The sequence below is a fragment of the Poecilia reticulata genome, chromosome 14 (genome assembly GCF_904066995.2).
Source record: "Poecilia reticulata chromosome 14, P_reticulata-male-v2, whole genome shotgun sequence".
Classification (NCBI taxonomy): domain Eukaryota; kingdom Metazoa; phylum Chordata; class Actinopteri; order Cyprinodontiformes; family Poeciliidae; genus Poecilia; species Poecilia reticulata.
Genome location: NC_088843.1, coordinates 5,571,727 through 5,700,623, shown reverse-complemented (window position 1 = coordinate 5,700,623; position 128,897 = coordinate 5,571,727). Strand labels below are relative to the sequence as shown.

At 38.5% G+C, this 128,897-nt stretch overlaps 1 protein-coding gene across 1 annotated transcript; it reads right to left on the bottom strand.

The window, feature by feature from the left end:
• Positions 1-16,558: 16,558 nt before the first annotated feature.
• rtn4rl1a (reticulon 4 receptor-like 1a) lies at positions 16,559-120,926 on the bottom strand. The gene is made up of 3 exons (XM_008427371.3): positions 120,310-120,926; positions 23,604-24,058; positions 16,559-22,219 (listed from the first exon to the last, which is right to left on the bottom strand). Exons 1-3 carry the CDS (start codon positions 120,320-120,322, stop codon positions 21,323-21,325), a joined length of 1,365 nt encoding a protein of 454 aa, XP_008425593.1. The 5' UTR covers positions 120,323-120,926; the 3' UTR covers positions 16,559-21,322.
• Positions 120,927-128,897: the final 7,971 nt, after the last annotated feature.

The window sequence follows — 128,897 nt, the reverse complement described above, 5'->3', positions numbered from 1 at the left end:
TAATTGTGAATTAGAAGTAAAAAGTACAGTTGAAGCAGGAGTTCCCAGTTTTCAGGCCTTGAAAAAACAAGTGTGGAGATCATAACGGGAAAACAAACTCATTAACAAAAAATAATATTCTGAAACAATCTACATTTAATAGAATTCATAAAAGAGTAGCTTCCTACATTTAAAAGTAATTAATCACCTGTTAATGCTGCTTGTGTCTTCATTACACAGCTGCAGATTTATGTTAGAATGTCCTAGTCAAAGTCCAGATCTAAATCCAAGACTGGCAGGACTTGTAAACTGATCTTCACTGTTGCTCTCGGTCAAATCTGACACGTTTTCATCTGTTCTGGAAAACAGAAAAAGCCAATTTCTACAGTTTTTAGACGAACAAGTTAGTAGAGACAAACTGCAGCGTACATAGAAGCAAAACATGGCTCTACATAATCTGAAAACACATTTCCTAATTTTATGATTTTTGTTTTTGTTAAAGTTGAACAAACTTTAGCACATTTTCTTTGTGTTTCACAAATATCCATCTGTGCTGGCCTATAAAGGAAAGTCCCTGTAACAATTGTCGAGGTCTGTTGTTAAAATGTGACAAAATGTGGAAAGGTTTGGCAAGGCACAGCATTAATTCCCTGAGATTTCAGAAGTTTCTTCCTTAGCCTAAATCCAGACTGGAGGGATTTTCCTGACATAGATAGAGAAGGCGATGAATCTTAGAAAGCTGCTGCAGAACAAACGATGGTTGGAATCCACAGAGGAGGATGTGGAGGGAGCCGTACGGCGACACGGATGGGCTGTTGCTCCCTCCTCCATCGCTGTTGCTCCTACAGTGTTGAAAGTGTCAGCGGCAAAGACGGTTATCTGAGAGTCACAGGAGGAGGCAGAAAAACAGTGGGAGAAGACATGAAGAGGAGAGTGAACTAGGAAAGGAAAAAGCAAAGTGCCAAGCTGAAAGAGGAGGAACCGTGAGGAGTGTTATGGTGGGAGGAAAGAGAGGAACAGCGGGAGGGATAAACACTTTGAATGTGAATTGTAGGCATCTGGCAGCAAAGGAGAGGGAGGTGGAGACGGAGATGTGAGACATAAGAGGTGACAGAGTTAGGGAGTGGGTGAGTGTGACACAAGAAGACAGAATGATGAGGGGAGCAAGGAGCATGAATAGTTTGAAAGAGGGAAAGGAAAGCAGGAAGGAAGGTGGAGCCGATTAGGTGCAAATACAGTGTAATCCAGACGAATCAGGATGTCTACGTCCTCATAGCTGTCTGGTTTGTTTTGTTCTTGAATGTAGCTGCTTGGATGGTGCTGGACGTGTTTGTGTGGTTGGGACAAATGAGGAATGCGGGAGGCACAGAGTGAAAACTGACAAATCCTGTCAATTCGTTGTCCTCCCACATAATCAGCTGACAACTCCTCCGTCCACCAAAAAACAATACGGCTTTCACAGACACACTCTGAGTGACAATGGGTGTCGGATTCCTCTTTCTTTCTGTGTGTGGGGACAAGTTATTGAGAAACATCTTATGCACCCAGAGAAATCCTTCATTGATAATTTGTGGACGTTAAAGTAATTCAGGACAGCACTGACAGCAAACTCTGTTACATCCAAACTCGTGAAATATCTAAACACAGCAGAGTTTTGGGTACAAGGTGTCTCCTCCTCCTCCTCCTCCTCCTCCTCCTCCTCCTCCTTCTCCTCCTCCTCCTCCTCCTCCTCCTCCTCCTCCTCCTCCTCCTCCTCCTCCTCCTCCTTCTCGCTGGTAGCTCCTATTTACTCAGCACATATGTGTCTTTGTAATTTGCACAATCCCTGGCTGTTCTTCTTTCTGGTTTGTTTTTTTTATTAGTTTTACCATGGTATCACTAATTGGTATTAAAATTTATTAAAAGTTGCTCATTAGTCTCTTTATCCAGCTCTTGTCGTGCATTTGAGATGTCTAATGATTCATATTGAACATTTTCTGAAGTTAAATTTGAGTTTTTTCTGAAGTGACAAAATTCTCCCTTTCAAATTATTCCCAAGCATTATATTCCCAAGCATTACCCTTCTTCAGAATGAATTAAGACCATGTCAGGATGTCCCAAAAAAATAAATAATCCACTCAGTTGCTGCGAATTTGGAGGATTTATTTAAAATGAGTCTCTTAGTTCTCACATTTTGCTCTAATGCTTTATTGGCTATTGCAACAGAAACCCACCACTGCTGACATCACTTCTGTGCTAGAAATCTGCAAAACTTATTTTGTACATGGGAGGATATGGTGACCTTTACCATCAGTTTAAACCTTGATGTGGGAACAAAACATCAGTATTTTCATTAGGAAGTGCTTGGGAAGGTGGTTTTTTTTCCACCAAAGCTGCTGCTCATTGTTTTTCCTCCTTTAGCGCTTTGTGCAACACTTCCATTTAAAACTATCTCTGAATATTTACTGCCAGTGTACAAAAATGTAAAAGAATCAACAGATTTTATCAACAAAAACCAATAGAATTTAAAGTCTTATTTGTTTTATGAATAACATGCAAGCACAAAAGGAGATAAATATGCAGCTTGTCTGATCTGACCCACATTCCTGACACTGAACTAATCTGAAGCTTTTACTGGTTGAAAAAATGCAAATATTGCATGCAGGGTAATTTTTACAATGCCACCTCTGCATGTAAATAGATGCCCAGCTCTGTGAACTAAGTCCATAAACAAAGTGATAAGTGCTAATGCATGCTAACATTTTTCACTGTAAATGTGCTCCCATTGGAGTACGGGTTAGTTCCCCGCCTATCTGCACTATTATGTTTTAAAATATATATCATGGCTTACATGCCTGCAAAAACACGTGTCACATAAACATAATGGGAACTCATCTGTATCAGGCTTGTCTTGAAATATTAAATCAACAGACACTTATAAAAGAACAAAAGCTGTTTTTTTTTCTTTTGCTGTTGAAGTCAGCGTGCAGACTGTAAGGTATTTGTTTTTGTCCCAAGTGTCCTAGACTCATAAAAACACATTAAACCATGATGGATCGGGGGAACCCACAGCAGGAGTCAGATAAACAGGTTGAGGTTATGAAGAGCAGAGACAAATAAGGAGGAGAATGACAAAGACCTCTTTTGTTCCGCTTTTGTTTTCCGCTCCTGCTTTCACATTGTTTTGCCGCCATTATGCGAGCACTCTTTCTTCTTCTGACATATTCAAAAGCTGCAGGCAAATGCCACCTACACTTAAGTTATTGTTCTTTCTCCCATTCATTCTCTCTATGTGGGTTTAATTTTCAAAACACTCAGTGTTTAATTAATAGGAGCTTTAATTGAAAGCGTTGTCAAGAAGATCAGACACAACTACTGAAAAATCTAAAAAAGGAAAACACCCAACCAAACCTTTACGTTTCTAAAGTTATCACATTTTACCCCCCATTCAAGACCCTAAAAATGACTTTCCTCAGAAATAATATTTAAAGCTAAAAGTTTCTGACAGCATCTGAAATTTTAGCCTTTGAGTGAATTTTAAAAGCATATTCATGTCACTCAGTCCGACTGACTGCATAATTTATTTATGTTCGACACATGGAGGGACTGTTACATAAAACCATCACTTGTCAGTCACACATAGCAAACTACAAAAGTGTGGGATGATGAAATCCCTGCAGACCATAGGAAAGCTTACTATGGGACAGACGCTGTTAAAACAAATGTTCCATGTAATGATAAAAAAAAAACGACCTTTAAAACCAAATTATATTCCTGACCGCATTTGATATCTGTAACCTTATTCAAAAAGCTGATTATGAAGAAAGGCGTTTGTACAACTCCACATGTAGTTTCTGCAGAAATTGGTGAAAACTGAGAAGTGCAGAGTTTAAACCTCCACTCCGGGCTAAGAGGATTACAGCCGAACATCATCTGCCATCTGAGGCCAGACGAAAGTCCTTTTTGATTTCAAGAAGGACAGTTTCAGTATTGTTTGTCCTGAGGCCAGACTGACCCCGTTGTGCTCTGGCCTTCTTCACTGTGACAGCTCCCCACTTTTCTTGCTGCTGCAGTAGCTGGAGATGTAAGTTTACTGAACTGTATGATTATTTCGCTCAATCTATTCTCACTATTTTTGCCTGTCCCTGCATATCAGATCATGGATTATGAGATTAGCAATAACTGTTGAGATTTAATCAATAGAATTATTTTTATAAAACTGAAAATGTAACAATCCAATTAAATAAAAGTACAGTATGTGTTTTACGCCAAAAAAAAACACAACTAATAAACTAATTCATGTCTTTGTTAACACAATACAACACAATGCAAATTTCCCACTCACCTAAGGTCACCAACGAATTTGCAGTAATTTTGGTTATTAATTCAGAGTGTTTATTTATTTTCTGTGGTTTAAGCACCTCATTATTATTACACAATTATTGAAGTATGCTAATGCAAACAAACTGCGGGTTGTCCACTGGAGCAGCATGCGTTTAATCTGTCCATCATGCAAATAAATCGAAAACGGGAAAAAGTGCTAAATGATTATTGCCCTCTGTTACAGATTTTAGCTATTCTAAATAAACTTACATTAAAAAACATTAGCCAGCCAATTTCAAACACTGCAATGCTTTTTCCTGCAAGTGCAGCTCCGTGTCAGCTCAGCCTTTCAACTCCCTACTTAATGTTCATGTTGAGCACAACAGGATGGATTGTTTACCACTCCAAATATGCTCGCAGCATGTTTCTCTCTGTCACATGGATATGAGGGGCATCTCGGAGCTAAAAAACAACAGGGGGGGGTTTCCTCGCTTGCTGAGGCAGTGTGGAGCGGCTGGGGAAACACATTTGATTGGGGAATCCGGACCCGGACAACACCAGAATCAACACTGAAAGCGGAGGAGCTCTGCTTCGTCTTCAGAGAAAGCGACATGTGCTGTTGATATGTTTTGGTATGTTTATGCTATTCTTTAATGTTTACACATAACTTGGCAGAACATTGTTTTGGCATGAATAAAATATGTTTTTTTATGTGGATTATAATGGAAAAAAACAACCAACACCTCCATAAATCTCACTGTAAGTAACCAAGATTTTACCCTCCCACAAATTCACGTCATATAAGAATGAGCTTTTTCAACATCATTCTTGAAATGTGATTACAAAATATGTCTGGGACTCCAATTTCTTTTTCAAACTCGTCAAAATTTTAAATATGTATTTACATTACTTGTTTGTTTGCTTATTTATTCATTTTTTTACGGAAACGAAATAGCGGGCAGAAAACCTTTAAAAACACTCACCTTTGAATCTTGAATTTTTAGTTTCTCAGCTTCAAAGAGTTATTTTTAAATACACAACAAGTCATTGACCTCAAACTATCTGTAACCCACGCCTACCACTAAAATGAACCGCTGCAGGTTACTCAGCATCGGCTGAAAAACGCTTTCTTGTCAAGATGTTCTCAGTAGCTCTAAAGCTGCTTTTGCTGTGAGCAGTATGAATTGATTGCTCCTGAGAAGACGGCATCTGGTGTTGCCACAGGTATCCAGCAGCTTTACAGAAAGATAGCTCAGCCTCTGCCAAACTCTGCTAAAAGCAGCGATAGCTTATGCAAACTAATCTGCCAACATTCAATAAAGTAACTCTGAAATACGTTTTATGCCTAAACACCAGGTGGTATGGCTCTTTTATTTAATTCATCTCATTGGATTTTTTTTTTCTTTTCTATATTTCTGCCTTGCCGTCTTCAGATTTGTGATCTATTTAGCTCAGGATAACAATGCATGTTCACAAACACAGAACAGATTGGAAACATTTACACATATCATGGCAAGGAGACTGGATTATCCATCCATCCATCCATCCATTTTCTTTACACCCTTGTCCCTCAGTGGGGTCAGGAGGGTTGCTGGTGCCTCTCCAGCTAACATTCCGGGCGAGTGGTGGGGTCACTCTGTACAGGTCGCCAGTCTGTCGCAGGGCAACACAGAAACACACAGGACACACAACCATGCACACACACACTCACACCTAGGGGCAATTTGGAGAGACCAATTAACCTGACAGCCATGTTTTTGGACTGTGGGAGGAAACTGGAGTACCTGGAGAAAACCCACGCATGCACAGGGAGAACATGCAAACTCCATGCAGAAAGACCGGGGCCGGGAATCGAACCCAGAACCTTCTTGCTGCAAGGAAACAGCTCTACCAACTGCGCCACTGTGCAGCCCGAGACTGGATTATTTACACGTTAAACTGTGGACAACAGCCATGACTCTTTTCCGTGTCTGAGTTAAAGAGCCTAACAGCAAAGGCAGGGTGCGGCTAAAATTTGGGTTTAATTTCTGACTCCAGGCCATTTACTCCATGTCTTGCCCTTCTCTGTTCGTCTCAATTCCCGTCAAGTGATAAATAAAGGCCACTGATGCTATAAAATTTTTTAAAAATGGAGTCTTATAGCAGCTGGAGTCAAGATCCTGCAATAGCACTCTCTCCTATGCATTAGAAACAACAGCCTCATACTAAAACCGCTGCTAATCGCCCGCACGACGAGTCATGTAAAACCTCTTGTGCAACAAACTGGCATTAATAAAACACACTCCAATGATGGACTTTTGTCTGTTTCTTCTCAATGCAGAAGTATTTGAGGACAAAGAAATTATACTTCAACCCACCATATAAACGTTCTCCATCTGCCAGCTCTGTCACATAACCTAAGTAAATGCACACAATATTACATTTTGAGTTTATCGATAAATTCATGACATTATTAGTTCAATTTTCAGCATTTGACCCAGTTAGACAAATTTTCTTAGCTCAATATAAAGTATTTCATTCATGTGGGTGATTTTATTATGATTGTTTTTATTTAATATCGAAGCAATGACGTTTACTTACCATCAACTAATGATCTTTCTCATTGGTTATCCCAGCGTTTGTTGGGTCTATCCCACAATTTCTGCTATTCATACATTAATCAGCTTGAAAGTAATAGAAACAGATGTTCGCTAATGTTCCAGATGTTCTTGACACCTTATTTTTATCTCTCCAATTCTCATAATGAGGGGGACACAATTCTGCTTGCTTTTGTTGTGTGTGTGCTTCAAGACCTTTTATGACATTATTTTCTGCATCTCTGCATCATAAACAAATCATGGAGATACATCCATCCATCCATCCATCCATTTTCTTGCACCCTTGTCCCTCTGTGGGGTTGCGAGGGTTGCTGGTGCCCATCTCCAGCTAACGTTCCGGGCGAGAGGCGGGGTCACTCTGGACAGGTCGCCAGTCTGTCGCAGGACAACACAGAGACACACAGGACACACAACCATGCACACACACACTCAAACCTAAGGGCAATTTGGAGAGGCCAATTAACGTGACAGTCATGTTTTTGGACTGTGGGAGGAAACCGGAGTACCCGGAGAAAACCCACGCATGCACAGGGAGAACATGCAAACTCCATGCAGAAAGACCGGGGCCAAGCACCCGGCAACAGAAAAGGACCATGCTCTCAAACAGAAAACATTTACCCTCCTATTCCCACTTCCAGAGCCGCTATCCAGTCACAAACATACCAAAAATAGACTTAAAAGGCACTTCAATCTACAAACTAGACTTTAGTGTAGAGGTGCATCATATGCTGAAACTCTAAAGGCTTGAAGGTTTTGTGATGTAGTATTTGAGGCAGAACCACAGCACCTGAGGTTTGCTGGAACTAACTGTAGGTTGAGGCAAACATTGAGACGTGCGAAGCCACCGCACAGAGGTGATTTACACCTCTGTGGTTTGAACCTCTGTGAGAAGGGGACTAAGCAGATGATGTCCTCAAATCTCCAGAGAAGGACAGACTTATGTCAGGCTGTGCAGGCAGGTCACCGCTGCAGAGTGTAACAAGAGACAGCTGGAGAGCTGAATGAAGAATGTGCTGCGAAAATGCTTTGGAGAAATGATCTGTTTTTCTAGCTCCTCTTCATGCTGGCAAATAAGCAGCAATAAATATATTAAAGAAAACAATAATAACATGGCGCTTTAGGTGAGCCTAATCCAGATTTAAAAAACTGTTGTTCTGTTGTGTAATTTGTTCAAAAACAAAAGTGCTCTGCAGTTTTTTTGTAAAGTCTTATGTAATCCAGGGTTTTGGAGGGGCAGAGGTTATGTCTCCAGTCAGCAACGCTACTTGCTTCGATCACGTCGTCTGTTTTAGGAATGTTATCGCAGAGCCGGAACGTCCAAGAGTTATTTCCCCACCGAAACACAAACTCTTTCATAACCATTCAGTTTATTCTTCTTTTTTTAATTCTCATACAGTTATCTGTCCGACTCGATGATGAAACACTGATTGGACTTCATCGCTGGTTCGTTGTGGGTGAAATAATTTCTTGTCTCGCTGTTATAATGCCAAAGAAAACTTTCTATTTACTTTCATGCCACTTTTTTCTACTGGCCATTTTGGCTGCCATATAAAAGCTATTTAACAATTACAATCTATGCAGTCCAGAATTAAATTTGAGTTATATAACTCTAAAGGACACAGTTGGTTTTACATTTAAATCTCTTCACAGGTTAATTGTTGGAAGAATATAAAGATAACTTCTTTTGTCACTCATAGAATACGTGGTCACATTAACATTTTTCCACGATATTTGTATTGAACTATAATCAGCTACATATTTTAAATAAATATAAAAGGTTTGCCTAACATCTTTCTTTACTGTCCTTTTCTTATCATAATTACATCTTGGCAGCTGCTGTTTCTCGCTTTTTGCAGCTACAGCTGCAGTAATTGTTAACTTGCAGATTTCCAGGGTGCTGATGGTCTTCTCTTTATCACTACATGACACAAAGCATGAAATTCCAGAGCTTTTATCTCAATATTTGTTCTATTTGTAGTAAATAGTTCTTAGCCAAAGTCATCCATACCAGCTCTTGAAATATCCCAGCACCTACACTGTCTTCTGTTTCTATATGTGGAGTGAATCCACTGGGTCCGTGTGATGCATGTTTTTGGGTTTTGGAGCTCGGAATCTGATATATTTTGAGTAAATTTATCATTACTCTACTCTCTGCAGAGCTGAGTCTGGTCTAACTTGGGATTGATGAAATCAGAGTGCGGATAGGCTGTTGGTTCAGTGTGTCTCCTGTAGGAATGCTTTCAGCTCACTCAGGGCAGCTAAGCTCGCAGAATTTCTTTATTTAAAAGCTCATTGGTAAAGAAGCTTTATTGAGGTATGCTAATCGTTCTTAAGGAAGTAGATAAAAATACAACCAAGAAAACTAATGTTTGCCTTTACTTTTAATAGCTAGCAGGCTGCAGGGTGGCTTAATCACATATTTAACACATATTGTTCTTGTATTTATAAGTTCAGTTTAATTAGATTCAATAGTAACATGACACCTCCTCATGTCTCTTGCTCTGAGCTGCCATTTGGAAAAATGGAAAATCCATAAACCTTTACATTACTTTAAAATTAAGAATTGAGTTGGTCTGAACAACACAGTTCAGATGTTTTGGATATCAGATAAACTTTACCATCTCCTGTTTGTTAAAACAACAAACTCCAAGCAGTTGAAGTGGGAGTAAGCACCACAACGAGATCTAAAGAGCTGCATGAGGTTTTCAGAAAGAACATCATAACAGTGTATAAATGTGGGGAAGAATTTAAAGATGTTTCAAAACAATTTAAAACCTACAGTTCTGCCTTGCAGAAAATATTCTATAAGTGGAGGATGTTCAAAACAACCGCCTAAGTCTGGCCGTTCAAGCCAGTTCGCCATGACAACAGACCGCAAGATGCTGAACGGAGTCTCCAAAACTCTAAAATGTCAACATGGGATCAATAACAGGCTCTTCCAAATGTTGGCATGAAAATGCATTACTGCACAATCAGAGAGATGCAGCACAATTTATTTTTCTATATTTGCTGAGAAGGAGGGAAACTTAAAGGAAAGACTAAAGTCAGCCAGAGGGAACCTCAAGACCAGAACTTCTGAAAAAATATGCTTTAGACAAAAGAATTTACAATTGAATACAAAATACTTCATTCCAATAAAAAAAGGTCGTAATAACTGTGAAGCATGAGATTACAGTCATTATAGTTTGGGAATGCTTTCCTGGAGCAGGAATGCCTTCCCAATGCCATCACAGAGCCCTGCATGAATTCCTTGATGTATTAGATGCTGCATGAGAAATATATTGAATCACCTGTAAAAATATTAAAGCTGAGCTAAAACTAGAGCAGCAACACAACAGTACATGTTACTCATGTATAAAGGAGCAGATGTATCCAGATATAGCAAAAATGTTCCAAATGAAACTTGTCATGTTCAAAATTCAATGTAGCGTAAAATACTGATTGCATTCTAAAGGTTTGGTAATAATTAGTTAGAAGGGAATTTTATTTTGCAACAAAAGTTTTTTTTTCCATGTCTGATTTTTGTGACTTTGCTTCATTGTATTTTTCAAGAACATAACTCAACAAGGTAAATATACAAAGATTTGATTCTTCAATTGATTGTGACAAAGTATCTGAATCTGAAAAACTGTGTACTTTTACTCAGACAACTTGTGTGAATGTCTAAATGACTTTTTTGATTTTAGGATTTCCATCTGTATTCCAGTTCCTTCCTTCCATGGTCAGGTTCTTCAATATGCCAGTAGTGTAGAGAAGCAGAGTAAGGCGGAAAATAAGTTTTTGATCCTGAATAGTCTGTGCAGATAGGCATAATTATAACTGCACACATTACTGTAACAACAGCTGCACATTTCTTGCAACAAGTAAAACATCCAAGGACATAGACGGGTCCCAGAGAGGACAGAGAAAAGCTGGTGTCCATTTACTGAGATTCAATTCCCTTGCTACACACACAAGATGAAGAATGATGAATCCAACTGTGTTGCACTACGGCTTGTGCCAGACTAGACAAGGACATGAGGTAGCAAGCCAAATCCAGCTTTTTGAGCATTTTACATAACCTTGACAAAGAAAAGATACATTCAAATTACTGTCCTTTCACAACCTACACTGCCCATATTGTGTCACATTACTGCTGCCCTGGTCAGTGTTTTTTTATCAAGATTTGATGTCACAGGCCAACACAAAGCAGAGCATGACTGAAGTGGAAGAAAATAAAGTGTGTTTTTTTTTCTTGAAAAATAATCTGAAAAATGAGAGGTTCATTTATATAGAGACCCTAAATAAAATCCAGTCCAACAATTGTTCTTAAGCAGTAACTTAATTGTCAACCTTCTCAAAAGCGTCAACTCTTAGACCAATGACCTGTCACCACTCCTTACCAGTTGGTGGCGGTAATGCTCCATTAAGTTGGTTGCAAAATTCTATTAAATAAGAAGTAGAACAATAAGAAGCACAGATTTCCCATTGTCTTTTTTCTCAGCCGCTCTCAGCAGCTGAATGAATCGCCTCTATGCTAGGACTCATTTTAAGGCTGAGAATCTCTGCGAATAAGGAACGCAGATTTTTTTTTTTCTGTAAAAAAAGTTAAATCATGTACTATTCCATTACCACTTGCTATGTTCTGCAGTGTTGTTCTATCAAATCATTTCCAAGTGAAACACATTGAACGTGATGGTGTAAAAACGTGTAAAAGCTGAAGGGTTGTAAATACCTTTACAAGCCTTCAGCCTTTCCACTCAGTCATTCACAAGACCGTCCCTCAAGTCTCCAGTCAATAAGCCAGTCATCCATATCCTAGAAAAGAAAAACACGCTACAAGACTGACAGGCCCTAAATCTTGTCCTTCAGCAAATATGGCCATCTGAAAGAAGGAGGCACAGGAGGCAATGTTGCACTCAGACCTGCAGTTCTGGCTGCTGTTCATTGTCTGGTCAGTTTAGAGCCAGCAAGGGGCAGAAGTTCATCCATCTGCTCTGCACTCATCCAAAAATATTGATGATGGTTTTGGCTGCAAAGCCTTGGCTCAGCAAGGTGATAAAAATCCGCTTGTTGGACTGAACCCAGCTCTGCCTCTGGTTGTAATTTTATGATGTGAAAATACTATGGTTTGACTTAGTGACATCCCTAAGAAAATTCAACATATAAGTCAGAATATTGCATAAATATAAATGTACAGCAGAATGTAGTGAAACATTTGTCCGATAAAGCAAGTTTTGAAACAACACGGAGCACGGCGTGAGCATTGCATGCACAGACTCTGCGTGATGCCGCACTTTGATCTTTTCTCCGATCTGCAGCAGATATCTGTCTGTAATGAGTGTAATGTAGCCTGATGGAGTTATGGCAGCCAAAAGAGGGTTGGTGTTAAATGGCGCTTACAAGAGGGCACTGTGAGCAATGTGAGCTGGTGCGTGAGACAAGCAATGCGCTCGCATGATGATGGGAATAATATCAAAATCATTCCTCTCAGGCAATTTCCTGCATTCTTCTGGGGTACAACAGAAATGTAGTGGAAAAAACAAGCATCTACATTTTGGATATTGTGTCTCATAGTTCTAAGGTTCAGCTTATTGTGCAGAAACAGACAATTTGCTTTTTCAGACTTTGCTTCATTTCTATTATTTCCCTTCCTCTTTCCTGATTTGCTTTTCTTGTACTCAGCCTCAACTCTTGTGGGATTCACACTGAGAGAAATCAATTTTGCCTGGCCCCTTTGCCTTTGGAAGGGAACACAGGCATATATAAATATTCACATGCGGCTATTTCAGATACTCAGCTTAGGGACTGGATGAGCTGTTCTTGTGTTTGATCATGGAGACTGCGTACATGCGTCTCTGGATGATTTCTCACTTTCCCCTCGCATCCCTCTCTTCTTTAATTTCTTCTTTCCGTAAACTCTCACAGTGCTCTGACTCTTAACACCAGCCTTTTTACCCTTTGATTTCCCTTTCCTCCTGTCAACTTCTGTTTATGTATTATTTTTTTCCTTTATGCTTGTTTCTTTTTTTATGCATTTATTCTGCCGCTCACCACCCCAGTCATTTATCTTTAGTATTTTCCTCACTTTCCTTTTTGCTTTGTTCTTATTTCTCTCTTTACTCACTTTGCTATTCCCTTTGTCCAAACATTTTATTTATTATATGTCACATCCATCCCATTTTTCTTTCTTCCTTACCTTTCTTCTTCCACATTTCCTCATTGCCTTTTTTCTTACAGCTTTAATGTGGCTTTTTTAATCACCTATTTTTGAGTTTTTTTCTTTCTTTTTTCTGTTGTCTTTCTTTTTCCATCCCTGTCAGTCTGTCTTTAACAATTCTATTTAACTTATGTTTGGAAATAAGAAAACATTCAAGGTTCAAAGTGCTGAGTCTTATTCATGACTCCTATTGCTTTTATATAAACAGCTATCATTTCTATTTTTAGGAATCAGCCGCTGTTTAATATGACGTATTAAAGGAGATCAACAGAGGAACAAACATTGTTTAGCAAAATGTTCAGACTGCTTGATCCTACATTATTTATTATAGTAACGGAAACATAAGCAATAATGTTCCCCAGAGCCAGAGCAGTTATACCATCAGATTCCTGGTTACTGGGATATTTTAACATTTAAGCAACATCCGAATGTCTTTTCATTTAGAGACATCATGAGAAATCTGCTGCTGAGTGAAATCAGGAGATTTTTCCCTTGATCTGCCCTGGCAGGTGATCAGCCAGTTGGAAACTCAGCCATCCATTATTCTTTCCTGTCAGTGAACACACCATCACTGCCAGGTCACAGCGAGAACAGAACTAGTTGGTGTAAAGGCTGTTCCTAAGTAAAGAAGACTTAAACTTTGATATTTACAGTGACAAATAATACCACCACGAAACGAATCACCAATAGTGCAGAAGGTACTTAATTCAGAATCTACCAAAGTGGATATATAGAAATGCTTTGATATTTTTTAGTCATTGCATAATTAACTCCTGTTATGCTGTTCTTCCACCTGAAAACTATCATCTAATCAAGAAAAGATATAAGATATCTCTTATTTTGTGCCAGATTTTCCGTCTTGGATACAAAATCCATCAATATCCTGATTTTATGCTACTTTTCAATGCTCTGCCTGAGAAATTAAATAATCTCTATGGCGGTCTTAATCATGCTCTCAATGGCACCAAGTGTTTATTTTGAGAATGCAACAGCAGACAGGTGAACTAAAGGCAGACTCTCAACCATCCTGCTGAAGACAGCTGCAGTAAAGCTCTGGCAAAGCATCACAGAAAAAGAAAGTAGTTCTTTGATGATCAATGGCTTCCAGCCTTCAGACAGTTGGCTCCAAAGGAAACTTTTAACATGTCAGAAACATTGTCTATAAAGTTGTTGAGTTAATCCAAGTCTACCAAGAGATAGCTGCTCGTTTTAAAGAATGTTGATGCCTGCACACCTTTACCAGTATATGCAAATACAGTCAGTTCACACAATGTTGTTTTATTTTGAGTAATTATTTGTAACTCAATAATTGTGTGGGTTCACCCTTTAAACAGCTTGTTTTAGTTCAGTTTATATAAGCTAAAATTGAATTTATTTACGCCGTTCAGAAGCTGAATGTTCTGACCTAAACTCAGTCTCAATGTAAGTTACTTGTTTTGAACTAAACTCAGTCTATTAATTTAAACACTTTTACAGTTTAACACAAAATGATTAAAACACCTGGTAAATTTAGGTTTATAATAATAATAATAATAATAATAATAATAATAATAATAATAATGTCTACCAACATTTAATTTTGCCTTCACAGACCACAGACATGCTCTCTCCATGCCTGGTCATCTCACTCCCTGTTTCTGACCCTCAGAAGCACATCTTTGCCCTTTCGACAGAATGGATTTGTCTTTAGACAAGTGATTTATAGAAACAATCCTGGAACTTCCTTCTACAAGGTTCATAAGTTCAGTAGCCAAGTGGCTGATTCATCATTTAGAGCAGGTTTTTTTCAACTGCAGTCCTCAAGGACACGTGTCCTCCAACTTTTAGAAGTGTCTCTGCTTCAACACACCTGAGTCACATCATCAGGTCGCCAGCAGGAGTCTGGAGAACTGAGGAGGTAATTCAGGTGTGTTGGACCAGGAACACATCTAAAGGTTGCAGGACACTAGTGGACCTCGAGGCCTGGATTTGAAGACCTCTGACCTGGTGACAATCTGGACTTAACTCTTCAGTCTCTAACCTCTTTTTCTCGATTTGATCTCTCCTAGACGTTTGTGTGACCATTCTGATTTTTAATAAATGTTTTGAATCTGTGCTTGGTTGAGTCATCTGTTTCCCTGTGAGACTTTAAATTAATAAATGAAATCATTTAAAAATTCTTTTTTGCATTCTGTTGGTTTTATCTTTGATCTTAAAATGTGTTTGATCGCAAACATTTGGATGTGATAAACAGTAAAATTCCCAATGGGGGCAAATACTTTTCATGCCGTTAGTAAAGTGTGGCTGTAAACATTACTGTGAGTCAAACCTGCATATGGGACAGTGACATATGTTACATCAGAGGTTCCCAAACTGTGGGGCGTGTCCCCTGTGGGTGGCGTGCCATTGCAGGGGGCGCGCGGGAAATGTGGCAGTGAAGGAGACCTGCGGCTGATGTGCAGAGCTACGCAGGGCAGGTGTGTTAGAATCATGGCAGCAAAACGCAAAGAACTTTTCAGTTTTCCCCCCAAACTAACAGACTGAGTTGAGTAAAGCTGTTGGATGCATCTAAAGTTAGCTAAAAGATGACTAGCTAATATCAATACGTCACCTTAAGCTTGCTAACAAGTAGCTTGTAGGCTACTGGTGTTGTTGTATATGTTCAGCTACGATTCATTTTGCCCCCGCTCCCCCCCAAAAAAAATTGCACATGTATTTTTACAAATGAGTGTAAACTGCACACCTTGTTCTGGTCAGATACTCACCCAGACACTCGGTGCATCCAACCAAGCAATGCCCTGCTAGGTTCGCTTCCTCTCCCCCGGCTGCTGCTGGTCTGTTTGGCACTGATAACTACTTCACAGACTTCTTCCACAGATAACTGCACCCCTCTGTCTTTATGTCCTCACTCATTCTCCTTCTCTCCCCATTGTCAGCTTTGTTTTACAAACGGAGCAGTGATACTTTCTCAGAGGTGCACCACTTGCACTCTGCAGCCCGACCGGCTGTCAGGCTGGATGTGCTGTGACAGGCGGGCCTACATGGTGGACAAACACATGAATATAAAGCATGAGGAAACAATCACATCCCAGTGCCTTACGTGACCTTACCTTGACCTGACACGAGACGCCGCCCTTTAATTGTCACAGCTGATACACCTCGACAGGCGTGTGTATTATGTGAGTGTGTGTGTCCTGACAGTTGCTTTGATGCATATTTCATATGAGGCTGCTAAGTGTGTGGCCAGAAGTAGGACATGAGGGGGGCAACATCTATCTTTGTTAAATGTGGATGTATTTTTCCTCCTTTGCAGCAGATGAATGCACGTATTCAATTATGATTTTTTTTTTATTGCCTTTTAGTTTTTGATGATTTTCCTTCTTTTCATTGCCTTATCATGCAGCCTCAGGGCTCATTTAGAGGTATGACTATTAACCACACACTCGGACAGATGTGCACGCTCGCCCGAACAAAAGGAGGCAAACAAACAGAGACCACCTCAGCCGTTTGAGGACACTATCTGTTTAATGTTATTTATAAACAGCTTCAGTCTGGCATTGTTTGATAACCACATAGAAAACATTTGGGCTCCACAAAGGAAGAGAGAAAAATAATACACAGATATGTGTGCGTGTGTGCGTGTTTGTGTGTGTGTGTGTGTGCTTATTGAAAAGAGAGAATGGCGGCACAGGAAGATGAGAAGGGAAAGAGAAACAAGGAGGAAAGATGGAGAAAGAGGATGACGAATAGAAAGTAAGGAGAAAGATAAGGAGGAGAAGCACATAGGATACTGCAGTGCTGTTTATCTTGAGTGACTCAGCAAATCAAAAAGACTGAAAGTCCCCCCGCCCCAAAAAGAAAACAATTATAAGAATATTAAAAAAATAACAAAGTTCCAGCCTTCAGCTCCCTGTACATTTTTCATGGGAACAAGTGAGACACAACAGAGTCTCGCTTCTCCACTTCTCTCTCTTTTTTTTTTCTCTCTTTTTTGTTTTATTACAAAAGTCATTCTCACAGGAATAAACGGACACAATTTACATCACCTCTTGGTTTACAGCAGCACAAACAAAGTTCACTGGTATAGGGGCCTATAATCCTATTTGTCAGGACAGTGACACTATAGTGACAGGCCGCCCAATGTTCCCGACATCGAGATAGATAGACACGAAAAGGTGGGGCTCAGCGGGAAACACACACAAGCGGGGGTACAAATATGGCCCCTGCCTCTGGAGTCCAATACGAACCTGTTTGTTTTGGGGTAGTCTGTAAACCAGATCACAATTTTTGTGTTTTTTTTTTAAATGACCTGTCATAACTGTGTTATTTTTTGCTTGTTTGATTATAAGTAGAGATGCACCAGTCATAATTCTGAGGCTTATCTGATCTCCACCTGTGTAAAGCTAAAATCTGACACTGATTTTAGTTCATTCTTATTTCTAGGTCGATAACGGCGTTTAAAATGTTTTTTCTAGTCTTCCTGCCGACAGTGGTTGAAATGATTTACATTTGGAGCACATTTGGGGATGTCTGACTGTGTTTGTGACACAGCTGTTAAAAGATTTGTGATTGTTTTTCAACCAAAGACAAACTATGGTGGCCCTGAAGTGCAAAACACATCAACAAATCCCAAAACACAACTACAAAAGGAAAAATCTGTCCATCCATTATCCAACACGCTTATTCCCTTGTGGGGTCCTGAGGAGTGCTGGTTCTTTTCTCCAAAGGGCACAAATTGAAAAATACAACTACAAATTAAAAAAACATCACAACATTAACAAAATAGAAGAGATAGGTCCCAGTGGGAAACCTGAGACATCTCTGATTGGGCAATTCCTCTTTTGACTTTAGAACTGGAAATTATTTTGGTTTTAGCGCATTTGTTGAAAATATGAATGTTACCAATGACGCAAATGTAGCTACCAAAAACATTACCCATTTATCGTCATGATACCAAATACCAGAAAAAACTGAATTTGATGCATGTTTGTTAATGATGCTGCACACTCATTTACAGTAGGTGGCAGTATGCACCTTGAAGGCGTTTGTGATCTGCCATTATAAAACAAAGAAGAAGAATAACATAGCTACCCATAGAAATGAATACTCAGGAGACTTGTTTTTATGTCAAATATTCTTTGATAGCTACGGCTATCAAAGAATATTTTGAGTCAGGACAAACTACGAAGCTTTGGGTGTTTTTTTTTCTGCAGTTTGGGCAATGCATAGCACTGTGACTCTCTGCCTGCTCATCTAAACAAAGAGAAAGAATGAATGCTAGAATAATTTCCAGTTCTAAAGTCAAAAGTGATATCAACCAATCAGGAATGTCTTAGTTTTCCCACTGAGACTTTCATCTTCTCTTTTGTTAATGTTGTTGTAATTGTGCTTAGTTAATGTCATGTTTTTGAATAGGTTGTTGTGTGTAGTGATTTGTTGAAGTGGTTTGCGCTTCAGGGCCAAAGTAACACAATAATAATGGAGTTCACATTTTAAACTGTGTTTAGCATCCGATATTACCAATTAGTATGACTACTCCACATGTTTATGAAACACAATGAATGGATCACTAACTTATATTAGACCAAAATGTATTCAATGCTACTGTCAGCTCATGTTTCTTGGAATGGTACTCAGATCATGAGCACAAAGGTATCTTTAAAAGCAAGATTGTATTTTTTATGGATGTACAGTGAAAAGAGGCTCGCTGTTTTTCTGATGTGGATGATGATGATGATGATGATAATTATCTCAGGATCAAAAGGATAGAAAAACTGCAGTAATGTTCTTCCTTTTCACCTTCTCCTTTATGCATAGAGCACAAACCAGTGCAGATGCACTGATAATGAGTTGCAGTCTATACATCTTCAATACCCACTTACTACCTCTGGCTCACTTGAAGGGTTTCTACTCCAGCAGTCAATGGACTCCACCTCTCATCTATTGACTGCTGGTCGACATGAACCAGGGGGTCAATGAGGAACTACTTCTTCCCAGTTCACTATCATCAATAACAGTATAATGTGACAATCTAGTTGCTAACATAGGTTTCTCTCGCTCATTTTTAGTTTGAATTGTTTTTAACCTCAGAAAATAAGTTAAAACAAATGGTTAATTTGATTCACTTTGGGAATTTATTCACCTCGGGTGAATCTGTCTACAACAGGAAAGACAGCTGTTAGTGCTAAATTAAACAATCCAAACTGATCATTTAACTGAGATTTCCAAAAGGCAGCCAAGATAGACCAGGGTAGAATATTCAAAAGGATAAAATTAAGACATTTTTCTGGACTCTGTTCAGCCTTTCTATTATCAGCTGAAAATCAAACTCTCCCTCTTTCAAAATAAATAACTACAGGCGTGTTTAAAGAAAAAGTGTTGCTTCTTTGATCTTATTATTTGTTCTTGTCTTATTTTTAAACTTGATCCTGAGCTAACTTAGCTAACTTTGAGTCTTTTGTACTTTTGAGTGATCTCTGGAGTTCAACCAGAGCAACAACCAAATTTGAGTTTCCAAATGGCTGGTGGCCTACTGGAGGTATTGAAGCTGAAAACTGTCCACTTCCTGTCACATGTCAATTTATTGGCGCATCCCTACTTATGAGGAGCAGCTAGTTCAAATAAAGACAACAATGCTTTGTTTTGCTGTAGAAAATTATGAAGTTATGATTTGTGTTATCAGTTTCCACCTATTTCAATTGAGTGGTGGAGACTTTAGGTGAGCTGCACAGAAAAACAGGATGTCTGGAGAAAAAACCAAATGAGAGTCCCGGGTTTGAAGTTTGCTGTGAAGGTGGTTGGTCTTTTTTTTACTTTCCGGGGGAAGACCACTGTTGAACTGCTCTGTTATCAAAGGGTGTGCTGTATCCCACTGTTCTTTTTTCATGCGTAATTCTTGGAGAAGAGCACATAGCCTCCACATGTCACAGGGATTTCCTCTCTTCAGACCTAGCAGCGATAAAATCCAACTCTTCAAACAGGCTTGAAGATCAACAAGTCCTTGTTAACAAACCAGAGAGGAGGAGACCGCAAGCTCCTTCATTCGTCACACACTCTGACCTTACTTTTTACTCAACAGAGGCTGATCAAACCTCTGACACAGAATCTGTTTTCTGTGACTGTTTGGACTGACCGGTGCTTTTGAATGATACACAAACCTCCATTGCATTACAGAGAGAAGCGCACATCACTTTCAGTGAATGAGAAGTTTTATGACTGAGACTAAATCCCCTGCTTTTTCTTAGCCTGCAGAGAGGTGCTCAACCAAGAGAAGTTGCAGAGTGAATGAAATTGCCTCTCGCCTCCAGATGTTGTTCATAGGATAACTGGCTCCCATCAGGCACTCTTTTTATCTAGCTTTGTTGTATCCACATGGCTTTAGAGTATTTATTTTCCTTTTCCACTTTACACCCACAATTACACGACAGTTTCTCAGAAATATTCACTCACTCTAGGATGCTGAATGAGACCAGTTGGCCTTTAGAATGATTTGTTGGCTTGGAATGGCTTTTAGGTTGGTATGCAAAGTTGAGGACAAATGATAGCTTTCGACTGGACTGCTTTGACGAACTGACAGTTATATTGTTGTGTGACAATTTCAGCTGTATTATTTAGATGCCAAAGTGTACAGATGTGCATTAAAACTGCTGTGAGACGTGGGTGCAGAGCCAATTTGCCGGCGGATTGATAGTGATTACAGCTATTACCGCTGAAACTCTTCACAATGACTCATTTTCCTGCCACCAGTGTCTGCGGTACTTTGTTTCTTGATCTTAAGGTGCTGTTGAGTGAGCAAAGAGACAGCTTTAAATGACTGTCTTTGTCCTAGTGTGAGTGACAGATCAAGGCTGTGCTGTGAGAGCACTACTGAGTCAAGAGGGTTAGCTGTTTTGTTACTTACTGTGTGCTCTCACTGTAATTTGAATGAATAATTGGCTCATTATTTCATGAGGCTGTACAGTTTTTATGAGTACATAAATTTGATGAAGTGACTGATGCCAAAGAGACAGAAGTTTCCCTGTTGTTTCTATGCTGACATCATCAAAACAGTGGGCTGAGTGGCGCTCCCTGACTTCCATCTTTTGACACATAAGAATCCCTGCATTTTTACCACAGGAATACTTCACAATGTTCCCAAAACAGTGTCAAGTACACACTTGGTTGTCCACATGTCTCCTTAAATAGCCAGGACAGGGTATTTTTTATTTTTTTTAGGAGAATTAATAATAAGGTTGCATCATTAGCACGTAAGTGTCTGGGTTCTGTTTCAGCGCAGGATCACAAAATAGATTGACAAAAACAGAGCTGATGACAAACAGGGAATAAATGCTGCTGCGTGGGATCCAGTGTTATTAGCTCTCTGGACTCCACTTGGTGGACCAACAGAAGTTCTGGGGATGCACTTGTTTCTCCTTCTTGAGGATGCAGACATATCATATTTACCTCCATCTGGAGAGTAGTCCTTCTCATCCCCCTCCTGAAGTACCTGTACCTCATTGAGCCCCCCTTTTCCCTTACGGCCCCGGCGGGTACAGTTTTTGCGGCTTCCCTTCGGTGGACGCGGCAGGGGTGACGGCGAAGGCAAGCTGTACTGGTCCCCATGCGGCAGGTACGGCCGCTGATGATGGTTGTGATGGATTCGGTGGCGGTTTAGGTGGTTTAAAGAGTCTCCATGCTCCATCTCCCCTCCAGAGTTGCCTCTTCTGTGACCCTCATTTGACAAGCAGCTGGGTAGCTCTTCCTTCTTCACCATCTTCATATCCTTTCCTGCCAACTCCGGCGGTGAAACGCAGATCAGAGTGGATGTGGAGCCCCTAAACCTTCGCAGCCAGTCCCAGAGGGATAACGCCTTGCAGTCACATTCCCAGGGATTGTCATTTAGACGCAGGTACTCCAAGGCCGGCAGCTGCATCAGGGTGGCACCGGACAGCTCAGTGATGGAGTTATTGAACAGGTAGAGCGTGGTGAGACGCCGAAGGTCATGGAAAGCCTGCCGATCAACCCACTGGATTCGGTTCTGGTGCAGAAGGAGTCGATCCAAGACGCCCAATCCTCGGAAAGTGTTCTGGCGAAGACTCCAAAGCCGATTCCCGTGCAGGAAGAGATGGCTTAGGTTCAGGAGGTCGATGAATAAATCGTCCTCTAAGAACTCTAATTGGTTATCCTGGAAAATGAGGAAGGAAGAAACACAAAAAGGGAATCTGAAATTAGTTATAGTTCATTCATCATTTAATAGCCTGTATGTTAATTCCACTAATGAGTAATATTCTTTAATGGAATAAGCTTTGAAATAAGATTTATCTTCCGCAGTCTGCTGACCTCACGTGTTATAATAAACATAATATTTCTGGATTAGGCCACAACATAAATGCTTGTTTTGTCCTACAGATTACATTCACAAACTTGTACTCCATAAATTCCAGGGAAAAGATGAACTCTGCAGGTTTGCAGGATTACTGGTAATCTCTGCAGCTCACAGAGGCTAGAAAGTATCCTGATCTGTGTTGGAGGTTACTAAAATGATTTGCTGCTTGTCTTTGTGTGCTTGGTTCAGTTTGAGGAACCAGTAAAAAACAGTCATTTCAAATAAACTGGTTTGACTTTTTTGTAGATGTCATGACCAATTGCACAAAAGTGTAAACATTTATATATGAGGTTCTGACTTTAATCTTATTTGCTGGGTGCTTGATAGATTAAAATGCTGTTTCCCTTACTAAACAATGTTGGTGATTAAATTATACTTTTAACCCTTTCATGTATAGCGGTCACTACAGTGGACAGCTGTCTAAAAGCCATTTTCTTGTGCTTCTTGTGGATTTTTATGTTATAAATGCCAAAGATCATGGAAGTGGACAGTAATTTATCATAAAATACACTATCAACTACTGGCCATCAGCTGCAAATGCAAGAAATTATTTTTTGTTAAATCCGATATGGCCGACAGACAAAAAAGCATGCCGACCGGCCCGGTCCTTCCTTCTACTGTAGACGACTCTTGCAAGTAAAAAAAAAAATATTGTGACATCAAATAAACCCTAAAGAACAATACTATTGATGTATTTTTCAAATAACAACTTTGTATTTGGAGAAAATTACAATTGATCACCTAAAAAAATAATAAATAAAAATTATTAAAAATTAAAATTAAATTTTTGCTATCTTTTTTATGCCTTGGGAAAAAATTTTATAAAATGGGGGGATAAAAATCCTGACACAAAGGATCATAATCCATGCATGAAAGGGTTAAAACAGAATGATTTATATTTTCATCAAAATTTGGAAAATACATAGAAAAGTATTTAGGTTAGTATAATAAAACAGAAAACTTAATGTCATGGACATTATGCAAGGATTTGTGTATTTAATTATCTTGTTTCTTCCTGGTGCTGCTTTGCATGGCCAAGCTTCTGTGGGTAAATTAACGTATCTGCTGTTAGCATTTCATTAGTGTCAAATGTCTAGCAGTGGGTCCATAAAGCACCACAGTATAAGGAATGCAAATGTAACATTTAGCCGTGGAGATTAAAAATGGGCAGTTTTCCAAGCACCTGTAGGTAGAGATACTGAAGATTATGTAGACCAGCAAAGATCCCTGGGGGCAGACTGATGAGGCCACAATGGTACAGGTGCAGCGCGTGTAGCCGACCCAGACCCATAAAGGTGTCTGAGGCGACGGCCTTCAGGTGCCGGTTATCCCCCAGGTCGAGCTCCTCCAGCCGGTCAAAGCCGTGAAACGTGGACGGCTGTATGTAGGAGAGGTTGTTCGAGTAAAGCCACAGCATGGTGGTGGTGGGCGAAAAGTGGCCGCGGAGCAGCCGCTGGATCTTGTTGTTCTGCAAGAAGACACGCTCACTCTGAGCGGGGATGCCCTCGGGCACGGCATGGAAGTTGTGAGCCTGACAGGAAACGGTGCTAGGTGAAGTGTAGCAGATGCAGTGGCGGGGGCAGGGCATAGAGAGATCCAGGCCCCACAGCACCAGCAGCAACTCCACCCCGCCATAACCTGAGCGAACAAAAGGGAAAGAGAGGAGAGTTAATGAAATTCAGACAGCAGAGATTCTATTATCAGACACATCTTGAATGAAGCACTTGATGATGTTGGTTTGCAAGGATTTAAACGGAGACTGTTCAATGCAGGAGGAAAGATATACTCCTGACATGATTTTCACTCAACATTTAAACTATTCTCAATGGGTTTTCCTACCTTTCCAAAAATAAAATCCTAAAAAAAAATACAAGGCATTCCTTGAAAAATATAAATATGCTCCAGACTTTCAATTTTATCATGTGGTGGTGCAGTTATAAGAGAGGTGCGTACATCTCTATGTTCACATTCCCTGCAACAGTCGTGACAGCGCTGCGTACCCGGCTGCCTAACATGCACAGCATTATATCCTTTGGTTATCCTCCAAAACTGACAGAAAATCAATGTTTCTCCTGCTTACAAGTGAACACGCAGCACACCTGTAATGTGTTCCCACAATAATGGGAAACCAAGAAGGAACGAGGAGGGAGGGCAAAGAAAGGAGGGCGCCTGGCAAGGCTTAGGAGGGGGGTAGAAATGATCTGCAGCAGGCCTCTGAAGTGGGTATTACTTTTCTCCTATCAGATTCCCCTCATCTCACTCATTTATTTTTATATTTATTTGATTTTTTTTTTTTTTTTTTTGCCTGCCTTGGATCATTTCAGTGTTTGATGTTTCTTAGAGCTGGAAATAGAGAGTGAGAAAAGAAAAAAAAAGTGGGTGGAAAGAGCATAGATTGGAGAGACACTGATCTGGGAGTAAGATCTGGATTGAGCCAGAGATAAAAATCCAACCTGAACATCATTCGTCCAGCTCCGTGGGGGCATATGCCGCCGCCCTGCTTCATTTGAAACCACAGCACAGATCCTTTTATCAGTTAAAACATATACATGTTTGGTTTTTCTAATAGCACTCAGATTAGTAGCCATCGCATTATATCAATGAGCATCCTCAGTAATCGGCAGATGTGATTGACAGATGTATTAAAGAACAACATGTTCTCAAATGTCAGGAGAGGACTCCAGAGTATAATCCCACAAATGCGTGACCTGGTAACATAATGTGTATGTGGTAATGTTTGTCAGTACGTCTGTGACGAGGCATATGTTGCGTTTGACAAATGACCTTTTCCTCAGAAGAAGTTAATAGAAAAACAACAACAGCTGCAGTCTTGAAAAAATCGTATTGTTTTACCACGTCTTTTTGCCAACATCTTTTCAACACTTTCATATTGCATGAATTAATGAATATTTATTATTAGAGTGGTCGAACAACAGCTACTTAATTATTTGTGTGTTTGGACATGCTTATTCTGCAATATTAATGAATTATTTAGAGTCAACAATAAATAATTCCAACAACTAAACTGTTTTAAAACCTTCAGCACAGCGTGTATCAGTTTCATCTGTCTATCTGCTGAACATTTCAATTTAAAGTAAAACAAAATATTATATATAGACAAACATAAAGTAAACAAACACACAATTTATCTCTTTATATATAAATATTAAACATTTACAGTCAATCAAAATGGTTTCTCATCTTCATATGGTTTGTTTTTCAACCAGCAGCAACAAGTCAGTGATAAGCAAATCTCCATTAGCATTCATTTAGTCTCCATGGTAACCAACATTTTTATTGCCCTAACTCAAAAAAGTTAGGTCAATAAAAAAAATTACTAAATATTCCATAAACATCTGAGCTAAAACTTACAAAGTCACAATTTGTTGTTTGCTTTGTGTTCATAAGAAGTCTAGATGCCAACCAGAGTTAGAAAACTTTTGAATGAGTGGAGCTAAAACGGTCCTCCATCCTTATGTAAAGTAAAAACCTGCTTCCTGGTGCATTTTTTCATGATGAGATTAGCACAAAAACCATGAAACTCAAATAGCTTGTTAACCATCTTATAATGTGAAACTACCTGGAGTTGTTAGTTTGACTACAGAAGTGCTATAAAGGTCATGTCTAATAGCTGCTTACCAAGTAAAATCCGTCAAGGATCTGGAGCACCACCTCATGTTTGAGAACTGATGGCAGTAAGCGCTTTGAAAGTGAAACATGTTTTATGTTCTTGCTGCTGAAGTACAGCCACACTGCTGTTGTGATAGCTGCAGATGTGCTTTGCCACAATCTCACATGGAAGACAAAAGACGCCATCTGGTTTGTAGAACAACTTCCTCCAAAACCTGTAGAAATCATTTAGCCTTAATGGTTTCTGCACAGATGCGCAGCTTACCCATGCCATGTGCATTGATGTACCGACATCATGAAAATCAAACAAATGCCTCGAAGACACGTCAGAAAACAAACATGTGATGCTTTTGTATTTATAGACTAATAGAAAGCTTAAAAAAGGACTGATAGGCAATTAATAGAAATATAATCAGTGAAACACCATTTACGTCTCATGTCATCTACTGCTACTCTATTCTTTTATCGGTTTCACACACCTATATTTATTAGTCTCATGGGTCTCTTGGCTAGGTGATCATTTGCTTTCAATGAAAAATAAATACATAGCAGGTATTCATCCCTGCAGGCTGTCTGGATTTAATCGCTCTGTTCTCTCTTCTCTTTTGTTTAGCCGGTTCAGTCCTGTGTGCCTGTTTGTTTTGCGTCTATTACTGCATTATCCAAAACAGTTGTCTTCCTCTCCCGCTTTATCTTCATCCTCTGCTCCATCTCTCCTGCTGTGTTTGCTAATTAGGTGTAAAACCGCTGTTTGTATCAGAACTGTGTGCAGAAGGCTACGAGCCATAGATTGTGTACAAATGTCTTTCAGTTTCTCATGGAAAAAGCTTTATATAAATGACTAATATATTGTAAGAAATGTAATCTAAACCCCGTCTCCAGTGGGTTCTATATTAGTCGTGTCCCATTTATTTCATCCATCATCTGATTTTACAAACTGGATCTAAGAAGACAGTTTCTCCACTGTATCTATTATAATTATTAAATAAATTGTCTCCAGTGGAAATCTGCTTGGCACATAATAAGAGCTCTAAACATAAGTTTGCATTTCCAATTGGTTTCAGTCCCTGACTGCCGTTTGTTGATCCCTACAGTCATGCATTTTTTTTTTTGGTTAAAGTTTTTCTTCATCATTTCTATCTGACTTCCACTTTGTCCCACTCATCCTTTCCATATCGAACATCTCTCTGCTTTATTAATCTGACATTACAAAGTTATTGTGTGCCATCTGAGGAAACGTCTGCTGACTGATGCTCATCTCTCCTTGTAAATTAACTGCAGATGTTTAAACATGAAAAGCTGAGATTGCGATATTCGTCATGGAAGCTGCTTCATAGGACATGGCTCTGGTATCGAGAACAGTGCCAACATGTTGTTGTTAAAACATTTGTTCATTAATAATTTCTCTTGCAGAAAATTGAATTGCTGCAGGAAGTCTGCGATGGATGTGAAGGTGGTTAAAAGTAGAAAACAGAAATGTTGAGTAGCCATGTGACAAAATTACTAACCTTAGAGTTGATAAAAGCAGAAGAGACTTGGGTTGAATCCAAAGAGAAGTTACTAAGAACCATTAGAGTAAATTTATAGATGAATCTCTCTCTACAAACACACCTGAGATAAATAACTAGGACTTATTAATAAATAACTAAACTAACTAGATGGACTCTGTAGTCCATGAGAAAATAATCAATCGTTAATTAGAACTGTGTTGGATGTGGGACACATCAAGAAGTTGGATGACATCCCTGACTCCCTTCATTGGTTCTCAGTCCTGATCCGTAGGGCCCATATGTCCCTAGCTGCCACTTGACTTACTTAAATAAGTGAGTGATTATCAGGCTTCTGCAGGACTTGATAACATGCTGAGGATGTAATGCAACCATTTAAATCAGATGTGCTGGAGCAGTGCCACATCTGAAACATGAATAACAGTGGGCCCTGAGGATGAGGATTCAGAAACAGTCCCTTAGATCATGTCATTGGTTTAGATAAACTTCCAACCGGACAACAAGAAAACAGCTGCTGCTTGCAAAATGTGTGAGTTGAAAGTTATGAATGGAAATGCAATAACTTTCAACCTTTCTCCCCTGTACGTTCTGCACAGCTAGTGGCACCCTAATTGCGTCTAAAATCAACTTCAATCATCAGAAAGGAGAAGACTATGCCCATTCAGAAACACTCCTGCAGTTAATGTTTACTTTTACTGTGCCTCAATATGCTCTTCATTTTCCTCAGTTTGCTGAATATCAATTTAAAAATCCACCTGAAAGTAATTACCTTTGCTCATGAGGTTTGAAAAGCAATAAAAATCCCAGAAGACATTAACTTTTTTGTAAATAAATGTAATATTTTTGTTTACTTTTACATTTTCTTCATCTCCACCGTGAAGACGCACCGTTAATTGCACCTGAAATTGTTAGGCTGATGCTACTCCAACATGAGAAACATCTCAACTACAAGCTTTGATAATTTAACAGCACATTTTCCAAACGACTTGGTGTTAGATTCACTTTGTGATGTGTGTATGTTTTAGAAAAGAATGCTCATTTGACAGCTCATTTTGAAAATCACACTTAAAACTAAAATATTTTCAGAAGCAGGTCCTGAATCAAAGGCATTTTGTGATTCAACATTATTGTTTTATATTTGCTGTGAATCATTTGCAAGTCGGTTTCCCTGAAACAGATGCGGGAGGCACTAAAGGAAGAAAATAGCTCCAGCCCGCTGCTATGCTTCATCTTTCTCATATGCAGTTACTGTGTTCTCTCAGCTGCCTGTTATTAAAGCTTAAAATGCCCAGAAAAATACTTGGAGGGGAGAAAATAATCTGCTGCTATAACGGATTTCCCTATTCTTGGAAAGCTTTTCATAAGAAGCATGAGCCTGGCTGCGATGATTTGCATTAGTGGGGTCGGACACTCGTGCTGGATGTTCTCATTGGAAGTCTCCACTTCATCTCGAAGGAGTTGGATTGGATCAAAAACTGTGAGGTCAATCCTGCTCAGAAACCGTTTTTCTCTTACAGTGTGTCATTGACACCATTTTTTTCAATTAAGTTGTCACAGATGCAACTACAACATTGAAAACATATGGGATGAAAACATAAAGCACCTTCTAGATCTCTGACATTATTGTATAAGCAGCCATGTTAACTTTAGATTTGGCTACAAAAAGCTCAGAATTTCTAATTCTATGCTAATCCTACAGTAAATGAATATATTCTTTAAAAATAAAAAATTAAACCTTCCGATTATTGTTTCATTTGTAGTTGGCATGTTCTTATATTAAACTAGAAGAAAAAGAACAAATTTTCTCCAAAATTGCAAATCTTTCACGCTCCATGTCTTGTTAAAAGGAGAGTCGATGACACTCTTGTTTACGCCTTCTGGAAGAACTTGAAATTTTATGCATGAAATTGGAAAGCGGTTTGGAGTTATCAAAACAACATGAAACCTGCTCATTTCAGACAAAATGCTTTGCAAAAGTTTTTCCTTTTGGATTTTGTCGTATTGCAGCCACAAAAATTCCACGTATGCCGTTGTGATTTTATGTGACAGACTAACACAAAGTAGTGCACATACATGACATGGGAGGAACATTTGTCCTCTCCAATACTGTCCTGTATGTATACGGCTATGTCTTTTCAGTAGACTGAAAAAATATACACCCTGCACTGTTCAGGTTCTTATTTACAAGATCTTAGAGAAACACACATTTCTCTCTTCACGTCACAACTATCCACTACTTTGTACTATTGCAGGTTTTGATAGTAATATGGCAAAATAATGGGAACATTAAAACTGTTTTGTCAAATTTCAACATAGTCCTCTTACAAAAAAGCAAATCATGACATCTTTTTGTCTTTTCCGTAGTATACGTGCATGGCTGGTGTGTCTAACTCTCTCTAATCCTAGAGTCCATTCCCCTCAGCTTTTTTGTCTAAATTTTCATCTCAGCTTTTCTGGCAAGATATTTGCTGAAAGCTTCGTCAAGCACAGCTAGGGTTCAATTACAAGATCCCATTCTTTCACTTACTCTCATTCCTCCACACCAGTCATTAATGTGCTCACACAAACACACACACAGTGAAGAGCACAGGGATGAGGGGCAAAGCAGCACAAGCACACACGCTGCTTGTCAGGCCGTCGACACAACCGCCTTCCACGAACAGTTTGGCATCTGCAGGAGACACCTGCCACTCACTCCGGTAAACACAAGGAGAAAGTAAGAGAAGGAAGGAGAAGTAAAGGGAAAGGAGCCGGAGAGAGTGGGAACAGGCAATATGAGGCTCAAAGGGAATGAGGAACTCTTATAACATGAAAGCATAGGCAGGAGGAGAGAGGCACAATGCAGCGGTGTGGGAGGGAAAAAGAGCAGATCGAGTGAGACTGTAGCTAAAAAAAGAAGACGAGGATGACAGGGATGTACTGTGAAGCAGAGACCATTATATAGGTAGGTGTGTGAATGTCTGTCTGCTTGGCGAACAACACAACTGTGACTTCCGATGAATTGGCATCTAACAGTGTGACCTTCTGCAGGGTGATTCAGATAAACACCTGCAAAGCTCTGTCATTGCAAAGCTGCACTGTCACAGAAGCAAGGGGAAAAAAAACATTTAATGGAAACAAAATGTGTGTTCTTTAGGTTTCCACAGATCCAAGCTGCAGGCAAGTACACCCACAAGCAGATATAGACAATCAACACTAATTAGTAGCAGTGGTGGGATGTTTAAGAAAACAGTGCCGCAAAACAGAAGTCAAAAGAAGATGTAAAATATACAAAAAATTGTAAAATAGCACGGAATATGCTGGGATGCGAGAAGAGAGAAGTGCAGCTATAGTTCAGATGCTCAATATAGATGCTACTCCCTCTTGTTAGTGGTTGATTTAGCTTAGTATAATCCCTAAGATCATTTAGCGTTGCTCATTCAAATGATAATAAATCTCTAGCAGAGTTAATGAGAGATTTAAATGGCGCCATTGCTTCGACGACACAGCTGAAAAATGTCTGCAGCAAATAATCCTCCCTTCTCATGTATCACAGTACATAACCTTTACATCCATCTTCATACTGGAGACAAATCAGGTCAATACCACCAGCTCTGCATCGCTGATTTGTTTGGGCCGACAAATTACTGTTTGGTGTTGTTCATAGCTACTTTTGTTCAAAGTCCTCCTCCTGTGACCCCAGACAAAAGCATTCAAGCAGCATGAAAGAAAATCATCTTTACTGAGACGATAAAACAACAAATTTGTCTTCATTTTTGGTTCTGTTAGATTGTTTTAGAGCAACCTAGAAGGTAAAGTTGTACTGTGGGACATGTAAGACGCACACTTTGGGTTCTACTTTTTTGTCCTGTCAACAGTAGCGCATTTATTCTGCTGTATTTGTACCTTTCATGCACTGAGATTTCTTTCAATAAAGTGATTTTCAAATTCAACATTATAAAGGACTGAGATTTTATTTTTAAAGAAATGATAAAGCAGCCTTCTGTGTTTATTTCCACTTTTGTTGTGAATACTGTACATGTTAGAAAACAATCACAGGTGTCAGTTTACCTATTTTTGTAAATCCTCAAAGTACAACATGATTTGTCATTAAACTCTTATCACGTTATGAGAAGAAATTACAATAAATGTAAAATTATAAATTAGCAAAAATTTGATTTTGTTAAATTTTACACAGTCATCTTCCTTTGATGGTGACAGGGACGGATGAAATCACCTCCCATTCACCTGACCCTCCAACATTGCCACAAGGAAACTTCTGTCTCCTTTCTTTTATTTTTTTAAATTCAAGTAAATAACAAAACAGCCTCCAACTTAGCCATTCTACAAAAAATGTAACCCTAACCTTGTGACAAAATTAAAAAAAATCTGGAATTAATTTTACAACTTAGAAAGTCATCTGAGAGGACATAAGAAGTGCTGGTGAGGAATGTATGCAGAAACTACTCCAATCGATCCGACATCAGCTTTATCTTATGCTACACTTTGACACTCCTGATTAAGATTCACTCACCTCAGGATGCTAACTGTTGTGTTGTGTGATGTGGGAGAAACAGTGCAGGAATCCACTTAACTTCTCATGAACTCATGTAAAATGTGTCGTTAAACTCACCACATTGTGGCAGAACCAGAGATTAGAGAGCACATGAAAATAGCTTAATGTAAATACATTCAGGTGTAGTGAAGTCAAATCCTTGCAGTACAGATTTCTTTTGTTTTAAGCAGCGGTTCTGAATCCTAGCCTACAGAACCTGCTGCAATTTTTAGAAATGTTGCAGCTGTAACACACACAACTTAAATGAACAAGCAATTAAATGTGTTTACAACATTTGATGATGTGATGAGTTGATGATATAATTATCTGAATCATGTGTGCTGGAACAAAGACAAGTGAGCCCTGAGAACCAGATTGCAACCCACTTATCTTGAGGATCTTTCTCAGCATCTACTGTATAGCAAATATGTATATTTAGATGCTTGATTAACATCAGTCACACTTTAATCAAGATAAAATGTTAAGCTGTGAATCAGTTATTACGTATGTCTTCGCTGGCATCTTAGGAAAACAAATTGAGACAGAAGAATAGAATTATTACACAATTAATAGATTAAAAAGGCATTTCTGCGATGAGAATTATGAACAAACCTTTCCATCATCATTATCATTTGCTTTAGCAGCATGCTCATAATTTACCAGTTTGCCTTTCCGAATATGATCTTGATAAGTTTATAATGGCCAAACTTCTAACAGCTAGTTGTCTCATCTAAATTTAGGGCCAATAGTTTTAAAAAGGGAAATTTAATTAGAAAAATGTAACCAGCAGAGCTGTATCAAAGTGAAAAATCTACAGCCAGCTGAATTGTGCATCACTGCGATTTTGACAGGCAGCTGAACAAAGTCCAGCAAAAGCTGAAGTGAAAACGTTGGACTTGTGTAAAAGCAAAGCATTTGTGACAGGCTCAAATTTCAACTCTATGAAGCATATCATCAAAACTGTTCAGGGCAGAAGTTTCATTATGTATTAATTATTGTGCATTTTAATTTGGAATTTAAAAACTGAGGCTGCTGGTGGTGTAATAATGTGGGGGGTATTTTTTTGGCATACTTGCCTTATTTCCACTGAGCAAGACAGCTTAGTAATTTATGTTATGGTCCATTGTTTTCAGAAGAACATTTCCACTGTCAGTTGGACAGGCAGGAACCCAAATTCCTAATGAGTCATGTGACGACTTATGTGACCCAGTACTGTAGTACGTCTTGTTCTTACTGGAAGCAGTGATGTTTTTCTATCCCCCATCAATGGACTGTGTTGTGTGACACCAGTAGCTCCACCATAGTTTACCATTGTCCTCTGTATCTACAGCTGAATGTGGCCCAGGAACGGTAGTGGTCGGTACCTTTTGCAATGGAAACAAAGAAAGTAACATACCAGACTGCACCAACCTGTGCCTTACTGCACCAACCTGTGCCTTACTGCACCAACCTGTGCCTTACTGCACCAACCTGTGCCTTACTGCACCAACCTATGCCTTATTGCACCAACCTGTGCCTTACTGCACCAACCTGTGCCTTACTGCACCAACCTATGCCTTATTGCACCAACCTATGCCTTATTGCACCAACCTGTGCCTTACTGCACCAACCTGTGCCTTACTGCACCAACCTGTGCCTTACTGCACCAACCTATGCCTTATTGCACCAACCTGTGCCTTACTGCACCAACCCATGCCTTACTGCACCAACCTATGCCTTATTGCACCAACCTGTGCCTTACTGCACCAACCTATGCCTTATTGCACCAACCTGTGCCTTACTGCACCAACCCGTGCCTTACTGCATCAACCTGTGCCTTACTGCACCAACCTGTGCCTTACTGCACCAACTTGTGCCTTACTGCACCAACCTGTGCCTTACTGCACCAACCCATGCCTTACTGCTCAATGGAAATGAGACAGTTGGATGCCTTCAGTACCAACTGAGCATCGATCTAAACACCACAGCCCATCTAAGAACTGTTACTGACTGTGTTGGTGTATTTTGGTCTTTAACACTGTGTGCTCATCTTCTGACAACTCGCTAAGGCACCATCCCACAAACCATCAAATCATCTCAAACTGGTTACTTCACAACAATGTTGGAAGACTACTCTACTCTAATGGCCGCCCCAGTCACCAAATTTGAGTCCTATTGAGTAAAGCTACCTGATGTATTGTCTCAATATGGACTAGCATCTTTAAAGGATGCTTTAACACTAATCTCAAAGAATATACAAATGTTTTTTGTTTCTTTTTTTGAAAGACAGAATACTTGGGAGACACAACACAGTATTTTTTCCCAAGTTTACCCTTTTCGCCTCCATAGCCTTTAGTGTCCTGTGCAACGACCGAACTGTATTATCTAGGAATGGCATCCTGTCTGGACATCCCAAGCATTCACACAATATCCTTTTTTTAAATGTTTTTTTCAAAGCAATGCAGCTCTAGTCTGCAGCCCAACTTGACAAATAGCTTTTCAGTAAAAGAAAATATTTTTATTTACAGTTCTACAGGTAGTAAATGGTTTGATTGTTTCCTTAACAGAGTTGTTAACTGATGCAGAGTCTAAATCCTGTTAATTATAAGCACCAAATAATATTTTGTTGTCTTACAGCTGCTGTCTGTGATTTTTCCCATTGATTGTTCCGCTCTTTTTAATGTTTCTCCTCTGTTAAATCCTTAACAACCAAACAAACCTCCACTGTGGACAACTTATTTATTTCTAAAAAACAAATGAACATATCTGAACCTCCTTCTTTTGAATATATCCACATGACATAAGTTTATCATACTTCTTTTTAATAGCAGGTCCTTTTATCTTTTATGTTGCTTTTCTCTCCTCAGTGGTAAAAGAGAAGTGAAATAAATATGTTCATTATCATGAAGAACCTTTTCTGGTTCCTCGTTTGTTTGACAAATTCAGGAAGACCTGCTAGACAGCCATGTTTTAAGGTATCCTTTAATAACTGGTCATGTGTGGTCCATTTACGACTGTGTGACAGCCTCAGTGGTCTGACTCTCTGCTGGTTCTCTATTGGTCCCAGCAGCCTGCCATTCTGACATCCCTTCAAGATTTAACACAGTGGCCCATTAAAACACACACATACACACACACGCGCGCACGCACGCACACGCACGCACACACACCTACACCTACACCTACACATGCGCACGCACACCCCCACACGCACGCACACACACACAACTCTGACCAGTATGGCTGCATATGTTGCTGTGTATGCGTGTGTGTGTGTGTGTGTGTGTCCGAGTGTACATTTAACTGAGACAGAAAAGATGAGAGCAAATGCCAAAATAACCTCTACCCTATTTACATGCGGTAATTGGGTCATTTGAAAGGCTAAGCTTATCTCAACACTAATCAGGTTCTAATTATACACAGAAAAACTTCGCCCACGCCTCAACTCTCTCTCTCTCCTTCAGACACACACACACACACACACACACCAGATGTGTAATCAAATGATGCAGGTCACAGCTTTCTCAATTTAAATTTGACCTATTAGTGGCAAAATGTAAGCTGGCAGCCAGCACAAGTCTCTGTTTTGCTGCATCTTAGAGGAAATGTGGACCAGCAAGGTGACTTGTGCACAGAAAGCAAAGACATTTTTATATTATGAGAAGGTGTGGCATCACCTTGTAATGGTGCTAAAACGGATATTTACACAGGCAGAAAGCCAATGACAACCTGCTCTGCAATTGTGGAAAAAAAAATGCTGACTCGTGTGAACTTGTAAATGAGTGAAAATCTAGACTGTTATTCAGATTCTTTGGGACCGTTGGTCTACATCCACACATCTTTCTGGCTTGCTCGGCCTCACTCTCTGCCTCACCAGACCTGCTTTATCTTCCAACCTGATTTTTCCCTTAAAAGTTCCAGTTCAGGAATTACTGCATCACGCTGCCAATTGGTTTTGGTAGGGTGGACTCTATCGAGCCCCATTTTCTTATATTTCCTTTGATGATAAGCCACATCTAGTTGGGTGTTGTGCACAAATGTTGGAATTCACCTTATGTTGAGAATGTAGCGATATTTACTGTTGGAAATGTCTGAAGCTTTTTCGTTATGGGTCTGGTCACTTGCACAACTGATACTGGGGCACAGTGTTTTGACAAAACGTCCAATTTTTAACCTGCTTCCTTAAAGAATTTGTGGTCTAAATCATTGGCTTAAACATTTCTTGAGTGCATGTTCGTTTCATAAAAGCATATTCTCCTTTAGGGTTGAGATCGACATTCTAGATACCTCATGACTTTGAATTAGGGACAATTGTGACATTTTTATTCCCTTCCGCTTCGCCACAGTCAGGTGGTCAGTATCTGAAAGGAGAAATTTCACCGCTGATTGATGCCGATCTGGCAGCGGGAATCTGTGTGTGCAGAAATATCATGTGTATAAAAGTATGAGTGCAGTTTTAACACTTACTGAATGTGCGTTTATCGACACATGTGCAAGTGGTGCAGCTTAGGGGGAGGGAGGCGCGGGTCGCCCTCCGTGTCAAACCATCACTGGATCTGAAATGCTTTTTGGCAGATGTCCTCTGTGGAAAGCTGTGAGAAATGAGCTGTTCCCAAATCCCAATGAAAAGAGGAAGAGAAAGTGCAGCAATGGGGCGAACTGCTTCTCCTCTTAATAGCTGTTTGTCTCCCAGCACTTGGAAGATATCTCATTCCCTTCAATCCGCTCAGCGCTACAGATATGAATCACCCTTTGTCGGCCTCCTCTACTCTCCTCCCTCTTGTTCGTTTAGTTTTCCATCTGTCTCTATTACAAAGCTTGTTAAAAGTACATCAGGAATTATTATCACAGGCCTCTTTCACAGTGACTGCGTGCACCACCTTGTTTGCACAGTATTTGTTTTGGAGGCTCTCAGAGCAGGAAATGTTTTGTCATGCACTGAAATTACACCGGTAAACCAGCTGGCTTCACATTTAAGAAAAGAGATGAAGGGTTGCTAATACAAATACACAGAATGTGAATTTGAAATGTGTGCATTTCACCACAGTGACATGTTTCAGGTATCATCTGTCACCAGACTAACAAGCTTGCACTGGACACTTGGATTTGACAGAGCCAGTCACAGACAGAAGCTGGCCGCTTCTCAGCACAGTTGGACAAAACCACTGCGAGATATCAGCTTCGGGTCTCCAATTAAACAGCCCCTCAATGGAGCGTTTATTTAACAACTACAGAACTGGCAGCTGTTGATGCAATCAGTTACGTTCCAAATCACATTATCCAGCAGCTGACAAATCTGAGACCCAAAGCGACAAAATGATTGACTTAGGAGCGCAACTACAAAAGCAGTCTACTGAGCTGGAATGAAATGTCTGGATCAACACTTTCAATCAAAATCTCCGCTGACACGTCGTTTCTAATATGACGCTTTTACAAAATCGTTAGTATAACAGGAGCTCTGCTAGAACTACTTGCTAAAGTAATCATACCTATTGAACTTATTTACATTTTCCACAAACTGTAATGTATTTTGTTGGGATTTTTTGTTCCAATTCAAAGTACTTTTTAACTCTGAAGTGGAAGAATACATAGTTTTCTTGTGTAATTTTTCCCATCAATTGAATATTTTTTTTTTTCTATTATTTTTTGCTAAATATTTCAAGGTGAGTCAGATTGGATGGAGATTATCTGTGAACAACACATTGAAAGTCCAGATTGTTACATCAGGACTAACACACAATCCTTAAAGTGAAAATGTATTTGGTTTCACAAGACCACAGCACTTTCTCCCACCTCTGTTATATCTCTTTCATTTCTTTGTAAAGTGTGCAGCTAGTACCTCTGGTGTTGAAAAATTCTCTTACTTGAGATGTGGTTCTCTTCATTTAAAACTGTCAGTGCAGGTGGTTCAAAAATAAATATCTATTTGCAAATTAGGCAAGGATTTTATGAATCCTTGCCTAATGAGATGAAAACAAATGCATCCAATCCTTTGTTTATTTATAGACCACTTTGAAAGCCAATTATTAGTTTATTTATTTATTTTTGTTGGTCTATAACATCAACTCCCCAAAAATAAAACTGAAGCTTAAGAAAACCTAAAAAAATTCAAGAGTTGTGAAAACTGCACTGCGAGTTCTGCTTCCAATTTCTTGTTGATACTTTTGAACGTTGCTTGTGGGTGAAACGGGTGAAGCAACAGAGATCTTTCAATAAAGGAAGACAAATTGGGAGAACAAAAGGGGTTAACACTTTGTTTCAATCACTAAAATAAAGACTAATGACCAGAGAAAAGTGTGTTGGCTTCTGGCTAATCTGAGAGTTGTTGGTCGAGCTCTCAGTTAAGTCAGGGCGTCTGACTGCTGTGGAGCTTCTACAAACCTTTAAGTGTCAGATTTTTTGCTCCATACATAAAGTTTAGGCCTATTTGTTTCTCTTTTTTTCTTTTCATATTTTTTGATCTTTCTGATTGTGCCCGAGTTTCAAAGCACTCACCATCTGTAAGATTAAAAAAGTGACTGAAGAATTTGTTACCTGCTCCTGCAGTGAGAAAAGCTGCTCTGCAGCTTCAAGTCACAGTGGCTGCAATAGATTCCAGCGATGACTCAGGCACAGCATGAAAAAATATCTCCAAACATAACAAAACACTTAGAGAAACCTTTCAAAGTACTCTGGCAACACAATCATAATCTCTGCTGGTGAGCTTTGTGCTCACTTTTCCCCATGAAATCACTAAATATAACACTTTACTTTGAGGGTAGCATGATGGAGCAATGCTAACATGGGGTTTGGAAAGAAATGGTGTTCATGTTTAAACATTTCATGGGTAACAAAACTTGAAATCAAACCCTTTTATAGAGACTGCAAAGAATAATTCTTCAAGTGTACCGTGCTTAGACACAAAACGACGTTAGCGGGGTTTTAGGTGACAAAAAGGACTGAATTGCAACTATTCTTCCCTCTGGGTGTCGCTTCTTTTGTGGTAACTCAGCTTGGACTCTTTAATGAGTCTTCACTTTATATAATGTGAAAGCAGACAGCCAACACTGAACTTGACAAACAGAACTGAAATTCAAGAAGGAAAAAGGAAGCAGGAGGCTGTTTGGTGTATCTTCAAAACCAAACGCCAGATTTGTCAAAGTTCAGATTTGATTAAACAAACAAACTATATTTGATACAAAAACACAAAGGTGTGAAACTTGTGTTTCTTAAACACATAGAAAACAGTGCACTGTCCCTTCTCCAATAAAATCAATTTAATAACAACTTGAGATTAATTAATGTTCACAAATTATTCATTTTTTGAGACATCCTATGAACTACTTGAGGTTTATGTATTGTCTTTAATGCACCTCTTTTTTAAAACCCACATTGACTGGGACAGTGGATAAAAAGTTAAAAGTACGCAACAGCATGAGAACAGAGTAACTTTTCGCTGCAGTGTCACAATCTTATTTGTTCGAACTCGCATAACTTTCCTTCTTTTTCTGTGCTGCATGGAATATCAAGGCAAGAAACAGATGACTACAATCAGTGTCATCAAAATGTGAAAACAAAACAAAAGAGAAAATCAGGGGAGTGGATTGAGTGATCTGTGTGCTAGACATACCTACATAATTCATTTCAACCTGGTGTGTGGTTTTATATTTGTTTCTGTGAATTATTTTCTTCTTGTGGGGTGACTTGTGTTTGTGAAGTGGTGTGTGCTTCTTATAATTAAAATTTAGTTTGAAGATTCTGCATTTCTATACTTTGGTTAAAGTTAAATAGTGGTACATATCTAAATTGGGAGAAATGACATTTGTTGATGGTGTTATAATCTGCCGTGTCCTGGTTGTGCCTTAAAAATTATAAGATTTAGTTTCACTTCGGATTGTTTTCTAGATAGAAAAACATCCATGTATTTGCTGCTGTTTTCTTATGCCTCTCATTGTCTTACTCCAAAGCTTCTGACCAGAATATTCAAGAAGAGATCAAGACTTTAAAAGCATTTTAAATGAATACACAATCTATACTGACCTGCTAGGTAAAAAATCTGGATTAATGAAAATCCATGACATGCAATGTGGGCCTTAACACAAGGACGAGGGCTCCTCAGAAGGATTATTCTGAATTGAAATGGAAACGTTTTATTTTCGGCAGTGAGGGCTCACTCCTCTCCAAAGACGGAGCGTCGTGCCCAGAGTGCTGCCTGTTCCCGATCTCTTCAGCACGGGGGCCACCCTGTACTCATCACAACTTCATCAACGCTCTGCTTTTCTTCCTCAAGGCCACGCGTGAAGCACTCAACACGTTCAGACTCATGCACACACAAGTGGAAACATAGAAACATATTTCTGTCATCCCTATAAACACATCCCCAAAAACAGCCCCACCAAGATTTCGATCAAATAATTGCAGGGGGTAAACAGAACCAATGTGCAGAGTCAGTTGAGCATCTTTACTATTTCATTCTCAGAAACAATGAAATATTAAGAAGAATTGGAACTTTCTTACAGTAATTTGTTCTGACTGTGGTTGAGTGATCATAAATCATTAAAACCAAATTCAGAAAAAATGATCTTAGCATTTCGCATGAAAATGAGAGAAAAGCTTTCTTTAGTTTCTACCTTATTGCTAAATTAATACATTTATGGTCCAACAATTAGGCTTTGGCTGTATTACAAAATTAAGATACAATACAAATACTGTAAAACTTTGGCTGTTAGCCATCCAGAGATTTGTTTGGATGCGTTACCATTGTTCTTCTTTTCTGTTGGTTAAGGTTTACTCTCTATAAACTGTTTTTCTGCGTTGTTGTGTAGCTGAGTTATATCCCTCACCAGTGATGTGTTGTGATGAATACGGCTGTGTCCGACATCGATCTGTATATGATCCAGATAATGAACTTGTGTGATTAAATAAATATTGATATGAGTTGAGGAAGTCTCACATCGAAACTAAATCTATTGAATTTGTCGTTTTTTGAAAACGTTTCGCTAGCAACAGCCCAACCCCATCAATATGTGTTGAAAACAATCCTAAGTGAAACTAAATCTTATAATTTTTAAGGCACAACCAGGACACGCCAGATTATGACATCATCAGCAAATGGTCATTTCTCCCAATTTAGATATGTACCACTATTTAACTTTAACCAAAGTATAGAAATGCAGAATCTTCAAACTAAATTTTAATTATAAGAAGCACACACCACTTCACAAACACAAGTCACCCCACAAGAAGAAAATAATTCACAGAAACAAATATAAAACCACACACCAGGTTGAAATGAATTATGTAGGTATGTCTAGCACACAGTTCACTCAATCCCCTCCCCTGATTTTCTCTTTTGTTTTGTTTTCACATTTTGATGACACTCTGATTGTAGTCATCTGTTTCTTGCCTTGCTATTCCATCTCTCAGTCCCTCTCCCTTAAACAAATTTCACCACCTCTCTGGCATAATGTGTTTTCTATTTACCTGAGCTGGGTTTGACCACTGCTGCAAGGCCCTAAATTGCAATATTGATGGAGGTAAAGAAGCTTTGCTGGATGCTCCTGTTTTTCCTTCTGCTCACAGAGTTTCTCATCATTAAAGCAGCACCTTTGGACAAACACAAAATCTGTAAAAACTACATCCGGAGTTTGACATGACGATTGCGTTGAGACAAACTTTGGCTGAACCTTCCCACCTCAGACACACACACCTCATTCCAAATTTTAGTCTTTCTGTATCTCTTCTTCTGTCTCTCCTTCAATTAGAGCCCATATGCTAGAGGCCCCCAACTCTCCATGTGTCCCCTTTGAAGTGAAGCTGATTTAAAAAACAAATGTCTCAGAAACCCTAATTGAGCTGGCACAGAGCTAAGAATGGGCACAAACCCTCACAAATCCCCTCTAATGTATTCAAAGGCCATATAGGCTCACTGTACCACAGACGTGTTCGCATACAGAACGGGTGAGCTCTCAGATGAAACGTCCACAAATGTTTTCCACCTGACGTCAGCATGTTTTATGAATCTGGTGTGACGCATGTGCTCGGAGACCGAAATTTCTATTTTTTGTCCTGCATGCTGAGCCAGTGTGAAAAAAATGTGATTTTCTTTGTGCTTTCATTAAACTACATGTCTCCATTGGGCGCATTTAATGCACAGATTTACTACTTGTAGTAAAGTGCATTGCCTGTTTTCTCTGAAACTGTCTAAAAATGCATTTACAGTTTGATGCATAGCACTTCTGAGGCAACCACACAAACACGCCCATTTCAGGTTTATCCACAAAACTCCCTTTTGTGTTTAGTTGGTGTTTACATCCCTTCCCATAAGGTCAGAGGATCGGCCTCACAGGATTTTACAGCAAAGCAATTAACCACAAACCACACAGACAAATTTACACAAGGACTATGTGGAGTGCATGATTGAGTAGCTAAAGTTCAATAACAGATATATCTATATTTACATAGATAGATGCACAAATTAGTGAATGTAGTGTGTAATTACATTTTGCAAAAACTAAGCAGATTGTGTGTTAAATTACATTACCCTTTACATAAACGATTGTAGGCTATGTTCCAATTAAACCAATTACTGAGCAAGACTAGCCGGCCAGTTACAGACAAGCCTGTCAAGCATGTTATTCGTGCTGCGTACATCTGTGGTTTCCTGTGCAGATTTTTATTCACCCTGAACAGAACAAAATAATACGTCAACAGCAGATGTTGTCGTCTGAAATGACAGCTGTCACAAGCGGATTTCACCAGCAGCTGCTAGCTGCTAGTGCAGGCTAATAGCATGCCAAAAGGCTCAGCTACAAACAAAATGTCCCCTTTCCACCAGCAGCATTTACCTACTTCCACCTGTTAACTAATAACCTCCTCTAGTTAACTTGAAATGCTGGGAAGTTCTTTAGGAAACCTTAAACCTTAAACCTTAAATACATTTAACAGGAAATAAAATCATAGCAAAATATGACTCATCTCTAAGATAACACTGAAAGCAAAACTGAAAAATCCACTAAAGAATGTTAAAAAAAAAACAGGAAGACCAAAAATAAACCACCGTTGTGACTAACGGAACATAAAACCCTTCGAATTACAAAAGCCTGAAATTAAAGGTAAGATTATGCCTTGGCATCCGACACCGAAACTCTGAATGTTTTCTCAGCAGTCACGGACCAAACTCATTATAAAAACAAATATATTTTATTAAAACCCAAGTGCTGCAAATCTGACAAAAAAAAAGAGAGAAAAAAAATCTGTTTAATCTTCCGTGTCTAAAGTGAGAAACATCTGCTAAGCTGTGCCTAACACCTGGCTCACCAAACCTGTATTTGGCAGGTTTGAAAGTTATGGACACAAAAAATATTTATTTTCTAAAGTCAAAGAAAGAGTGGCAGGGCAGAATGAGAAGAAAAACCTGCCTGCTATTGTGAAGACAAAGTTTCCTGAACAACTTCAAGTTGGGGAAGAATCTCAGTTTATCCCCAATACAGAGTTTTGTCTTTCAATAAATGAAGAATGATAAATAGTTTATGGAAGTACTCTAATCATTAGACCAGAAACAGGACTCCAGTTTGGAGCGGAGAACCAGATTGCAGAAGACAGATAGGAAGCTTAAGTTCCCAACAGGTGAAGAGGACGAGGAAGTGCTGATAAAATGCAGAGCTATCGCAGTTTGTCAACACCGAAAAGCAACACTTGTCACACAAAATGAGCGAAAAAGCTGAAATACGAGAAGACACTTTGAATAGAAAAAGCTGCTACCAACAATTTTAAAATGCTTGTCATCAAGCCATGTGCAACAATGCTGGCACTATTAAGGTTGGTTGATATAACACTTTGTAGAACAATTTCAGTTTTCAATGTTGAAAGAATTAAACAATATAAATGTCCTGTCTTGGTTAAGACGGTATTGTTTTGACATTCTAACACCACCTCTTCCTGAATGTTGGGAAGTGAAAAACCAGAAATAACTCAAAATAAAGCAACGACAAAAGCAATGTAATGATGATAATGTAAGCCCTTTGCACCCTCAATATCTATAAACATAATTTTATAGAAAATCAAACTTTTCTACAACTTATGACTTGTCCAAGTTTAGTCTTAAAAGTGAAAGTAAAACTTCTCAAAACCATTTAAATCTTTCCTAACAACTGTTATACTACATCTAGACATCAAGACATCCACAGCTCTCAAATGGCATCAAACTAAAGTGTTTTGATAATTAACCTAACAACCACTTTAACACCTACTAAAAGCACATTTAATGGCTCACTTTAAGGTAAAAGATCTTGTCTACTTGATAGACCAAATTAGAGCAAAATTAATAGAAATAGTTTGAAAGCAGGTTGTTCAGGTAATCTGGATCCATTTACTGTATAAGTGTCTGAGTCTGGATGTGTTAGAATAAATTAGCACAAGTAAAACCAAAGTATTTTTTTATTATCATGAGGTTTAACTGTTTTTTGGAAGTGCCACAGGACTGACTGATTTCAGCTTTGACAGAAACTGGGAAATGATTTATTTATTTTTTGTGAGGCGGTAATTGCCTGCTCTGTGTTTTTGCTGACATGTTTCTGTGTGGGTGAGTGTCAGTGATCTCCAAGTCAGTGTGTTTTTTTTCCCCACACTTAAATATAATTAACAGCAGACACCTTTTAGCTGAGAAATAAATGACTCTAATTAGACTAAGTCAGTAAACGTTCATTGAGTGTTTTAAGCCTTTATTGAGACATTTTTAAATCGTAGCTATTTTTATGTGTAACGTAATTATTATAAGTGTTAAAATTTCATTTCTAACATAAAACAAATAGTTTTTTATGCCTATGTTGCCGTATATACAGTGAAAACAGACATGCTTTCCATTTCTGGCATGTGAAATGTTGCTTTGCTTCTGTTAATCCCACACAGCATATGTTTTTGCATTATGGTGTAAAACCATATGCAGTTTTAAATCTGTTCAATAATGTAAATATGTGAGATGGAAATTCCTGCACAATGTGAGTGATCTATTAGGACTAAACTGGTGTTTATGAAAATGCAGCATGACTGTTTTATACATGCCAGATGCTGATGACTCATCTGATTTAGGAGTAGCTTTAACTAAATTAAGATTTTTCAAAAATCTTAATTTACTTAAATAAGAACTTAAGTCAAATACATTTTAAATCTTATTTAAGTAAAATAAGAATTTTTAAAATTCTTATTTTCCTTATTTCTTTCTATAGAACATCAATATTATCAGAGCAAAAAGTGTAATTAAATTAAATAAGTGGACATTCCCTCCCAGGACAGTGTTGAAACATTTGTTTATCAATTAGGAAATCTTTTCTTTAGTATGATTCTGTCTGTATAAAAAACCTTATCCAAGAGTAAAACACGGCCCAGTAATAACCGCTAATTTTAAAAACAAAAACACTTTCATCATCAACTTTACATGTGCTCAATTTCTGTTGCCATTTTTTAAGCAATAAACTAAGCAGCTTTCAGGATTTGTCAAATGAAAACGCCTCAAGTCCTTAGTGAATAAAAACAAAAATAAACACTGCTTTAAGCGCAGACTATACCTTTTGTTTGGCCTAATTAGAGAGAACTGCTGGATTTACTGCTGAGACTGAAAGTATTTGTTGTCTATGTTGCCATTTCAGAATATGACTTCAAAACAGGTTTGCTATTTCGCACAGGTGGCAGGAAGGTGCTTTCAATTAACCTCCAAAAGTACTTTATACATCTGTCACAAAGGTTATTCAGACTAACTTCTTTATATGCTGAATTTTAAGCTGAGAGGTCACAGTTACATAGCTGATTTAGTTGAAGTTGTGCTATAAAATGATTGTTTCATGTAGATTTCCATTAGCTGTAACATCAGCAAAAATAGCCATTTTAATAATAAAGCAAAACTGGATTCATTAATTTTATTTCAGACATTTTTATTTGATTGCACCATGAAACATCGTCATTGGTAATTAATCACGTGTCTTTAATCTTATTGAAATTTTTGTCTGATGCAGTGATTCACAAAGTCTGGACTGGATCACGATCTGAATGGAAAATCAATCAGGACTCCTTAAGCTTGGTATCCATCCATCCATGCATTTTCTTTACACCCTTGTCCCTTGGTGGGGTCGGGAGGTGCTGGTGCCTCTCCAGCTAGCGTACCGGGCGAGAGGCGGGGTCACCTTGGACAGGTCGCCAGTCTGTCGCAGGGCAACAGAGAGACACACAGGACAAACAACCATGCACACACACACTCACACCTAGGGACAATTTGGGGAGGCCAATTAACCTGACAGTCATGTTTTTGGACTGTGGGAGGAAACCGGAGTACCCGGAGAAAACCCACGCATGCACAGGGAGAACATGCAAACTCCATGCAGAAAGACCAGGGTCGGGAATCGAACCCAGAACCTTCTTGCTGCAAGGCAGCAGCTCTACCAACTGCGCCACTGTGCAGCCTAAGCTTGGTATGTTACTGATAATTAATAATAATAACATGCAAAGCAAAATGTCTATTTTGTGAAACTGAACAAAAATTAAAAACAAGTGCAACAAAAATATTCTATGAATTAAATTTGAAAGACTTCCTAACAGTGAATAAATGAAATGAAATGTGGAATGAACTCTAAGGTCACATCTGATGACTTTTAATTTTAAACAAAAAGATTGCTTTACATCCAAACAAAATATGTTTGCTACTTTTTAGTAGTTGCAAACAAATGTTTATTTTTATTTTTGTTTTGAACAGTAGAAATTGTACATGCTAACTCTCTAATAATATACCTTCAAAATAAATTTAAGAGTTAATTCTGAAAATGTATTTAAGGATAACAGGACTTTAGATCCTGTACTTTTACAGCATGGAAATATGGCTGAAAAGTGAAATGAAAAAGACGTGAATCCAGTTCTTAATCAGACTGGGGATAAAGCCAGTTCTTAACTGGTCGTACAGAAGAACCAGTTTGTTTTTCCACAGCCTGAAATCCAACTCACAGTCACACCATAGCATCAGTGTAATCTCCTATCCAGATCCTCCATCTGTTTTATTCTGTGCTGGGGCAATCATAGTGGAGGAACAGAGTTTAACTACCCAGATCATGATATCTTTTTTTTTAAGATCTAAGCTCTCCCTTTCAATTTACCAACTTTTTAACAAGCATTTTTGTGAACGCTTCACAAGCTAATCTCTTATCGAGGCCAGCGGTGATGGAAAACAAAAGTTAAAAACAATATCTACTTTACTGACACATATATCTATTTTTAAATATTAGATGAAACATAGATGAGGTTCATCAAACTGGCTGGGTTTTATGGCTTTTATATTTGCCAAATTGGAGAAGACCTGTAGCGTAAAATACAAACATTTTGAGCATATTTTTTTGGGCCCCAATTAAAACCCAAGAGAACCTTAGATACCCATAAAAATGAATTTTGAATGTTTTGGTGGAGGTTGCTAATTACTATACCTGACATTGTTACCTTTGTTCTTTTGATGTTACGTAAAAGCTCAGTTTATTTATTTATTAATTCTGTGTGCAAACTTTATTTGCTTAAGCATGAAAAGTAATTATTTTAAACATGTTTCAAGTAAACTCCAGACAAAAAAAAAAAACATAACAGATGCGTTTGCTCATCATTTGTTCTTGACCTTTGGCCTCAGAATCTTAAGTGTGAGAGCCTCTGTGTAACATGTGAGACCTGCACAGTTCTCTGCTTCATTCTGCATGGCGGAGTGGCCCTTATGGGGATCCTAAAATACAGCTCAGTGAGCTTTCTGCCTAGAGACAGATACACACTCTCAGAGAGATTGAGTAAGGGAGTAAAGATGAAAGCTGCAGAGAAACACAGCACATGGCTGGATGGGCCTGAATGAATAATACGCCATCTATAATGGATGACAAGTTGACCAAGTTTTTTTTTTCCCTCTTCTTTTTCTTTCTCTCTCCGTCTCCCTCTTTCTTCCTTCGCTTGTTTCTCCTTTCACATTCTCCACTTGTCGCATGTGCTCTCCTCTCACTGTGACACCATGTCACTGCTTTGAGGCACATGTTCTGGAAGAAGACAGTGACTGCCATCCTCCCCTGAGCCTCTTAGCTGCCTTTGGAAAAGAGCCGCTTTACTTTATGGGCTTCTCAAATCTCCTGGAAATGCTCTCCCTTCTCTGCTCATAACAGAAAAAAAGAAAGTCCGATTAGAGGACGAGTGATGTAAAACTGGGAGAGAGCAGAGGATGGGGTGGGGGTTTAGCGTAGAGAGCAGTGTAAATGGGGGAAAGACTGAGGCGTGAAACATTTAGCACCTGTTTATGCTTAGCTGCACCCGGGTGCTTTGCCATTTGGAGAGCAAAATCATTATCCTCCTTAAAAAATTGGATTAATCTTTGCATTTGAAACACTCTGAGTCATGTAATGAGTCAAAACCTCAACACAGATGTAAAAAAAAAAAAAAATATGACTCATGAATGCCTTTGCTCTGCAAGTTCAGGATGACTACAGGTCTGGGCAGTCCCTTACTCATAGAAAAGCCTGGTGACATTCTCTAACATTTAACTTTGTTTTCTTCATTGTTTTGAGTGCTGCTCTGAAGTCAGATTATCCTACTGTATTTTTTTAACAAGTTTTCTTTTGTGGTGGTTACAAAACCACACCTTTACTAAACCAGCTCTCCCTCGTGGAGATGCAAAACCTGACACAGGAGCCGGAAAGTGATTATGAAGGGATGAAATGGGTTCATATTATCGGTTTGCAAGGCAGCAAGTGAGGCTTCTCAGCTCCTGAACTGACTCCTTTTCTTTTTTCCCCACTCAAAAACGGTCAACAATTTAGTCATGCCCACCAGAAACAGCCACAGCCTGTGGGACACTCAAATGCCATCTCTTAATGTTTTAATGCTCTTCAGGGCTTTTTTAGGCGAAGCAATAATTGGAACAGATGCAGCAGACTGAGGATAAGCAAGCTGCTTCTAGCAACAGCAACGGAGTCCATAAATGCATTTCAGCCGAATAAAACCTTCATATGTGTGTTGATTTTAATATAAAAAGGATATGGGCATCATAGTTCAGTCAGAAGCTTACATACTGCCATTATAAATGTCATTTTAACTTCATAAGTTTAACCATGAATGTGTGCTGTTGTTTTTACCGGGAGAGGAGGGGGGTAGTTATATAATACAACTGCAAAAGTTTTTAAAAAGCAAGAAACTTGGTGCATTGGTTTGAAGTTATTGTGTATTTTCTAAAATCCAAACGAGGTCAAACTTATGCATGCAGGCTCAAATATATACATTCACTCCCTTTAACGTCCTGATAAATGTTCAAGCTTCAATTGCTAAGCTTGAAATAAGCCAGATGCTTTTTTGTAGCCTTCACCAACCTTTTGCCATAATTCTGGATGGATATTTGTCCACTATACCACAAAGCTTATCGTTTGAAGAAGCCCTTTTTTTTAAATAATCTCTGCTGTTAAACACCCAGAGTGCTCAGGTTTTAAATATCTAGCTGTTGACTTCAGGAAAAGTTTAATAACTTGGAAGTAGCTTTCCATCTTCAATGGACCTCCATTTAGTGCCATGAACCAGAACTATGGGCAGTGAAAGAATCTTTAATGTCTGACCATTAAGTTGTTCTGCAAAAGGAATTTAGTTTCTCAATATTTATGGATTCAAGTTATCAATTGATGAGTTAATCTGAAGTAGATTGAACTTATTTATCAACTAAATGATACGCTGTAATTTTCTTATAAACCTGAGTTTTCTCTTATATCAAGTGTCATAAGGTGGGGTTGAGGTGGTGGTGAGGAGTCACGCAGACACCCAGGTAGTAAAGGAAATGATGAATTTAATGATGAAGCTCACATAGTCCGAATACAGGCAGGACGGCAGAGCGGAAACAGAGGCTCAGCAACTGAATACAACAAAGACTGACAAGACGAGCTTATGCCGACACAGGACTTACCAGTTCAACTGTGCCGGCAGATGAACTATCATAGACAACGACGTTAGACGAGGACCCGACAAGAGACAAAGACAACAGGTGGGTTTAAATACACATGGGGGTAATCAAGGGAACACCTGGGAAGCAATCAACGGGGAAGACGCAGAGACGGAGACTCACAGGACAGAAACTGAACACAGAAAACGCTTACAATAAGTACACAGAAACACAGATCATGACACCAAGAGGGTTTTTCTATAACATGAAGGGCTAATTTGTTACATACTAACTAATTTGTTACATACTAACATAAAAAACAGATGCACAACATGTAATTTTAACAGTTTTTTGTGACGGCTGTATTAGATACTGACTGAATAAACAGAAACATTTTGTTTTCTCACACATTAAATTTAGACATTTTTGTAAAATGCAACAAAACAGAAAATTTTAGCTTAATAAATATGTCAAGTATTTCAAAACAGAAACACATAAAGCGCATTTTACATCCCACACCAGTCTATGCTTGGACTGCTTCAGTTTTCTGTTGTGGGATGCTTCCCCCATGATTATTTCTCATACAACTATCAACTGGCTCTCAACAGGATTACCAGCAGTACCTTGTTTTGGGTGGTGGTCACAAAACAAGATCAGTTTTTAATTTTATGGTATTAATTAATCAAATGGAATAAATATTAATCTAATTAATTGCAAGTTGATTATTTGTTTGTATCCCTAATCCATAGGGGCATGTTTTTTTAATCAGAAACCTCCAAGTCCATATTAATTTGAGACGTATTTTCCTGTGAATTTGTAAAAATTGTGTCCAAGGATCTTCTAAGTAAATTATAGGTTTTGGCCTTTTTGCAAAAGCTGAAGAAATTTTCTTTTATCTAAAAGTAACACTTTGGATTAGAAAGCTGAACACATAAGGTAGTTCTAGCAGGGCAAAATCCTAAACACAGCTTACATTCTGCTTTCTCAAACCCTGATCCCAAAGCTACAACCACATTCAAAATTTTAACTGCTTAAATTAAAAGCCATGTTTGCTCCTGGAAGCCCACCAATTCTACTTCTGCCAAGAAGAGTGGTCAAATACCCAGCCAGGATCATGCCTGGAGTCTAATGAGGGCAATAAAAAAATATGTGGTTGAAGTAAAATTCTCTAAGAAACGTTTGCCCACATTTTAGTGGAGGTTTACGAACAATAAATTCAAACAGTATTCTTGTTTTTAATGCTTGAAAGTGCATGTTGTATTCCGCCTGGAAAAAAGTTTAAATTTGCATTTATTTATGCCTGAAATAAAATACATTATTGTATTTTAATAGTGCTGATAGAGTTTTTTTGGTATTATAATTTTTGTTGTTACTTTAGTTCATATTCAGTCTAATGTTAGTCAGTTTAAAGTGTTCTCTTCTTTAGTGTAACTGACCTGGAGGTCACAACTGCCTGTTCATCTTCATGTGAAACAGTTTGAACCGGGCTCAGACCGTAGATCAGATATCACATCTGGAACTGGGTTGCTAGTTGTTTATTAAGTAAATTGTTTTACAACCTTTGCTGTGTTTGGGTAAAATGTTTTACGACCTCTGCTGTTTTTCCTCTGCTGTCTATCTTGCCTATCCTCCCTCTTTGTTGCTTGATAATAAAAGACAAGCTGTACCCAAAGATCTTCAGAACGCTCTGTGAACGGCTCGGAGGAGCAGTTGACAGAGTTTTCTCCTTTTGCAAAAGCTTGGTCATAAAATTCATATACATTGTCTATGGTTCTTTTATGTAGGTTCTAGGAAATTACCTATCAAGTGCAACTTCTGACTACAACTTTGCAGTCTCAATCGACTGTTCACCAGAATTATCATTCCTTCATTTCTTCCTTTCTGCTTCCGCTGTCTCTAATAAAACACCTGTTACATGAAAGCAGCACGGCATGATTTACTATGCTTTGGCAGTAAACAACATGCAGAATTGTCGCTCTACATGAAACTTTGTTCTGCAACAGCTGTGCTGAATGTCCATAAGCTCCCAAGCTTCATTCCCCACCGTGCCGCTCCCAGTGTTGCACAGACCTCCCACGGTGTTCCTCTAGTGATTGCATTGTATGTATCAGAACAGAGCTCTGTGCATATTACAATATGAGGAGGAGCTGTAAATAATAACCCGGCATCTACAACCTTTCTGTTTTTTCTGTGTGTGACAGTCTGAGGCTGATGCACCTTGATGTCAGGACAGACAGAAGGTGGAGAAGACAGTCTTCAAATATTGACTTTGTGCTTGTTTAAGTCCTAGTGCTGGGCAAACACTTGTTGTCGTAGTGGCCAGTTGAGAGACACCGAAAGACAAACAAGTGAAGCAAATTAGATGAAGAAGATAATAAAAAGAAATGTCTGTGGAAAAGAATGCTTCAGATAAATATTAGCTGCGGTGATTTTGTTTTTCCTCACTAAATGTTGCGCAGAAGTCAGTTTGCATCAGCATCACTTGACTCTCTGGGAGCTGCTCAGTTTTCCATCTGAGTTTTTCCAGCTCGCACTTTCAGCGAAAACATAATGTGATCGTTCCTTTGTGGAAACCAAAGATCAGAAGCTGTTGTTGCCACATTATTATTGCTATTTTGGTTCAGTTTGATCTGTCCTCATCCATCTTTTAGTTGTTACACATGAATAGTCTCTCTCTCTCTCTCTCTCTCTCTCTCTCTCTCTCTCTCTCTCTCTCTCTCTCTCTCTCTCTCTCTCTCTCTCTCTCGCTTTCGTTTTCTCAGTACAGCAAATGCCTGTGAGGACATCACCTGAAATATTTAGCACATCTCTCCCTGAATCTACACTCAGCATCACAAGCATCTCTACGTTAGCAGCAATCCAAGCAGTGTTGTGTTGTTCACTGGCACTGTGCATTTTTAATTATCACTGGATTGTTGCTATAAAAGCAGATAGTTGTGTAAAACCAGGATTCATATTATGCTGGTTCTGAATGGTGCTGGAGACACTCTGCAACACATCATTTTGCTTTCATAGTACATTTTTTTCAAATATGTCTTTGAAAGAGATGGAGTAAAAATAATTTTAAACATTTTGTCACATAACTACAACATACGTCAGTGTATTTTTGGATGATTTTAGATAATCAAGCTTTTAAACCAGTACAAAGCAGTGCACCTTTCAAAGTGGAATGAAAATGATACCAGACTTTCAAACCTTTACAAATAAAAATCTAAAAGGTTTGCAGGTCATGGTAACTCTGGAGGAGCTACCTAAAGTGCACAATTCAGGTGTAGGAAACTGTTGACAGCATTCCTACTGTGGTTTTATCCACCCTACAAATGTGGCTTTTAAAGGCTTCCACATGCATGTGAAGTACTGGAATTATGCAGCCTACATTTGGGCAACAGTGCCAATGATAGTTGGAGTTTGTGGTTTGCCTCTGTGTCTTAGGCATTGTGTCCCTGGACAAGACACTTCAACCAGACTGCCCCTTGGTAGTTGTGGCTACAATCCAGTAGCTTGCCACCATCAGGGTCTGAATACATTTTTGAATGGGTGAATTCAAGGAATGTAGTGAAGTGCTTCAGGTCTTAACAAGGTCCAGAGGACCCCAAGCAGAGATAAATGGCCTCTACAAGTGCAGGATATTAACCATTTGTCTTCAGTAAATAACTACAAAGACCGTCAAATGACTGAAAGCTCCTGGATGGAAATTGCATCGTTGTTATCCGTGTAGGAAGCTGCCTGCAGGAAAGCGCTGTACTCTCTCTGTGACTGTTTTGTCAAAGTAAAATAGAAGATCCAGGGAGGAAGTGGGAACCTCAGCAGGTAGGGGTGTGATATATACTGAAGTGTGAAATGTCCCTCAGGTGGTCTGACTGTTTGTATGAAAAGTTTGTGCAAAACCACGTGACTGTGGGTTGAGTGTTCATCTTCAGATGAAGTATGTGGGAGAAAGAAAGAAAAAAGTCCCTCTGATCAGATGAGACCAAACTACAACATACAAAGCACTACATGTGGAGGAAACTAACACTACACATCACCCTTCTGTGAAACATGGTGGCATCATGCTGTGGGAATGCCTTTCTTCAGCGGCAGCAGGGAAGCTGATCAAAGTTGAGGGAGATGGAGAAATGCAAGAATATGCAAGAGAAAAACCTGTAAGACCAAAAAACTTGAGCTGGGGTACTCAGCTTCCTGCAGTGCTCCATACAGGCAGAGCTACAATGGAACGGTTTAGATCAAAGCATATTCATGTGTAAGAAGGGCCAGGTCCTGACCTAAATTCGCTTTGAAAATTTTTGCAACACTTAAAAATGCATGTTAACAAACTCTATTCATCCAGTGTGACTGAGCTTGAGCGATTTTGCAAAGAAAAATATTCTAAACTTTTAAACTCTATATTTCTAAAGCTGATACCTCAAGAGAGTTACAACTGAAACTGCTGCTAAAGGTGTTTCTGCAAAGTATCGACTCAGTGGGGAAAAACACAAGGACACACCACACAGCAGATTTTCAGTTTTTAAACATTTTGCGAACCATGTATCAATGTCCACCTGCAACACATTTATACGCTAGTTTGTGTAGTTCTACAGCACAAAATACCAATGCAGGAAAACTTTTCACTGTGTTTCCCCTTTTCTTTTTCCTGCCACATCTGTTTTGCCTCTGCTACCATATTAAAATGTTCATGTTAGTTCAGGATGTGGCTCCAGAGACGTGATTTTAATTGATCCTTTCATGCCAGCTCTAATTCTCACTTAAAGACACCTTAGATATGTCGAAGCTGTCAAATAAGCCCCAGGACAGAGAAGAAATTCAAAATAACAGATTTCACACATGAGGCATTTTCAGGCTGCATATTCCAGTGAGAGTGACTGCATCCATTGCTGAAATGTAAACAATAATCTGAGGCTTTTGTCTCAGCTGGAGACAGTTACTGAACAAAAAAATAATTGGTTGGTTTTTGACTCACGCACCATTGCAGCTGAAAGTATGTGTGTTCATCTTTTAAACCAAAGAACACACACATTTAATTTTTATAACTTAATACTTTGCATTGAGGTGTTTATTGGAGTAATGATGCCCATGCTGAGCTGCACGCTGTTGTTTTTTTCCCCATATGTCATGCAAGAGATTTTTCTGATATGAACATAACTCTCATAAAATCCCACAGTGGTACCTGAATGCAACACAACTAAATTAAAAATAATTATACTAGGGTTGTTGTTTTTTTTATGTCGCTAGAAAACACTCTATGCTGAATGTCACTTCTGCTTCTCCAAGTTCTGAAACCAAATGACTCAATTAGAGGAAAACTAAAACTAAAAAAATAAAGGTCAGCTCTAAATAATTGTAATTTGCATGTATAACATTGCACTTAAAGTCATAGTCATTCAATCTGAAAAGAAACAAGACAATAAAGTACAGCGGACTCCACCTATTGGAGATTCAGTATTTGCAGAATCCCATACGCTGATTGTAGCATAAAACCAAATTATCTGCAGGGAAATGGTCGACTGCGACAGACTGAATACCTGTCCAGGTGACCCCACCTTTTGCCCAAAACGTTCGCTGGAGATGGGCACCAGCACCCCTCCAGACCCCGCTAGGGACAACGGTGTACAGAAAGTGGATGGATGGATGGATGGATGGATGGATGGATGGATGGATGGATGGATGGATGGATGGATGGATGGATGGATGGATGGATGGATGGATGGATGGATGGATGGATGGATGGATGGATGGATGGATGGATGGATGGATGGATGGATGGATGGATGGATGGATGGATGGATGGATGGCATGGTCCATTTGCATAGCTCCAACTCTTTGAAGCTGGAAGCACCTCCTTGCCATCACCCTAATTTTCTGTTTCTTCTATGAAATTTAAGTCTGGCCTGTTTGATCAATCCAAAGCCAACACTTCTAGATGGATGTTTCTGATTATTTTACTGTCTCTGGTATTAAACCAAGATATGTTTTTCACAGTAAAATCAGTTAAATTAATGTACGGCTAAATTTTTTTCCCTGCAGATATTTTCTTTAAGACTCTAGACATATACAGCTATCCTTTCAAAACCTTTAATTATATATCTTTGCAAATTATAATTTACACCCTTAGTTAATTCAAAGACATCCTCAAGCAAACATATCGGATGTGAATTAGAAATGTATATCGATGACCTTTAGCTACCAAGAAAAATCTTATATGGTTCTGCAAAGACAAAAGATTTCCTGTGAGACATTCACTAGGCAAAAAAAAAAATTAAAATCAAGCAATTACAAGTCTTTATCTGTTACACTAGCATTGAGACAAACATTAACTCATATCGACACTTTGAACACTAGAAAAAAAATCATGGATTAGATGTAAATTGGCCATCAAAGTTGAATATAAAGACTAAAAATTTCGGGCAGGGGAGGAAATTAAAATGTAAAATTTGCGTGAGTTAAAGAGAAGAGGTGGGTGGTGAATGATTACTTTTACACAGTTACATTTACTTAAGTAACTTTTAGGGGAAATAAAGTAGCATCAGCACAGTACTTTTTACTTATAATTTAGCAATATTACTATGAAGTATCACTACTCTTAGATGAGTAAAGTTTCTGGGTACTATGCCCACGCTAAATAACTTCGCTGAATAAAGTACAAAAGTGTTATAAGCCAAAAATGAACCAGAAACAGACACAGACCTGCTAAACTTAAAAATGCTTTGAATACAAGCTTTGCTGTTTTGATGTTAGTTTCTATCTGCAGCTGGTGAGACATTTAAAGGTTCAAAAGATGCGCAAACACTAAGTATTGTCACTGGAAGTGCTTCATTCTTAGATGGCTTCTTCTTACTCTTACTTCAGTACAATTTTTGGGTACCCTACCCACCTCTGTTTTTGTGTGAGTGTGCAGGAGTGGACACACTGCCATTTGACTGACAGCTGAGGTAATTATAGATCCTCTGTTGCAGTAACCCCCAATGCAACCTCTCAAGCTGAGTCTTTGCACTCTAGCACTGACAGACCCCAGCTCAGAAGCTGCTGCCAAACATTCCCTTCTTCTGCTGAGGAAATGTCCACTAAAATGGGCAAAGCGAGGAGAAGCAGTCAAATCAAGGAAGGCGGTAAATAAAAGGAGAAAAAATTACTTGAGAAATAAATAAGCTGACCATCTTATGAAAAAAGGCATCAGAACGATGATTTAATTTGGCTTGTAGTAAGAAAGAGTGAAGTGCGGGAATCAGAAACGGGTTGATGCAGATGGCGACCATGATATGTGGAGCCAAAATAAAACTGCCAGACTGAGCAGAAGTGAGAAAAGGTAACCTTTGTTCATTCGGAGGGAGGAGAGGTGAAGACAGGGAGAGTCAGAGGGAGAGGGAAGCTAAAAAAAAAGTGTGACTGAGCTTGAGGTTGGTGCAATGTCAAAAAAAAAAGCTCAGGAAAACAATATAATAGAGACAAGATAACTTGTGCAGAGCTCTGTAGTAATTTCTACAATTATATGTAATTGTTGCTAAAATTCACCTTATATTTAACTTTCAATTTGATGAAACATTCATCTTTTCTTGATGTAATTCTCTAACTGCTTTCTTTTTTCCACTTCAGCCTCTTTTGCTCTACCTCATTTGTCATAAAAACCAGAATTAGCCATTTCCTCTGAACCCTTATGTGCTTCCCCTCCTTTTCAATCAGTCTTCATGTCTGGCTGCTTCTCTGTCTCTGATGTCTCTCTTGTTTCTTTTAACATAATCTATATGGCAAACTGATCAGAGGATTTGTCCTCTGTCTGTTGAGCAGTGTCGGCTCTGGGAGTATTTAATGTAAAGGGTCAAAGAGGCAGATTATATAAGCTAATGTGATGCAGAGCAGCTCAGAACAGCATTGTTTTAGATACAACTGAATGAAAGATGCTACTGTTCTGCAGATGGAAAAACATTAAAACATCAGGACATTAGTCCTCCATCATTTTGCTCCTTTTCCACATTTGTGACTGTGTATCCCACATTTTTTACATGAAATGCAAGAATCACAGTTCAGCTGAAAATAGACATGTTCAATTTATTATTGTGTTTGACATTTCAGGGTCAAGCTTTGATATATGGTCATACATTTGAATTGGGTTTGCTTTGACTTCTGGTCACTTCACTTTATGCTGTGTGTGATATTTCTGTTAGGTGGACCTAAACAAACACTTATTCAATCCAGAAAACTCTGGGAAATGCACTTTTTCCAAGGCCATACACACTTTTTGATTATACTGTTGAAAAAAATATGGATAAGGAAGATTGGAATAAATATTATAAGGAAAAAGACTTGTGAGATTTAGCTAAAAGCTGTTCTGGAGAATGGTAGACAATCATTAAAATTATGTATTCATAAGAGAGTCATAACCGCATGAAATAAATTTTGCATTTTTTACCAGTTTCTCTTTCCCGTTCTTGCATGACCCCGCCATTTTCATTCCTGTATCAACTGGTTGTGCTTAGAGATAACCAGTGGCGCCCTCTGCTGGATGGCGGCCAAACTAGAACGTTGAAAATTCTAGCTAATTGTAATCTAACAATTAATTGTAAGTCAATCGTTTGCATCATATATACCGCTCTGGAAAAATCATCAGTTTCTCTGATTTTACTCTTTACAGGTCTGTGTTTGAGTAAAATGAACACTGCTCTCTTATTCTGTGAACAACATGTCTCCAAAATTCCAAGAAAATATTTAGAATTTTCAGAAAACGAGAAATGGTCAAAATAACAAAAAAAAGATGCAGTGCTTTCAGACCTTAAATAATGCAAAGAAAACAAGTTAATATTCATTTAGAATGAACAATACTAATGGAAGAGTTCAGAAATCAATATTTAGTGGAAAAACCAGGAGGTTTTCAATGGGGTTCAGTGCAGTGGTCTCTTATTTTTTTTCCAGAGCTGTATATACTTTAACTTAAGTGTCTTGGAGCAACACATAGTGTCTTTGCCACCTCGAGGGATATATATATATATAGATAAGATATATATATCTTGTCTCTATATATATAGAGAGACAAGAAAAATATCATGTCTCAGTAAAAGATGTATTCTTTGAAAATCTACCGTGTCTGAAATTCAAGAGTTCGTAATCCAAAAAAACCCCCCAAAAACCCCGTGTCTGTCCGTGGTCGGTCCGCCGTGTGCGGCTCTGAGGACAGTCCTAGCACCATGGTTGGTGGCAGCTGGCGGGCGGCGGCCCGGGGGCGTATATATATATATATATATATATATATATATATATATATATATATATATATATATATATATATATATATATATATATATATATATGTAGTTCCATTCTTCCAGGCTGTGTCTCATTAAAAGTTTCACTAGCAGCAGCTCCGCTATCCGTCCTTGTGTACTTTTTATTCAAAAGTACACATAAGATGTACGCAATATCTTTTTACATCTCAAGAGAACTTGCCAGGAAGTATTCACATAAAACTGTAATTGTGAACATGACAACATAGTGTTTTGAAATATAGTTGGGTCAGGCATAGATATTCATAGTTAATGAACTTGAAGTTGTGCGAATTGTTTAACTTTAAATTGAAAGAAAGAAGCATAACTATTTCCAATCAACAGATGGCAGGAATAGAACAGGGTTATCAGGATTTCTCAATACATTTATGAACTGACTAAAAGATGCTAATTTTAAAACTAATTGCATCCGAACAATGATCACTTTAGTTTGGCAGCTGTAATGCTATTTATTCTGTTATATGGGCAAAAAACAGCTGAAATGTGGTAACAAGTCATTAACATTCTGGTCAAATATATTTTAAAAATAGAGTTTAAAAACTCTATTTTTAATATATATTAAAAATAGAGTTTTAATGCACCGGAAATTTTATCGACCTCCATATAACCAAGCACTCCTTCGTGACTGTGAAATTGCATACAGTGATATTACAAAAAAAACTTGCATATCTAGATAAAAGGCATCAAACTGTGTTAAAACCATCCATCCATCCATCCATCCATTTTCTTACACCCTTGTCCCTTGATGGGGTCGGGAGGGTTGCTGGTGCTTATCTCCAGCTAACATTCCGGGCGAGAGGCGGGGTCACCCTGGACAGGTCGCCAGTCTGTCGCAGGGCAACACAGAGACACACAGGACACACAACCATGCACACACACACTCACACCTAGGGGCAATTTGGAGAGGCCAATTAACCTGACAGTCATGTTTTTGGACTGTGGGAGGAAACCGGAGTACCCAGAGAAAACCCATGCATGCACAGGGAGAACATGCAAACTCCATGCAGAAAGACCGGGGCCGGGAATCGAACCTTCTTGCTACAAGGCAACAGCTCTAACAACTGCGCCACTGTGTAGCTGGTGTTAAAACCATACGATTTAAAAAACGTATCTTTTAATTTATCTTTTAAATTGAATAAAACCTTTGAGGAATTGAGTTATGTTGAGAGAAAAAGTCGATCATTTGTCAGGTGTGTGGTGCCTGTTGCATCACCATGGTGTTGCCACTGGAAGTGAAACTGCCACAGCAGAAACATTCTTAACAGATGTAGATCATAGGAAATCCCCAGAGCTTTTTTAAAGTCTGGAATGCCTTTTGATGTTTTACACTTGGTCACCACAGTGCAGACTGGTTTTATCAGAAATATATCCAGTGACAGTGTCTGTTTCTGTGCACAGAACACACACATGTGATGTGTGTTGCACATGATGTGATGATGTGTTGTAGTAAATACCTTTCAAGTAAATTCCCTGCCACACCAGGTTGAAACAGTTAAATAATCAGTGATAATAAACCTGCAGAGGTCCAATTAAACTGATAAGGCATTTTTAGTTTATAAATTTCTCAAAATTATTTTAGCATAATTCGACTGAGTGTGTTTGTGAGTTGAGGAATTTCCTCAAAAGGAAACCTGTAATTTGGAAATAAAAAAGAAAATTTTTTGAAATGTACTGGTGATTAAATTGGGGAACTGAATGTGGAAATGATTTGGATATAAAATAGTTAAAATTTGGGCTCCTTGGTAAATCTTTTCATCACAAAGATTTAAATAAACAATTCCCACCCAATGAAAGCAGGTGGTAAGTAGATGATTGAAAAGCCAAAGAGAATAAAAGCCTTTTTGGCACAAACAAATTTACAACAAACAGGTCAAGGGTGTCAGGGGAGGTAAAATCAGCAAATTATGCTTTCTGATTTTGCAGCACATTTCTCTAATCAATTAGATTGTTTATGCATTGTTGCAAATATAGTTGGTTTTCAAATTCAGAACATGGAATTTAATTTAACAAACAAAACTAAAAGAACTGAGAAGGTGGATTGAAAATCACTCAAATCTTTTGTAAGAGAAAAGAACAGGATTCACAACAGAATCATCTTCAATCTGCAGAAGTTTTAAACATCTGTAGCCCTTAATGATTTGACAAAGTTATATTAAATGTGATTCCTTCTTGATACACTAAAATGTTTGTCTAAGACATTTCAGTAGTGTTTTGTTCATGTCAGACCTTGGAGGTTTTACAATGTGAAAATTATTTGTATTGTCTGAACTTTATGGAGCCTTACATTTTTGTATATTTAATCAAATCCTTGATTAATTGCACATATAAAACACATAACACATGCAAAACATTGATTAAATTGAATAGCTTTGTGTATTCACCCCGAGTTACTCTTAGCCAGTCCAGCCTGGCAGCTTCTCCAATGAAAGGAGGTTGAAATATGAGATGTAGGTAAAATAGTTTAGGATCTTGCTTTACAGCAGCAAACAAGAGTAATACACACACCCACACACACACGCATGCACACCCCCACACACACACACAATGCTTAGTCTCATCATATCTTCTGTTACAGTGGTCTTTTCTTATTGAGGCAGGAAGAAACAGCAAAAAGAAGTACACACAACTTATCCTGATAACTGGGGATAATAATCATGATCCCGAGTTGCTTATTATTTGCTCCATAACTCTGCCTTGTAATAGCCTGTTTCCATGTTGATCGTATTGTTTGGACTGAGCCTTCTGCTATTATTTTCCCTGGCTGTCCATGTTGCAGAGGTTTTAGATACATGAATGTGCAATATACTGTGTAAACAAACCGTTGGCACTACAAAGAACTGAGGATTTCCATTTTTCATTCACTACTAGGAACATAAAACATTCCATATTTTAAATCTATGTTTCCACTTTTAATAGGATCTCAGTTCCCCACCCCCCCCCCAGAAAGGAGATATTACACTGATCCTGTGTCACGTGTGAATGATATTTATTCCTCTGAGTTTGTCTTAAAACCAGCATATATGTAGATAAATTGGTTTCTTTGTCTCACTGAAAGACAGACACAAACACACCAAAACCAACAAAAGCAGAACCACTGAAAGCTATCCTTTGGTTATCTCCCTTTTTTCCAGTTCATGATTTGCACATCAATTGCTGTCTCTCGTTGTACATTTCTTAACTTTCCTTTTTTTTTTTCCTCTTGCACATTTTATAAATTCATCCTCCCACATAAATGTTTTCATTTTGCTTTCAGCATTCTTTGCAAGCCTGTTTACATGAGGCTACAGTGTTTGACTCAAGTTTGTGGCAGACTAATTTCACATACAAACACCAAAGGCACAAAAATCTATACCATACGACTATACCTGTTTATACTTGATTATTGCTATGAAAGACAACAGGTAGCATCAGAGTGGCATAAAATAAGCAAGGACTGTCTGTTTTTAATAACCAAACATGATGAGCTCCTTGTCATCCAGGTATTGGCAGCAGGGCTGAAATATTTGTGTCATTGTCTCGTATGTCAGGTACATTAGTCTAAGCGTGGACTGGGGCTGATGCTGCACTGTAAAACCCAAACTACTGCAACCAGTGGTTAATGAGGTGTGTTCAGTGCTCTGGCATCTCTAACTATTATCTAGCATTCAGGGGAACAAAGCGGTGCAAGGCTATTGATTATCTATTTGACACGGTGCGGAAGCAGGGAGGGCAGGAAAAGAACAGGGGTGACAAGGACAGCCTGACAAATCAAGCATAAACTTTGATTTGCAGAGTTTGTGCGTTCAGGAAAATTGCTTTTTTTTCTGTTTGAGTTCGAATGGAAAGGATTCAAAACAGGAAGAAAATGATTGTTAATATTATCCCTAGTTTCTATTTTAAGGCAGAGTCACTTCAAGATTTGTTATGTTCTGTCTTCTCAACTTCAGTTTGCTGCTTAAAACAAACTTTTCCTTCCACAACTGTGACACAGAAATTGTTCACTTTTTAATGTCACTTTTGCTTTAGTAAATTATCCAGGATGAATTCAAAGCATTTTAAGTGGTTATTTTATCTCATGCAGCCTTCAAACGCAGTATCCTTTATATTAATAGACAGCCAGGTTTTGTAAAGGAATTACATTTAAAAATTGCTGTGGGAGCCACAACAATAGTGATTTTTGTAAAGATATTACAGATATTTCTCCCACTTAATTTATCCATCCATCCATTTTCTTTACACCCTTGTCCCTCAGTGGGGTGGGGAGGGTTGCTGGTGCCCATCTCCAGCCAACGTTTCGGGCGAGAGGCGGGGTCACCCTGGACAGGTCGCCAGTCTGTCACAGCCCACTTAATTAATATATATTCAAATTTTCTTTTTCTTGTCCTTTTTTCAATCTTGACATGGAACAGGTCTGGGAAGCAGGCAGTTCAGTTCAGAGCCTGTACTCCTCTGCAGCCATGTTCTCACACCGTCTCGCTAAAAAATACATGGATGTCCTTGGAAGATGTCATTTTGAAAGCAACATATGTTGCTCTAAAATCTCAATGTACTTTCCTGCATTAATGCAGTCATCACATAAGGCCAAGTGACTTCTCCCAAGGGGACTTATACAGCCACGTATACATTAACGCTCTTCTTCTGCATATTTTTTGAATGATGCAAACTTACACAAGGAATGAAAGACACCCGAGTCATTTACAGATATGTTAACTGTTACAGGTTTATAATATCTCAAACACCCGATATTAAATGTAGTGTTTCCATTTAATTTGCAAAGTGGATAAAGAGAGCAACCAAACAAGTCTTCTTGAAGGTTGTATCTGGTGTTTTTAAGTGATCAATCATTTTCAGTAAATGTGAAACAAAGTAGTAAGCTGCTTGGAGTTCAGGTGAACAATAGGAAGTAACTTTGTTATCTTTCTTTGCTGTTCCACTGGATTGAATCTCTGTTGGCTCAATAAGTTCTGGTGTTAAACACAAAACATAATTAGTGCTGGCCTGTATGAATCGAGCCTGCTCTCCTCAAGGGCGTCTGCAAACATCAAAACAGCAACAGAGAACTGAAACTGAAAACAAATAAAATGTCAGTGTGAAAATTGTTTGAGTTATTTGCTTTAATGTATATATTTAGTTTCAATTAATATTTTTTCACTATCCGTTTTTTGTACCACTTTCAGTATTTTTCAGTAAATTGATTTTAGAGTCGATGTTAATCTTTTCAGTTGCAATTCTATCTTCAATTACAAATATTTGTTTTCGGTTTCATTTTACGCTGCCATCATTTTAGTCCCTTAAAATCAGTCATTCAGTATAGGAAGGAGGAGGGAAACAAAAACACCAAACTGTGGTAATTTGTATTTAGCTGAATGACTAATTTCCTCATTATGGTGAATATGACATCTGTCAGTTTAAGGCTATTTCCCTGCTTGATTAAAATGTCAAATTCACATCCATCTAGTGTCATACATTTAACTGTAAGTGAATGTGGTGGGCTCATGAGCTTTTGTGAAAAGGTAAGCGAGCTGCCGTCACAGTGAGTGTTGCGTTTCTGCCCGACGCAGCACAACGTGACAGACCATCCATTTTGTCTCCGATGAAGAGGTCCCCGAAGGAAAGGAGCCCCCGTCTCAGACGTCCACCTCCAGAGGTCCTGTCCACACAGGCCCTCCTTCCTCAAAGTCATCAGACAGAGACAGACATCAATATACAGAATTGACCAGCGGTGTGAAAGAGTAGATGTGTTACTTCAGGGTCACAGGATCATCTTCATGTTAAATGGTCAATCTCGCAGTCATTCAAGTGTAGAGGCTGGTGCTTAAATCACTATGTGTATGTCTGCAAGTGTCTCCCTGGGGTTTTATGAATGTTACTGCGCACAGATAAGTAGAAAGGCATCAAATAACTGGCTTCATGTTTCATTTCTCGTAGGGCTTTTTCCTGACTTAGCCAAGGTAAGAGGTTATCAGCGATAGAGGGAAAATAGGATTTAGTACAGCGTGCTTTCTACTCGCAGCAAGGTAGAGGCAGAAATTAGAGCAGGGTGAAAATGGAGATTGGAGACGTGCAGAAGCTCAGGGAAGAACAATAAAACATATGAAGCCGTCAGGAAGAAGAGAATTCGCAAAATTGCTATACATGCGATTTTCAGCTTTACAATATATATTTCACTTTTTAATCTGTAGTTAGCATGATGATGTCATTTTGGATCAGGTTTCTCCATGTGGCATTAAAACTGTGCAAAGTCTTGTGAATGCAGCGTATTCGATAAATCCTTAAAAGCTGCAGGCTCATCACGGAAAAGCACATAAAAGATTTACAAAATAACAGGAAAGTCAAATGCAACTCGTGAAATGCATATTATTTTTCAGCTGAGTGTATAAAATGAACATTGTTTTGAGAAAATGTTTAGCCTTAAACAAGAAAGGAAATAATGGACAATCTTGAAGTAAAATGACCTGGTATACCAAACATTACACTCAGTGTTTATGTGGAAAGTTTCTATTATAACAGGAATCCAAGAACATAAAGAGTTTATGCTGATTCTGCTAAAGAACTTAAATTAGTTCCTGCAAAATGTGGAGGATAACTCCAAATAAGAAGTATTTTTTTTATGTTGTTTCCCTTTTTTTTTGTAAATATTACTGACATCTTTATCTCTGGACACTAAAAGGTTATTTGAAAGCATCACAGAAGGATGAACATGTGAATATGCTGGGCTTTTAGGACGATTATAAGATTATAAGCTGTGGAAACCCATTGGCGCTTAGCTGCCTCTGTGCACACTACATGTTTGTTTAATAAAGTGTGACATGCAGTAGGTTACTGGGTGGTCAAAGATGCAAGAAGAGAAAAGGAATGGAAAGAAACGAAAGAGAAGAAAAGAAAAGAAAAGAAAAGAAAAGGAAAGAAAAGAAAAGAAAAGAAAAGAAAAGAAAAGAAAAGAAAAGAAAGAGGTTAAGAACAAAGAGGAGTTTGTAACAATGAGAAACTGAGGCCTAAATAATAATGCAGTAACAATTTGAAGTAAATTACAAAACCCCATGTGAATTAGATGCATAATATGTTTGTCTTTTAATGCTCATCTTTACTATGTGCAGCTCTTTGTTTCAGATGTGGTTGTTTTAAAGTGCTTTATAAATCAAGCTGGTATGGTATGGATGCTTCTTTAAGTTTGTACCAAATGGTATAAAATCACAAATCAATTTTACCAAAATATTTTGATCCCTGAACGAAGCATGTTCCTAAGACTCTCAAATTTCCTTTTTATTTAAATGTTGCTGGCTAGTTTAAATGTAATTAAGCAAAGCGCGTAGTTATCTTCGTCTAGTGGTGGATCTATAAGTATGGCTTCTTGTTGACATAAGATTTCACAGATGCCAGTGGTTAATTGATAAATTCAAGACATTGAAAATTATGGGTTATTAAGAAAGGGTACATTGTTTCAATTGTCATTTTTGGATTACAGCCACTGATTCTGCTGATCTGTATTTTACATATTTGTCCACCTGTTTTATTTGTGTCCAATAAAACACCTCGCTAACAGCGTTAATAAAGACAAAAGCTCAAAGCACCTTAAAACCTGAACATTTGTTTATTAAACAGTATCAAAGCAGGACAACCAGTGTCAAACCAAATGTGTAGGAGTCACATAAACTCAGTATTATGAGACTTTAATTAAGTGCTGCAGAGTTGGAGGGTATATGGCCTTGAGAAAATATGCTACAATGAGCATTTCTGTAATTATTGTTAATGTGGAGCATCGAGCTGTGAACTAGACGTGCACTACCAGCATAATCCCAAATTCCAGCCTTCATTCATTGACACGGAAAGAGATTATGATAATTGCGCTTCACAGTGTGGATTTGAGAAGCACATGTTCTTTAATGGTGCTGCACACCTCCACACTATAGGGCTGAATGTTCAGGTCGTACTCAGCGATCTGCATCCATGTGCATCTGGAGCTTATGCAAAGGAGAATGAACATTAGCTGAGCATAAGTTAACACTTTAAAGTCAGTGGATCTGAGAGGCTCACGATGAATCGAGCTGCAGTGGACTGACAATCTGATTCTCGCTGCTTTGACTGTGGAAAACATCCAGCTCCAACGCATGGAAGGACAACTGGGCAGCAGTAGACACACATTACCAAGTAAATAAAGAAAACATTCAGAGGCCAACATTCTCAGTTTAAGCTTTATAAAACTGGGCTTAATCATTTTAAACAATAATGAAAATTGGGAATATGGTAAAGATGGAATCTGCAGTAAATTCAGCTATTTGTCCAGAGATAGAAATGTTTTAATAGTAAAAACTGTACTGATTTAACCCTTGCATCATTTTGGAGGAAATGGATTTATTTAAATTGACAATGTAATTTAGAATTGTAAAATGTTTCTTTAAATATCCTTCTACCCTACATAGGCACTTTGACAAAACCCTGACTTATTTACATCTAAAGCTGTTACATGAATGATACTTTTGCATTTCCAGTTTATTCTCTTTTCCCTTTTATTCTCTGTAACCAAGTATTTGACTATAAATATGACTAAAATCCTTAAAGTGAAAAATATCAAGTTCCTATGATCAAATGTTTGGAGTCAAATTTGATATTTTCCCAACTCTTGAGAAAGCAACCATATTTTTCCAGGGAAAAGTTTTAATGATGACGTGATTATGCTAAAAATAAATATCAGACCACAACAATTATGCACTTTATTTTTTAAGTGCTTCAGTATCTGTGGTGACAAGCACGTTTTTAGGCACAGTTTTACTCAATCTGCATATGATGCAATAAACCTTTCCAGGTTGGGAAAACATAACTGGTCCATAAAATATGGGCTTCATTGATGACATTTTTCTCCCCCAGACGTAAGGTATCTCCTATGTAAGTCTAAAAATTGCTTTACTTTCATCTTTATTGGATTATTTAAAGAAAATTAATACAAATCCTGCAAGACAAGATGCTAAAAAAGCTCTCATTGTTCATGTTTATGAACATAGCTGAGTATTGCATGTATAATCCAACATATTGAGAGAGAACCGACATATTTCATAAATGAAATCATGCCAAAATATTAGTTTTCATATATGAGCGTACATATATTTAATCTTTTTACATAAAATATTTCCAACATTCATATTATATAAATGTATGACATTTTCATGTTGGGCTCCAACGACTCTTTTAAATGCCATCCATGCAAAAGTTGAAATCTCAAGCATTTGTTTCCACGGAAGAAGCTTACAGCGACAGAAACCTGCAGTGATGTGACTCATTTATCAACATCAAACTCGGTTTCTTAACTGTGACAGGCCCTGACTGTATATGTTAAATGAATGTACAGTCAGAGCATGCAATGAATGCAGTCTCATGCAGGATGTCAGATGTGAAAGGACAACTGTGGATAATTACAGCCACACTAACAAGAAGCTACACATGAGCGCGTGTGTACAGTTATGTCACGTCATCACAACTGTCCAGAGCGTGAAAAACGCTTCACTAACGTCAAGTTCTGCTGCAGACAGACGGCAAAAAAAGAGTTAAAAGGGAAAGACCCATTACTTTAGAAATAATAATTGCAAACTCTTTATGTCAAATCTGTAATTGTTTGAAAAGTCTGTAAGAAAAATAAACATCTGTAAAAGTGAAAGTTAAGTTTAGTAAATACTTTAAGTGTTTACTTGTGAATTATGAACAAAAATTAGGTAATTCTTTATACTTAAACGTCCTCTGCTTTGTCTTTATGCCACAGAGCTGGCCAGAGATGCTCATGCTTTATGCTCACTGTCTTTACTGTCAACCACACATTTAAGTGTATGTAAAACTACAAATAAAGTGACTAGAAAGTGAATCTGTAATTTCAATGAATGATTAATGCTTTTCATCGCTTCATCAGTGATTCAGGCTTTAATCCCAGTATGTACAGGAAGCTGTCTTTACCAAAACATGTTCCGTTTATGGGAAATTGACAAACCAACTGTGAATGTTTTTCTCTAATAGCTAAAAAGGGAGAGATTTTCAAATCTGGCAGAATACGTCATGGCTCACAGTTTTACATTTTTTGAAGAGTGTAAGTCTCTGGCATTCAGCCCTTTTGAGGACTTTCTCTTTCTTGACTGAAGAACATATTGCATGTTATACTAAGATTCCCAAACTGGGGTAAGCGTACCTCTAGGAGTTTTTTAGCTCTCCTGAGGAATGAAAAAGAAGAGTCTAGTGCAGCATCACATTGTTAAGGATGATCCTCATTTACGTCAAGAATCTTATAAAGCAAGCACTTGTTACAAAAATCCAGAGAATTTGAATCCTAAAAATCACTAAGTAGAAATTTTGAGCTCAACTTTCTCTCTAAATCTCTCTGTGATGTTTTTTACCTCCTTTGCTGAAAAATCTGTTTCTCAGAAATGTTTTTTTCCCTCTTGTATGTGTTTTTTCTGCCCACTATCTCTTGCGTCACTCGGAGCTCATAGCTTCCTCAGCGTACGTGAACGCGTTCGCATTCCTCCATCGGAAACTTTACAGCAAGGGTGAATGCGTTTCTCCCTCTGACTGTGTCATGAGATGACGGTATTCTGTCAGATGAGGAGTCGTGAACAATCTTGTTTAAAATCTTGTTGCAACATTGCGCATTAGCTCACCCTTTGATCTGCACTGTTTCTGTGTGCGCCCAAGGCAACTGAGGGGTGCAAAAGCAGCAGGCGAACCATGGATCAGTTGGGCACGGCGAGGAGATTTCATATTCCTGAATTTCATCTGAGAGTAATCCGGCCTGTGACGGTGCAAAAAGTATTTTCATACTGCCAGCCGCCGTCCGTTCCATCTCCTCTCACATGAGCTTACTGTATGCATTGGTGCCCGAGCAATGAGGCAATTGGAGCTTACTCAGTTTAGGCCTGCCAGGTTCAGCTCTTTTGCTTCCTCACTTTTTCTTTTTTTTTTTTTCTTTTTTTTTTTTAGAAGTTGAATCATCAACATATGGTCCCGGAAAATTGGGTGATTAGACATAAGCAGCTTATTTTAATAATTTGTTTATTTTTAGCCAGTCGAACTTAAAAAAAGTTGGAGAAAAAAGAGGAATGAAATGCTGAACAAACTTAAAGGAGATTTTTTTTTCTCTTTCTCTCTTTGCTATGCACTCACATGCTGTGAGCTCACAGGCCGGCGTGAGACTGAGCTGCTCTGATTACAGGGTCCCTCTGAGGTATGTGGAAAAATATATAGTTTTAGATTCATCTTTGAACTTACAGCTGCACCAGATAGATAGATAGATAGATAGATAGATAGATAGATAGATAGATAGATAGATAGATAGATAGATAGATAGATAGATAGATAGATAGATAGATAGATAGATAGATAGATAGATAGATAGATAGATAGATAGATAGATAGATAGATAGATAGATAGATAGATAGATAGATAGATAGATAGATAGATAGATAGATAGATAGATAGATAGATAGATAGATAGATAGATAGATAGATAGATAGATAGATAGATAGATAGATAGATAGATAGATAGATAGATAGATAGATAGATAGATAGATAGATAGATAGATAGATAGATAGATAGATAGATAGATAGATAGATAGATAGATAGATAGATAGATAGATAGATAGATAGATAGATAGATAGATAGATAGATAGATAATGTTCAATGTAAGCACTAAATACTATTTTAAAACTGTCCAAAATAATTTTGATGGTACAAAACATTGTCTAGAATCAAGCAACCTGGACTTTTACTGCACAGGTTGGCTTTATCCTACTTATTTTTTAGATATTATTGAGCAAAAATCTCTTGTCGTTGTTTACATTCTGTTCTTTTTGACTGGTGAGTGGCTCTTGATCCCGCCAATTACAAAAAAAAAATAGGATGTGCAGCAAAAACAACTCGTCTTTCATCAATGCGTGCACTTATGGAATAAGAATCTTTTTGTGATGGATGAAACAGCAGATATTAACCAGATGTAAAACCATGCATGGCTACAGAACTATAGGATGTCGGTGTTGATCTGTTTTTGATGAAGCTCTACATTTCCAGCTCAAAATTTTAACTATTCAGTCTTTTAGGATAATTAAAGCTGAAAAAGTTGCTTAAAATAGATACATCATTAATCCACATGATATTTTTTGATAAACAAATCGAGAAGGAAGGAATAAGGCTGGGCCCATGTTTTGCCTTATAAAAAGAATATGTTGCTTTGTGAGATATGTGTGGGTACCAATGCTACTAAACAAGCTAAAACTGAGTCCTTCATTATCAAAGGTTCAGTATTCTTTTGATTTTCTTTGTGAGAAACGTGTCTCTGCATGATGAAAATCGATCATATACAACCTCCATTAATCTTACTCTCACTTGTGTGAGAAAAGAGCCTCTTTTTTTAAATGGCTCTGTTTCTGTTCGTGTGCTGCCTCTCTGGGCTCCCTGGCGAGGTGCTCAGTGTGCAGCTTGTGCTAACACACGCAGAAACATTGACCATTAAAACAGAAAAACACACCCTGATGCACACTCATACAGAGCAAAAAGGTGCACACACCCACACACAAACACAGAGCAAGTAATCTGTCTGATTGAAAGAGCTTTCAGATGGGTAATTAAATTTCCCAATGATCCGCTGCGGTGGCTACACGGGAATTCAGCTTTCAGAGGTGAGCGGACGACCAAGACCACTGCAATAACACACAGCTACTGCCACATTCACGGGGGGCGCGGGGGATTATATTTCATTTTGACAAGGACAAGATAAACAGTGGAGCCTTTAACGACCATTAGCTCAACCTTAACCTCCATCTTTAGCACTTCTGCAATCCCTGTGAAAAACAAACGCACACACACGCACACAAGCACACCCTTAGCATTTCCTTCAGCAGTGAGGCAGTGGTAACCTCACTGCTGTTACTGGTTACATTACAATCCATTTACTGTCAAACAGTAATGAGGTGGGGAGATACTCAAAAATTGTACTTAAGTAAAAATAGCACTACTATGTAGTTTTCTCAAGTAAAAGTAAAAAAGTAGTCATCCAAGAAATTACTCAAGAGTAAAAAGGTATTTGGTAAAAAGTCTCCTCAGTTACTGAGTAAATTATAAATCATTTAATATTAAAAACTTGCATAAAGTTAAAGAAATGTTGGTATTTTAAGGAAGAAAATTAATATAAATAACAAAAAATAACTTGCACAAAAAATCTTTCTTCCAATCAGTTTCTTTCAATATAAAACATATAATTTTAACACAAACTCCTAATGTGTGTCTGTGTTTGGTGATTTTTTTATTTCATTTTCTGGTTTCAGAAAATTTACTCAAGTAAGAGTAGCGATACGTCCTAATAAAATTATGTAAAATTAAAAGGTAAGGGAAGGTAATCTTATTTATATAGCACGTTTTCAGCAACAAGGCCATTCAAAGTGCTTCACATGATTTAAAAAGAAATACAGCAAAACAACAAAGAAAAAAAGTATATAAAAAAAGTTCAGGATGGTAAAGATACTCTTAAAAGTTTTTTTTTTTTTTTTTTTTCCCCAAATGTAATTGAGTAAATGTAACCAACTCTGCTGTTAAGCAGTCTGGACAGGTTTCCAGAATATCTCAAAAACACACAACACATTGATTTAAATTCAGACAAAATGTATTTCTCACTAAAACACCCATGTGGTCTGTTCAGGCATAACTGAGTTGTGATTATCAGTATAGAACCATTAAAGGACAACAGATTACTGATAGTTTAGCTCATTAATATAAAAAAGTGACTGGGTGGATGTGATACTAAAGAACATTGTATAGTTGTTATGACTGGAAAAGTGTTAAATTAGTCCAGTCCATTTAACTTTGGAAGACAACATTGATCTTACTGGTGATTATGAATTACCAGTGAATCTAACATGTATCATTTTAAGAGGAGCCCATTATACCTGAAGAAAACCACGGCATTAACAGGACGTATAAATTTGATTTAAAAATTATTTGCCAGATGAGCCCAGGATTTTCTTGCAGTATTTCAAACTATCATGTTACAAAATCTCAATAAACTCAAAAGAAAAGAATAAAAAATTTTCTTTTCATCAATGAATACCGCTAAAAGGTAGCTTAGTGAAAAATGTCTCGCTTTTGTCTTTCCTGTTTCTTGTGTAGCAGTTGGTTAGTTTCACTTACAGTACACGTCCTCCGCTGCGAAAATAAATGAGCAGCATTATTAGGAGAGCGTGTCATCTGTTTGCAGCAAATACAGGCTTAGAAACACAATAACAGCTGCCTGTTGGGCTAAATGTAGCGTAACGGCAGCAACGAGAGGAACAGAGGTTATAAAAGCGCGGTGTGATTTGATCACCAATTGGCATGGCAACCAGCCCCAACCAAGCAGCCTAAATTAATTGAGGTCTCCCAGCTGTAACAAAGGCCAAGGAAGCCGAGCTGCTCAGGTGCCATGTGAGCTCAAAAGGCAATGGGAGCAGGTTCAACACACATCTGGATCCTTCACTGGAAAACACCACTTAGCAGGGCTTTAGAAACTTGTAAGGTGTCTCATTTTAATAGAGGGAGTTCATTCATTCCTGCAGGGAAACTCTCTGTGCTTCTCACCGTCTCTTCTGCACTAGAAGGTCAGCAGAGGGAGCTGAGAACACAGCAGGATCCCTCGAGGTGGCAAAGACACTGTGTGTTGCTCAAGGACACTTAAGTAAAAGTATATCCAGCTCTGGAAAAACTGAAGTGCCCACTGCACTGAACCCCGTAGAAAACCTCCTGGTTATACCTGAACTCTTCCTGAGTTAAAACATCAGTGTCGTTGTTTCTAAATGAATATGAACTTGTTTTCTTTGAATTATTTGAGGTCTGAAAGCATATTTTTCTGTCATTTTGACCATTTCTCATTTTCTGCAAATAAACACAAAATGTTTGCTTGGAATTTCAGGGACATGTTGTCAGAAGTTCATAGAATAAAAGAGCAAAGTTCATTTTACTAAAACATATACCCAAAAAAAAAGTTAAATCATCATTTTAAGTGGTCTCTTAATTTTTTAGAGCTGTATGTGTAAGAGAAAGAGACAAAAAACAAAATAAAGTAATTATAAAAGTATTTATATAACACAAACTGACATACTTTGCATGATCCGTATTGTCTTCCGTGTATAATGATGGGCTCTTTGTACGTAAAGAATACATAACACCTACCTGAAAAGTGATATACGCTTTTTAAAAATTATAATCTGAAAAGCAAGGAATGAATTTCTGTTCAGCCAATCTAATGTCATACTTTGTAGAATCCCTTGTAACTGCAATTAAAGCTAAAACTCTTTAGGGTTATATCCAAACCACTTACTAGAGAAATAAAATAGTTTTGGAAATTATTTTGTTTTCAAAATAGTTCAAGCAAAAAACAAAACTCATATTATGTTTATGCATATTTTCCTGCCACAATCCCGTCTTTTGCAGCCATTGTCTTTCTAGTTGGTCCTGTATTTAATTTTATCCAACTTCCTGTCTCTGATCAGCCTCTGCTAAAGAAAACCATCCCCCATTTTACTATGGATGTAGTTTGTTAATAAATCAGTGTTAGTTTTATCTATCTTTGAGTTAATATGTTTGCAGTAGTGCTTTCGCCTGCTCTGAGGCAGCAGCTGAAGAGAAAAGGTTGTTTTAACATTTTGCTACTCTTTTTTGGTGGTTTCTTTGTCCAAAAAGAACCATTTTGCTCCAATCTGACCACAGCTCTTTCTTCCACATATTTGCTGGCTTGTGCCAAATGTTAAATTGAACTTCTTATAAATTTCTTTCAATAACCGTTTTCTTTTTCCTTGCATCTCTTCCAGAAAGGTCAGATTCGTGGAGTGTACAACTATTATTGATCTTTTTGCTCAGCTTGTCAGCTTTGGCAGACGGTCATGTTTTGGTTAGTTTGCACCCAAACATGGCCCCTCTATTTTTCAATGATAAACTGAACAGTGCTCCATTAGATGTTCAAAGCTTGTGATATTGGTTTGTAACCTAATTCTGCTTTAAGCTTCTCCCTAAATGTATCCCTGAAATGTCAGGAGTGTTCCTTGGTTGACATGATGATCTTTGCTCTCTGAAGTTCTCTAATAAACCTCAGAGGCCGTCCAGGAACAGCTGGATTTGTCCTGGGATCAAATTACATGAAGGTGGACTCTTTAAACCAATTAGGTGAGTTCCTAAATTGCATGGGATTTCATTTGGGGATTTCAGAGTAAAGGTTGCCAAATACTCATGAACATCTTGGTTCTATTCCAAAATCTCCTGAAATAAGCAGAGGTTTGTGATTACAGAGTGTCAAAATGTGAAAGGGTGTGAAATGTGAACACTTTTTCTAGGCAGTGTGTTTACTTCACCTAACGTAACCCGCCTGTTTATTTGATCCCATAAATCGCAGCAAACCAAACAAACACATTTCTCTTTACTGTCTTTCCTGTTTCGCTTTTCTTTTTTTTCTTTATAGCATTTTCTCAAATCTGCTGATGACAACAGCTCATGTTGTTGTCAGCTTCCTCGCCCATCTGGACAATATGAGCCCAGCACACAACTCAAAGCCTGTTTGCATTAGAGCATGTGTGCGTGTGTGTATGTGCATGTGTGTGTGTGTGTGTGTGTGCAATGATAGGAGGTAAAGATAGAAGACTAAATAAAGTTAAAGACAGGTGTGGAGAGATGGATGCATCTTGTTCTTTTCTTGTTCCATCTCTCCGTTTTTTCCATTGCGCCGTAATTAGACAGGTCTGTGTGAGCCGCATAGCAAGCAGTGCCTCAAGGAGCCGGAGGAGGAGGAGAGGGGGGCACGATGAAGCTGAATACTAGAATGTTACAAGGCAATAAGATTAGATCAGATTGAAAAACGAAGGTGGTAAAGCATCAAGTAAACAGCGCAGAGTGGCTCGCCTGAGACAAACAAAAGCAAGATATGATATGATAGAGCGAAAACTCCCTCCTCTGTTTTTATTTAAAGAACACAGCCCTACAATGGCTGCATAATAATCGAGCAATCAGAAGACGATGCAGGGGCTCAGCAACTAAAGCTACTTAATCTGTAGCGTTTATCTGATACCTGATTTCAGCTGCAATGTGAAACTGGAACACAAGAGAGAGAGAGCGGCTGGGATGGCGGAAAGAGTGTAGCTGAAGGGGAGAGAGAGCGACTACGGTGAGAGAAAAGAAGAGGTGAAGAGGGGTGGGACTCAGAGCAATTCCCAAGCTTGTTAAAGTACCGCTAATTACCAGCTGGCCTTGCAAAATAATGAGCCTACCTGTGTGCTGAGAGCCTGACGGGCTGCTGTGACGGTTTAAACAGCAGAGCAGGGGAAAAACAGAGGGAAAAAGAGCCAGGATGGAGGGAAATGATGAAGCCAGAAACAGAACAATAGACGGGGGTCAATGAGGCACAATCAGACGCACTGTCACAGAAACAGAAATGGTGGAGGCTTAAATTGTTAAAGGGACAAAAGCAGATAAACAGATCAAGTTGTACATTTACTAGGCAGGGTTCGGAGTAAATGATGGATATTAGTGGTAATTTATCTCCTAATATGTGCAAACCCTGTTGAATATCTCAAACTCTGCAGGAGGAAATCTGTGGTGGAGGTGGATAACATGAAACTGGTGCTTCTCTGCAGGTGGAACACGATCTAAAGCATTTTACAGCTTCATCTGTGTTCCCAAGTCACCAACAGTTGAAGGGTATTTATCCCCAGCGGCCAAGTTCTCTAAGGAGTTAAGGGTTTCAGGCATGGCATTAGGTTCTTCATTTTTTGCCAGTTATTCAGTCCCAAATAACGTTTCCCATATTCTTTTTTTCTTTTTATCAAAACACTGATGTGCTTATGGTTTTAATTTTATGCTTTGCTGTAATTTTAAGATGCATTTTGGAGCTAATAAGGCTTATTTAAAGAAAACCCATCACATCAACAACCGAGTCCAACAATTTCAACAGGCTGTTTTCTGTAATTTAATCAAAGTTTAGAGTAAAAAATGTATTTTATGACTTGTGTATTTGATGTGTACCAGTTGGGGAATTAGAAATCCAACCAGGAAGTATCTGCTTAAGTAGCCAAGCTTTACTGAGCTTATTGGCAGAAACCATCAATAGATGTCTGAACAGCCAATCACAGACCATATGCTAATCGGCTGAGTGTTTCCCCCTCCTGACACAGCATTGTGCTGAAAGTTTTTCAAAACATCAGTGGTTTCTTTATTTCTTTTAATACTATATTTTGGATTAAAAAAATAAAAATGTTCCAGAAAGTAATATTTTTTCTTCTTTTTCTCTATTTGTACTCTGCCAACTTGTTCCCTATTTTGTTGTGGCGCGTCACAAATGTAAAAGAACCACTCAAATCAACAGAAGTGGGTGCATTGGGGGGTAGCACTGGGGCTTTTCACCAAACTGTGTGCTATTACAGCAGTAACTCGATCAGCTGTGAGCCATTTTTGTCTTCGGACATTGAGAAGAAAAATAGCATTTTCATCATGACTGGAAGGCGGGCAATGGGACCGATGCATTAATGTTTATGATATGCTCAAGCTCTGAGTCAGATTATCTTAATCAGCTATTCAGACAAACCTTTAAACTTAGGTTTAATAGCATAAAACTGGAATGACAGGTTCTATAAATCCCATCAATAGAATTTCTTGTTTTTTCAGCTTAATGTCATTTGCTGTTTCATAAGCAACTTCAGATCTCTTGATAGTAACATAGGGGGCTTCACAAAATCTGCTTAAAACATTATAACTGTTTATAAATACTTTTAACAAAAACACCTATTTAAAAAGAATTAAACAAAGCATGCAATAGGGAAAGAACAGTTTGCAGGATAGCGTGGTTAAAACTTTATGTGTGCAGTTAAACTAACTCCCTACATCGTTATCTTCTGCCGACAGAAGATAAATATTCAGTAAATATTTAAACATTTACTGAAAAATGTAATTATTTTGTAGATAAAGTAAATTAGCTGGGAAACAGTTTTAATTGAAACATACATCATGAGACACAATAGTGTCTTCTTTTTATTTAGCTGTGCAACATAAATTTTGTACTCTTAGCACAAAATCCTAAAATTTCACACATTAAACATTTACTATGTGGTCAAACAGAAACAAAGAGTCCATTTGGCCTGTTCCCACTCAAGTCCGAGTCAAATTGAAAATCAGGTAATTATTCCCCCTGAAAGAAACATTTTATCATTTCTCTGTATACAATCAGAAATACATCCAAGCCCTCTGGTCAGCAAAGGTTTAAAAGTGCATTGCGAGAACAAACAGGTGTGAGAAAACTGTTGAGTAGTTCTTCGTATGGAATCGTTTCTGCTTATGAGGGGAACGAGGAACATGAGCGAACTGAAGTATTTAACGCAGCATTGGCAGTGCTAAGTGCGCAATCACTGTGCAGCGTGAAAATGAAAATCATTCTAAGTTAGAGTGTTAACAGTTAGTGCTAAGATATATTTAGCATTTATTTTAATTCAGCACAAAAATCTATTGAAAATGTGTTTTTTTTCCTGATGGGAAATAAGAAGAAGTAAAACAGCTGACAGGATATCACTCTTAGAGTCTGTTTATCTTTTGCCTCTAAACAGCATAATGCGTACCTCTGCTCCACAATTCATTTCTTTAAACACACAAGGACAGTTCACAGTTTAATAAAACATCTTGAGCTTTGGTGTTTAGCTCAAGGACACATTTCTCCTTCATGTGATGTAGTAATTGATGGAGATGTGACAGATGTGGAGATGTGATCCATCGTGCCAAAAGCAAAACTCATAAATAAAAGAGCTCCCTCTCATTTCAGCAGCAACACAGAGCCGAGCTCCTGACTCTTATTTTGACAGGTCCTTTGTTTAATTATAACAGGATTTATTGGCCTATGCGATGATAATTCACTGCGCTACACAAGATCTTTACATTTTCTAGAAAACATAAATAATTGAGCCTGTTACTTGCTCATTTCAAAAGCAGTATTCTTTTTCAAAATCTTGCATTGTATTTGAATCCAGCGAATTATGTTGTCAGGAACATGCTCTTGTGCAAACATGTTGAATTAATTAATTAATCAATTTTTGGTGAGCCTGAAAACCGGCCCTGTTCCACTCCCTCCACCTTCCTTCACTTGCTTGTAAATGATGAATGTGTGAACTCTGTGCATACATCATTCTGCACAGTGAAGGTCAAACTACCCAGTGATGCAACAGTAAGCAAAAGCCTTTTTCAGTAAAGAAGCTGTGAAGAATAGTGATTTGCAAATAGAACCTCATAAAAGAGCAAAGTGCATCCCATCATTGAAACTTTTGGATGTTTTGACATGTTGACAGCTGATTTTAATAGAAATCTCTAGTCTTTTAAAAAATATATCAAACATATTTTTAACTACATATTTATTATTGTTACAATTTCATCAAACTGGATCAACAGCTCCACAGAAACTTAATGCATTAAACCTCGTTATAGAGCGAAATCAGCCTGTTGCTTAGCTTGAAGCCTTTATTGTCTAATGTTCAGGTTTCTATGATCTGAAGATGTTTTGCCTTCTGAACGTCTCGTTGTTATTCCACCCAGTTTTCACTTTCATAATCAACTTTTAACAAGTTTCTACTTATTTCCCAACAGCTTTAGTTAAGGTCAGAAACAGCCCAGTGATTGCAGCTATTATTTATTTTCAGAATATTCTTCATCTTTACTCTGTTTCTTGCCATCCTTTAAAATTATCAATATTTGGTTGAACACACTAACAAAATCCCTTCCCAATTACGTCCGGAGCTCCCCAGGGGTCAGTTTTGGTCTCCCTTTTTTCTGTTTTAAGTATTTACCTTTTATTGGATAACAAAAATACACTTTCATTACACATAAATTATCTTTTTTTAATTACAGAACAAATTACCAGTTTGTCTAATTCATTCAAGTGTCTTTTTCTCCATCTTTCCTCTCTTGTTTATGTAGTGTTGCTACATAAACATGTCTGAATTCACTTTATTCTGCACATTTCCAGCGGTCTTTGCCCATCTCTCACATCTTGTTTTAAGATTCTCATCCACAATTCTGTTACATGTTCTGTCCAGAACCCGATCAGCACATCACTCAAATCCCACAATGACCCGTTACCTTCCTGCCCAGCACTGAAAATCCCCCCATAATCCTACTCTACCCTACCTCAGCTACACACTCTACCTTCTACTTCATCTCAAACTCTCATCCTCTTCACCTCTGAACTTTTATTTTGCAGACTTAAATTTTAAATCCCACCTTAGAGTAATATCCCCCAAAGATCAGCAAGTGAAACAGACTGTGAACATACAGCAGAAGCAACTCTTTCACAAGATTCAGTGAGAAACAGTCAGTACACATGTTGGTGAGTGTTGACATTTCATACTGTTTTTCCTGTTGATGTGAGTTGTGCTTTCCATTAACTTGTCAATGCTGATCTTCTTGAGACTTTCAGCTGACATGTGATGAGCGCAGAGCAAGTCAGACATGTTAATACTCGAACGTAACTGAATCAGAATCTTTCACTAGCACAGCTCTGATTGTGATTACACTGCACCTCCTGGTAAAACTGTGTAAAACGCTTTCAACCTAAATTTATATTTCATGGTGAGGCAGTGATTAGCACTTGAAGGAAGTAAGTCCTGGGTTTGAGCGATCTTTCTGCCTGGAGTTTGCATTTTCCCTCTGTGCATGTGTAATATATTTCTGAGTTTTCCAACTTCCTCTCTCAATGTAAAAACATGTCTGTATGATTAATTGGTTTCTGTACATTTATGCATGGTTGTTTGTCCTGTGTGCCTGTTTATTGCTCTATTAGGCGACCTCTGAAGGGTTACCGCCTCACTTCCAAAGAGGGTAGGCACCAGATCCTGCATGACTCAGATACACAAACTTACAGCTGATTTAACATAGAAAAGATCCATCAGAAATGACGTTAACCTTTTGTAAGATATCTGTATGCTCTATTTTAAATAAAAGAGAAGATTTCTGTGCTGTCTTGCTGGAAAAAGAGAGTTCAAAGTACTAACTACAGGGTGCTAACAACTGCTGCACTATCATTTGAAAAGAAATAAAAATAAAACAAAATAACTATTTCTTTAATTTGTATTTTCCCCCAGTGAGTTACATGCACTTAAGTTAGATTAATTGCAAGACTATGCTGCTGCAATAAAATAAAAACTTATTTGCGGTTTTCTGACATAAACGCGTATCGTGGGTGCCAATGTGTGTAGAGGGTGAAGTAATCCAAAGCCCAAGTTGTAAATGCACTTATTTAGTGGTGGAGATTAAAAAACTGGGTAAAAACAATCCTCTAAAACATCTGTAACAAAGAAAACATTGGATGCTTTAGAGGCCGTTACTTTACTTCTGAAACACGAAAATACGCATTTTTATAGGGTTGTTTTAAATTCATCCCCATAGGTTCCTTTGCCAAAAGACTTTTTGATTATATACTGTACAGCAGAAAATCCACAGTGTTATTACTTAGGATCAGCTGGCCAGGACACACCAGTGACCTGAATGATGTGTGCACCAGTTGAGGACAGGAATAGTTGCTTCTGATTTGTTGTCACGATGCATGTTAATGATGAGCTTAACAGAAAGAGCGAGTTACAAAACACACATGATTCATAAGCAACATTCTGCTGCCATGTTGATGAGTAATTGTGGTTTTGCTTGCATAAGTAGAATATGCATAATTAAATTTGGAGTTATTTTGGTTCATGTGGTTTGCACTGTGCCAAGACGGTGTTGGATGAGCATGTCGACCTAAGCTGAAATACTTTCACACGTTTAACAGCACAGATTTAAGGGAGAAAGCTCTCAAGATGCACCATGTTTTTTTTTTCATTTTGGTTTTGGTATTTTTCAGTTTTACAAGATTAATTGGGAACCGTTAATTCAGACATTAAAAACTGCAGCACTGTGAAAAGGTTTTTCCTCCTTACGAAACTCTTCTCTTTGTTTTGTTTTTGGGGCGGTTTGGCAAAAGTGTAATGTTTTAGAACATCTAAGAAAATCTGTTAGTAGACGAAAAACAACCCGAATAAAAACATTACTGTCTTTAAATGATAACTTAATTTACTGATGGCAAAGAACTATCCAAACCATCCTGATCCTGTTTGAAAAAATAACTGGTTCCCTGGTTAAATCATGATCAATTTAATTTCCTACACTCAGATCCAATCACTGTTAGACTTTATTAATAAAGGAACTACTTTAAGATAGTACAAAGTCACAAAATATCTCACAAGGGAACATATTACACCTCATACTAAGAAAAGCCACAAATGAATGAGAATCAGGAGGAGTAACTGAGTTACCAGCAGTACTCCAAGTAAGGACCAAGGAGGTCACAAAAGATCCTTAAAGTCTGAAGCCTCACTTGGCTCAGTTAAGGATTGTTCAGAATCCAACAATCTCAAAGATTCTGGGCAGCAACTACATCCATGGCTCACATTTGCAAAAAAACAACAACATCATCTTCCAACATGTCTTTTGAGCTTTTGAGAAAAAGTCCTGTGGGTACACAGGATTATAGTAAAACTTTTTGAAAGATTTGCATCAGCTTAAACAGCATTAAAAAAACATATTTACAGTAAAACATTTATTTTATCACAAATGCTTCATGGCGGTTGCTGCTGCAGAGTTTGGATCAAATTGTAATAAAGTTTATGGATTTTTTTTTCCACATTGGGTCAGGTTGGTTTGAATGTTTATTATTAATCTGAAAACAAATAATATTTTGTATTTTACTCTACCTATCTCTAGCTAACATTAAAATGTGATTCACAATCTGAAAACCTTAAGCATAGAAGTATGTGAGAGAGCAGATACTTTTCTCACGGCGCTAAATTGTATCATTTTAATTATTTCAGGGGACGTGACCGCAAGAAAGGCTACGCTCGTAGGTGGCCATGAACCCCCGCTTTCGACTCCATGCATCACACTTGATTTCAAAAGCTCATCAAGACCTAACAGATTTCTTCTTCATAGCTCAGTCATCTGCCGCAGCAGGGACGGCAGCAGAGCTGAAAAGGGAACAGCGTTTTGTTCTTTGTAATCATCCCCTCCACAAAGGGTCTGTATTCAGCTGGGGTTTGCAATGTTGTGAAGCACTCCCAACACTTTAAGGTTAGGTAGAATCCATAGGATGTTCTCCAACTGCTTGGCATGCAGCACCAGGAACACAGGATCAAGGGAGCTCAAGCGTCTGACAGCAGCACACATCACAGCACCTCTCGGTGCTGCAATCAACATTTCACCGACGGTGGCAGCGGAGGAAAAGCTTCATCCGCTTTAAGCTCCGCTGCTTCTCCTGGTAATTGCATGATGCACTGTTCATAGCTTTCATTTGTGTAAAGAATCAATTTTTTGATCACAATGTTGGCAAGGTGGCCCAACTCTAAAATGTTGATGGGTCCCTTTTGCTTTACCCTCTAATGCAAGAGTCTGTTTTTCACACTAAGTAGGCTACTGCTGGGAGATCTATTAGGAATTTCAGAGATGTTTTAGAAGCGCTGCAATAAAAAGAGGACGTGTCCGTGGGGTGCCTGCCTCCATCCCGCTCCTGTTCACAAACAGCAGTGGCCTTTTCCAGAGAACTAGAGTACATGCTGATGAGGTGGATGAGGGCTCTTTGACATCTCAGTGAGAATCGCTACTCAGCTCTTAAAAATTTTAAGCAGCCGTTGACACAAAGCTTTGAAGGAAATTTGAACGGAAACAGCAATGCAAAAAAATCATGAAGTTGCTCATGGGGATCTCGGCGTCTCAAGTCTTTAAGTGTTGCTCTCATCCATCTAATGCAAAGCCCACAGTGTGACGCTGTGCACTGACTTCATCTGAATACAACAGTTCAGATTATCTTATAGAGCAACCTCATTTCTTAGTTTCCTGTATCCTATACGATTGTAGGTTTGGTGACATCTACGGTCATTGAAGCAGCATCATTTTGGCCTGAGATTTCAAAAGCTTTCAGAAATCTGGTCAAGGATGACACTATTCTCAAGTCTTGAATCTTAGCATTTTCAAATCTAATCTACAATTTAAAAGTCAAATCTTTATAACTTTCTTTAACTGTAAAAATCTGTTGCATTTTATGTTAAATGTTTTGACCCCATGAAGACAAATCAAATGTTACAAAACCATCTTTGTGCACAATGTCATATCAATAGCAGAATATTTTCAGAAAAAATAACAATCTATCACATGCTTGACAGTTATTGGCAACCGTGGTAACAATATGTAGAAAGTCTTAAACTAATCTTATCTTCCAGCATTACAGCCTCCAGCCTGGGAGTTTAGAAAAACTTTAATTCAATAACTTTTATTCAACAGGGGGAGGATATCCCAACTTTTTAACAGATCCCTGTAAAAAAAATTTAAATGTGGGTTTTGTGAAAAGGCAAAGTTATAGATGAGATGTTTCTATAATTGCACAACATCAATAAAAACAATTACCACAACATTTCCCATTGCAGCGTTTTCAGCAACATAAGACATTTCCCTCTCCGAACATTAGCTTGCACTAGTGTAATGTGTGCACCCCGCCTCTCTCCCAGTGACTGCTGCAGATCGGTATCATTCCCCCGTGACCCTGTAGGACGAACAATGCATGGATACTGAGCAATTAACACCAACACCTGGGAATCAAATGCATCTCTTTCATTAAAAAAAAACACTGACTGCTTTTATTTATTTTCTACAGAGGTGTATTTTCAAAGCAAACATTGATGGATTGAAAAAATGTGCCTTGTGACTTACACATTGTGTTTGAAATGCTTGACTTTCATCACCGCCTGGAGCATCGATCTGTTCATTTATTAAGTTGACTTGCTTTATTGCAAAGGGTTGTTGGGGCCTGACGCGTTCCCAGTGGGTCCAAGGAACAAAAACCCCAGACAGATTACAGCACTTAAAAGGGCTTTTTAGCACAAAGAGACAGCCTATGCATGCTAACACTCATGCTTGAAGCCAATGTGTGATTCCCATCCAAAGCAACATGCAAGTCTTTGGAGAATGCAAGAAAGCTGGAGCATCTGGCTAGAAATCTGACAGACACTGAACCAATTCAGACAAAGTCCCCATCTGACTGTAAGCTTGAATCCAAAGCACCGAAGTACTAAGAGCTGATTTTGGCTGAAAAGGCTCAAATATCAGTATGTGGCAAAAGAAAGACAAACAAAACAGATATTTTGTTATAAGATATGACGAGAGGACAAACTGATATTGTTCACCTAAAAATAAAATACTCAAAACCCTCCATGTCTTCAAGACTCGACTACAAACACAATCCCAAAAGCATTTAACAGTCTCACAATGAAAGTGGGGCAGCTGGATACCTTTATTATACGGCATTTACTTCATTGGTCATGCAGTAATAAACAACTCTTTATCTATGGTCTTGTTCAGCAAGTAAAAACAATTAGGGAGGCTGAGGCTGGTATAAATCTAATTGAAATACCTGCAATGTTTGCTGGATTTCTTTGGCGTTTAGAGAATGCAGTCACTGACCATTTCATTTGATACGCCGGCCCATTTGCTCATTAACACAAAAAGCAAGTTAAATGGCAGCAACTCAGTGCATTTAAGCATCTTCTTCAAATTGAGCTTGAGAATGGGTCAGAAAGAAGATTGAAGCGACTTTGACTGCTGCTCAGACCTGGGCTTCTCCAAGTATTTTAAAAACTCCTCATCTACTGGAGTTTTCACTCAGCTTACAGGAAGTAGTCCAAGAATTGAAAACTTCCACTAGTTGGATGGAAATGCATCATCGATGCTGTAGGTCAGAGAAGAAAGAAAAGCGTCTTTAAAGTCGATAGAGATAACAATAGTTGAATTAATCACTTTTTACAAGCAAGGCATATAGAAGGACACAACTCTACACGAAGGATGTTGAACTTTTAAGCAGAAACTGAGGGTCTACTTCAATGACCATTTGGTTGTTGATATGCTGAATTCTAGCTAGAATGGCAAGAATTTGGATTAATCTACATAAAAGCATTGATCCATCCTTGCTTTTATCAATAGTGCAGGTTGTTTATGGTGATGTAGAGGCTAGGAGGTTGTGTTCCTGGCACCCTATTGGTTCTTAGTACCAAAAGTACCAAAAGAGCAACATTAAAACACTGCAGCCATTCGAATCATGGATGTACAGCCAACCCATTTGCAGCAACTGTGTGACGCCATCAACCAAAATTTCATTGACAAATTTATGTCACAGTTTTCCAGGCCAAATGTGATCCAGTCTAGTATTTGCAAGATGTACCTAGTCAAGTGATAAATTGAAACAATGTCTTAAGAACAGTTTTAAAAGTTAAATCCGCAAATGAAAACTTAACAGATTTAAAGCCTTGTCTTATTTTTCTGTATCTTTTCTGCTTTAAAGAATCAAGCGCAGCTGAAATCACATCTCAGCCTGTTTATTTAAATGTGTGTTTAAAGATATAACATCGATCTTGCTTAACTGCGTGGCTTCCCACTGAATAGAGATAACAGACCAAAACATGGAGTTGAGACCATTTTGTTGCTAAACATAAACAGAAGTTTTGCGAGTTCAGCATGTGGCAACGTTTGCTTCTGAATGTGAATGTGGGATGAGACAAGCCTGAGCAGATGCTGAATAAGAAGGTGATGATCTGGAGAATTTCTGCTTTATGCACTGCTGCCTCTGAGAATAAAATCCTGAACCTAATAAAGTACCGCATCTGTTGAGGGGGACCCTTCCTCTGCATGTGTTACAAACTTATTTCTTTTTTCTACACGGCCTCGATGCTTCCCTGATCTCTGGCTGTTGTTCGCCGAGGGAACTCTTCATCATTATTTTTATTTTTATAAGTGATCTGAAAATCCTTTGCCGGATGGCTTCATTGATAATGGTTTAAAATTATTTTCTTCTCTTCAAAACCCTTCCTCTCTTTGTCACTTGGTTGTGGAGCAGCAGGATAGCCCTGAATTCGCAATGAAACAATTAAGTAGTAGCTTTAGGTATTAGTTTCATCCATAGCTCTTTATTACAGTTGTTATATTTGAACGCTGTTCATATTCTACACTTATCGCCTTTGTGTAACGGCCGACCTTCTAAGCTGAATCTTTAAAGGAACCAGTGCAGAGGCGTAATATATTTATGAGCTCTAAATGTTGAATTTTTTATCAGAACAGTGAAGTGTGAAAAAGTTAGAGCAGAATTTAACACATCTTTCTTTAAAAAAAAAAAAAAGAAAGCTATTGCAAACACAGCTGTTGTTTGCTTGTTTTTCTCCCACGGCAGACAAAGGATAATTCATTTTCATCATTATTACTATTCTGTTGTTGTGCCTCTGACTTACTAGCTAAGTTATTTACACCATAGAAGAAGCCAAGTGGTTATTATTTAACAATAAATATATTTAAATCTGGAGAGATTCAGAGAAAGAAAGCGATTAAAAGAGTTTAATGACAAAATGAACATAAAAATAAACGCAAAGTCCTTTGGTGCTCAGGCCCCGACCGGGGACGTCGAGCTGGACTTTGATAAGCTCGATGAACATTCCTGAAGCAGCAGAGGAATGTAGACCCCCGGGGCCTGTACTGGTGGCGGCAGTGGGAGGAGGATGAGGCCTGAGCGCCGGGAGCAGAAGGTGGAGATGGGGCGGAGGGGGGTTGATCGCAGCTGGTAAGCAGAGGAGGCCATGGGTGAAGGTCCTTTTGAACTGGAGCCCAAACGATGATTGGCTGGAGCGAGGCTTGGACCGACACTGATAGGTCCAGGTTGCAGAGAGGGAGGCGCTGATTGATGAGGCAGGTGCGACTAGAGAGTCTTCCAGACTGAACTTTTGTCAAGACTCCATTTTAAAGACATCCAAACTTGGGTCATAAATCGATTGTGAATGGAGAAGTATATTATGAACAGCAACTGTGAGATTTTGAAATAAAAACAGGTTTTGTGTTTAAAACTTAGAGCACTTCTGTCATCTCAAGTTCTCTGAAATCAGCCTGTCGTGGTCAAAAACTGAGACTTCCTTTTTGTCTCATCAAAGTGTGGTGTCAGAGACATGAGGAGAAAGGATGGGAGTGAATGTGGAGACTGTGTCTGTTTTGGTGTCTGAAAAATCTTGACATGAGTTACATTTGTCAGCAGTAATGTAAAGGATTTCTTCACTGTGATTCAGCGACGGACCCGAAATGGACAGAGCTGCCACGGATGACAGGATCCTGGTACACGTCTCCAGTCACAGTGGGTTTGTGGTTGCACACTGAATGTGCCAACACATCTGTGGAAGACCTAGATTCTGGCTGTCTGCTGAACTCAGTCACACTGATGAAGTAAATTCACTGCAACCTACATGCAGTCAGTTACAATTTAAACAGGAAACATAAACATAGTGGATGAACCCGATGTTACAATTTCAACTCGTTGCAGTAGTTTCCACACCCTCTTTCCACATTTTATCACTTCACAACCACAAACTTGAGTGTATTTTATGGTAGATTAGTTCCAGGATGTAGGCTAATTATGTGCTAAAGTTAGAATAATTAACCAAAAAAAAAAACCCTGACGTAATTTCAAAAATGGAAGTTGGAAGTTTTCTCACCAAACCAAATCTTGAAATCCAATATGGCCGTCTCATAAAATTTGGCTAGACAGACTCAGGGAGGACGGAGGTAGTTGAAAAACAGATTAAGATCATGCTTTGCTTTCTTTCCACCTCACGATTATGCACTTTTGATGGTCTGACAAATAAAATATTTAACTACCTCTAAGTTTGTGGTTGCAGAGAGACGAAATGTGGATGAGACTTCAGGGTATAAAAACCTTTTCAAATCGTGTAATTTCTTTATGAAATATGTCAAAATTAGACATTTTTCTCTAATGTCGCCATGCATTAGGCACTCTAAGCCTGTTGTTCCACTTCAAGTTATTTTCCTGTAAAAAATATGAATCTATTATCATGTTTCACATTTCATAGCACACGATACACCTGTGCACAGGCGTATTCTGGGTTTACAGGCTTTACCCTTTACCTCGTGTCTCTGCAGGCCATTTACAAATGAGAGCTCTGCAAAGGTGCGACATGCTGCCACAGCTGTCTTATCATTTCCAGGTGGAGCAGACTTTATATCACCATTATGCTTCTCAAATTTTGTCACTGTTGAAGTTTTAGTCCATTTAGTCTCTTGCCGCTGAGCAACGTTGGAGCATGAGTGGCTGAGGCAAAAACCTGGCAGGAGTGAGCACATATTTTATGTTTTTTAAATGGTGTTTAATTAATAGAAATTAGGGGATGTGGATACGACTGATCATAATGGAAACCTCTGAAAAATCTCTCTCGTAATTAGCACATTTTACATCTGGGGCACAAACTGGGTAGAAAGAGCTTGTGCTCGCATACAGAGATGTGAACATATGCATGACCGCATGCATCTCCGTGTTGGCGCACTGGGGCCCTTTTTGCATAAAAGCCTTCCTCCTGCGGCCCTGCAAAAGAAGACGTGGACCGGGACAATAAAGAAGGATTAGATTGTGTCTCAATGTGTCTGCATGTGCGTGTTGGCAGTCGTCTGCAGCGTATGGGTAAACGATTTAATATGAAGCTCCGGGCGATGAAAACTAAAAGATGATGAGAAAGCATCTCACACAAAGGCATTAAACAGTCAGTACTGGAGTATTACGGAAGTGCTGGTTTTGATTAGGAAATGGACATGAATGCAACATAAATTTTGAGTCATTTCTGCTCCATGAAGCTATTTTAAAGATTTAGATCTTTGCATTTATAAACAGAGAGAGATTACACAGAAATGATGTTTCAGGAGGGCTGATCCTTGTGAATTGGACAGCTAAACAACACTCACTGTGGAATATTGTTCTGCCATCTCATGTTAGCACAAAGGGTTACAAATTGACCAGAATAAGTCTCCCGTTTTAAAAATAAGTGACTTTATTTCTGCACAGACTGACAGTTTCGGTTTAACCTCACTAGATGTGAGGGATTTACACCATCGGGTCGGATCCGCTGAGGAGCCGGTCACAGAAAAACTATGTCCCAAATGCTCCCCTCTCAGCAGAAACCATTCGGAAAGTTTCTGTGAACTCAAAAGTTTCTCTGAATGTGCTTTTGACCCGGGTCTGTGCGTATGCTCGGGTATTTAACTCAGCCGTCTGCCTCTCTAGTGCCACCACACCTTAGCGTATCTGTTAGAACTCTGGCAGGTCTCCATCTTCTGTCTGCAAAGGATTTTATGTCAAGAGCAGTGGCTGAAATAGACGTGTATAAAATATAAAAGAGGGGTTTAGTCAGCTGTAGAGCACTGAATTGAATTTTGTATCCCTTTTCAAGCAAACATGCTTTCTGATAGAAAAGCTGTCTAAACAAACCGGGCATATCGAAAAAGTATTTGTATCTCTTGAACTATCTCACATTTAGTCACAGGGAGGACGTGACACATAGATTTATAATTGTTTTAGCAAATAAGAATCTACAAAAATGGCATGTAATTGTATTCCGCCACATCTACTCCAAATAATTGCCAACAGAAGAATTTTGCGTAATTTTATTTCCGTATCAAAGCGGCTGTTCTGTGACACAGGCATGTCAGACTCCAGTCCTAGAGGATCACTTTTCGTGTATCTCTTGTGCAGCACATGGCTGAAATAACTCCTCAGCATGCTGTCAAGTTGCACAGAAACCTGCTAACATTTTTGTCCTCATTATTTGATTCAGCTGTGATCAAGCAGAGATACATCTAGAAGCCGCAGGACAGCATCACCACCACACCCTCGAGCATCATAAGTGAACATGAGAGAACAAGCAGCATCACGAAGACGACGGGACAAAATGTAACTTTTGTGTCTACATGTAAAATCCTGTGAGCGAAAGAAGACGATATACTTAAGTGGTGGTGGTGGCTGCATCATGCTGTGGGGATACTTGGATGATGGATCTAAATATAGAGCGATACAAAGAGAAAACATATTTACAGCTGCAAAAGACTTGAGACTGAGTGGAGGTTCAATTTCCAGCAGGAAAGTGAAATCATAATCACGTCTAGTCAAAGTCCAGGTTTAAAATCAACTGAAAGTTTATGCCACAAGTGTGAAACTCAAGGCCTGGGGGCCAAATCTGGCCCGCCATAAAGTTTTGTGTGGCCCACAGGGACATGTAAATAGACCCTTGAAAATAGCCATTTTATGCTTTAATGTTATTTTATCAATTCAGTGACAGCAGTTTTCAACGGAAGAGAATTAGGGCCACAGAAAAAAAAAGATTTGCAGTAAAAAGAGGACATATATTATTTTGAGAAAAAGGACAAAATTCTGAGAAAAACAAATTTGAAAAAGAAAGTTTAAATTCTTAGAATAAAAGATCAAAATTTTGAGAATAAGAAGTCAAAATTCTAGAAAAAAAAATCAGAATTCATCAAAGAAAGCATCAAAGTTCTCAGAATTCTGACTTTTTACCTCACAAGACCAAAACCAGAATTCTTGTGTATTTTTCAGTGGTCATAATCTTTTTCTGTTTTCTCACGTACTCTGCCAAATGACATCAATGTAATGATGTTCGGTTTTATTTAACTTTAAGAAACTGTCTCATCGAGTGGAGAAGCAGCTATTTATTCGTATTTTATTGGTTTATTAATGCGTTTCATCGATACATTTTATCACAAATGGCGCTTTGAGTTCATAATCTTGCTATGTCCCAAAATGAAAATGAGTTGACATCCCTGTTTTATTCCATGACTTAGTAAAACTGTAAATTATGTTTAAAAAATGTTGAAACCCATTTAGTACTCTCCTTCCTTTTTACATTTATGCACCCGTTTGTGCTTATTTCATTAAGTTCTAATAATGGACACTGAGATGGGTGGAGATAAAGCAGCAAAATGTGAAAAGCCTTACGGAGAATTAACACTTTTGGGAGGCAATGTACACTATAAAACATGAACATCCTTAATGGAAATTCAGCTGCAGCAGCAACAACCACCAACAGTTGTAAATAAAAGGCTGATTCTTCGGTTTTATACTCCGTGGGATAAGCCGCTTGTCCCAAATAGTCCATAACAGAGCAGAAAGTATGCAGTGGAGAAATCCACAGTCCCAGCTGACATGTCAGCAGTGGAACGGTGTATTAGGGGTAATTGCAGTGTCAGCACTGATACTGTTTCTGCTGTTAATCAGAGACGTTTGGGGGGAGCAGAAAGGATAATATCTTCTGTCTTTATACCAGCAATTATAAGGCTGTCAACTGATGGTAAAATCCAATTGCGATTAATTGCCTGGCGTTGCTAGATAAGATGAGACTAATTGTGGATTTAATTGCAAATCTTTTCTAAAAATTAAAGAATTTCCAAGTTAAATATGGTTTGGTACTACTGAGCTTTTCTTGCAGGTTGGATTTGTGGTAGTTATGAAGAGTTATGGGACCCTAACTGATGTGAAAACCAATGAAGAGTATTTACCCCCAACCATTAAAAATGTTAGGAGAAACTTTAAGTTTCTTAGCAGTCAAAAGGAAATATGAATCTTCCTGCATAATTAAAATTATTTTCATTCGCTTAGATAGGTGAAGAAAAAGAAACCAATGTTGACTCTGGGGGTCAATTGGGCAGTCCAAGTATTAAGTTTTGACTTCAACAAATCTGCTGTTTATGGAAGATTTTCAAAAATAAATTGAATTTTATCTATGCAGGTCTTTCAGTTCATAGTTTTCTTTGTGATCCCACAGTTCAAAAACAAATATTATAAGATTTTAAATATACCTTTTAAGCTCGTCTCTCCACCTGGATCTACTGTGATAGGCTCCAGTTTCTTGCTCGAAAAAGCAGCAATTCAGTCAGATTCAGTCAGAATCCAATTAGTGGGTATTTTACCATTACCTCCCAATAATTATTTTTAAAGTTTCTAAACTCCCATGCGGTCATCAAATCATCTTTGTTGCGTGCCTTTGCCTTTGCCAGCGTGACATTGTGACATTTCCGCCAACTGTGAAGCACTGAATAATGTAAAAACTGTGGCAGGAGTGTGCCTTGTCACCTGCAGCTTTGTGCATGGAGTTTAAAAAGCAGGTCCACTTGTAAAGTAGCGTTACAAAGTGCTGGCAGTGGTCAAAAACTCCACAGGGTGCCCTTGAGGTCATATTGATGCAAAAACCCTAGAAATCCAATAAGAACAAACTGTTTCAAAGCCTCCCTAAGGAATGTAAAAAGAGGTGGGAAGTGAATAAAGCAGGTGTGCGTATAGAATATGAACTCTGTCTCCTTTATAGCAGTGAACAGAATATCCATAGGTACATAAAAATTATGAATACCTATAAGCTCTACCTTGAATTTATAAAGGAAATGTGAACTTTTCTTGACGATCAAAGATAAACTCAATCTTTAACCCTTTCTTAAATCCAGACAAGACTTAATGTTTTTCAAATGTATTTTACATATAAATTTACTATTATGCATCACTGCTTGCATAAATAGCAGCCTGCTTTCTTTGTTCTATACAAAAAAAAGACTTTGACTTTTCTGCTTGCATCATTTTTTAATTGTCTTTGAACAAAAGAGTCCTTATAGCATCTACAAATGTTCGGTAGTGTTGCTTTAGTCTTTCATGTCAAAGTGTCCAAATGTTTTTTTCTCTACTTTTCTTCAGGAGTTAAATGTATTCAAGACAAATGCAGAAGTTGGCAAAAAGAAATAATTTTAAAAAATGAAGCTACTGCCGCAACTAAACCACATCTCATGAAACTACTGAATAAGTTTTATAATTTTTTTAACCTTAAATTATTATCTATATTAATGTTCAAGAATATTTACATGCAAGAAAAATATATTGCTCGGTTAGATTAAAGACCGAAAGCCTTCAGTTTTAGGGCTTCGGTGCCAACTTTGTTCAAAACCTTTAAAAATAAGTAATTTTAATGTTTCTGCAGCTATTAGCTCAACACTCTTCTTTCTATGTTCCAGAATAAGATAACCCTGACCACTGTGTCTGCTGCAGGTAAAACACTGACTGATGTCAGCACTTCCTTTCCAAACAGACCTCTTTCCTTTGGCAAATAAAATAAGTTATTCTTGGACAAACTCAGTAACCTTGTTTGTAATACAAGCATTTATTTTTCTACCTATTGTATTTACCATCTTTTAACAAAGGTAACTAACGCCTGCATAATAGCAGCTTTTGCACACCTCAAACAAAAGTACAAGGCTGATGAATCCAGCAGAATACCAGCTTAGTTAGCTTTGCCACAATATCAAAAAAAAAGAAGCAGCCTGGCATGAGCTCTTTGATCCTTTCCATTTTCAGTGAAATGGAAGTTAAATGATGTATATGCAAAATGAAACTCTGTATTGTTTCGTAAATGCATTCGTTTATTAAAACGATTCCACAAAGCCTTTCCTCCGATTCCCTGTTGTTTCCAAAATGATGTTTTTCAGCCAAGGTTGCCCAAATAGTCCAGCACATGTGAGCGAGCCCATTAGCTTTGTGTTTCTCGCATTTCTTTGATGTCCTTCTCTTGCAGTCTTTGCAGAAATTAGCCTTCAAGCTGATTTCAATGCACAGTGCACTTCAAGCTCGCTCCTAGCTCCCTCTTCATTCTCCCTCTCACGGCAGCCTTGCCCGGTCCAACCCAAACAAGCTCCTAATGAGGCCAAACCTCCGTATTCGTGCTGAGACACACTAACAGACACGTGGCTCGGGACCAAGATCTTCTCACCATCTGTCAGCATTTTACACGTCTCAATCTCTGCATCTCGGTCTCACTCTGTTTCCTTGTCCTTTGTTTTCACCTTTCCCTCGGGGGGGACAGGTGTTAGTGTGCCTGTGGGTTTAAAGCCTCCGGAAAAGTGGGACAGCACAACTACAGGTGGCATTGATAGGATGGACACTGCAGAATGGTGGACAGGACCTCTGCCCTGCCCTTAAACATGTTTTAATCCCCTCGCCTGCGCTATGTTTCTGACGGTCCCGACAAGAGAGCAGCAGATGTGGTGGATTTAAGCTGTTGTGCTGTGGCTGTGTGTGCTAATGGTGCTTATATATTCTGAAACAACAGCACTCTCAAAACCTTTTTCTATCCAAAACACTGAAAAAGCTAAAGTTGTTCATTTGCATCAACTGCTTTCTGTTTTACAAATTGATTCCTCTCTTTTCTCCATGCATAGAAATGATTTTTTTTTCTCCATTACTTCTTTTTTCAACATCATCAATCTGACTTTATGCATTGTCTGTCTGTGCAGTCATCCTTCCCTGTTTCAATCTGCCACAGATTCCTGTCCCAACCCGAAGCTGCTTCTCCGTTTCCTAATTGGTCGGTCCATAATGCATGATACCAGTCCATCGACATTCCTAGAGTCTTTCTTGCCTCCAAGGAGATGAAGGAGAATTGATTGATTTATCCCTGATACAATGGTGACAAACTCAATGAGCACACTCAGTGGGATGAACTTTAAGCAGTGAAGCCAACAATCTGCCGCCTGTCTGCAAGTTTGAGCCGGAAAACTCTCTAAGATAGTTTGAAAGGCTAAAAATAATGCAGTCGGGTCCTGCCTGGTTTGCAGAGGGAAGCTTTTCTTTCCTGGGAACACTTCACCACATATAAAATTTATTATAGCACTGACTACTTTGCATTTAGGCTGGCACTTCTCTTCCCAAAAAAAGAAAAAAAAAGTGATGATTGTGATTAGTTTGAGAAGTACATGGCGAGCAGCAAGTGTCAGCGAATGTGATCCTATTTTTTTTCTCCCTGGGGATCAGACAACCTCTCCTTTACCTCAGATTTACATTTTACATTGTTGCTCCACATGTACGTTTCAAAAGTTGCACGGTCAAAGACATAAAAGCGTTGCCATAAAATTAAGACATTTAATGAAATTCATGAATAAAATTTACAATTCATTACCCAGTTTTCTTTCCGTAAATGGCGCATTAGGGAACGTTTGCAGGGGTTTGAGGTTGTTTTCCTTTCTCCAAAATGTGGTAGTTTAAAGCTTCATAAATGTGTTTTTCTGTGCACAGAAAAGTGCATATTGTTAGCTGGACAGCATGTACTCAAGAAACCTGTGTGAAGAACTGATAACATACTGGGTATGTTATTAAGACAGCTATTCATTTGGTTTTTAACACAGTTGGGGAATCAGTAATTCACAAGGTAGAAATTAAATGCATTTAGGCATCAAAACCAAAATGGAAAGAAATGGGATTTATAAACCTTAGTATATGGCAGGCTTTTCAAAAAAAAAAAAAAAAAAGGGAACTGCTGATCTGCAGAGATTATCACAGTGTTACAGAAAATGGTCCAAAAAAGAGGAAAATATCCGCTGAGTGAAAGTTATGTGGGAAAAAATTCCTTGCTGATATCCGAGGTCAGAGGAGAAGGGGCACACTAGTTTCAAATGATAGAAAGGACACAGAAACTCAAATAACTATTTGTCATAATCATTCCTGAACACACAAAACATTGAACCTTGGAGCAGAAGACTGCATCAGATGCCACTTTAAAGAACAGGAAACTGAAGCTTCAGCTTCATCAAAAAAGGATATAAACATGTTTCAAGACATTTTCTCAGTCTAATGAACCTCAATTTCATCTGAAATACTCAGATTGATGGTGGCGGTGATGTTTTCTCAGAACACTATCGGACCAGGAGTAGAAAAAGTGAGCATCATGTAAACACTGCCGTAAACCTTAGTGTTGTACTCATCTTCCTGCAAATGCACCATGTCATTTGCTAAAATCATCCAAAAACTGGTTTCTTAAACATGTTTGAGTTTATTGCATGCCAAAGGCTTGATAGCTAACAGACCTAAATTCATTTGAAATGTTGCAAAGCTGAATATTAGGGAGGCTTTAAGCAGATACCTGCAAAATGTACCTCATAAAGTCTCCGCTGAGAGGACACTGTGTGCATTGGGACAACAAGTAAAACTTTTACAGGTAAGTAAAATGTTGCCTTCATTTTTTCCCCCCCAATTTTTAAAGACTTTATTATCTTGGAATGAAAGTTTAATGCTGTATATAAAATCTTTCTTTTCCACTAAGTAGAAAGAAGTAAATAGTTAATGGCACTTTAGGCTCATAACTGCTATACTCACGCAGCATTTACATAGATTTTGTTGCAGTGGTACCTTTGTGGCTTAATTAGGGCCACTCCAAGCTGTTTATGAAAGTGTCCAAAAACTAAAATCGATGACAACCCCACTTAGCTGGAGATCACATCACATTAATCATCAGACAATTTTAGATGCACAGAACGGCGATGCTGGAGAAATTATTCAAACGGAGTATTTTCATATGCCCTAGAAACAAGGCAGCTCCACAATAACATGAAAGGAGTATTAGATAAAACAGGGATGAAAGCTATAAAACTCTTTATGACTTTATTAGAATGTTGTTTTCCACATTGTCACATGTTACTGGATAAAGGTGTTGAAGTATTGTGCAGCTCAGAAATTTATTCAAACATAATCCAGATCAAATCTATGTGAAATTAAAGTATCTTAGACAGCAGCTCTGTGGTTCCAAACATTTCACTAACTGCTTCTATCTGACTTGAAAATGTGCTGATCACCAGTTGTGCAGACACACTGGACTGAGTAAATAGCAAGTTTTTCTATTTTTTCCTAATTGTCCTATAAAGTTTTGAGTTTCTACTGTCTCCACCCTCTTCAGTCTGGACGCCAAAAAGAGCCACAGATCTATTGAGAGACTGGAAATAGCATAACTTCTGAGAAAAAGAGAAATATGATTTCCCCAGCTGAGACCGAGAGGAGCTCCTTTCTATAGTGGTGATATCAGTTTTATCTCATTACAACCAGATAAGAAGATCAGCTCTCTAAAAATAGTTTTGTGGTAATATTCTTTTCAAACAAGTTTATTTAAGCAACATATTAAAAACCCATGTAGCACATGAAGAGCAGTATCTAACATCCAGACTAAAGATCTCTAGCCAGTGTGAGGAACTAAAAATATTTAGTTATCTGAAGCTTTAAGATGACGGCTGTTTATTGTAATTATATTTTATTGGGATGTTATGCAATAGGCCAATCATGATTCAATGGGTTTAAGTATTATTTACAAGTAAAATACAAAACATTTGATCAGGAAATGATCGATTCCTTTCACCCTTATGTCCCTAAATCTGTTCATGGTGAGTATGGATGGATGGATAAAACTGAAAGATGTTTTACTTTTGTAAATGTTCTACATGTTTTCACTTAACTTTAGATTTATTTCAACGCTAATGTCAAAAACAGTAAATGTTTTGCATGTGTTGAGAAAGAAAGCAGTGATGTTTTGTTTTTGAGTCTTGCTAAATAAATTGATGCCCATTTTCATCTCAAATACTCACCTTTAAACCAAAAGGACTTTTTTTATTCACTTTGCCAGTGAAAAATCAAGCAAATTTGTCAGAACTTTCAAAGTGAGCACTCAGATGTGACATTCTGCAATATTAACATATAAAAACAGCTCCAAAGAGAAATTCATACCATGAATGGCTGGTTTGTGTGTCCTTAAGAGCCCAGATCAGCGTTCACACAGACCAGTGGGGATCACACTCTTTAACCCGAAATGATGCTCAGTCAGATAAGGAGCTTATCGCGAGGTGAGACCATCTCTCTATTAAATCAGAATATGGATAATCTCTGCAGACCGTGTTTCATTAATTCAGCAAACTTGTGTGTTTGCCTTGGTTATGCTCTGATGACAACATCTGTCAGGCTGAGAAACATCTCCATGAGCAGATCCTGTGGACTGGCCACTCCAAAAAAAATACAGAGAAATGTTTTTACATGGTGCAATGATTAAAATGAAAAAGCTGGCATCTAAAAAAAAATTAAACAACCTGCAAAAAACATTGTCGCCCAGAATAAATTGATTAATTGATCATCTATGTCTCCACTCCTGTGGAGAAGCTTTCAATTAAAAGTGCAAGTCTGCATGGAGGGTTGCAGGAGTGCTTGAATAAGCGCGCACAGAGACGGATTGATAAACAATAAGCTGTCAGGATGATAAAATATGCCTTTTTAAATTAAGTTTTTCACAAAACACACACATACACGCACCTTTGGAAACGCTGAGAGAGAGAGCTCTGCTTTTGAACTGAAGCTGCCCATCTACGGTCAGCCCATAAAATTCCCTGCTGAATCAGGTCTGAACTGTAAAATTCCCTGTGATAAAGGGAATATATGACAGCCCCCATTCCTTTCTGTCTCTCCCCTCCCTTTATCCTCTGCTCTCTCTGGGAGATTGCTGTGGATGGCCTGTCCCCTTTGATGTGAGCAGAGCGAGGACTTAACTCCGCTCTGGCCTCACTGACTGATTCCAATTCCTGAAGGTATTACCATGCTAACTCTTTAAGAGAGGCCGGCGCTCCGTAGCTGGCAGGCCACATGGGGGCTCAGGGGGTTCAAACGAAAAGGATTGCAGCAGGAAAAAGACTCGGATGCAAGAGTTATACTGGAGGTGTAAACAAAATAAAGCTCATGAACAGTTATGGTAACTTTTAATCCAATTTTTCACCTTCTGTGAAGTTTCATTATTGTTTTCAAAATAGGAAAATGCTGGCAGCGAGAACTGGGGAGTGAAGAAGTGGATTATATTGTATTACCGTCTTTTCTGGTGACATTGTGAGGTGATTAAAGAGGAGTTAAGTCTTTTTAAACTCTACATCCGTTTTATCTTTGTAAAGTGTTTATATCCGTTAAAACATAGGTTGTTACAAAAGTATTCATGCTCTTAAATCTTTTAGCATTATGTTCAATTCACAAACATGAATTTTATGTCACACACCAACACAAAGTAGAATATAAATGTATAGAGCACAGGTGTCAAACTCAAGGTCCGGGGGCCAAATCTGGCCCACTGTAGCTTTTAATGTGGCCCTCTAGACTCCAAATGACATCTACAAATCCCTCCAGTTTCTCACAAATCTGCAAAATTCCCACAAAATCAACAAATTTCCAGATTTTTTTCTGATTTTACAGCAAATTTTCTCAAAATTGGTCAAAAACATTGAGTTTAAGTGACTGCTGCCTCAGAATTACTTGATTTCAAGTTACAGCCCATAACTGATAAGGCGAGTAATAAAAAGGTTATAAAAAGTCACATTTAACGTCATACACTAGGGCAAATATGGTAAAAATTCCTTACAAACCTTTATAAATTGGCACCACAAAATCTGTAATTTTGTAACACTAAAAAAAAATTATTAAAAAATCACATATTTTAACAGTTTAATTGGTTTTGACAATACATTCTGGTACAACCGGCCCTTTAAGGAGGGAAGGTTTCAGTGTCTAACTGTGCAAAGCTGGTAGATTTAACCCAAAAGATGAGCTGTAATTTCATCAAAAAATAAAAATAAAAAATAGACTCGAGAAGGCACAAAAATTTTCTTTTTGTGCGAAACAAATAAATAAATTTCAGTGTCATGCATACCTTTGTGTTGGTCTATCACATGAATCCCTATAAAATACAGTCATGATTTATGTTGCAACACGTCAACATGTGACAAAGTTCAAAGGATATAATTAGTTTCGCACAGAGAAATAATTGCTCCAACCGACCTGGACAAATGCAGAGCATCATTGGAAACGGACTCGGCGCCGTCATGTTGCAGCTCTCTTACATGTGAGTACATGAAAAACCTCTCTCCATGCAGGAGTCTGGGGAAAAGCTTGCGAGATGACATTTGGCGAGGATGTAGCTGTCTCGATCTGTTGCCGAGTGGAGCGTGTAAGCTCCCTCAGACCGGCAGAGGAGACAGATGGGAAGAGGCAAGGCAGGTAAGAGTAGGTGGAGGAAACTGCAGACCAAAACACATCCAGAGCTGTAGGCAGAAACCCTGGCGTTCTTTTGTTTCTGTCAAATTTTATGAAGATGTGTTTTAACACGCGAAAGGATGCTAAAATCTATTATTAAATCAAATTAAATGTTTCATGCAGCTTCTTTGTTCTCTATACACACATTTATTTCACTCCAACACTGAAGAAGACAAATTAGTCTATGACAAAATTGCTTTGCTGTTACTTTGACTTCAACTATAGACTAAAGAGACCAATGATACGCCTCACAGCCCACTGAGCCACATATTTCTATGTAAATAAATTGGCATAAACATTTCTACAACACTGCAATACATCCTGTGATTTGTCCACTTCAGTTAGAGTTTTCCACCTAAATCAATAAAAGAAAGTGACGCTGATTAGGTTCGATAAAATCCCAGAGTTTTCCAGGACTACATGTTCAGATCGATGGCCACCGACTGATTAGGTTAAGCAAAGGAGTCACTTCAATTGATTAGACAGATTTATCTCAGCAATCAAGGGTGTTATCGCGGATGGTCAGGTCTGATATTCACAAATCTGAGAGTCACTGCTTGGTGTCGACTCATTGTCGCTGAGCGTTGCACAAAAAGAGTACAACCTGCCTCAACGATGCAGACAAATCTTCTCTGCCCTGAATTTAAAGCAGCGAAGCACAAATCTGCCTGAGAGATGGATGATTCGCTCCCAGAGTCGTTGGCTGGACTGAAAATGTTAGAAACAAAAAGACCATAAAGAAATTTGAGGAATACTTACATGCAGTCATGTTAAAGACAGAGCAGTCAAACACATGTCTCATTAAGCAGCACCTTTTAATAAACATTATATTTTGTGACTTTTAAAACTGTTCTCTTTGCAGCCTTGGCCATTTTACCTGACCCAGATCATCACCCTCAAGAAAAGTGTTTATTAGCTAGGACAACGTTTAACGATCAACACATCTAAAACTTTGAGTGTTTCTTTTCTCTTCATGTGCCCTCATGCCAAGACTTAAAGAGCAATCTGAATCGGTTTGAATAATTTACGTTTTTCAGAAAACCCCTCAAGCAATACAGTGTTTTTCTTTAAACCAAGCCCTGCACTTAATTTTTCATTAAGCCCGATGCAGCCCAATAAACAGAAATGTGCTAACAACGTTTGCTTTAAATGAAAGGTCAAGGCCGATTTATTCTCATCCTTACCTCATGACCTACACTCAGACCAGAAGGTGATGAAGATCTGTCAGAGGTAACTGGCTGATATATACGGCATTATGCTTTTTGTGTGGTTGCATACTCCTCTTGCTATTACAAGACTGATTGCAGCTGTATTGATTTGACCAGCAGAGAAATCGACCTGAAACATGCTTGACTTCATCCTCCCCTCCCACTCAGTCCATCTCTTTCACACAGGGCCTCTGTGCCTTTCATCATTCTTCAGAACGGGCCATTTTTCCTTCACCTCAAGCTGCTCTATTTCCTTTTTTACAAATCGCTTCTCCTCGAGTTATCAGCCTCACCGCCACCACCCCTTTTTTGAAGCTCTCGCCTCTATACCCCGTCTTCATCCTTCTGGACATTTCCTCCACTTACTTCTTTGTTTTATCAACCATCCAGTTCTTAAATGCGTCACCATCATCATCCTCCATCCTTGTCAGTACTTTATACCCATTTTTCCTCTCACTTTTGGCACATGCCCTCTTTTTTATATATTCTGCATCCTAACGCCCCACCCTCCGCCCTTCCCAGCCCCCATCCTTTCTTCCTTCTCGGGTGATTAAGCGATGGTTGGACAGGCACAGCTGGTGCAACTGGGCAGGCGGCCCATCTTCAGGACAGCTGTGTAGCTCCGTCATTGCCAGATCCTCACTGGGGCAGTAGCGCTGTATCCTTACAACACGTTAGGTCATAAAAGCTTTTAGGGAAACAGTTTATCATTAATTTTGTGTTAGAATTTTATTTTAGGTCAGTGTATATTTGATTAAGTAGTGGTTATCTGTATGAAACGTCCCTCCTGTGAAGACAGAGTGTTGCTGCCGATCTGGTCACCCAGGGATTTGACTTGCTTCATTTCACGTCGCTCACTGACATTAACTGTTTGGCTAGAGAGGCCAACTGTGACATCGCATCTGGAGAAAAGGTCTGGCCCGCGGTGGTTCATGTGGCGGTCACATGTTCGACTTGAAAGGTTAGACTGAGTCGAGTGTGAACAGAAAACAACCAAAGTTTGGACCTTCCTAATGGCCGCGGTTAAATCGAGCCAGGACCTCCTAACTCCATGCAGAGCTTGATGAACTGTGCTAAGCGTCCATGTTCTTGGCAGGAGTTTTTCTAGCTTCTCTTCTCACTTGCCCATCGTTACTTCTAGGTCATGTTGACGGCTTAAGGAGATTAAGACAGCATTAGTTAAGAAGGGAGAAGGAGAGGAGGAGGGAATGTGGATGTCCTCATCCGGCCTACAACTGTCTGCTGGTGTACTTTATTCTGCCACGTCGTCGTCAAATTCCCCAAGATCCTGACGTGAAGACAAGCTGTAAATTAGTTTTATAGGAGCACTCAAAATGTCGCTTACATGAACAGGTACCATGTGAGTTATGTGGTTACATATTCATGAGCAGAACTATCAAAATGCAAAAAGGTAAATGTAATTCTGCGCCACATTCAGTTGAGTCTCCTGCTCTTTAAGTCAAATAAATTTTGCGAGCTTTAGATTTTGAACCTAAATATGTGAGTTTGTGAAAGATAAACTTACAGTTGCGTTAACTTTTTTATTAATTTTCTCAAACCTTCAAGAGTTGAATAAACTAGAGTTTTTAGTTTAGCACTAAAAGACAGGGGTGGGAATTATTTCCCAGAATGCTTAGCGACATGTTGTTGTATCCTGAGATGGAAGTGCGTTTGTTATTAAAGCAAATATTTATTTTAATGCAATTCTTAGCTTGCAAAGCTTCAGAATAATGTCCTGTTCACACTGGAATCAAAATTAACAATGAACTTCTGATCAAAAATAGATTTTGTCAGCTTAAAAAGGTTTGAAACCATTTCATGTTTTTCTTTTTGTAGCTTTAAGACTAACGTTTTAAAACTTTGGTTTGCCTTTATAACAGAAACTGGTCTATGCCCAGCAAGAACATAATTTCTAGACTTTTCTGTCTCTTTTTGATTAGAGTAAAACAGCAATGGAGTGATAGGAAACTCTTCCTTATAATAAAGTCCACTATGTGACAGAAAGAGGTTCCTTTTGTTGTTAAATCTCAGCTAAGTTGGCAAGAATGTGGAACAGCAAACCTTCATTGCATTTCATGTTTTTACAGTGTGTGCAGTAGCAAGAGTGAGTGTGTGTTTGAAACGGCGTGTGAAGCAGCCATAAATAATCCATAAACACCTCTCTTACATTTGGCAACAGCACCCCAAACCCCCAAAAAGAGGAAGAAAACCAGCTCCATCAGCAATGGCCACACCATGTTGGCAGTTTTATTTAAAGCTCTCTATATCAAATGTTGTCTCTCTCAGCACGGAGTGTAGCTGTGAGTGATGATCAGCCTCTAATAAGATCTCCATAATTCAAGAGGAAACGTAGTTTACAACAGTAAACATGCCATAAAGGAGGCATTTCATTCAAGGCCACAATCCACCGTCAGAATGATTTCGGACACGTAGACAAAGCTCACTGCATAAACAGGGAATCACACTCGATGATTAAAGCTGGTGCCTTCAATGCATCACGGACAAATCAGTTGTGAATTTGCAAACTGTACAGTGAAAATTGGCTGAGTCAGTGTAGAAATATAAACAGAGACAAGTAATGCCTCCTGAACTTCCCCTTTTTTTGAGGCATTATGTATCATATGAGACTGATCTACTCAAATATTAATGCAACCACATATTTATAGCTTCATCTCTTCCAAGTTCACCTATTCTCATTTGTTCCGTCATGTTCCCCTTTCATCCTGATATTACTTCACGATACTCCCAGCTGAACATCTGATTGTTACGTAAGACTAAGTGTGCAACGTCTCACACACACACACACACACACACACACACACACTTCTGGATGCATACACGTACACCAAGCCTCAGTGTTATAATGAGGCTCAGACCGAAGACACAAACGAGCTGTGGCAGCAAACAAACAACGCTTTCTCACACATTCCCGCATCTTCCTGTTCCTTCACATCACTCAATCTTTACTTCCTCTTGTCACTCTGAAGCACTTGTCAAACAAAGACTCCCACAAAGCACTCCTTTTAATTCCAACCACTTCATGCGTCAACGTGTTGGTGTGGCTGGGCTGATGAGCTTACGAACGTAAAAGCTTTGGGATGAAAGCAGCTTTTAATTAAAAATTTGGGTTCTACATAAAAAGTTGTGGAAATTAACTTCAGTTTGGTCTGGGAAAAATTGTGTTTATGTGCTGCAGATAAAGTTCTGCAAAGCACAAATTTTCTTGAACAACCAAACTAGAAAACTTATTTCAGATATGTTTTTATAAAATAACAGTAAAGTAATGGTTTGAATATTCAAGAAGACAAACATATTGATTGTTTACTAGAGACTCTATTGAAAAAATGTATAAATGTGATATTTTAATAGAGGTAAAAAAACAAAAGTAAACTTTGCCATTTTTAAAATCACCAAGCACAAGTAAAGAAAAACTATTCAAAAGGAAACTATTTTCTACAACATGTCATGTTGAGAAATGTCAGCAGTTTTCTCAGGTTGTGAAAGAGTAAAATTTTCAGCAGAAACCAGGAAGGTTAAAAGGAGCACAGCTCTGCTCCGTTTTACGCGTATGTGTTTTCGACCTCTCTCTATAACATGCTGGATTTAGAAATGTTGAAGTTTTTAATTTCACGATTATGTTAAATGTCTTCTAGAGTCGCATGAAGACTTTTAGGAATGCTAGCATGCTAACAGATAGGTGTGAAGTCCGTAATTAGTTTTTTATTCATAAAACCTTCTTCTTCAGCAGCTGCATGGGTGATGTTCTCTCTGCACCTAATATAAATGATTAATGGCCACTCGCAGCAGAAAGGCTAGAAAAATATTTTGAAAGCTGTTTTTTACCAAAAATAATACGATTGGTGCAACTCTAAGAATAATTTGCTCCAGAGGAAAGAAACAACATTTAGTCCCTTTTTACCTGTTCATGCTGCTTCCAGCACAGTTTAGATGGTCATAGTGGTCTTCCTTACGCATTAAGAGGAAACAGTAACAGTAATTTTAAGTACCAGTCAGAAGCAGATGGGCTCGTTAATGCAGTGAGGTGGTTATGTAAGACCTGCTAGTGCTGCTGCCGCTGCTTCTCTGCCTATACTGCAGTACAGAGAAGGATGAGGAGGGGAGAGGGTTGAAATGAGCATCTGAGTAAGTTAATGTATGTAAGTTGGAGCCAGTGTGGCGTGTGTGTGTTGGAACAAAGTGGGACAGATGGGGATTGATGCGTTAAATCAGCAAGAATTGACTTGTTGTCCAGGGTTTGATGAACTCTTCTCCCTCCTTAACCCATCTCCCTCAATTCCCTCCATGCTGGGGCAGCAGCCAAAGCACAAACCATCTGCATGCAGAGCGCAGAGAATATGGAGCAGGGAAACAGAAGATGGACTAAGAGGAAACAGAAACACACAAAAAGGAAGTTTAAAGCAGCTTCTGTACATGCATGGTGATTCATTTATGTTTCATTGTACTGGGGTGCAGGCTGCACAGTGGCGCAGTTGGTAGAGCTGTTGCCTTGCAGCAAGAAGGTTCTGGGTTCAATTCCCGGCCCCGGTCTTTCCGCATGGAGTTTGCATGTTCTCCCTGTGCATGATGGGTTTTCTCCGGGTACTCTGGTTTCCTCCCACAGTCCAAAAACATGACTGTCAGGTTGATTGGTCTGTCTAAATTGCCCCTAGGTGTGAGTGTGTGTGTGCATGGTTGTGTGTCCTGTGTGTCTCTGTGTTGCCCTGCAACAGACTGGCGACCTGTCCAGGGTGTATCCCGCCTCTCGCCTGGTACACTAACTGGAGATAGGCACCAGCAACCCTCCTGACCCCACTGAGGGACAAGGATGTAAAGAAAATGGATGGATGGATGTACTGGTGTGCAATGTTTGGGATGTATTGCAAAACAAAATACAGAATGATGAACTTTTTCTTATAAAAATAATGTCATTTATAAATTTAACTTGGTGGGTGCACAACATTTCGACAGCATACTAATAGAAAAGAGCACATATAGTAAATAATTATTTATTGAGGATTTAATTTGATATTTTTTACTCTTTGGAAATCTTTAGACCAATATGTTTTTAAACTGAGCAGAGCTGATATAATTAAAAATTATTATATGGAAAATAGTCTCAAATAATTCATATTATTTATAAAGCTAGTTAGCGATGGTACAGTAATTGTACTGCTAGTAGTGTCATATTCTCTATTTTTAATTTTCGTCGTCTCAACAAAAACATAATTTTTTAATCTTTTTCTTTAAAAAATTTAATAAATTAACACTGAAGAGATATTAAACATTTATACAACTGTTAATTCAGCCCCCCTTTATATAGATACATAAAACCAAAAAGGAATAAAAAAAATTTTCAGAAATTTCAGAGGTTTTGTTTTCACAAATCTGCTGTCGAGAATATCTCCTTTGTGTTGAATAATCTAGTTTCTTCAACAAATCTAGAAATTTTAGATTTTGAATTAGAGAAAATCACTGAAGACTATAAAAAAAACAGTGAAATAGCCCAATAATAAAATGCCAAATAGAAATTTTCATATTAAATATTAATGTGATGAATGTAACGCCATGTTTTTTTTTTTACAGTACAGACACTCGGCATTGTAAACACTTTGTTTTTAAATGCTTGTGCCTCCCACTGAATGAATGTTACTCTGGGTGGTGCGCTCTCTCATTGCTGCTTCTGCCCCTTAAACTTGCAACATTTTGCACATCCTTCTGGACCGCGTGGGATTTTGCAACACTGTCAGGGTTTTTTTCTCCCTTTAAGTTCTGCGCAACATACAGTAAGAGAGTAAGACTGCTGCATCATAGTCCCGTTTTTACGCAGGCATATTAAACACTATTTTCTGCATTTACAAGTTCTGTTTCCATGGCAATGCCCAGGATCTTTAATTTATGTTTTGCATGTTTCTTTGTAAACAGGACAAGAAGATTATTGTCAGTTTTTTCACAAATAAAACCTGGAGCAGGAGCTGTTGGCCACAACCCAACTGTGCAAAAAAAAAAAAAAAAGCATGTTACAGAAAATGTGAGGGCTGCATATCAGAACAACTGGCATGTGGAGAGGAAAAAGACAAGATAAAGAAAATAGAGGGAGGCGGAAAGGAGGGGTGGGGTTAGTGGGAGAGGCTGCAGCAACCCCACACTGCTGTGAGCTGTGGACCCCAAACGTCTTATCGGAAAACCAAAACAGCTATCAATTATTCAACAGGTACAGAGTGAACCAGCGTCTCCTCATAGGGGAGAAGAGGTGGTCTGAGGGAGGAGATCACATCTATCCTGTGAAGGTGATGGACGCCAACCATTTAAATCTTCTTTTCTAAAGGCGGTTTTCTATTTATCTTTGTGCAAATCTATAAACAACCTATGTGTCATACGTGAAATTGGATAAACCGACTAGTCCAATCAAGTTGTAAGATATTTTGCAAAGTCTGGGATTCTTTTCCTTTCTGGTGCGGTTCAGTTTCACACGGCACAGCATCAAATGAATCAAACCCTTTGAGCAACAAAAACCTCTGGAGACGAACAAGACAACTTCCTTCATCAGGAAAAGAAAAAAAGATGGAGTGGCGTCATAGACTAGTTGTTTTAGGATTTATCTGAATGAAAACCTTTACATTCCAGATCTTGAGCCATTTCTCCCATTAACACACGTTTGTTTTGGTTGTATTTACCCAGAATGCCCTCTGCTGTAGTTTGCTTCCTATTTGGACCAGATAACGGTTTTTTGGTCTCCGTTAGAGTTTCATTACACATTCACACCGAACCTGACAAACAAACTAGAGTTCAATTAAAGTGGACCAAGCAGGTCTGGCATTAATCCTCCCACCATTTAAAGTCTATCAACAGACCAACCGAACCCAGGGAGCTTGATGCACTTTCTCAAGTTTGGCAAAAATTCGATAAATGTTTGCAGCATGTTGTAATAATCATTTTCTGATATATCAGAAGATCTGTTATGTGTTTATCTTTGATGTATTATTGTTTTTGTAAAAAAATAAATAATGAAGTGACATTGTTTCATCTCCGGTATTGTCATATTGAACACTATACAGCGGTTTTGCTTGTATGCAAGTGATTGTATTAAAAAGAAAATATGCTGAACATATATTTGGATATGTGAAATCCTTAGTTATCAGCTGAAATTAATTCAGCTTTTAAAAATGTATCAACATTCTGAAAATCCCAACAACTGCACTTTTCCATAACCTGCTATTCAGGGAGCTTGAGATGTGGGTAGGTGTATTTTTAAACTTTAAACAGAGCCAAGCTGCCTCCAGCTCTTAATGCTAAGCTAAGCCACTCTTTCTCTGTTCTTGAAACACAGATATAAAATTTTGATCCATCCTCTCATGTCACTTTTAGATGAAAACGTCTCAAAAAACAGCAAAAAGAAAAAAAGCGTCTGAAGCTCATTCTCTTTAATCGTAAGGTGAGGATGCTGCTGCAAGCGACTGCTTCATCCAACTATCTCCCGCCTGTGGTGACAAGAAAATACTAAAGTTCCTGAGTTTGAGAGGCAGAGATTGAAGCACACACCCACACTATCAGCTTCCATCAGCCCCGCTACAGTCACCTGCCACTGGCTCTCTGCATCCACAGAGTGCAGAGCTTTTCCCCCCCAGGTGAAGTCTGTCTCCGAATAATCACTCATTTCCTTCCTGCGACTGTTTCCTGTCTCCTTCTTAGGCTGGTTCCCTGTCCTTTTTTGTCCTGCATCCCTGTAACAGCATCTGCTTGGTCTACAGTGCAGCTCCTCTCAGACGCAGCAGCCCTGACATTTACCCTAATGATCCCTCAGGCACACAAACAAATGCACACTATGTTCTGGCAACAGTATGTGATCTAGCACATTTGTATCCCTTTCATTGAGAACCGTCGACACTTATGCGGACACACCCTCTGCCTCTCTCTCTCTAACTCACACACACACACACACACACTTTCTTAAAATGCACAAACTACCCCAGCTGTTGCTAAGTGAACCTGCAATCAGAAATGTTCCCGATGGGAGAGATGTCTAATTTGATTGGGCACTTTATTCACACAGGACTTTCCTACTGGCTTCACAGCCAGGACCTGAAGAGTACTCAAATTAGTTAACCATATTTTTTTTTATGGAAAAAAAAAATTAGGAACAGCTTCACTGCAGCAATTTGGTAAGTATCATGTGTAGTGTTATAAGAGAAACAGAGTACATCGTTTTCAACAGCTTCTCTTCTCTGTGTGTGATGTACCAATTCCACAAATGTAATTTATTTTTCTTTGTTAGAAGTAATAAAACTACATTCACAACAACAAAGGTTCAAATAAACACAAATTATCATTTTGTGATCATGTAAATTGTTGTTTGTATGAGTTACTCAAAATAGTTGGTACCCTTCAGTTGATGCTCGAAAAGCCCATAATCTTTGTTAAAATAACTTGAAACTGACAAAAGTAATAAATAAAAGTTTACTGATAAGTAACCAATGAAAATTGGTTAAACAGAATCATTTAAAAATACACCAAAGAAAAAGGCCTGTATACAAATAGTGTGATCTCTAGAAAAGCTTGAACATAATCTGACCATAGGGTAATGTAATCATTTAGTCTGAGCATTTAAAAGGTGACAAGTTGCCACTGCGCTGCTTGGTGACATGCTGAGTACAACACCGAACCACAGGAAGCAAAGGAGAGAGTTGTCCCAGCAGATTACAAAGACAATTTTAGACACGCATGTTAACTTCTGAATATGTGCAGCTGTAATATCCACAACCTTCCTGGCTGTGGGAGAAAAATTAAAGACAAATTGAAATGAAGGATAATATGATTGGTAGCTAAAGAGCCCAGAACAACCGCCAAAGAAATTGAAGGTGAACTCCAAGATGACGGCACATCAGTCAGATTGCACCATCCGTCGCCGTTTGAGCCAAAGTGGACGACCAAGCAGCACACCTCTACTGAAATGAAATTATAAAAAAGTGAAACTGGAATTTGTCACGGTGCACAGAGACAAGCCACAAAGTTTAGAGGAGAAAGATGAAATAAGACCAAACTGGGGGGGGTGGTTTGGCAAGGCAAATCAGCTCTGTGTTCACAGATGCAAACATGAATCAGAAGAAAACAACATTGTCCCTACTGTGAAACATGGAGGAGGCTCGGTTATGCTCTGGGGTTGCTCTGTCACCAGATGTCTTACATCTGTGCAGAGTATGATGAACTATTGAGGCAGTCTGGAGAAAAATATGCTGCCTGGAATTAGAGAGTTGGTCTCAGTACCAGGCTGTGTGTCTTCTAACAGGACAATAACCCAAAACACAGATAAAAAATTGTAAAAAATCACCCAGAAATGTTTAAGAGCAAAACACTGAACTATAGTCAGCGACATCTATTCAGAGAGTTGGCTTGTACCTGTACATTTCATCTGATTTTAGACCAAGTAAGCTGAAATTGGTTGGAGGTTAGGGTTAAGAAAAAAATGTAGGTCCACAAAAAATATGCAAAAATATCATATAGATAACTTTAATATAAGTTAGAGGCAATTACCATGTCATTAATTACCAGCAACACATATGGGTTTCAAACCCTTTTTGCTAAACTAAGCCCTTAATTAGTAATTTTTTAAATAGATATTCTGCAAAGTTATCGGTAATTGTTCCCCTACCAGAAGTGGAAAGATGTCATATCACTTGTTAAAGATGTAAAATTATCCTTAGTTTTGGAAGCTAGCAGCTAGTCAGACTTATATTGTGTTTTTGATGACTGCAGCAATTTGAAAAAACTCAAACTGGAAATGTTCATGTCAGTGCCAAAACTGTGAATCATCAATAAAGTTTCCAGAGATCCTGCTGACTTTTTCAATCCAAAAACTTATTTTTAGACGATCAGCTTAACAAAATTTATTCATGAAACCCAAAATATCTGAGAGTAATAAACTAAATCTGAACATGAAGAAAGCTTAAATTGCAGACGTCTGCCACAAGAGCACATGTAGTTGCAATAAACAAACGGTGGGAACAGATCTCATGCATATTCAAACTTCACACAGGCTCTAATAAAAATAATTGACAACAGTGTTTCTTTAATCTTCATAATGCAGTGTGTCCAATGAGCAATGTCCCAATTGTGTCAAAACCAATCAGGCTGCAGCTCACTTCAAGTTGAATCATGAAGTTTGGACCGCTGCTGTTATTTATTTATAAAATGACACAATCTAATCCCCGTGTGCTGGATTACAGAACAAATTAATACATTTCACATAAAAGCCCTCAGATTTGAACTGTCTTAAAAATGAAGTTGTTACATAGTTTTTTTTTAATAGAAGTAATACAACACCTTAGGACGATTAGAAAATGTCATTTCAAGCTCTGAACAACATAATTTATAGCAGTTTCTGTTTGTTTATTTAGCATCAAAACAGTTTCTGCTCATTAATTTTCTTCCACGCCGTGTTTGTGAGCGATCACCGGTTTAGCAGCTCGAAGCTGCAACACGTAACTCGCAGTAATTAATTTTCACAAGTGGTGGATCACTTGCACATGCAAAACAGAAACCGGTCTTGTAGCTAAAAGAAAAAATAATAATAAAACAGGATTGAGAAGGCAAAGCGTCCTGACCTGAGGACACAGTAGACAGAACGAGTCTGTGAGTAACCTTGAAATGAAGCAGGAGGAGTGGTTGCAAAGGTCATTGATATGCACAGCTGACACACAGAGCGCTGGCTGTGTGTGTGGCGATGCGTTACATCCTCTTCCCCAATGTGACTTGCGTTAGAGGTAACTGATTATCATCCGAATTCCGTGTCACTTATCAAATCCAGCATGATTTAGCTCTCCAATATGATATTTTCTTGCTGATTTATATACTATCAAAGCACCATATTTCCCATATTATGCCCTGATTCCTAAAATCTGTCTACGGCCTCGAGATGTTGGTACTGCAGAAGCAAATTTGGATCAATCTCAGCACTCAATTACTCCACCATTTGGTGTTTTATGACCCGCATAAGCACTCTGTCACAAATCCATATGTTATTATCATCCAGCGGGGCGATCACAGACGCTAGTAAACACACTCAGGGCAACACAGAAAAGCAACAGCAGCTTGTTTGAGTCTGGATTTGACAATGGCCTCCAGGCAAAATGTATGCGTGCCAATGCAGCTGTCAGCACTAAGGGGAGGAATAAGGATGTGACATTTGTCTTCTGTCGCATTGCAATCACATGCATTGGTGTATATGTAGCAGTGAAATGTAAAAATACAAATGAAATTAAAGCAATCCTGTTGTAAAATTGCTTTCGTGCTTTAATCAGAAGAACCTGTTCATCACTGATGAAAGGTTTTACGCTCAGCTGAGACGTTTTTCACATTTGGGTCAAGAGAAAGTCACTTGCCCTTAAGCTAAGCTAAAGTAATGAACACCGACTCCCAGTTTTACCATCGTATATATTGATATTGATCCTTGGATTTCAGCAAAGGGCTACAATTCCCGACAGATTACCATGTCTTAAAGTAATCTCATGGCCGCTTTCTTAGATACTGCAGATTTGGGGGAAAGTAGAACGGCAAAGGCAGAATAACAACCCGGGATGCAAACAAGGAACGGCATGTTTTTCATTTTATTCAACATCTATGTTCTCCCACTAGCTTTGATATGTACGCTGATAGCATTCCATTTTATATCTTTGTCACTAAATGATCTCAGTCTGTGTGTCTGATATATCAGTGAGTGAATGGGTGTAAAATTCCTACCATTTAATGCAGAATAAACAGACGTTATTGTTTTTGGTCCACAAATGCAAACTTAAATAATAGTAACATGTTAGACTCTATAGGGCTAAAAACTCAAGAACATGCAAGAAACTTTGGTGCTGATATGGACTCAACCAGCTATTTCAATCTCAAAAGGGTTTTCTGTCAAAATTGAACACAGAAGAACTGATGTGTGCTTTTACTGACCGCAGATTAGATGGTGGTAATGCTGCATTTCCTTATAAAGCTCAATCAGGCGGTGGCAACTTATCCGAAGTAGTTCCACTAGAGCAGGGATGTCAAACTCATTTACATTTTGGACCTTATCAAGATCATGAATGCCCTTAAATGGGCTGGTTGTGGCAGAATGTATTGATAAAACCCCATTAACAAACTACTAAAACATGAATAAATAGCTATTTCTGCCTTCAGCAAGTACTTCTTAAAGTTTAAAAATATTGAACATCTTTTCAAATTGATGGAATTTGGCAGTGTATAGATAAAAACTGATTCAGTTATTAAATTCTAACCCTTTCTGGTCGTAATGGAGACAAATTTAAAATCTTGTTCATGCTCTTATACTATCATCACCATCATCGAAGATTTATTTGCTATTTTTGCATGTTTTGACTTATCCTCCTATACCTTTTTCATTTAATGCAATGCTAAATCTTTTCTATTATTCTTCTAATGTATTTTCATGTTAATGGAATTTACTTCGGTTCCCATAATTTCCTCCACAGCACAGCTGTACAAATAAACTCGCCTTGCATCGCCGTTATAACCGACATTAAAACCACCACATCTTCTAGGGATTCATTCATCAATTTCCTGCATGCCATTTGTAGTTTTCGTCCACGTGAGTTGCATGGATTAGAAGACAAAACAAGAAAACTGTGAAAGAGACACAGAAAATCCATGAAATAGACGGAATAAATGGATCAACGTTTGTACACCTCTGAGCCGCTGTCTTCACTGGAATGCACAGAAGTGATAAACATGGATGAAGATTCAGCATGACATAAACTTCCCAAGGGTGCCATTATCTCAGTTGTCACTGCACACCAATATCCATAAATCAGCTCAGTCACTATGGAAAAATTAATATGGCAATAATTACATTTTTCGATCTTCCTTTCCCTCTTTTAATAATTAGTTTTCTCTAGATCCATTGGCAAATAATGCATTCTGGACTCTGGGCATTTACAAAGTGCAGACAAATAATCAAGGCTGTCAATCAGATTAACCAAACAATGTCATAAAATGTGCTGCCATCCCCAGGGCCTGAAGTCAATCGATAGTCCTGTTAAAGTACCTATTGTTACTCCGAAATCCACAAATAACTTCCACATCCTCAAGACATAAAAACATCTCCCTGCTTTGAATGTTGCATGATTGCCAAATGTGAGTTCTGCAGGTCAAAGATATAAATGTTTCAAAAATAATAAAAAGCAATAGCTGTCCTTGTTTATTTACCACACTGGAATATCACTGATTTCTCAGAAAAACTTACCTACATACCTTAACCAAATGTATTAGTAGAGCACAAAAAAGTGTACACCTGTATACATCAGTTTAGATCAAGTATATTTTCTGCATTAATACATTGTGTTAAGCCTATAAGTGAGTTGTTTATTCATTCAACAAAAACTTAAGAGCACAAAGACTCTACGTAAAAGAGTATAAACTGTCTGCTACCAGATGAATAGCAGGGAGCAGGGCGGTGTTGCCAGGTAAGTGTACTTGACTGACAGATCATCAGCAAGCGCGAGTGCCTCTTTAAACGCAGAAGTTTTGCCAGTTTGCAACTCAGGAGTGTTCAGGTGTGTAAACACAATGCCCTAGGAGGAAACACTTCAGTAACAGATCTTATGGAAGTGGGAGTTTCTGCCTATCAATCTGGAGAGGGTAAAAAGGACATTTTAAAGCAATTGAGAGTCTGCCATTCAGCAGCAAAATGGATTATTCACAGGAGAAAAAAAAAAACAGAAGAGCACTCAAGACAGTGAACAGTCAACTGCTGGACCATGACTGCATAGCTATGGTCCAGCAGTGCAATTGTCTAAGTACAAAACCTCAAATAAGTCTTGGAAAAACAAACAACTATAACAGCACAGCTCAACAAATGCTCAACAAATAAAACTGGTTTGGTGTAGTACCAGCTAATATTTTTCAGGTTTGAAATGTTCAGTCTCAGCAAATGAAAAGTCTTCTTGAACAATGTTCTCCAGACATCTGAAACTAATGTCCTGGTTAGCAGGAGTAAATAATGTTGCATCAACACAGCCTAATGCCAGCTTAGTTCCCCTTCACACTAAAATTCAAAGTTTCTTCAATAATCTGACAATCTCCATGACTTCTATGACCAATTTCACCAAATCTGGGAATCCTCGGAAACATTCATAAATTTCTGAATTTATGACCTTTTCACAGTTATGGGATATACATTATATGGTGGAAATGCCTGTTCCATATGAATTCATGTATAATAGCACTTTGGGCCATGCAGACAAGGTCCAAAATCTGTGTGTTTTTAAAGTGATCCGACTGAAAGCCTAAAAACCTCTTTCGTCTAACAACCGATCCTGGAACTCTGCCACATGGCACAGAAAGGGCATTTGTAAACATTCAAAAATAAGTCAAAATTAAAACTTTGTGGAAGAGGCAGCCCCAATATAATTGGCAGAGGACGCCCTTCCAGAAGACCACGATCGACCACATCCTGGTTGACTTTTGACATTGTAAGGAAATCTCAATCCGGTGTGAGGAGGACATTAAGAAGTTGTGGAGGAGTGAGAATTTCAGCCACACGATGCCAACAGCTTGCAGCCACTGAGTCAACTTTTAACTCCTCTGTAGAACAAAGTATTCACCATCAAAGTATGAGAGCGTTTGTTTGACATCTGGCGCTTGTCCTGACTGAGTAATGCTGGAAAATAACAGCAGAAACAGTCACAAATCTACTATTAACTAGACAGAAACGTCAATGGCAACGTAAAAATAAAAGTTGAAAGGCAAAAAGCTGTTCAAATAAAAGAGAAATATTGTCACGCACAATCTTTTCTTTGACTTAAACGTAGGGCATATTTGTTCCAACATTGTCTCTATGCATGTATGACAGGAGGTAAAACAACTGCATTGTAGGAAGATGAAGACAATGTCAAGTCACAGAAAATTATCTGGCTTCAAACAAGCTAGGAAACAAAGCTTCAGGAGCTTCCCAAACCAGCCAAGTTAGTGGCCAATCAGCCTGCCAGGCCTCTCTTTGCTCCGAGTGATGCTGGCAGCAGGAACTGGCCAAGCGCAGAAACAGAGATAGAAATGAGAGACAGGCAAGAGGAGAATGATAGGGGGAGTTTTCATTACAAAAAACACTTATCCTCCTTCTCTTCACTCTCTGGATCTTGTTTAATCTCGCCGCAGTGAGATACTGCAGGTAAAAGTGACAGATATAGATAACTGTATTTCAGCCTGACTGCACAATTACTCTCGATTTTATTATTGTGACTGACAGCAACATATTTGTGGGAGGAGATACAAAGCAATGCATCAGCTCTTCACAAGCGGCTGATTTAACTGTGGGCGTAGGTGGGTGGCTGCTATCTATCTGAAATTACAGGAAGATTAAAAAGGAAGATTGTGGCCCTGGAGCACGTAGGACTCTTGCCTTGTCTTTGCATCGTACACAAACACATGATGACGGCACAAATCGGCTCCCCGTCCAGACGATCGGATCCCGCTCTTAATGAGGAGGTCGCTCTGCTTGTGGCTCGCGCCAAACAAGCGGGCCGGAGATCGTGACGTGCACAGATGTGCGTGTATCGCTTCCCTGCTCTGACAGGACAAATGACAGATTTCCAATATTTCTTATGAAGAATGTTTTTCTCCTCAGGATTGAACAGTGATCCTACGTAATCATCACAAACCAGTTCTGTGACAGGTTGCCTTTCACCAGACCCCAAATGTAATTTATTTTATTTCTCTTTTAGAGGGGGTGACAGAGGTGGGGGGCAAGACTGTCAGATGAGTCACCACTCCACCACAAATAGGTCCTTCCAAAATGTCTGTGTGTTAGTCAGGGTTTTCACTGTTATTTTTCAGAGTATGCCCACATCCAGTTTTACTTTTATGTGCACCACTTTCACCACTGTGCTTCCACTGACCTACGTCATACAAGGCTCAAATCACCACAACAGAACTGGTGTCGGTGTCAAGTTGGAGCCTCAGGCTTTCAGAAAGGACAGATGCATTGTTTTGGACAAGATGCTAGTAAGTCTGAGCAGTTTTTGATTGTATGTTCAAAAGATGCTGTGTGGTGATGTGCCTGTTGCATCGAGCTGGCTCATTTACATATCTCTCCATCAGCTCCTGTTCGGGAAGTGTTTTTTACTCTGCATGTTTAGGATGTTAGACTGAAGAGGAAACAGAATACGTTATTAGATGTAACAGAGCTATTACTTTGGGATTTTAATAATTATCAAGGAGTTTCGTATCAAAATAACAATTATCTTGATGTTTATATGTGAAAGGTATGTTTAAAAGAGGATTAAATATTAGTTTTAATATAAAAAAACAGAAGTCAAGCATATGTTGAACACTTCCCTAATAAATATGTGAATGTGAACCGACACTTGGCATAATAATTTAGCTTCTCCTTGTTAAAAAAAACAGTGTTTTGTCTCTGTGTTTTGTATTTAGAAACCCTGCTAGAAGAACATTTGTCATGTTTTTGTTCAAGGCTAAATTAAGTTTTTGAGTATTGTTGTTTGCAATATTCATTTGCTTAACTTTGGAAAAAAAAAACAAAACAACAACAACAAATAAATCAATAATAATTCTGACCAGCTAATGAACATTTTTCCACTTTGCCATTTCATTCTTTTGCAGTTTTGGTCATTTTAAATCAAGGCTGCATCAATACATTTTGAAACTGGTTTGACAACCAAAGATTAAAGCATTTGTTTTGTTCTGCTCTTATTTATTGATTAATTTAGTCATTCATTATTAATGTTTCTGTTCAAGGTGAGTTGCAATATCCTTCAGCATTCCTAAGCAGAAATAACAGGGCTATTCTTGGAGAGATGTTAGATCCCAGTTTATTCCACTTGTCCCATTTGTTAATGTGTAGAGCCACTGGTTGGTGTCCAATCATCCAAATTAGGTCATGATGTCATCTGGTGACTTGTAGGGCATATAATAGCTACATTTTTCCTGAGGAGTGGGCAACAGTGAACTTCTTCCATGTTTACTGGTATAGGAAGCATGGATTAATTACCAGTTATTTCTTGTATTGCTTTTGTGTGCAGTGATACTTTCATTATGTTAAATTTCCAATATATTGTGCAGACCTACATGTCAAAACGCACTATAGTTTGTTTTGCTATTGTTTTGTTTGCTTAATTTTGTTTTTACATCTAAAGAAACAAGAAGATCAAACAAAGTTGTCCTTAGACCCTCAGACAAGCTTGGGCTTAGAAAGATTCTGATGATTTTTGTTGGTGAATTAAGCCAAATGAACAAGGCTCCAGAAAAGAGTCGTTTTCCTCCTCACTGTCACAGACTCGAGCTTTTACTGTGAAATCCCGGAGAGGCAAGGTCATTGTGGGGAAACTTGATATCTGTTCAGCCAAAAAGCAACCACGTGGCAGAGTAAACAGCTTGTTTTATGCTTTTCTCCGGGCGGATCTCCACGCTCCGCTCTATAATCTCTCATGGCCCTCGGACCTGGGGGAAAGCCACCGTCTCCCGACACGCACTGCAGACAGGAGTCCAAAATATATCCCCGCGTGCTGCGGGGCTCAGCGCCTCCTTCTGTCACGCAAATTTATTCACACACACACACACACGAGCCTACACCAAAAGTAGTACACAAGCCTTTAAAAACTTCCCCAACAAACGCTAGATGTTGAACTTTCCTCCTGCTCTTTTTCTCACGCGCTCTCCAACACGCACACAGGCGCGCGCAGGAACCATCCAGCTGCCCCTCGTGCGGGGAAGTCTGAACAAACTGCAGTGCGGCAGCAATTCGCTATTTTAAGAATAATTTTTACATGAAGTGAATAAATTTTTAATCTCCTTTCCAGTCCGACGCTGCCTGCGCGGATAAAGGACAGCGGGCGGCCACCAAGTTTTAGAGACACAATCAAGACGCATCTGCCTCTCAGCTGAGACCTAAATAATAATAATAATAATAATAATAATAATAATAATAATAATAATAATAATAATAATAATAATAATAATAATAATAATAATAATAATAAATAACAGAAATTTCGAAAAGAAAAAAAAAACCTCATACCACACGCTCACACTCAAACAGCCAAACCTATACAAGCAAGAAAAACAAATGGTCTCCGTCTTACCTCGCCTGAACATATTGACAGCGGCTGTTCGGACTGTCTATGGAAGTAGCATCCTTCAGCAGATTGTTTTCATTTCCTTTGACCGCTCGCAGGCAGACTGTACTCTTGTCCCCTCGGTGGCTGGTTTTAAGCAAGTGGAGGCGATTGGTGGTGGAAGAAAAATAAGAAGAATAGGAGATGAAGTGGCTCGGTTAGAGTGAGTTAAATTAGTCAAAATTGAGGACAAACAAAAAATAATCTTCTGCAGTTTTTTTTTTTTTGGAGTAATTTTGCGACGGAGTGGGGAAAAACACCTGCTCCCGTCCCAACACTCTCAAATAACGTTTAAAATCACCGCCATCTGGTGTTTATGAATAACTAAAACACATTCTGATTTGTTTAGCGCTCAGAGTTAAAACGATGCTGTCCAGAAAGGATTTCAAAGATAATATCCCCTTCGAAAGGAAAGAAAAATGGGATAAAAGTTCTTATTGTGTCTTTATCCTCCTCGCTCTCCCGTCGGGTTTTCAGCTGCAGGTCTGGAAGGGTCCAACAACGTGCTGCGTGAGTCAGTGCCGTCTACTGTCTCTGTTACCGGAGAGCTCCGAGGCTTCAGTCCCCCTCCTCTCCCCTCCCACTGCGAGATGTGGCTGATGAATGCCTGAGCGTCACTCTCCTCTCTCCGCCGTCTCTAAATACAAACAGGCTCTGCTTTATGGATGACAGGAAAGAAGCGTGTATGGTCATGGAGCAATTATAGAACTGCTCTGATATTAAAATAACAGTTGGGTTTTTTTTTCTTCTGCGCTCTTTTCCTTCCCACTCACGTTAATAGTCCTTGAACAATAATAGAAATGACATCTACTACTGTTCATCTGCTGCTTTCTCCAATTCTGATTCCCGTTTTCTCCGATTTCATATTTTAAGCGATAACAGAATATTTAGAAGAGATACAGAATAACATTAAAACACAAGAGGGCAAAACCTTATATTTTAGGTCAAATAAAATGTCAACTATTTAGGATTGGATTTTGATTGGGCTGATTTTTTCAACTCATCTGTCCCTGAAGTTCACACAGCATGATTCTATCACCACCATATTTCACTGTAAGGACGTGCATTCAGGGTAACTGCAAATGGCACACAGTATTTTGCATTCTTTTAAAAAAAGTTTAGTTTGGTTTCATCTAATAGGATCACCTACTTCCATTTGTTTGCCGTTTCCTTGACAACATGGCGGCTAGTGGCAATTTGGAAAAGCACGTCCTGTGACTTTTTTCCAACAATGTTTGTGTTGGATGAAAATGTTTTTTGTTGTTGTTAACATATTGTCCATCGTGATTTCTGCAGCTTCTCCAGAGTTGTCCCTGGCCTTTCACTGCCTCTCTGATTTACGCTATTTTTGCATATTCTATCAGTTACTTTAGCAAAGAAATAATGAAATAATCATGGCTACAAACAAATATTTAACCCAGATATCAAGAGGACCTTACCTTTTAAGCAGAATTTATCCAACAAAATCTGACAGATACCCAAGTCACCAAGCAGGATTTGAGCTTCTCCACAAGACCACTTGTCCATATGACCCAGAAAACATTAAGTCAAGCAAACATTAACCTTGTAACAACAGGAGCCATATTTTTTTAAAGAAATCTTAACATTTATTTACAGCAGCATTAGCATTGTGCTAACCAGAGCGTCATATAAACCGCAGCATCATTCATAACTGATTATCAGCAAAGATCAGCAGCAGTGTTTGCAGAAAAGAGCATTACTGTAGCTAAAACTAATAAAACACGCAGGAACAGAAGCTGCAGCTTACCTGCCATCTGGAAAATCCCCTGCATTGTAATTCAAGATTGACAATCTGGTCTAAGATACTTTGGCTAAATTTCTAGCTCCCCAAAGATTTTAATTTCAGTGATGGTAATTGGCCAAATGTTTGGTTGCTGCAGAAAAATAAGAGACACAATTGGTTATTTATTTTCACTTCTGGGGCGCTAGCCAGCAGAGAAATGGTAAAGTTTGTCAGGGGAAAAGTCACTGTTAAATGAGAGTCAGTTGGTGAAAATGCTGTGTAGATAATTCAGATTACATTTAGGCACAAACTACTAAGAAAAACTGGCATTGTTTTTAATCATTTACATCATTTTTAGATTTTACCCCTCCTCCACATCTAGCTCCCCATATGAATCAACACATCTGAATCAGATAATTAGGTCATTAGCATACTCTGTAGAAAAGAGGTTCAGCCATTTGACTCAGGTGTGTTGGACCAGGAACAAATCTAAAAGTTGGAAGACATCAGCTCTGAAGGACTTTTACACCGCAGGTTTAGATTGATGACCAAGTCCTGATAGATGTGTGTTTGTGCCATGCTCTTTCCATTTTTAGATGATAAACCGAGCTTCTTCTTGGGATATTGTTTTATAACCTATCACATCTTTAACCCTTCCATTACGTCCCCCCTGAGCTTTCTGCTATGATGCAGTTTGTTCGCTTATGTTCTCTAAAAAAACCTCTGAGGCCTTCAGATTAGCTGAACAGAGAATAAATTACACAGCGGACTCTGTTCATTATCCACTTGACCTCTAAAGGTAATGGATTTTATCTGTGGGTAAACAGGAGAGAACTGAATACAACTGCACTCCCAACTTTACAGGCGATATTATCTCATATTTGCACAAAAATATTAGTAAAACAAAAAGTGAAATTCCATGTGACAGTTATGTCTTGTCTATCATATAAAGTATAACATGACGAAATGTGATGGGGATCAAGTTGGGTTTAAGACTTTTGCAAATAAATATTAATATTTTCCATGTTTCCCTTAGAAGACGGAAGGACTGTTGCTGTGAGCTGATATCATTAAAGGTGTGTTAGCTGGTCCATTATGACTTTAAGAGCCACCTGCTGTTGTGGAGAATTGGATGATCAAACTGGGGACGTTTAATTAAACCATGAGGGAAGTCGGCGGCGTCAAGCAAGGTTTTTATCTATGCAGGACTTTATACCACGGACTCCAGCAGACTCAAACTTCACAACGGTCCCTTCAGCAAAAATTCTAGTGAAATCCGACCCTGGTTGAACATTGTTGTAACTCACAGGAAGTAAAAAACAGCTTGTATTTTTTTTTAAAGCAGACATAGATCTAACATTAATTATGTGATCTTAGAAAAGTAAATGATCAGCAATTAAGAGTTTTAATGAGGATCACGAAGTGAAATTATGGGATGGAAGATCAAAGTCATGGCTTATCAGTCTACCCCAGACATTTAGAAACTTGAGTTTGCTTCTCAAAAACATGAACAATAGTTTACGTGTAACAGAGCATTTTCAACAGATGTTTTTAAGATTTTATCTTTATGCCAGCAATAAATCAGCATATCCATCAGACCTATTGTTAGTGATGAAACAAAGAAGCCATCAAATCAGTGCTTGTTAAAGGAGCTAAATAAAGTCAACCTAGTTAATTCTGTTAGAATTGTTGACAGGATAAATTAATCTCGTCAAAATCCAGCATGATGGTGAAGGTTAGGTTGCCCCAAAATACACAAATAAAACTGCTGCTGCTTTCTTTAGTATTAATTATGTACTCCTGACATCATTAATGTAAGACAGCAACATTTTACACCTGTCAGTTGTGTTCACATGTTCATTTTGTTTATTTTAGGAGTAATACAAAGACAACTTTGAAAAAAGCCTATTCTTTTGCACCCTTCAGGCTAGGGCTGTAGTGATATAATAATCTCATGATACAATGCACGATATTCTGGTCACGATACGATATATATTGCGATATTCAGCAAATGATACAATTCAATACACTTTTGCGGTTTTCTGAAAGATTTTAGAGGGACAGAGTGATTTTGGTGACGTTTTGTGACTGTTATAGAGTTGGACTGAATTAATTTAACTGAAAACTGATTAAAAGCACCAACTACACAATACCTGGCTCTGGTTGGACATGGACACAGACTTAAAGTCGACAGCTGGACAAAATGAATCGAAGAAGTGGTGAGAAAACATGTTTCTTTTAATTGAAACAGTACAAACTGTAGCTCACATGCATTTGTAAAGTAAACAAAGTGCACCAAGTACCTGCTCTGAAAAGTTTGATGCCTTTTTAGCCTTGACACTTAACATCTGAAGGAATCACTCTAAGCCTGATGACCGAATCACTCTCCTGGTGAAGCAAGCAGTGAGTGAGCAAGGTGACAGTTGGGTGTTACGATACTTGCGGATGAATATAAATTTTTTTCTAGGAAAGAAAATATCGATATCGCAAAATCAATATTATTACGCAGCCCTACTTCAGGCCTCTACTGCAGGATGCATGAGGGTATAGAGCTGATCTTTCACCTTCTCTTTCAAACATAATTCAGTGTGAGGAAACATGACATTAAATCCACCTGGATACCTGAATGGATGTGCATTTAAAATGAACATGAATGCTGTTGGTGCATGAAGCAAAATACAAGAAGAAAACAGCATGAGCTGAAGAACGAAAGAAGATTCTCAAACACGTATTGGCACAGAGCATCAGCATCTCATCACAATCATTTAGCATAAACCAGTTCATTAATTAATAAATGATTAGTGTATGAAATGTCATTGTTAACACAAGAGCTTTAATTGCTGTTTTGTAAATGTGCAGTGGGCCAAGTCCTTCTTGAATACGCACACTGGTTTTCCATCACCCTGACTGATAAGACCTCCAGTCAGGTGTAGGTCGCTTGCAGCTCAAAGATTTAGCAAGGATTAATACTGCTCTCGTGGGATTCACTGTCTTACTTGTGCAGAGTTGATGAGCGTCCATCAACTCTGGAGAAAAATACAAATATTTCTTAAGGTTGCAACAAAAGCAAATTGAGTGAGGGTGACGTCAAAGTCTCATACGACAAGTGGATCATGGCAGTGATGAGATTGCTATGAAAAAGTATCTATCCTATTAATGGTTCGTTCTATTTTTTCCTTTTTGTCATACTGGCTTCTTCAGATCAAACGTATTTTAATATCAGTCAAAGATCAACTGAGTTAATAGAAAAGAAAGACTTTAATTTGGTTGTGTGACCTCTCTGCCGTCATGGGTTTGCCTTAACTGACAGTAAGTCTTTTACGTCACTGGAGAAATTTTGTGACAACTTTTACTTTGCAGAATTATTTTCAGGATTTTGTGGTAGAAAAGAGATTTTCCTCAACTTGTCATCAGTTATGGCAAATTGCTCAAGTCTTGAAGCAGCAGAGCAGCGCCAGACAATCACACTACAACCGACACGTTTGACTTTACCACCGCTTGTTTAAGGCTCTTTTTGCAAAATCCTGCTAGTTTTATAACAAGAATATACAATTCCACTTGTTTAGAAACCTTGAAAATATCTAAAGAAGAAAGTGTGAAAAATAAATAAATAGAAATGTAGCAATATTGTTGTTGGAGTGGTTTTGGTAGGCCAGCCTCTCCTGGCTGTTTTATGTCTTTTCTAAATGTTGATAATGCGTCATTGTGTTTTTTGTTTCCTTTTCATGGCTTTATGATCGTATTTCTGTCTGTTATATAACTGCTTAGATGATGTTGTCTTACTTTTTGAGGTCTTTAGATTTCTTCATGTTGTTAGGGTCTGTTTGGATTATTTTTCATCCTACAAATGACGATAATCAGTTTAGGGTGAGGCAAGAAAATTTGAATTCACGATTGTATAAAGTGTTGGTAATCACCATTAATTACTTTTTTTTTACAAATAGGGGAACTTTTGCAATCTGCCTTTCCACATAGAACCAATGTCTTTGTCTATAATTAAAATTACTTTGATCAAATTGAGGAAAAGGCCAAAACAGAACAGGGGAAATAGCTATTCACACACAATGATACACACTGGTTAGCAATAACTAAAATGTACAACTATTATTCTTTACATTTGCTCTTTGAGCTTCTTGTTTTCCAACCCTGATGCTCTTTGAATTCTGCCTCTTTTACTCAAACAAATATTCTAATGGTTTTCCTAACAGAAACGTGATTTCTTACCAAAACAGGCAGATCTTTAGAATCCAAACCCAATAGACAGTAAATCATAAACCCACAGATTGCAGAAAGTAAAAGAAAATCCTAACTCAGTCTCACAACAAAGCACCATCTGTCCCAGAATGCAAAAGACAAATGTTAATTCCTCTCTGATCTGTGAAAAAAAACAACACTTCAGTGACGTTGTATCAGCCCATTTCATCAGAATTCATTTAAATTTCATATAGTTTTGAATAAATGCCCCATAGCTAAAGCAGCTTTGAGTGGACAAATAAACCACTTCAATCAACAAGGAAATAACTGTTGCAGGAACAAATAATACTTGCAAATTAGCTGTTTTGGAGCACAGCGATGTTTTGTTTTCATTTGAGTTGTAGAATAAATTGATTAATGTTGGTGAGCAGCCGTAAACTTTGGGGAAATTAATCTCAAGTTCAAGTTAAGAGGGTCTCATACTGTGAACTTGAAATATCACAAATATTTCTAATTGAACAAGAGATATAAATTTCCTCTTGTGTTTTAATTCTCCAGTGCACCCGTCAGTTCACAAATCTCATTAAGCCCGAGGCTTTCTTTGTTTTATAGCATTTATAATTTGTTGTTTTCTTCTACTTTTAGATGGAAAACTATTGGTAATGGCAACCCAAAGCAGCTGATTAATGCTTCAAGAATGTTTTAAACACCCTTGGGTAAATACATTAATGTGTGTTAGGACATGAGGATTTTATTTTCACCATGATAGGGAGACAAATAGGCTTCATATAAAATAAGGTAATTTTATTTTGTAATTATGATACATTTCTTCAGCGTTTCCAACAACTTAGAGTATTATACTGTAGAGTATCATACTTTTTTGAACCCAAAGGGAAATTAAATGTTGTTGTAACTCATTAATTTAGAGCGTTATTAAGGACGATGATGGCTGCTGGCAGGAAAGATCTCCTGCAGCAGTCTGTACAAAAATGAATCTGAAGAAGCCTCTGACTGAAGATGCTCTGCTTTCCCAGGACAGTCTTGTGAAGAGGATGGTCAGGATTGTCCACAATTGTTTTGATCCGATGAAGGATCCTTCTTTGCATAATCATCTCCAGCGGTTCCAGTCGTCCCCAGAACAGAACCAGAACAGAACCAGCCTTCCTTATCAGCCTTTTTAGGTCCCAGGTTCTGGTGCTGCTGCCCCAACAGAATACACCAGGAGATGAGACTCTCAGCAACAGACTTATAGAAGAACTGAAGCATCTTGCTGCAGACCTTGAAGGATCTCATCTTCCTCAAGAAGTCCAGTCTGCCCTGTAACATCTTATAGACGGCTTCACTGTTGCATCTCCAGTCCAGAACCAATCGTGGCTTTTTCTCTGGAACGCAACTCCAAATTATTCATGGAAAATCCGCCTATTCACAGATTTCTTTTGTAGAACATACTGAAAATGTAGCTAGGGAAACTGAAAAACCTAGGCCCAATACTACTTGATGCATTATTGGTTGGCATGTACAAAGCAGCTAATCCAGCTATTCGTTATACGTAGCGCTGATTGGTTGTATCCACCAAGACCAGAAATAAGGATTTTGGGTGGATTTGTAGATCTTCCAATTGCAGCTAAATTGGTTTCCAATTTAGCTGCAATGCTAAATTGGTTTCCACTGCAGTGTTAATGAATATTAAGGTATACTTGGTGTTAAAAGGGAATTGATGCCTGTTTTTAGGCGGGATCACAGATATTAAATATTTGTGGCCCCTAACTCCCACAAAGACTACAAAAGTCTCAACCATAGAAGAGCAATCTGGCAGGGAGTGTTAGTTTGACTGGTATTCACCTCCTGAGGAAACCTGATGAGCTGATGAACTGCAGCTGGGGGAATGGATCCGACCTTGGACAGAGAACCGTGATACAATGAGTGAAGATGGGAGAGAGAGAGTAAAGAGGCCAACATTTCTCAAGTTATGAATACATTGATTTTTTTCCCCCTAGTGAGATGTCATCTATTGTAGGTTTTTCATACTTGTCTTATCTTTTTCAGATTTTATAAGGTGTTATGTATGAAGAGATCTTGCAAGTCAATAATAAAAAATGGTCAGTGGTAAATGGCCTGTACTTGGATAACACTTTATCAACCCCAAAGTGTTTCACGCTGCATCCAGTCCTTCATTCATGCACATATATACAAAAGGGATTTGTGTAAAAACCCAGAATCATGTGTTTATGTTAACTGCATCTATGACTGAATGGGGGAATTGTGAAAACTCATATTCAGCTCTAAACTATAGATGGTGTTTGGTTGGGGTCTCCATGCGATCCAGTGTTGACAGATGTGCAGAATCTGGAAGGAAACCAATATGTATTCAAAAAAACGGGCATTTCAAGCATCGTGGTTACTTTAAACTCGGAAACAATCATCCAAACAACAGATCTCCTCCTTATACCATCTTCAAATGTCAAATTGTGAGAGGGGTTTGCATGGTTTTGTCCAAACATTGCTTTCGGTCCTTCTTTTCAACCATCCAAACACATGTCCACTTTCTGTACCACTCCCAAACCCTTCAGTGTTGATGGATTGGACAGGCTCCAGTCACCCAACAACCTGAACAGAA

Excerpts from the sequence above, each read along its gene's own strand:
- rtn4rl1a (XM_008427371.3), bottom strand. Across the intron at positions 22,220-23,603 it reads TTCAGTATCTCTACCTACAG|GATAACCAATTAGAGTTCTT; the intron begins GTGCTTGGAAAA and ends CTCATTTTCCAG.